Source organism: Coregonus clupeaformis, chromosome 9 (assembly GCF_020615455.1).
Source record: "Coregonus clupeaformis isolate EN_2021a chromosome 9, ASM2061545v1, whole genome shotgun sequence".
In the NCBI taxonomy this organism is placed as follows: domain Eukaryota; kingdom Metazoa; phylum Chordata; class Actinopteri; order Salmoniformes; family Salmonidae; genus Coregonus; species Coregonus clupeaformis.
The window spans coordinates 28,851,869-28,973,764 of NC_059200.1; the positions used below are offsets into that span (position 1 = coordinate 28,851,869).

The window sequence follows — 121,896 nt, forward strand, 5'->3', positions numbered from 1 at the left end:
CTATTACATCAATGCCAATATTAATGTGCTATGTCTTTTAGAATTATAATTGGGTCCACTTAGGAATGGGAGTGTGAAGGGTTGAACAAGGATAAATGTAGTATTCAAATAATATTTGTGTCTCTAGGATACTCACTGGACAAACTGCAAATAATCTGGGAATGGCATAGTGACAGTTGGCCAGACTCACATCGTAGGACATCAGGACATCATTGGACATGTCGTAGAACATCATCTTGTGGCCCACCCATCAAATCATAAAAGGTCTATGGTTTGTCAAGATAGTGCAACCACAGGGGATTCAGTTGACAGAATGACGCCAGAGTTATCACAGGCACTCAGTCTGATGTTTTCTGCCTGGTCAGGACATAATGTAAGAGGCTGGAGTCAGACAGGGAAGTTAACTCTCCAAAGATGAACTGTTGTAATAGGCTGGGTGGTTTGACAGTATGAACAATGGTATAATGCTGCAGTCAATGAATTACCAACCGCCAATGATACAGTATATGTTTGAATTAACTTGCAAATTAGATTGTATAAAAGGTCAATTGCAATGGTAAAAGTTATACACGTATTTTGAATGATTGCATTTCCTGTTTTGGAAGATATTAGAATGTGAGTATAAGATGTTATGTATGTCATAGAGTTTTCAATGTGTTAATTGTCCATTGTTTTCCACAGAGTACATGTAATATGAACAGAAGTACAATGCAATTACTAGGTATTACACAGGATATAACCATTTCTATATAATTACTTAGGCCTACTACTCATTACCAAGTGAAAAATCCTACAAACAATAGATGAGCTTGTACTTCTTACAAAATAATTATAATTTTTATTGTTAAATTAATAATTTGGTGAATTAGATTAAACAAAGATATAAGATGAACATAACTATTCTAGTGGTGAATAGAACGGTGAATAGTTTAGATAGCTAATTTAGAAAAATGGGATTGTCCTTTTCTTCCCTTTTTAACATTACAAGTAACAATGGAAATCAACAACTCTGTCTCTGTCTTCATCTGTTTCTTTCTTGTAAGCATTTTCCCATCCTAGAGTCTGTGAAATCTGTGGTAGAAGAAGAATGTATGACAATTTAGCCTGAGTTAAAAAGACATAATGACAGCTGGGATTGTGTATAATAAACTATCTCTACCTCTATTTTCCAACGTTGTATCAATTCATCATCATGTCAATCACTGCAGTATTTGCCAGGGTCATAAAACGAATGGCTCCCAGACAAGTAATGAGTGGGCTAAAAGCCAGTACTAAAAGCCTGCAACCCATCTGTTCAACCATCAATTAATCTGTGTCCTACGCTACAACACTGCTTTACGAGCTGTGAGTAAGTTTACTTATGAGGGGTGAAAATTTGACCAACACTACGCTAATGTCTTCTTTTTCCACTACTCCCAAGAGACATTGTTTTGGACAACTGAGCCTTTAACAACATGGTGAAAGGTTAGGCAACCACACCGCCTCCTCTAGAGTTGACCATCGTTCTCAGAATGTGAGCATGTATACAATTTACCCATGGGGTGGCGCTTAAGAGTAAGGCTTTGCCATAGAGCTAGATAGAGGACTCATCTTTGTATCTGTGCCAGATAGCGTCTGTGACAGCATGGGCAGCCACATTGAGGCTATCTCCATTTTGAAGTAGTCCATTTTCTTCTTCACGATTGGCTGATCCCTGCTGATGACCCAGTTGGACATGACTCCAACAGGGTCACCAGGAGGGATCAGCCAATGAAGTTGGAAGTCCCACCCAGTTGACTACATTAATATGGTGGAAGCCCTCAATGGCGCTGCCCATGCTAATTCGGCCCTTTGGCCACTAGAGGCCTCCATCGTTCTCTATGAGCTTTCCCATTGAGTTGAGCTTGCAATGGTTGTTGGCCTATATACAGATGAACTATCTTAATTTGATCACTCTGTTGTCACAGATAATTTTCCTGCACAGCAGGAAATGCTAATTGTAGTGTCTTAAAGGTTTAAAAAGGCTTCTAAAGTTTGTAATTTCCACTTTAAAATGTCAGACTTGATTTATCCTAACTAAAAATGTATTGAGCCTTACAAAAATGCCCATTAATTATAATCCACATAATAATTCACACGTCCTTTTAAGGGGTCATTGTTACAGTGTAACTACATTGTAACAAGTATTGTAGTTAATTGTAACAATTCATAGAAACAGTGTAATAACAACATGTAACTGGTAGTAATTGCTGTCTGCAACTACAGAAGTGTAACAATAAATACTTGTTCCATGCTTGTTACAAATGGGCAGGTTTCCACTAAATTCACCAACTTATTTTTGGGGGTTTTCTCAGCTGCAAACGATTCATTAACAACTGTGACAAAGGATGGGATCCCTTGTGGATGCGCTGGGTGTCTGAGAGATTATGGCCTATGCTATTATAGCCTACCCATGAATGTGCGCTGTTGAAAATATATCACCAGTCAAAGTTGTTGCTAGCACTTGCCCCCAAAATAAAGCCATATGGGTTAAATTGGTTGAGATTATGAAAACAGATCTAATATGAGTGTCATCCCAGATGAAGAATAAGACACTATTTCAAAGCATAGTACATGTAAAGTTTGCCTAAGTACAATGTAATTACTAGTTGTTACATAGGATGTAGCTAGTTAAAATGAAGTGTATCTTGAGGAGTACTTACTTGTAACTAATGTGTACTTATACAGTACATTACCCATCCTGACAACCTGGCCCTCAATTTATAGCTTCTGGAAGCGAGATCCAAGTGGGAGAATAAACACACTAGTACACCACAGAGTACATGTAATTACTAAGTGTTACACATGATTTAGCTAGTTAAAATGAAGTATATATTGAGGGGTACTTACTTGTAATTATAATGTTCCTACAAAGTACATTGCCCATCTTGACAATCTAATCGTCAGGTTCTGAAAGTGCCATCCAAGTGAAAAATAAACACACTAGTACACCACATAGTACATGTAATATCAACAGAAGTACAATGCAATTACTAGGTGTTACACAGGATATAGCCATTTCTATATAATTACTTAGGCATACTACTCATTACCAAGTGAAAATACCTACAAACAATAGATGAGCTTGTACTTTAGTCAACTTTATTGCAACATGTAAAAATACCTTGCATTTCTTACAAAATAATTAGCATTTTTATTGTTAGATTAATAATTTGATGAATTAGATTAAACAAAGATATAAGATGAACATAACTATTCTAGTGGTGAATAGAACAGTGAATAGTTTAGATAGCTAATTTAGAAAAATGGGATTGTCCTTTTCTCCCATTTTTAACATTACAAGTAACAATGGAAATCAGCAACTCTGTCTCTGTCTTCACCTGTTTCTTTCTTGTAAGCATTTTCCCATCCTAGAGTCTGCGACCTTGTGGAAATGTGTGGTAGAGAAGAAAAATGCATGACAATTTAGCATTAGACACTATGTTACCCTATACTAGTTATCATCATGCTTTCTAGCTAGTTCTTGTGTTATCCAGAAAGCTATAAAAGTACATGCTAACACCATTGGGAAAATGCTTACAAGAAAGAAACAGATGAAGACAGAGACAGAGTTGTTGATTTCCATTGTTACTTACATAGAAAATGAACCAACTTTACTCATAGTGTGTGTTGACACAACTAGCTAGCTAGCTAACGTTAACATGAAGGGTGTGCTCTGTTTGCATCACTTTCAATGGGGGACTTTTATGAAGGCGAAACATAAATTCCACTGTTGTGGCTCATCATTATTGTGGCTAGCTTCACACATAGGTGAGCCCAGCTAGCTAGCTAGTTAGCTAGAGAGTAGTGACCTTAGCACAGATGAACAATGAGTTCCACCACTGGCTATCTGTACACTATAATTACAAGTACCCCTCAAGATACACTTCATTTTAACCAGCCAAATCCTGTGTAACACCTAGTAATTACATTGTACACTTGCAGATATTACTTGTATTGGGGCGGCAGGTAGCTTAGTGGTTAAGAGCGTTGTGCCAGTAACCGAAAGGTCGCTGGTTCTAATCGTCGAGCCGACTAGGTGAAAAGTCTGTCGATGTGCCCTTGAGCAAGGCACTTAACCCTAATTGCTCCTGTAAGTCGCTCTGGATAAGAGCGTCTGCTAAATGACTAAAATGTAAAATGTAAATGTATTATTAATATACTGTAATGAACTGTATAAGTTTGTGAATTTAGTGGAAACGTGCCCATTTGTAACAAGCATGGAAAATAAACATTTGTTGTTACACTTCTGTAATTACTGTCGGCAATTACTACCAGTTACATCTTGTTATTACATTGTAACTATGAGTTGTTACAGTTAGCTACTATACTTGTTACAGTGTAATTACACATGTAATTGCACTGTAATAAGGACCACTTAAAAGGAAGCGTTACCATATTTTTCTTTGCCAAAATGAATTACTCTTAAAAAGGTGAGAGATAGTATTGGCGCAGATGAGTCATGGAACCATCTGTGCAATCATTTAATTAATTACCTCTTTGAAGCATTAATTAGTTGTTTATCCATCTACCAGACTTCCCTCATATAAAAGAGTATTGGCCTACATGTCTGTGTACCACAGATAGCTGGCTATCATGTCAAGTGTACGGCTGTCATTGCTGATTCAGCATGATTGATTCTGTGTTGGGGTAAATCAGGTAATCTAGACTGTGGTGTGTTTTGGGAGGAGTGAGTGTGTGTGTGTGTGTGTGTGTGTGTGTGTGTGTGTGTGTGTGTGTGTGTGTGTGTGTGTGTGTGTAGAGTGGTATGATTGGGATGTAAAATAATGTTTACTCTTTGGGCATATTTTTATTATGTTTTATACTTGTGTAGACACGTAGAAATGCTAATTTTTCACACTTGGCAAGAGGAATTAAAATAAAGTGCAACTATTCTGACCATATAAACCCTTGACAAAATCTTAATGCCTGTTTTTAAGAATGCAATAACGAGGGTCATTTTCTGATAAATCTCAGAACTGGTATCCAGGCAACACTGAGGAACAAATAATTACATTTTAGGAAAAGCCTAATCAAAAGAGTCTAGAGGAGATTGCAGCCAAAACTAATCTTAGTCAAAGTTCTTTATTTAGGACAGGGTCAGACCTTTTTCACATAGCCTTCATTATACTGCATGCATCACCTCCATCTAGACAGAGAATGTCCCAGTCAAAAATACATCTACTAATGATGTTCAAATTGAACGCTCCATCTAAGGTGACCACCTGCCACAGGAAGACACATGGCAGACAAGATCGTATGCATTATGTCTACCAACCAGAGGGAGTAAATGACGGCATCAGAATTCTACTCCTCTCCTTTCACAGACATGTTCCATCAAACAGGAAATTGTCTGAGCATATGACTTTAAAATAGTCACGTTTCACAGCCCATCTGATATACAATTTCAATCTCTCCAATCTCTCATGACTCCATTCACACCTCAAATGTTCACATGGATATATCAATCAGGTGTCCTGCTGGGGAAAGTAATATTCTCCTTCTACCAAGATAGAGTGAAGTGAAGTGAATGGGCTATGCTGGGCATGGGCTGGAGAAAGCATTGACTCTACTCCCTCTGGTTCTGATGAATGCAATGCAGTGGTTCTGCTGGCTGTCAAGTGGAAAACATCGCTGGCTGCTCAGAGGGGAGGAGGAAGCAGCTATTGAAAGTTCTGATTACTCACAATCAGTATCTGAGCTCTGATTGTACCCATCAGGCTGAACTGAGAACCCAAGAGCGAGTGCATATGTGAGGTGACTAAGCAGAGCAAAAGGATTTGGAAGGGTGAGTGCAAGAGAAACAGGAGACGAAAGAGCAAGCCTAAGATCATGAGCTCGGTGATCAATAATTTCTGCTGCTTCCCCAGTGATTTTCAGCCAGGTCTGAAGTTGTATTTTTTATCTGACACTGTGATTCAAAAAAACATGAGAGAATTATTCTCATGAAATATGAGATGAAATTAGATAATATATAGTTTGATCATTGGTCAGGCATGTTCCTCTTCGGTCTCTTCAGTCAATGTCAGATGCTCTTGAGTTGGCCTGTTTCTTGACGTTAGGTAGAAAGACCATCTTGAGTAGAAAGTAAAGGATAAGATTCCTGGTATTGAACAGTGTGAAGAGTGCTATGATAAAGGGAAACACATGCACCAGAGAATGACTCCAATTTAGAAAAAGATTAAAGACCAAGAAGAAATTAGCAGATGGGTTGTTTATTGTGAAAGACATACAGCAGAGTTATACAACATGGGAGATAGACTGAACTGGTATGATCTGACGATTGCATATAAATAACATGTTTGCTTTTGGAGGTGTGCGTGATTCAAATGAATTCATTGAAATCTTGTCGACAACCGAAAACATGTTAATTTAGCAGTTAATTCATCAATTCTGACAGTGAAAAAGCCTTTGAATGAGCTGGGATCATGGACAAAGTGTGTCATCCTTTCAGCCAGACAAAGCTGCTTTGCAATTAGGTATTAGAAGACATTATTAAATAGTAGTAGAAACATGATGAGTATGAGTAGTAGAGCCTGCTCTTATTTCCATCACGGAAAAATATGAAAATAAAATATAGTTTTCCCCATGGTCAGAGTAGTGAACAGTAGGTTTCCATGATACTGTAGTTTATTAAATAGCACCATTAGTACTGAGCCTGTTTGACAGCCTGTTTTCTCGCCAGAGACAAAATGCTACTCAAACAAGATTTGTGCCTTGACAGACTGCACCCCAAAGGAATGACACATCTAGGGTCTTTGTTGGACAAAGTAACACAGGAAGTTCTGCAAAGAACATTTAGTCCTGTTATGTACTTCCATGTCACTTTGTATGAAAGTGCCTGCTACTGTAAGTGCATATTCTATCTTTATTACATGATGTACAGTTGACTAGCATAGTACAGGTAGCTGCCAAAATAAAGGAAACACATGAGTAAATGAAGGACACAAAGTATATTGAAAGCAGGTGCTTCCACAGAGGTGCTAATTTAGCAATTAACATCCCATCATGCATAAAAATACCCAGCTATCATGGCTAGAAGAAGAGATCTCAGCGACTTTGAAAGAGGGGTCTCAAAGGAGCATAGGGGGTTTAAAGTGTGTGTTTGTGTGATGGAATTGTTTGTGGAAGAATGGTGCTGCATCCCTCCAATAGAGTTCTAGACACTTGTAGAATCTATGCCAATGTCACACCAGCCTTCACTTTGGCTCCCCTCCTGTCCAGCTCAGGCGTTCGGCGTCGCCGGCCTTCTAGCTGCAGCCGAACCTGCTGCTGGCAAACGCCCTTCACTCATCAACCCCGGACTTGTCTCGTCATCATTACACACACCTGGTTCCAATCCCCACTCTATCACTATATATATATATATATATATATATATATATACAGTGAGGGAAAAAAGTATTTGATCCCCTGCTGATTTTGTACGTTTGCCCACTGACAAAGAAATGATCAGTCTATAATTTTAATGGTAGGTTTATTTGAACAGTGAGAGACAGAATAACAACAAAAAAATCCAGAAAGACGCATGTCAAAAATGTTATGAATTGATTTGCATTTTAATGAGGGAAATAAGTATTTGACCCCCTCTCAATCAGAAAGATTTCTGGCTCCCAGGTGTATTTTATACAGGTAATGAGCTGAGATTAGGAGCACACTCTTAAAGGGAGTGCTCCTAATCTCAGTTTCTTACCTGTATAGAAGACACCTGTCCACAGAAGCAATCAATCAATCATATTCCAAACTCTCCACCATGGCCAAGACCAAAGAGCTCTCCAAGGATGTCAAGGACAAGATTGTAGACCTACACAAGGCTGGAATGAGCTACAAGACCATTGCCAAGCAGCTTGGTGAGAAGGTGACAAAAGTTGGTGCGATTATTCGCAAATGGAAGAAACACAAAAGAACTGTCAATCTCCCTCGGCCTGGGGCTCCATAAAAAATCTCACCTCGTGGAGTTGCAATGATCATGAGAACGGTGAGGAATCAGCCCAGAACTACACGGGAGGATCTTGTCAATGATCTCAAGGCAGCTGGGACCATAGTCACCAAGAAAACAATTGGTAACACATTATGCCGTGAAGGACTGAAATCCTGCAGCGCCCGCAAGGTCCCCCTGCTCAAGAAAGCACATATACAGGCCCGCCTGAAGTTTGCCAATGAACATCTGAATGATTCAGAGGAGAACTGGGTGAAAGTGTTGTGGTCTGATGAGACCAAAATCGAGGTCTCTGGCATCAACTCAACTCGCCGTGTTTGGAGGAGGAGGAATGCTGCCTATGACCCCAAGAACACCATCCCCACCGTCAAACATGGAGGTGGAAACATTATGCTTTGGGGGTGTTTTTCTGCTAAGGGGACAGGACAACTTCACCGCATCAAAGGGACGATGGATGGGGCCATGTACCGTCAAATCTTGGGTGAGAACTTCCTTCCCTCAGCCAGGGCATTGAAAATGGGTCGTGGATGGGTATTCCAGCATGACAATGACCCAAAACACACGGCCAAGGCAACAAAGGAGTAGCTCAAGAAGAAGCACATTAAGGTCCTGGAGTGACCTAGCCAGTCTCCAGACCTTAATCCCATAGAAAATCTGTGAAGGGAGCTAAAGGTTTGAGTTGCCAAACGTCAGCCTCTAAAGCTTAATGACTTGGAGAAGATCTGCAAAGAGGAGTAGGACAAAATCCCTCCTGAGATGTGTGCAAACCTGGTGGCCAACTACAAGAAACGTCTGACCTCTGTGATTGCCAACAAGGGTTTTGCCACCAAGTACTAAGTCATGTTTTGCAGAGGGGTCAAATACTTATTTCCCTCATTAAAATGCAAATCAACTTCTAACATTTTTGACATGTGTTTTTCTGGATTTATTAGTTGTTATTCTGTCTCTCAATCTTCAAATAAACCTACCATTAAAATTATAGACTGATCATGTCTTTGTCAGTAGGCAAACGTACAAAATCAGCAGGGGATCAAATACTTCCCTCTGTCATTTGTCTTTGTTGGTCATTGTAAATGTTACTTGTTTTCCTGAGAGGAATCTCTCCCACGATTTCCTGAGTACTTTATATTTTGCATTTTGTGTCCGCCCTGTGCCTTTTTGTTTATGAAGATATATTTTGAGCACAACAACGTTTGGGTTTCGTCCCGCTTTGATCTATGGTGCCTAAACAAATTAAGTAGTTCTAAACCTGCGACTGCCTACTTCACTCTACACCAGTGACAGCCAAGGTGCATTGCAGCTGTTTTGGCAACTCGTGGTGGCCCAGCGCCCTATTAAGAGATGTTATGTTGGTGTTTCCTTTATTTTAGCAGTTAGCTGTAGTAAATCAAATTTTGGTGGGTGCTTATATTTGTATTATACACGTGTTTTTTATTTCTATATCCCAAGTCTCCCTGAGAGTGGGGTCACAGCCAAGGTCTGCCATTATCAATAGTGACCCTTGAGCAATTAGGGTTAAGTGCCTTGCTCAATTGATAGATTTTTCACCTTGTCGGTTTGGGGATTCAAACTAGCAGCCTTTCAGTTACTGGCCCAACACTCTAACCACTAGGCTACCTGCTGCCTATTGTGTACTTGGCATGAGGTTTAATGTAATTGAAGAGCACTGCACTCTAGTACATTTTAATATACTGAGCAATGTCAACATTTGACATGCAGAATCTTTGAATCTCCCCTTTGTTCAATTGCAACAATATGTTCTCTGCCTCTTTTATGTGATTATCCTCAGGAAACTCACAAAACTTCTTTTTTTTAATACACTGCTTCCCTGCTCCCATTCAGTCATACAGACCTTCCCTCTCTGCAAGAACAGCATCTCTCAGCAGGGAAACAAGTTATTGTCTTTGATGGAGTGTTGAGTTTCTTAATGGTGAATGGTAAGAGGATGACGCGTCATGTGGTCTAAATGGACTCGAAATGTGCAGTTTCTGAGGAAAAAACCAGATACACACACTTTCGCACACATATGTCACATACACTCAATAACCTCTGTGAGGAAAAACAACCCCTATTGGGAGACAAACATCAATTGTACAAAGCCGTTAAAACCAACTATTTTGAATCAGGGGTGCACAGGGTCATTGGGTTCCGTACTGTACCAACCTGGACTCAGGGGTAGAATACGAAATGCTCTGAAACCAGGTTGCAGCAACATAGTAATCAAAAATCCAGGACACTCAAATTAGCATGATATGTTACGTTTGGTATGGTATGTATTAATTTGTGGATGTCCAGCATCCATTTTGTATGATATGTTACAAATTACAATTCGTATGATATGTTACAAATTACAATTAGTATGATATGTTACGAATTGGAATATGTATGATGTGTTCCAAAATCCAATTTGTTGTGACTAACGTTAGCTAGGCTATGGGTTAGGGTTAGGGGTTAGGATTAAGGTTAGGGTTAAAGGTTAAGGTTAGGGTTAGGAGTTAGGTTAAAGGGGTTAAGGTTAGGGTTAGGGGAAGGGTTGGCTAACATGCTAAGTAGTTGCAAAGTAGCTATAAAGAAGTAAGTAATTGCAAAGTTGCTAATTAGCTAAAATGCTAAAGTTGTCTGTGATGAGATTTGAACACGCAACCTTTGGGTTGTTAGACGTTCGCCGTCCTCCCTTCCCTAAAATAACGCTTGTTCTGTGATGTGTCATTAAATTACAATTCTGGCTTTCCATAATGTTTTTCCGTCAAATCAATTTGCACATCTAATCAAGGATATAAATGGTAAGGTTTTTATTATTATTTTATTTTAACATAATAAAGGTACAGTATGTATAAAGTTTTATTGTGCAACATTTTTCTATAGTTACTATCCTGTTTTTGCTGTAATGTAGTGTCTGAAGGTCTATGATTTTGCTGACATTTGCAAATGGTGTAATAGATTAACTTTACTCTGCTTTGCTGAAACATCTGGAAAGCATTACTACATAGGCTTCTTGGAATAGAGGACATTTGGAGATATGTGGAGGCCAGGGATTGGTCTGTCAAAAAACCACCCATCTTATGTTACATTGGATAAATACCATGTTTTGAACAAAGGACGGGGAGAAATAACATATTAGGGATTGGGTCCGGTTATTCTCCAGGTATCTGCAGATGTCTGTAAATTGACGCTGGAATACTTTGATACAATAAACCTTTATAATCAAAGTACAGCGTCAGTGGAATTCTTATCATCACAGCATAATCAGCATCGTTGTCTCGGACACCACACGTCAATAATTGAAGGTGAGTCATCAAAATGTAATAGTTATATCCTTAAAATGTTTGCTTTTGAATAATGTTACAATTAGGTTGGTAAAATACCATAACACATAGAAAACACCAATAATCTGTGTTGTTACATTGCACATAATGTAACACCAATGACTTGACACATGATTATCAGAATCAACTTCAACCATTTATTACATTTTAAAACTGAAAATGCCATGTTACAATTTCTCTCCCAACACCCAATTGAAAAACAAAAGGCAGATTTTTGCAGTTTCCCTGCGTTGTCTATACAGCGTCTGCTTCTCTGCTGCACACAATTTGTTCATACATGACAAAATAAATGCATAAGATTTGGTTAAGATACTGTCTGTAACCATACTGAATGATTTTGTGTTGATAGCTTATTTGTAAGGAACTTGATAATAACTTACATAGACATAAAGGTAATTGGTGTTACTGATATTAACTGGAGTTACCAGCAGGAGCAGTAACACCAGTAAGGAGCAGTAACACCAGTAATGGTAACACCAGTAAGAAATTTGAAGAAAATATGGCTTTTCCAAGATAAAGGCCACAGTTACTCAAACCAGAGTTCATCAATCATAAAAAAATCTGAATTGTGTGATATCATTAATTGTTTTGTTAATAGTTATATTTTCCTAGACATAAAAATGACAAACACCAATGACACATTTTATTTAGACACATGAAATTACCAAATATATTTTGAAATTCGTAGTATATGAAACGAGTGTGCAGACTCACCATGTGCTTCTGTAAATGCCGCGCTCCTCCAATAAACCATTTGCCACAGGAGGTACTTTTTAGGATTTTGTATGTAAAAAAACAAAAACAACAACACCAATTACATTAAATTTAGGGACAGGTATTCCTTTTTAATTATTTAAACTTTGTAATATTTTTTGTTTGTTTTTTTGGTTATCTATTCAGTAAATATAAGGCTTTTGTTCAATTCATGGCATTCAAAATAATATATAGATCTACTCAAAACATGTCACTACACCTCAAAACATCACCATTGGGACAAGCCAATTTGTTAGACCCCAGTATTTTCTATAGATTTGTTGCAACATAAAGGACTTCCATATGTTTTCTTATTAACTAACAGTTTAATAAAACTAAAAATGTATTATTTGTAATAAAAAAAGTATTTTTAAAGAGTTTTTACATGGTGCCAATGTTCAGGGACAGCATTAGATTGATTTTACAAGAATGTGTTTTGCATTGGTAGAAAAATAATCTTCATGGATTTAATGAACTTGAGAGTTGGACAAAATGTCAGACTGTCAAGTTCATTAGTACAGTGCCTTGCAAAAGTATTCATCCCCCTTGGCATTTTTCCTATTTTGTTGCATTACAACCTGTAATTTAAATTGATTTTAGCCAATAAGAAGCCAATCATGTGAACTCTTTATGGGACTTGTGAGGCTGTTCAAGATGTAAGAGAAGAGAGACAACACTTTTGTTGAGCTTAAACTTTTACATTTGTGAAGATATGAATTGCATTTAGCAAAAATACTATTGTTTAATTTTACTTACCTGTTACAAGTCTAGAGAAAGTCTATTTAAACATCTATCTATGAAATGTACCTGAATTCACCGGCTGTGGATAATTTTGCCATCGTCGCTTCAAGCATTAGCCTGGTTTTTGTCGGTTCGAGAGTTCAAGAGGACGTCTTTGTTCCGAGACGACCTCTAGACTTATTTAGTGACGATGGACATCTATTCTATTTCATGCAGTGCATTTTCCACCATTGATTATAGATAGGCATTGTCCTTGGAATGATTGTTTCAGGGAGTTTGCTATGGTATCGTGAGTAACATTGGGTTTCCCATTCATTTGCTGAATCATTCTACCTTCATTGAGCTCCAACGCGTGCAAGACTGAGTTTTCAGAGTGCACACTCAAATACCAGAGGGTTTTTATTTCTATAGTGTGAATACATTTTTACTTATAATACATAAATAGTTAATTTACTGAGATGTTTTTTTCACCATTATTCCCATGCTGATCTATCTGAGTCTTTGGTGAGAGGGTTACACAAGCTATATTCAATATGTTGTCAGGACAGAAGATGAGGGTAAAATGAATGGAATTCTCTCAATTGCAACCGTTTCATTGACCTTGTTTTATTCTATTGTAGCTAATTCCTTCTCCTGAGATGTCTCAGCCTCAGGAAAACTAAACTTCCGGAGGACCTATCATCCTTTCACTTCCTCCTGTCTACCTTCTCTTCCTCTGTATTCGCTGCTAAAGCCACTTTCTATCACTCTACATTTCAAGCTTCTGCCTCTAACCCTAGGAAACTATTTTCCACCTTCTCCTCCCTCCTTAATCCCCCCCTCCTCCCTCTCTGCGGAATACTTTGTCAAGACTTTGAAAAGAAGGTGGATGACATCTGCTCCTCATTCACTCAGCCTATTGAGTCCACTGGTCTCACTCACACAGAACTACCCTTAACCTCTTTCTCCCCTCTCTATCCAGATGGAAATCCTGCAACTAGCGAGGTCCTGCCGCCTGAAAACCTGCCCGCTCGACCCCATCCCCTCCTCTCTTCTACAGACCATCTCTGGAGACCTTCTCCCATTCCTCACTTCCCTCATCAACTCATCACTGACCACTGGCTGTGTCCCTTCTGTCCCTTCTGTCCTCCTCAAGAAACCATCACTCAACTCCTCTGAAATCAAAAACTACAGACCAGTATCCATTCTTTATTTTCCTTCCAAAACACTTTAGCGTGCTGTCTCTGACCAACTCTCTCGCTATCTCTCTCAGCATGATCTTCTTGACCCTGACCAGTCAGGCTTCAAGATGGGTCACCCAACCGAGACTGCTCTTCTCTGTGTCATGGAGGCTCTCCGCATTGCCAAAGCTGACTCTCTCTCCTCTGTTCTCATCCTCCTAGATCTATCCGCTGCCTTCGACACCGTTAACCATCAGATCCTCCTTTCCACCCTCTCAGGGCTGGGCGTCTCAGGCTCTGCACACTGTTGGATTGCGTGCTACCTTGCAGGCCGCTCCTACCAGGTGACGTGGAGAGGATCTGTGTCTGCACCACGTACTCTCACTACTGGTGTCCCCCAGGGCTCGGTTCTAGGCCCTCTTCTCTCTATACACCAAGTCACTCTGCTCTGTCATATCCTCACATGGTCTCTCCTATCATTGCTATGCAGATGACTCTCAACTACTTTTCTCCTTCTCCTCTTCTGACACCCAGGTGGCGACACACACCTCTATGTGCCTGGCAGATATCTCAGCTTGGATGTTGGCCCACAACCTCAAGCTCAACCTCGACAAGACGGAGCTGCTCTTCCTCCCGAGGAAGGCCTGCCCGCTCCAAGACCACTCATTCACAGTTGATAACTCCACGATGTCCCCCTCCCAGAGTGCAAAGAACCTTGGTGTGACCCTGGACAACACCCTGTCGTTCCCTGCAAACATCAAAGCAGTGACTTGCTCCTGCAGGTTCATGCTATACAACATCCGTAGAGTACGACCCTACCTCACAGAGGAAGTGACGCAGGTCCTAATCCAGGCAATTGTCATCTTCCGTCTGGACTACTGCAACTCGCTGTTGGCTGGACTCCCCGCTTGTGCCATCAAACCCCTGCAACTTATCCAGAACGCTGTAGCCTACCTGGTGTTCAACCTTCCCAAATTCTCCCATATCACCCCACTCCTCCGCACACTCCACTGGCTTCCAGTCGAAGCTCGCATCCACTACAAGACCATGGTACTTGTCTACGGACCAGCAAAAGGAACTGCCTACCTTCAGGCTATGCTCAAACTCTACACCCCAACCCGAGCACTCCATTTTGCCACCTCTGGTCTCTTTGCCCTCCCACCCCTATGGGAGGGCAGCTCCTGCTCAGCCCAGTCCAAGCTCTTCTCTGTCCTTGCATCCCAATGGTGGAACCAGCTTCCCCCTGAAGCTAGGACAGCAGAGTCCCTGCCTATCTTCTGAAAACATCTGAAACCCTACCTCTTCAAAGAGTATCTTAAATAATCCCACAGCACATCTAAGAGTTGTGTTAGAGTTTTATAGTGACTGGACAATTAGAGACCTGAACTGTACACATGGTGTTATGCAATACCTTGATCTGAGGTGAATCTACTGAATCTAGTCTCTTTATAGAAAAGCCCATTCCAAATATGATCTACTGCATCTCACTGAAACCCTTGGGGATAGATGGGGATAGATGTCTGCCTGCGTTGCCTGTTTGGGAATAATAAGTAGTTGCACTTCCAACGAATGGCCTCTCTCTCTCTCTTTTCTCTCTCTCTCTTCTCTCTCTCTCTCTCTCTCTCTCTCTCTCTCTCTCTCTCTCTCTCTCTCTCTCTCTCTCTCTCTCTCTCTCTCTCTCTCTCTCTCTCTCTCTCTCTCTCTCTCTCTCTCTCTCTCTCTCTCTCTCTCTCTCTCTCTCTCTCTCTCTCTCTCTCTCTCTCTCTCTCTCTCTCTCTCTCTCTCTCTCTCTCTCTCTCTCTCTCTCTCTCTCTCTCTCAAGGACAGTGGAGAGGGACGATGATATGTGGGCGTAATAAAGGCCATATGGCAATTATTAAATATTGAATGAGCAATAAAGCCAATCACATAGCTCCAATTTAATTCTGAGATGTAATCTATTTCACAAAAAAAGCAACAAATTACGTTTGATAAGCAAACAGACCAGAGAGACGTGCTGCTCAGCAACACTTTGATCACAGCTGAGAGAGAAAGAGAGAGAGAGAGAGAGAGAGAGAGAGAGAGAGAGAGAGAGAGAGAGAGAGAGAGAGAGAGAGAGAGAGAGAGAGAGAGAGGAGAGAGAGAGAGAGAGAGAGAGAGAGAGAGAGAGAGAGAGATTCACCCTCTGAATGGCACACATACACAATCCATGTGTCAATTGTCTCAAGGCTTAAAAATCATTCTTTAACCTGTCTCCTCCCCTTCTTCTACACTGATTGAAGTGGATTTAACAAGTGACATCAATAAGGGATCATAGCTTTCACCTGGTCAGTCTATGTCATAAATCAAATCAAATCAAATCCAATTGTATTTGCCACATGCGCCGAATACAACAGGTGTAGACATTACCGTGAAATGCTTACTTACAGCCCTTAACCAACAATACATTAATTTTTTTATAAAAAAGTAAAATAAAACAACAACAACAGAAAAGTGTTGAGAAAAAAAGAGCAGAAGTAAAATAAAATAACAGTAGTGGTTACCGGTGCAGAGTCAATGTGCAGGGGCACCGGCTAGTTGAGGTAGTTGAGGTAATATGTACATGTCACGGTTTACTATGCCAGAACCCAGAAGCAGACCAGGACAAGGTACGTTGAGAGAAAGGTGAGTGTTTATTTAATAGATTCCGAGTGAGGCTGAATAATCCAGGGAACAGAGCGGGTGGCGTGGATGGGTTGTTGAGGGTGCAGTGGTTGGTCCGGTACTGGCTCGGGCAGCCGCCGACCATCAGGCAGAGGTTGGGTGAAGGTTCCGGGTGAGAGACTGCAGACAGAACAAAAACGGAGGTCAGTACACAGCAAGTCAACAAGTGCAAAACAACAAAACTAACACTAATGGCTCAGAGGCTGATACGCTGACAAACATACTGTTCATAGCCAGCGATCCGGCAGGAACTGGATGTTCGGCCAGAGCCTAAGAAGGGTGATGATCAGAACCAGGTGTGCAGATTGCTGATGGGATGCAGGTGCGGAAAACAAGAGCGCTCCCGGAGCGTTCCCGAACCCTCGGGAAACTGGAGATTACGAACAGGAACACTAGTCACCAGACAGGACCCGACTCAGACAGCCGGGATCGTTACAGTACCCCCCCTCGGCCAAACGCCACCGGGCGGACTCCCGGAGCGCCAGGATGGAGGCGGTAGAAGTCACTGATGAGGTCCGCATCTAGGACCTGTCGCCGCGGAATCCAACTCCTCTCCTCAGGGCCGACACCCTCCCAGTCCACGAGATATCGGAAACCCCGGCCCCGCCGTCTGGAATCCATGATGCGCCGCACCGTGTAGGCAGGACCACCTCCGATCATCCGAGGAGGAGGAGGAGGAGGCGGAGGAGGCAACAGAGGACTGAGGAAGACAGGCTTGAGGCAGGAGACATGAAAGGTGGGATGGACTCTGAGCGTCCTCGGTAGTTTGAGTCGAACTGCCACTGGATTGATCACCTTCTCCACCACAAACGGACCAATGAACTCGGGTAACAACTTCCTAGACTCAGTCCGTAACGGAAGATCCCCGTGTGAGCCACAAACCCTATCTCCGATGGTATAGGTGGGAGCGGGATCCGGCGACGGTCGCCTGGAGCTGATACCGGTCCGAAACTCTAAGGAGTGCCTTTCTGGCCCGATGCCAGGTCCGGTGGCAACGACGAATATGGGCCTGAACCGAAGGCACTGAGAGCTCCTTCTCCTGAGAAGGAAACAGGGGAGGTTGGTAGCCATACAGGCACTGGAAGGGAGACATCCCAGTGGCAGATGTAGGAAGAGTATTGTGGGCATACTCAACCCAAGGCAACTGAGAGACCCAGGAGGTGGGGTTGGAAGAGACCAGACAGGGAGCGTGGATTCCATCTTCTGGTTGGCTCTCTCCGCCTGACCATTGGATTGGGGGTGAAAACCAGATGTGAGACTGACTGTAGCTCCAATGGCCGAACAGAAGGACTTCCAGACAGCAGAGGTAAACTGAGGGCCACGGTCGGAAGACGATATCACTGGGCAAACCGTGGACCCTGAAAACCTCCCTAACCAGGATCTCGGACGTCTTCGAGGCAGGGGGAAGCGCGGGGCACAAAGTGGGCGAACTTGCTGAATCTGTCCACGATAGTCAGAACGCGTGTTCCCCTCAGAAGCGGGCAACCCAGTGGCAAGTCAGGGCCAGATGCGACCATGGTCGCGGGGAATAGGAAGGGGGTGAAGTAGTCCAGAGCTGGGCGGATTGGTACTCTTATTCTGCGCACACACTGGACAGGCAGCAACAAAACCCCGAGTATCCTCGGCCATGGCAAGCCACCAAAAACGTCTGCGAAGAAACGCCATTGTCCGAGCCACGCCTGGGTGACAAGCCATCTTGCTGGCGTGGGGACCTTGATTTGAGGACAGCAGGAGCCGACTCAGGCACAAACAACCGACCGGGTGGACCGTTACCGGGACCGGGCTGAGTCCGAAGGGGCCGCCAGCACCTCCTCCTCAATCTTCCACATAACTGCTCCCACGGACGCAGTTCCGGGGAGGATTGTCTCGGTCTTGGACCCACTCTCCTCCGTCTTGGAGAACATCCGGGACAAGGCGTCCGCCTCGTTCTTAGAGCCAGGTCGGAACGTCAGGGCAAACCCTTAATCGTCCGAAAAACAACGCCCACCTGGCCTGGCCGGGAGTTGAGACGTTTAGCCGATTGCACGTAAGCAAGATTCTTGTGGTCAGTCCAGACAATAAACGGTTGCTCCGCCCCCTCCAACCAGTGGCGCCACTCCTCCAAGGCAAGTTTCACCGCGAGAAGCTCCCGGTTACCCACATCGTAATTCCTCTCCGCAGGCGAAAGGCGACGACGAGTAGTAGGCGCAGGGATGGAGTTTACTGTCCGTGGAGCATCGCTGCGACAGGATGGCGCCAACTCCCACATCAGACGCGTCCACTTCAACGGCGGCCAACTGGACGGGCCGTGTCGGTTGAGAGAGAATCGGTGCGTTGGTCTAGCTTGGTGAACACTGTAGCACCCTGTAAGGGAGCGAAGGCAGAACTCATCAAGGGCAGGGGATACTTGTTCTTGACCGTGATGTCATTCAAACCCCGATAATCAATACACGGTCAAGAGAGCCATCCTTCTTACCCACAAAGAAGAATCCTGCCCCCCGGGGGTGATGACGAGGGACGAACGAGACCAGCAGCTAGGGACTCCTTGATGTAGGTCTCCAACGCCTCACGTTCAGGTCGGGAGATACTGTATAACCTTCCCTTGGGGTAGACAGCTCCAGGTACCAGGTTGATGGCACAATCATATGGTCGGTTGGGGAGGGAGTGACAGAGCCTTCTGCTTACTGAAAACTTCCCCAAATCGTGATATGTCTCGGGAACCAGGGACAAATCTGGGGGTTTAGCCTCAATCACCTGACTGGGAACCGAATGGGGGCAGGCAGTCTTGAGACAGTTAGCGTGACAATCAAGGCTCCAACTCGTTACCTTGCCCGTCACCCAATCGAAGGCGTGGGATTGTGTTCCTTCAGCCAGGGGTTCCAAGGACCAGAGGAACATGGGAAGACGGCAGAATGAAGAATGAAATCATCTCAGAATGATTCCCCGACAACCGCATCTTAACCGGTTCAGTCCTCATCGTGATACGGTACAGACTGCCCGTTCAGAGTGGTCGCTTCAATGGAGCTTCCGCAATTGCTCCTTGGAAAGCCCCAGCTGTTCCACCAACTCGGTCATCAAGAAAGCTTCCATCGGCACCTGAATCGATAAAAGCGTTAAGCGCTAAGCTCTGATTCCTGTTCACAAGGGTAGCCGGGAACGGGTCTGACAGAGGTACTGAGAGGTTGAAACTGGCTCGCTAAAAGTCCTCCCAACTTTAGCGAGCCGGGCAGTTTACGACCGACCGGAACAAGTGGAGATGTAATGTCCCGAGCTACCACAGTAGAGGGCAGCAGTTGGTCTTACGTCTATGTTGACGCTCCTCCTTGGTTAACCCGTGCCGCCCCCACTTGCATGGGTTCAGAATCGGGAGAGAACCTCTCCACTAATCCATTGTGGTGGAGAATGATCGACGTGTTCTGGTCCACCACCCGACCCGACTGGGAACTGAGAAGCTGATCGATTGGACGGACCCCATTGCTTCTCCCTCCTTCGCTCTCGAACTCGATTATCCACCCGAATAGACAAGGCTACCAAGCTGTCCAGGTCACTAGGCTCCGGATAGGAGATCAACTCATCCTTGAGCTGCTCCGACAGACCCTGGTAAAAGGCCGCTTGCAGAGACTCCTCGTTCCACCCACTCTCCACAGCCAACGTCTTGAACTCGATCACAGAGTCGGCCACGCTGCGGGTTCCTTGGCGAAGCGAAAACAGGCGCCTAGCTGCGTCCCTCCCTCGGACGGAATGGTCGAAGAGCTTCCTCATCTCGGCCCGTGAACCCCTGGTATGAAGCCATGCAGGGGATCCTGTCGTTCCCAAACGGCTGACGCCCACTCCAGCGCTCGACCACGCAGCAACTCAATCACAAAGGCTATCCTAGCCTTGTCTGGGCATAAGAGTAGGGCTGTAGATCGAACACTAATCCACACTGCATAAGGCAAAGCATCTTCCCAGCTCCCCCTCATATTTATCCCGGCGGAACCTTGGGCTCACGGATGGACACAGCTTCAGAAGCCGCAGGCGAGATGGGTGAAACCGGTAGTGGATCCTCCACCGGACACTTACGTTGGTTCTGGACCTCCGTCAGACCGGTAGAAAGGTTCCCGAACTGACAACGCGATCTCCTGTAGTACCATGCTATGATGGCCCAACATCTTCTCCTGCTGGGTAATAGCATGGCGAACAGAGTCCAGGTCCGCTGGGTTCATTACTGGCCGGATCGTTCTGTCACGGTTTACTATGCCAGAACCCAGAAGCAGACCAGGACAAGGTACGTTGAGAGAAAGGTGAGTGTTTATTTAATAGATTCCGAGTGAGGCTGAATAATCCAGGGAACAGAGCGGGTGGCGTGGATGGGTTGTTGAGGGTGCAGTGGTTGGTCGGTACTGGCTCGGCAGCCGCCCGACCATCAGGCAGAGGTTGGGTGAAGGTTCCGGGTGAGAGACTGCAGACAGAACAAAAACGGAGGTCAGTACACAGCAAGTCACAAAGTGCAAACCAACAAAACTAACACTAATGGCTCAGAGGCTGATACGCTGACAAACATACTGTTCATAGCTAACGATCCGGCAGGAACTGGATGTTCCGCCAGAGCCTAAGAAGGGTGATGATCAGGACCAGGTGTGCAGATTGCTGATGGGATGCAGGTGCGGAAAACAAGAGCGCTCCCCGGGCGTTCCCGAACCTCGGGAAACTGGAGATTACGAACAGGAACACTAGTCACCAGACAGGACCCGACTCAGACAGCCGGGATCGTTACAGTACATGTGGGTAGAGTTAAAGTGACTATGCATAAATAATTAACAGAGTAGCAGCAGCGTAAAAAGATAGGGTGGGGGTGGGGGGGCAGTGCAAATAGTCCGGGTAGCCATGATTAGCTGTTCAGGAGTCTTATGGCTTGGGGGTAGAAGCTGTTGAGAAGCCTTTCGGACCTAGACTTGGCGCTCCGGTACCGCTTGCCGTGCGGTAGCGGAGAGAAAAGTCTATGACTAGGGTGGCTGGAGACTTTGACAATTTTGAGGGCCTTCCTCTGACACCGCCTGGTATAGAGGTCCTGGATGGCAGGAAGCTTGGCCCCAGTGATGTACTGGGCCGTACGTACTACCCTCTGTAGTGCCTTGCGGTCGGAGGCAGAGCAGTTGCCATACCAGGCGGTGATGCAACCAGTCAGGATGCTCTCGATGGTGCAGCTGTAGAACTTTTTGAGGATCTGAGGACCCATGCCAAATATTTTCAGTCTCCTGAGGGGGAATAGTCTTTGTTGTGCCCTCTTCACAACTGTCTTGGTGTGTTTGGACCATGATAGTTTGTTTGTGATGTGGACACCAAGGAACTTCAAGCTCTCAACCTGTTCCACTACATCCCTGTCGATGAGAATGGGGGCGTGCTCAGTCCTCTTTTTTTTCCTGTAGTCCACAATCATCTCCTTTGTCTTGGTCACGTTGAGGGAGTGGTTGTTATCCTGGCACCACACAGCCAGGTCTCTGGCACCACACATTATCCTGGCACCACACATAGGCTTCTAATCGTTGTCGGTGATCAGGCCTACCACTGTTGTGTCATCGGCAAACTTAATGATGGTGTTGGAGTCGTACCTGGCCATGCAGTCATGGGTGAACAGGGAGTACAGGAGGGGACTGAGCACGCACCCCTGAGGGGCCCACGTGTTGAGGATCAGCTTGGCAGATGTGTTGTTACCTACCCTTACCACCTGGGGGCGGCCCATCAGGAAGACAAGGATCCAGTTGGAGAGGGAGGTGTTTAGTCCCAGGACCCTTAGCTTAGTGATGAGCTTTGAGGGCACTATGGTGTTGAACGCTGAGCTGTAGTCAATGAATAGCATTATCACGTAGGTGTTCCTCTTGTCCAGGTGGGAAAGGGCAGAGTGGAGTGCAATAGAGATTGCATCATCTGTGGATCTGTTGGGGCGGTATGTAAATTGGAGTGGGTCTAGGGTTTCTGGGATAATGGTGTTGATGTGAGCCATGACCAGCCTTTCAAATCACTTCATGGCTACAGACGTAAGTGCTACGGGTCGGTAGTCATTTAGGCAGGTTATCTTAGTGTCCTTGGGCACGGGGACTATGGTGGTCTGCTTGAAACATGTTGGTATAGTTCGGCTCATAGTTCTTAATGTTTTGTGTAAGACTTAAGAATAAGGATGTGTGTAATGACATAGCCATGTGTCGCAGGCATCTGTATTTCTGGGTGTTGGAGCACTCTTAGTCTTGGGCAACATGACTTACGTAACCATAATAAGCATGCCTGTATTGTATATTATTCACCTATGGGGAAATGCAAACCGCAATCAACCACCGTAAAATAAAGAAGGATTATATACAGACACAAAAATACTCATGATGATCTGACAGCTTCTGGAGCTGGTGGTGTGTTGCAGAAGATTCACGTAATTATGAATGGCATGCATGTATATTTATTTGGGCTGCAATTTCTGAGGCTGGTAACTCTTATGAACTTATCCTCTGCAGCAGAGGTAACTCTGGGTCTTCCATTCCTGTGGCAGTCCTGATGAGAGCCAGTTACATCATAGCGCTTGATGGTTTTTGCGACTACACTTGAAGAACATTTCAAAGTTCTTGAAATGTTCCGTATTGACTGACCTTCATGTCTTAAAGTAATGATGGACTCTCGTTTCTCTTTGCTTATTTGAGCTGTTCTTGCCATAATATGGACTTGGTCTTTTACCAAATAGGGCTATCTTCTGTATATCCCCCTAACTTGTCACAACACAACTGACTGGCTCAAATGCATTAAGAAGGAAAGAAATTCCACAAAATAACTTTTAACAAGGCACACCTGTTAATTGAAATGCATTCCAGGTGACTACCTCATGAAGCTGGTTGAGAGAATGCCAAGCGTGTGCAAAGTTGTCATCAAGGCAAAGGGTGGCTATTTGAAGAATCTCAAATATAAAATATATTTTGATTTGTTTAACACTTTTTTGGTTACTACATGATTCCGTATGTGTTATTTCATAGTTTTGATGTCTTCACTATTATTCTACAATGTAGAAAATAGTAAAAATAAAGAAATGAGTAGGTGTTCTAAAACCTTTGACCGGTAGTGTATATAAAATCAATCATGAGATAAATATAAATAAATAAAAAATACATGACATAGTAGATTTAGAATAGAATAGAATAGAATATAACTTTATTGTCCATCATACACATATAAACCAGTCAGTCCATCATACTGCATACACTAAAAACATAGAGGACATTGATACATTCACTCACAACTGACCGCTGTCCCAACTGCACTGGATAGATAAGCCATTCGGCTCCCAAGTGGCGTAGCGGTCTAAGGCACTGCATCTCAGAGCTAGAGGCGTCACTACAGACCCATGATTGGGAGTCCCATAGGGTGGCACACAATTGGCACAGCGTCGTCCGGGTTTGGCCGCGGTAGGCCGTCATTGTAAATAAGAATTTGTTCTCAACTGACTTGCCTAGTTAAATAAAAGTTAAATAAAAAAGTATAAATAAAATAAGTACATATACCGATACAATTTATGTTGCTTTTAGTAGTCCGACAGCCAGTGCCTTATTTTTGGTTACCTCGTGGAACAGACTGCTCAAATGTGCCTGTTGTCGACCAATTACTTTGCTGGTATGTGTTTACTATTCTGGTCAGTTTGCTTTACTGAACAATATATCACATAGTCTCAGAAATAGTTACAAGAGATGCATTCATGGATGTATTGTTCCGTTGGATAAGAGTTAAGAAATGTCAATATGAAAATATTATTTGAACTTCAAATCAAATTTTATTTGTCTCATACACCAAATACAACAGGTGTAGACCTTACCGTGAAATGCTTACTTAGGAGCCCTTTCCCAACAATGCAAATTTAAAAAGTAAGAAAAATGTGCAAAATTAAATTAGGAAATTGTAACACAATAAAATAACAATAACGAGGCTATATACAAGGACTACCGGTATCGAGTCAATGTGCAGGGGTACGAGGTAGTTGAGGTAATTGAGGTAATATGTACATGTTAACACATTCAATTGTAAGTCAACTCTCCATAAGAAAATAGGTAGATACACTATATATACAAAAGTATGTGGACACTCCTTCAAATTAGTGGATTTGGCTATATCACCACACCCAGGTGTATAAAATCGAGCACACAGCCATGCAATCTCCATAGACAAACATTGGCGGTAGAATGGCATTACTGAAAATCTCAGTGACTTTCAACATGGCACCGTCATAGGATGCCACCTTTCCAACAAGTCAGTTCGTCAAATTTCTGCCCTGGTAGAGCTGCCCTGGTCAGCTGTAAGTGCTGTTATTGTGAAGTGGAAACGTCTAGGAGCAACAACGGCTCAGCCACGAAGTGGTAGGCCACACAAGCTCACAGAATGGGACCGCTGAGTGCTAAAGCGTGTAGCGCTTTAAAATCGTCTGTCCTCGGTTGCAACACTCACTACCGAGTTCCAAACTGCCTCTGGAAGCAACGTCAGCACAATAACTGTTCGTCGGGAGCTTCATGAAATGTGTTTCCCTGGCCAAACAGCCGCACACAAGCCTAAGATTACCATGCCCAATGCCAAGCGTCGGCTGGAGTGGTGTAAAGCTCGCCGCCATTGGACTCTGGAGCAGTGGAAATGCGTTCTCTGGAGTGATGAATCACGCTTTACTATCTGGCAGTCTGACGGATGACTCTGGGTTTGGCTGGATTCCAGGAGAACGCTACCTGCATAGTGCCAACTGTACAGTTTGGTGGTGGAGGAATAATGGTCTGGGGCTGTTTTTTATGGTTCGGGCTAGGCCCCTTAGTTCCAGTGAAGGGAAATCTTTAACGCTACAGCATACAATGACATGCTAGACGATTCTGTACTTCAAACTTTGTGGCAACAGTTTGGGGGAAGGCCCTTTCCTGTTTCAGCATGACAATGCCCTCATGCACAAAGCGAGGTCCATGCAGAAATGGTTTGTCAAGATCGGTGTGGAAGAACTTAACTGGCCTGCACAGAGCCCTGACCTCAACCCCATCGAACACCTTCGGGATGAATTGGAACCTAATCGTCCAACATCAGTGCCCGACCTCACTAATGCTCTTGGGGCTGAATGGAAGCAAGTCCCTGCAGCAATGTTCCAACATAAAATGGAAAGCCTTCCCAGAACAGTGGAGGCTGTTATAGCAGCAAAAGGGGACCAACTCCATATTAATGCCCATGAATTTGGAATGTGATGTTCAACGAGCAGGTGTCCACATACTTCTGGTCATGTAGTGTATATTGGTGCTGAGGGGTAATGCCATGCATAAAGCAGTATGCAGCATTTGCCTATTGTAACTGTCAGCCTGACTCTAGGGTGGGAGGAAGGAGTAGAGGTGTGGGGAAACGGGGGCAAGTCGAAAATGCCTCTCTCTCAATCCATAAACACTGGAGCTTTGATCTGGTCACACAGACAGCTAAATGAACAGGCACACTTGAAATCCATCCTGGGGCAATGACAATGTAAAAATAGAGCATACATCTCAAAGAACAAGGAGATGCCAGCTGGAAATGTAATTAGGCCTACCTCTCACACAACACAACATGTGGCAGCTCAACAGTACAGATCCATTAGTTACAAGTGAGCCCTCTCTTTTTGCGTGATTCAATTATCAATCTACCTTGTTATATAACATGAAAACCGATGCAGAGAGTATGTTCTTCTAATGGACATGGGCAGAGATGCTTCGGGTGATAAGTTGATTGTTGAAGTAATGAATGCATTTACAAATTGAGGCCCTGGTTACAGGGGGTGGATAGCATTCATCACAATGATCAGGCTGCTCTTGTTTTCCCATTCACTGGTTCATGGTTCAGTGAGGACCCACCACCAGTTTTCTCCGAACAGAACAATTTGAACACCTTTCTTTTACAGAGCTATGCACACAGTATTATTGGAAACCTTTAAAATTGTGTATGTTTGTGAGCTGGGTTGCTTTGTTGATGTGACCCAAAATCCACTGAATCTTTTTTTTTTTTTTTTATCACTGATGGTTCTCAGAATATCGACTTTCTCTGAATACACCATGGCTAACAGGTGTTCTACACATTGCTAAATGTCAAATACACAGAAAGAAAATATAATTATTTTAGTCCTATTCTACTTCCTCAGGCTCCTGTCAACTGCACCTGCTACGGTTAGTAAAAGCTTTGCTTTCAGCTCGTCATTATTTGACTCTTCCTTACTGATGCATCCACTGGTAATACTGGGAAAGGGTTATTATTACACCATAGAAATTATTACACGCCGCCAATGAGTAGGCTAGCATTTCCCATATGGTTTGAAGATAACGTGGGTATTGATGGACAGAGTTGGCTGTGAGAAAACCATTAGCACCTCACTTAGGTTAGCCACGGCTCAATAATACCTTCAAGGTAGAGAGATTAATGTGATCAATTGATTCAAAGGAGATGGCCTCCTGTGGAGTTTTCCCTTGCAACCAGAAATGACCTGTTTATGGCTTGGTAACAATAGTTAAGCAGCACCAAATAGGTACCCATGGAAACATGAAACGTGTTCAAGAGAAATGGAAACGGCATTACCTATACTGTTCATACTGACCGGATTCTTCATTGTCCGTTTCAGGTGCCAACCTCATGCTTTCAGGTGAGACACATGAAGCTCAGACTATTTTAGTAAATATCTTCTTGAAGTGGCTGTGGATTAATATTTTCATTAAATGCTGGAAACTACATTGGAATCAACCCAAGATGATGAACCCTAAAGATGGGACAAAGTGCATGACAAGGTGGCCCAGAGGAAGCCAAGTGTTCTCAACTTCTACATTGCCCCATTCTACCAAGAGCTCACTGAGTTTGAATGAAGAAGACCTCTAGTGAGGGTGACGAGCTAACAAATCGGAATAGAGGAGGATTGTTACAGCGCCCCATGAGGAACCCAATCCCAATTTTAACTTCCTCTCTCTCTTTGTCTCTCTCTGCCCTACACCCAACACACACAGGCATACAATATTGATTTAGATTTAAGTCCCCTGTAGCTCAGTTGGTAGAGCATGGCGCTTGCAACGCCAGGTTTGTGGGTTCGTTTCCCACGGGGGGCCAGTATGAAAATGTATGCACTCACTAACTGTAAGTCGCTCTGGATAAGAGCGTCTGTTAAATGACTAAAATACAAAGGTATCAATAAGGTCAAACCTGCCTAACCAAGCAAAGGAAACAGGAAGTGTTTGCTTGTTCTGTTCCATTCTCCTCTGCTGGTGTTTATGAAAGAGGTATTAATGCTCAACCTGCTCTTCAGACATGGTGTTGGTTGGAGAGGTCTGAAAAGACACAGATACAGTTGAAGTCAGAAGTTTACATACACCTTAGCCAAATACATTTAAACTCAGTTTTTTCAAAATTTTTGACATTTAATCCTAGTAAAAATTCCCTGTCTTAGGTCAGTTAGGATCACCACTTTATTTTAAGAATGTGAAATGTCAGAATAATAGTAGAGAGAATGATTTATTTCAGCTTTTATTTCTTTAATCACATTCCCAGTGGGTCAGAATTTTACATACACTCAATTAGTATTTGGTAGCATTGCCTTTAAATTGTTTAACGTCAAACGTTTCGGGTAGCCTCCCACAAGCTTCCCACAATAAGTTGGGTGAATTTTGGCCCATTCCTCCTGACAGAGCTGGTGTAACTGAGTCAGGTTTGTAGGCCTCCTTGCTCGCACACGCTTTTTCAGTTCTGCCAACACATTTTCTATAGGATTGAGGTCAGGGCTTTGTGATGGCCACTCCAATACCTTGACTTTGTTGTCCTTAAGCCATTTTGCCACAACTTTGGAAGTATGCTTGGGGTCATTGTCCATTTGGAAGACCCATTTGCGACCAAGCTTTAACTTCCTGACTGATGTCTTGAGATGTTGCTTCAATATATCCACATAATTTTCCTTCCTCATGATGCCATCTATTTTGTGAAGTGCACCAGTCCCTCCTGCAGCAAAGCACCCCCACAGCATGACGCTGCCACCCCCGTGCTTCACGGTTGGGATGGTGTTCTTCGGCTTGCAAGCACCCCCTTTTTCCTCCAAACATAACGATGGTCATTATGGCCAAACAGTTCTATTTTTGTTTCATCAGACCAGAGGAAATTTCTCCAAAAATTACGATCTTTGTCCACATGTGCAGTTGCAAACCGTAGTCATTTCTGGTTGCAAGGGAAAACTCCACAGGAGGCCATCTCCTTTGAATCAATTGATCACATTAATCTCTCTACCTTGAAGGTATTATTGAGCCGTGGCTAACCTAAGTGAGGTGCTAATGGTTTTCTCACAGCCAACTCTGTCCATCAATACCCACGTTTTATGGCGGTTTTGGAGCAGTGGCTTCTTCCTTGCTGAGCGGCCTTTCAGGTTTGTCGATATAGGACTCGTTATACTGTGGATATAGATACTTTTGTACCTGTTTCTTCCAGCATCTTCACAAGGTCCTTTGCTGTTGTTCTGGGATTGATTTGCACTTTTCACACCAAGTATGTTAATCTCTAGGAGACAGAATGCGTCTCCTTCCTGAGCGGTATGACGGCTGCGTGGTCCCATGGTGTTTATACTTGCATACTATTGTTTGTACAGATGAACGTGGTACCTTCAGGCGTTTGGAAATTGCTCCCAAGGATGAACCAGACTTGTGGAGGTCTACAATATTTTTTCTGAGGTCTTGGCTAATTTATTTTGATTTTCCCATGATGTCAAGCAAAGAGGCACTGAGTTTGAAGGTAGGCCTTGAAATACATCCACAGGTACACCTCCAATTGACTCAAATGATGTCAATTAGCCTATCAGAAGCTTCTAAAGCCATGACATAATTTTCTGGAATTTTCCAAGCTGTTTAAAGGCACAGTCAACTTTGTATGAGTTTTAATGACTCCAACCTAACTGTATGTAAACTTTCGACTTCAACTGTAACTAGACAACTCCTCTCCAGCCAAAGTGCACTGTAACAGCCTGGCCTTCTATCTTTGGTCGTCCATATTTAATCCGCCAAAACATCCCAGTGCATCTGTCCAGGCAATTTTTCTTCATTTCATAGACCAGCAGAGCAGACCAGGGTAGACTTAAACAGGTGTGCTTGTTTTCACAGGGTAAATGGGAGTCCTGGCCTGAAAAAAGTTCAACCTCTATCTTGTGGTAAAGTCTTATCAATCTATCTAGATTATATTGTACTTAATGGAAAACATGGGAAGGATGTTCCCAAAAATGCATGAATATGCAAGTGCAGTATGTTGCCTTGGAAGCTCTATTAGCCCTAAACCTCATCCCATCTCTAGAGTGACAATAGGTGAGCCAGTATTGGCTTTCCATGGAACAGTACTTCTATCTCAGCATATCTACAGATTATCCCTTGTCCCTGTTTTTGTTTGCTTGGAAATGTTGATACTGGAGACTGTTATCGGAAGAAACTGTGTAACCTAGCATTTATAGTGGCTAAGAAATGCATTGCCATTAATTGGAAGGTTGGTTGTCCTCCCACAATGGATGGAAGAAATGTCAAGTTATGTATCAATAGATTTGATTTATTACAAGATTAAGGGTATACTGTGCAACTGTGCAACTTTCATAAGGTCTGGATGCCTTATATGGAATACAGTACGACAAAAGGAGTCTGTATTGAAAACCTGCCCACGTTAGGGGAGATACCTATTTAGGCAATCCCTAGCTGCTGGGCTGCTCAGTCCTGGCCCTGGGGGTCTGCCGTCCTGTGTGTTGTCACTCTGGTCTTGGCCTAACACACCTGAAACCAATAATGAATGTTTCACTAAGATCCTAAAGCTGAGTGGGGTGTGTTGGGTTGGGGCGCTGCAGGGCCGTAGACCCCTAGGGACAGGACGGGGTGACTAGCTCTATTGTGTGCAGATAAAAAGCTCTACAGTACTATTAGGCCTATGATATGAATTATATGGAGGGTGTACTGTTTCTGTGTTAATGTGTAGGTGTATGTGTGTTTTTATAAAACGTTTATTTTCCAAACCTTTCCTTGGGACATAAAAAAAGATGGGAATGAAGTTTTGTTGGGGAGAGAGTTGAGTTATTGACTAGACTGGTGGGGGATGGGCATGCAGGTGGCTCGGGCTGGCTGGGCGGTTTGGCTGAAATTTGATATAGAGGATTGTCTTATAAAGACAATCAAAAGTATTTGTACTTTATTTGTAAGAGTTGTTCATTTGTTAGGCTATTGGTTAAAGGTGCAACACAATATTGATTATTGAAATATCATTGATCTAGTTCAGTCTTATCAATCACTTAAACATATTTAATAACGATCCCCCCCCCCCACACACACACACACACTTCTAAAACCAAAGTTTCGCCCCTGGAAATTACCTTTAGATTTCTATCGAGGAATCTGTAACACTTCAGCTTTACAGATTGAATAGAGCCCTTACTGATGAGGCACATTGTGTGTGTGCCTATATTCAAATGTGTCCCTTTCACCTGAGCATTGCAGCAAAAGCTTGGATTTGCCAGGAGCATTCTCCAACCAACTGAAGAATTTGGTCAACAACTACATCACTGTGCACACTGAGGACTCACACAGGAGGATCATGTGATGTCTGTAAGTAATGGACTTGAACAGATAAATCTTGACCAATCAATTGGTTTCGTCAGAACACATCCTGCAGGGTCTGTAACCAAGTTCATTACCAGGATGACCTTTTTTTTCTGGCTGACATTCATCAATTAATTTAAAGATGGGATTAATTTTGTGAGAGCTTTGTAATGAGTTTCCCGATTTTAACATCAGTCTGCAACTGAGGTGTTATGCCGCGTTCAAGTGCTAGTCGGAATTAAGAAACTGAAATGTACAACTTTCTAACTGGTTATAGTTATTAATGTGCCACGTTCAACCAGTTAGCAAGTCGAACATTTCTGAGTTCCGACTAGCACGTGAGCGTGGCATTACAGCAATATCCAATGCATCATCATATCACGCCTACATACAGTACCAGTCAAAAGTTTGGACACAGCTGCTCATTCCAGGGTTTTTCTTTATTTTTACTATTTTCTACATTGTAGAATGATAGTGAAGACATCAAAACTATGAAATAACACATATGGAATATGTAGTAACCAAAAGTGTTAAACAAATCAAAATGTATTTTATATTTGAGATTCTTCAAAGTAGCCACCCTTTGCCTTGATGACAGCTTTGCACACTCTTGGCATTCTCTCAACCGGCTTCATGAGGTAGTCACCTGGAATGCATTTCAATTAACAGGTGTGCCTTGTTTAAAGCTAATTTGTGGAATTTCTTTCCTTCTTAACGCGTTTGAGCCAATCAGTTGTGTTGTGACAAGGTAGGGGGTGGTATACAGAAGATAGCCCTATTTGGTAAAAGTCCAAGTCCATACTATGGCAAGAACAGCTCAAATAAGCAAAGAGAAATGACAGTCCATCATTACTTTAAGACACAGAACATTTCAAGAACTTTGAAGGTTTCTTGAAGTGCAGTCGTAAAAACCATATAGCGTTATTATGAAATTGGCTCTCATGAGGACTGCCACAGGAAAGGAAGACCCAGAGTTACCTCTGCTGCAGAAGATAAGTTCATTAGAGTTAACTGCACCTCAGATTGCAGCCCATATACATGCTTCACAGAGTTCAAGTAACAGACACATCTCAACATCAACTGTTCAGAGGAGACTGTGTGAATCAGGCCTTCATGGTCGAATTGCTGCAAAGAAACCACTACTAAAGGACACCAATAAGAATAACAGACTTGCTTGGGCCAAGAAACACAAGCAATGGACATTAGACCGGTGGAAATCTGTCCTTTGGTCTGATGAATCGCCATATCTTTGTGAGACGCAGAGTAGGTGAACGGATGATCTCCACATGTGTGGTTCCCACCATGAAGCATGGAGGAGGAGGGGTGATGGTGTGGGGGTGCTTTGCTGGTGACACTGTCAGTGATTTATTTAGAATTCAAGGCAAACTTAACCAGCATGGCTACCACAGCATTCTGCAGTGATACGCCATTCCTTCTGGTTTGCGCTTAGTGGGACTATCATTTGTTTTTCAACAGGACAATGACCCAAAACACACCTTCATGCTGTGTAAGGACTATTTGACCAAGAAGGAGAGTGATGGAGTGCTGCATCAGATGACCTGGCCTCCACAATCCCCTGACCTCAACCCAATTGAGATGGTTTGGGATGAGTCAGACCGCAGAGTGAAGGAAAAGCAGTCAACAAGTGCTCAGCATATGTGGGAACTCCTTCAAGACTGTTGGAAAAGCATTCCTCATGAAGCTGGTTGAGAGAATGCCAAGAGTGTGCAAAGCTGTCATCAAGGCAAAGGGTGGCTACATTGAAAAATATATATATTTTGATTTGTTTAACACTTTTTTTGTTACTACATGATTCCATATGTGTTATTTCATAGTTTTGATGTCTTCACTATTATTCTACAATGTAGAACAGAGTAAAAAATAAAGTAGGTGTGTCCAAACTTTTGACCGGTACTGTAGGCCAAGACAAAATATAATCAAGTGCACGGTGCAGTGGACGGTGCTGAAATGGGGTTTACGTTGGTATTTTACCCAAAACTATCTAACAACAATCTGAATGGTTCCGTAGAAATGTTCGCTCAAAGGCATGATTACAATGAGCATCTTGAATATTTTTATTGTATTGCCGACGGCTCTGGCCTGGCTTATTTGGATAGAAATTGCCGTCGAAGAAAGTTGTGCAGAAGATTTCAAGAAACTGATATTCGTATTCTATAGCCTATGGGCAGCCAATTACAGGTAGGCCAACTAAAACTATAATCAAATGTATAATCAAGTCTGACATTGGAGTAAATACAATCTCCACCACTAACTGGAAGATTGACCGCCCCTCTCTCTCTCTCTCTCACTCTCTCTCTCGCTCTCTCCGGCTCCATATCAGCAGCAGTATACTCACCACTTTTCAGGATATGAGTGTGTCGAGAGCGCACTTGACGAACGTTCTCAGTCTTTCAAATAGTTCACTTCACCTTTTGCTCACTGCACTTGAGGTACCACGCCTTTGATCAAAGATATTTGTTTCCTTAATTTTTGAAGAATTACAGCTTTCGTTTTTACTTCATTAGCAAGGTAAGAGTTTTAGGTTGAGTTCAATTATTATTTACTATTATTAATTATTATTCTTATCTTTACTATAATAAGGGTTTGATCAAATGTTTTTCCCCAATCATTTGTTGTTGATATTAATCAGAATATTAGGCTACTGTTGTTGTGGTTATTATTAGTAGGCTACTTTACAGCTGTATAGTAAGTTGTTGTAGTAGTAATAGGAGTATAACAATAGTACAACTACTATTTGTTTGACACGTTTATTGGAACAATATCCCACATTGAATGAATTTCTAAAGCTTTATTTCCTTCATCCTACAGTTGTCCATTTAGCAAATGTGAAAAAAATATCACTGGAGACAATCATTCTGAATTTAATTAAAATGACTAGCAGGCAAGGAGATAATAAACTACAATAGTTCTCATTAAACCATACTTTATTTGAACATTGTAATAAAGTTATTGGGTACAGATCTATTGAATGCAGATTTTTAAATAGTTGCACATTATTGAGTTGCAGCCAGGTAGCAACTTGATTTATTTTCAAAAATAGTATGCGTACATACCCCATTGCAGATTTGTGCTGAAGATATCTGTATCGTCAGCACAAAGAGTCATATTCATCTTCATCCAACTCTAGTTGTCTGTAATGCTTGGACAGTGGGTGTAATGCTTTTATGAATGACTGTCTACATTGTCTACTTCTCCAATCACTGATCTATCCAGTCAGCTACAATTCTTTACCATAAACTAGTTTATATTGAGTGTGACTGACTCTGCATATCCAAGCTACTTAATGACATGTGGAGACTTACATCATATCATATTAAACATATCTATTAATCATTTTACAACACTCATTATTTTATTTTATTAACCAGAGGTACTTGTATATCAAATTGATGATCATGCAGGCATGTCAGCAATCTGAACTATCACCAATTCCATTATAGCTCAAAAGCACTAAATTAATAAGGCTTACATGTGGTGGGTAGCTTGCATGGGATGGGATGGTTCAGATATTAATTGGATCCACTGCTCTATGTATATTTGATGTCTTAAAACCCTGGCCATGTCAAGCTGGGGGAAGGGATTACAGTTGTTTGAGTGGCCAGGCATGCATTTATACAGGGCCAGCCCTGGGCATAATCGACATGTGGACCCAAAAAATATAATAAATAAATCAAGGAAATCAGTCGGGGTCTCAACTTACTGTTAGAATAGTATAATACACAAGGTGTGGTTGTGAATCAGCAGTTTTCCTCTTTTGTAAGTCACTGACAGTCACTCAATTAGCCCATGTCAGCTAAAAAAATTTAGATTAGTAATTTAGTCTAGCCAGCTATCTAAACTGGCCGAAATTACTGACCGGGCATGAAGGGCACGTGCCCAGGGGCCCTGACTTCTAGGGGGGCCCCATTGATTGTGTTAGTCACTCTTACTCAGATATCATATTAACATGGCATATGTGTAGAATTTCAGGACATTTGCTGTAAAACTGCATTTTCGGCAAAATGAGTAGAATTCCATGAAATGTGTAATAAAATTGCTAAATGTTATCTATGCCCCATGGCAAAATGTGTAGAATTGCAGGAAATTCACTTTAAAACAAATGTATACTAATAATACTTTTCTCTATGCCGTCAAGTGGGGGTCTTCTAAAATGTTTTGCCCGCGAGGTGGGGGGGTTAACCAAATCTCTCTTAGGGCCCCCAAAAGGCTAGGGCCGGCCCTGCATTTATACTATCAGTTTTATGGAAAATTCTATACCCCTCCACAAAACGTGTTTCCCTAAAGCTTTTGAAATATGGTACAGCTGGCACGGGAATGGATTCATGATAGTGAATGGTTCGTTTTTTCTCAAGTCATTTAGCAAATTAAAGGAAAATGTATGAAGGGGTTTAGAATATTTTCTCATTAATCACTCCAGAATTACTCTACTTTAATAGGCATACTGTAGCAAGCCTACAGACAAATGTTCTGATTGATTAATGTATATGTCGATATTGATGGATTTATCGGGTGTGTCTGTGTTGTGACTACCCAGGGGTCATCTGAAAACATGGCCTTTGGCCATCACCATGGTCACTGTAATAGTCTGGAGCAAATCACAACCATTAAACCAAAGGTCATACTTGTATCCAATCATGGTTAGTGGTGTGACGATTATGCAATTTATGGTAATGATTAAGTGTGACACAAATGTTGACGGTTCTAATAACAATTGTAATAAAAAAAATAAAAAATAATGTTTTGCTTGTAATGCATCATAATTCATCTTTATAAATTAGCTATGACATACCTAATGTATACAATACAGCTTTGGTGACACACCCAGTCTCGAAAATGAATAGTTTCTCCTCCCAACCATGCCATTCTGCTTGTAAAATGATTACCAACATTACCCACTTCATGTAAAAACTAAAAAATGGTGTCACTAGAACCGATGTGGATGTGGTGGAGGAGTCAGGCGCAGGACACAGAGGTTAAGTCCAACAGACTTTAATAGTCTAATGTTACGAGAAAAACCCCGACCTCAAAATACACCAAGAGGCGAGGGAAAATTACGCACACGCGTAAACACTAAACACAAAACAAACAGGGTGCAAACACGTAGCTCCGACACAGTGGCAGTCATAACAACACACAATCAATCTAGTGCAAAACAAGGAACTTATAAGACACGTAATCAACACACAAATGGACACAGGTGTAACAGGCAGACAAAAGCAATCAAATAACGAAACATAGAGCGGTGGCAGCTAGTACTCCGGGGACAGCGAACGCCGAAGCCTGCCCGAACTAGGAGGAGGAGCAGTCTCGGCCGAAACCGTGACAGTACCCCCCCCTTGACGCGCGGCTCCAGCCGTGCGCCGACCCCGGCCTCGGGGACGGCCAGGAGGACGCGGACCCGGGCGCGTGGGATGCCCACGGTGAAACTCAGTCAGGAGGGATGGATCGAGTATGTCCCTCCTGGGCACCCAGCACCGTTCCTCCGGACCGTACCCCTCCCACTCCACGAGATACTGGAGACCACTCATCCGGCGCCTCGAGTCCAAGATGGTCCGGACCCTGTACGCCGGGACCCCCTCGATGTCCAAAGGGGGCGGAGGGGTCTCTCCTATCTCATCTTCTTGGAGTGGGCCAGCTACCACCGGCCTGAGAAGAGACACATGGAACGAGGGGTTAATATTTTTATACTCTATAGGCAGTTGTAACCTGTAACACACCTCGTTCAATCTTCTCAGGACTTTGAAGGGCCCCACAAACCGCCGACCCAGCTTCCGGCAGGGCAGGCGGAGGGGCAGGTTTCGAGTCGAGAGCCAGACTCGATCTCCCGGTGCGTACACCGGTCCCTCACTGCGGTGGCGATCGGCGCTCGCCTTTTGTTGACGGATGGCACGCTGCAGATGGACATGGGCAGCGTCCCACGTCTCCTCCGAGCACCGAATCCACTCGTCCACCGCAGGGGCCTCGATCTGGACCACTCCTCCGGCCGGTCCCGGCAATAGGACCTCAAAAACCTACCCACATCCTGGTTGACACGTTCCACCTGCCCATTGCTCTCTGGGTGGTACCCCGAGGTAAGGCTTACCGAGACCCCCAACCGTTCCATGAACGCCCCCCAAACTCTGGAGGTGAACTGGGGACCTCGGTCAGACACTATATCCTCGGGGACCCCATAGTGCCGGAACACATGGGTAAATAGGGCCTCAGCGGTTTGTAGGGCAGTAGGGAGACCCGGCATGGGAAGGAGACGACAGGCCTTGGAAAACCGATCCACAACGACCAAAATGGTGGTATTCCCCTGGGAGGGGGGTAGGTCGGTTACGAAATCCACCGATAGGTGGGACCATGGTCGTTGTGGAACGGGCAGGGATGTAGCTTACCCTGGGCAAATGTCTAGGCGCCTTACACTGGGCACACACCGAGCAGGAGGAGACATAAACCCTCACATCCCTAGCTAACGTTGGCCACCAGTATTTCATGCTAAGACAGTGCACAGTCCGGCCAATACCTGGATGTCCAGAGGAGGGTGATGTATGAGCCCAATAAATAAGTCGATCACGAATCTCGAGCGGAACGTACGTCCGCCCCACAGGACACTCGGGGGAGTAGGGTCGGTACGCAGTGCCCGCTCGATTTCCGCATCGACCTCCCATACCACCGGAGCCACCAAACAAGACTCCGGCAATATGGAAGTAGGCTCGTTGGACCTCTCCTCCGTGTCATACCGCCGGGACAGGGCGTCTGCCTTACCATTCTGGGACCCAGGGATGTATGTGATCTTAAAAACAAACCGGGTTAGGAACATGTTCCACCTAGCCTGACGAGGGTTCAATCTCCTAGCTGCCCGGATGTACTCCAGGTTACGGTGATCAGTCAGAATGAGGAAAGGGTGTTGAGCCCCCTCAAGCCAATGCCTCCACACCTTTAGGGCCTGGACTACGGCTAACAGCTCCCTGTCCCCAACATCATAGTTGCGCTCTGCCGAGCTGAGCTTCTTGGAGTAGAACGCACAGGGGCGGAGTTTAGGTGGCGTGCCGGACCGTTGTGACAGAACTGCCCCAATACCGGTCTCGGACGCGTCTACCTCTACTTGGAATGGTAAAGAGGGATCCGGATGTGCCAGCACAGGAGCCGAGGTGAACAGGTTCTTTAGTTTGACAAATGCCCTGTCCGCCTCAGCCGACCACTGCAAACGAACCGGACCCCCCTTTAGCAGGGACGTAATGGGAGCTGCAACCTGTCCAAAACCCCGAATAAACCTCCGGTAGTAATTAGCAAAACCCAAGAACTGCTGCACCTCTTTTACAGTGGTTGGAGTTTGCCAATTACGCACGGCCGATACCGGCCTACCTCTATCTCCACACCAGACGCGGACAACCGATAACCCAAAAAGGAGACGGACTCCTGGAAGAACAGGCATTTCTCTGCCTTGACATACAAGTCATGCTCCAACAGTCTTCTCAACACTCGGCGCACCTGGGCTACATGCTCGGCTCGTGTAGAAGAATACACTAGGATGTCGTCGATGTAAACTACTACACCCTGCCCATGCATGTCCCGGAAAATCTCGTCAACAAAGGATTGGAAGACTGAAGGAGCATTCATTAACCCGTATGGCATGACGAGATACTCGTAATGACCCGAGGTGGTGCTAAATGCTGTTTTCCATTCATCCCCCTCCCTAATGCGCACCAGATTGTACGCGCTCCTGAGATCCAACTTTGTGAAGAACCGCGCTCCGCGTAATGATTCCGTCATCGTCGCAATCAGTGGAAGTGGGTAACTGTATTTAACTGTGATCTGATTGAGACTACGGTAATCAATACACGGGCGCAATCCCCTTGTCCTTCTTCTTCACAAAGAAGAAACTCGAGGAGACCGGGGAAGTGGAGGACCGTATGTATCCCTGTGCCAAGGACTCGGCTATGTAAGTCTCCATAGCCGCTGTTTCCTCTTGAGACAGGGGATACACACGACTCCGTGGAAGAGCCGCTCCTGTCTGGAGATTTATCGCACAGTCCCCTTGTCTATGAGGAGGTAGCCGTGTTGCCCTCGATTTGCTAAACACGAGTGCTAAATCTTCATACTCAGGGGGAATGCGCAGTGCGGGCACTTGGTTCGGACTCTCTACCGAGGTCGCCCCTACGGAAACACCTAGACATCTCCCTACACACTGGGCAGACCACTCCATAAGAGCCCTCTGTTGCCACGCTATGGTAGGATCATGGGTGCTTAACCATGGAAGGCCCAACACCACGGGGTACGCAGGAGAGTCAATCAGATAAAACTGAATGATCTCCTCATGACCCCCCTGCGTCGTCATCGTCAGTGGTGCTGTGACCTCCCTGATCAGGCCCGACCCCAACGGCCGGCTGTCTAATGCGTGGACAGGAAATGGAGCTTCTACTGGCCGAAGGGGAATTCCTAACCTACAACAAAATGCCCGATCAATAAAGTTCCCAGCTGCGCCTGAATCTACTAGCGCCTTATGCTGGGAATGAGGTGCCACCTGTGGAAATCTCACAGGAATACTCATGTGACCAACAGAAAGCTCTGGGTAAGTGGGGCGCCTACTCACCTGGAAATGACTCCCCAGTGCGTGGCCTGTTGTCACCTCTCCCAGGAGACCCTCCCCAGCACCTGGCCGCGGTGTGTCCTCCACGACCACAGGTGGTGCAGGGGATGGCCCCCCTCGGGTTCCCTCTCCTCCTCTCTCTAGCGCCAGCACCCCCGAGCTCCATGGGAATCGGCTCGGAGGTGCTGGAGGGTGGAATGGACGACCCCCACTCGGGACGTCCGCGGGTAGCCAGCAGGGTGTCTAGACGGATGGAAATGTCCACCAACTGGTCGAACGACAGGTTGGTGTCCCTGCAGGCCAGCTCACAACGAACGTCCTCTCGTAGGCTACACCGGTAGTGGTCGATGAGGGCCCTCTCATTCCACCCCGCATCTGCCGCTAGTGTCCGGAACTCCAGTGCGAACTCCTGTGCGCTCCTCTTCCCCTGTCGGAGGTGGAATAGACGCTCTCCCGCCGCTTTCCCCTCAGGTGGATGATCGAAGACAGCCCTGAAGCGGCGGGAGAACTCCGCGTAGGTGATGGTTGCGGCGTCTATTCCCCTCCATTCGGCGTTGGCCCACTCCAACGCCTTGCCGGATAGACAGGAGATGAGGGCGGAGACGCTCTCGTATCCCGAGGGCGCCGGGTGTATGGTGGCAAGGTAAAGTTCCACCTGCAGGAGGAATCCCTGACACCCGGCTGCAGAACCGTCATATGCCCTCGGGAGCGAGAGCCGAATGCCACTGGGTTCCGGTGCTGAGAGAGGAGGACTGGCCGTTGGTGATGGGATGTTGTAAGAGTGCGTGGGCACCTCTCGATTCACCAATCGGCGCAGAGTGTTGGACACCTCGGCCCATGGCGGCCCCGAGTTGCCGGATCATGGTGTCCTGGTAGTTGATCCGGTCTTCCAGGGATTCGGGTGCCGCCGCTGTTCCTGCTGACTCCATGGTGGTGTGTTGTTCTGTCACTAGAACCGATGTGGATGTGGTGGAGGAGTCAGGCGCAGGACACAGAGGTTAAGTCCAACAGACTTTAATAGTCTAATGTTACGAGAAAAACCCCGACCTCAAAATACACCAAGAGGCGAGGGAAAATTACGCACACGCGTAAACACTAAACACAAAACAAACAGGGTGCAAACACGTAGCTCCGACACAGTGGCAGTCATAACAACACACAATCAATCTAGTGCAAAACAAGGAACTTATAAGACACGTAATCAACACACAAATGGACACAGGTGTAACAGGCAGACAAAAGCAATCAAATAACGAAACATAGAGCGGTGGCAGCTAGTACTCCGGGGACGGCGAACGCCGAAGCCTGCCCGAACTAGGAGGAGGAGCAGTCTCGGCCGAAACCGTGACAAATGGTATTGAATAAACTATATCTACTTAAAAATAAAGTCTAATCGCCCCCTAAAATACATTTATTAAGACTATTATGACAGGTATTTTTTCCAGTTCACGTTTTTTTCCCATAATTGCTAGCTTTAATCATGGTGATACTTTCTTTTAAGGTGGTCTGTCAGGCATCTTTGAGGCATTCATCAAGCTTGTTGTCATGCCTGGGACTTTATTTTGTAATATAATCTCCTTTGTAAGGATGTCAACAAGTGACTGCCCTTCCTTTACCAGTACCTTCAGTACTGAATAACCATGTGTTATTTCAGTAAATGTGTCACGATCGTTGACTGATGAAGAGACGGACCAAGGCGCAGCGTGATAAGCGTACATTCTTTATTTAGTACACACACGAACCAAAACAACAAACGAAACGATACGTGAAGTCCTAGGTTATACACAAAACCTTACGGAACAAGATCCCACAACCTAACATGCCACAAGGCTGCCTAAGTATGGTGCCCAATCAGAGACAACGAGCTACAGCTGTCTCTGATTGGGAACCACCCTGGCCAACATAGAAACTAAACGATCTAGAACCAAAAACAAAGAAAACTAAACATAGAAAATCCACACCCTGGCTCAACATTTAAGAGTCCCCAGAGCCAGGGCGTGACAGTACCCCCCCCCCGGTGGAGCGGATTGCTCTGGCTCCGGAGTGGAGCAGCTGACCGGTGCCGGACCAGGCACCAGTGGAACAGGCACGGGCCGTGCCGGACTGACGACGCACACCACTGGCTTGGTGCGGGGAGCAGGAACGGGCCGGACCGGGCTGACGACGCGCACCACTGACTTGGTGCGGGGAGCAGGAACGGGCCGGACCGGGCTGACGACGCGCACCACTGGCTTGGTGCGGGGAGCAGGGACGGGCCGGACCGGGCTGACGACGCGCACCACTGGCTTGGTGCGGGGAGCAGGAACGGGCCGGACCGGGCTGACGACGCGCACCACTGGCTTGGTGCGGGGAGCAGGAACAGGCCGGACCGGGCTGGCGACACGCACCACTGGCTTGGTGCGGGGAGCAGGAACAGGCCGGACCGGGCTGGCGACGCGCACCACTGGCTTGGTGCGGGGAGCAGGAACAGGCCGGACCGGGCTGGCGACGCGCACCACTGGCTTGGTGCGGGGAGCAGGAACAGGCCGGACCGGGCTGGCGACGCGCACCACTGGCTTGGTGCGAGGGACAGGAACAGGCCGGACCGGGCTGGCGACGCGCACCACAGGCTTGGTGCGAGGGACAGGAACAGGCCGGACCGGGCTGGCGACGCGCACCACAGGCTTGGTGCGGGGAGCAGGAACAGGCCGGACTTAAAGATTGCTGTACACCAGCGGAACCCATCCAACTTGAAGGAGCTGGAGCAGTTTTGCCTTGAAGAATGGGCAAAAATCCCAGTGGCTAGATATGCCAAGCTTATGGAGACATACCCCAAGAGACTTGCAGCTGTAATTGCTGCAAGAGGTGGCTCTACAAAGTAATGACTTTGGGGTGGGTGGGTGAACAGTTATGCACGCTAAAGTTGTTTCACAATAAAAAATATATTGCATCTTCAAAGTGGTAGGCATGTTGTGTAAATCAAATGATACAACCCCCCCAAAAAATCAATTTTAATTCCAGGTTGTAAGGCAACAAAATAGGAAAAATGCCAAGGGGGGTGAATACTTTCTCAAGCCACTGTATGCGAAGGAGATGTGTCACGCTGCATGAGGAAAATGGTGGTCACACCAGATACTGACTGGTTTTCTGATCCACGCCCCTACCATTTTTTAAAGGTATCTGTGACCAACAGATGCATATCTGTATTCCCAGTCATGTGATATCCGTAGATTATGGCCTAATGAATTTATGTCAATTGACTGATTTCCTTATATGAACTGTAGCTCAGTAAAATCTTTGAAATTGTTGCATGTATTCTATTCTGCATGAAAACGAATAATGCATGCAGCATGATGGACTTTATTTAAATAATTATGGGACTTCTGAAGTGTGTGAATACATATGAACGGATCACTTTTCCGTTATTTATTTGTTCGAATTTTTTGAAACAAGTAATTTTTTTCATTCCACTTCACTAATTTGGACTATTTTGTGTATGTCCATTACATGAAATCCAAATAAAAATCCATTTAAATTACAGGTTGTAATGCAACAAAATAGAAAAAACTATTTTACTACTTTTGACACACCCAGCCCAATGACCATTTCACTGTAGATGGGGGTAGAAGGATTACTTTATCCTATCCCAGGTATTCCTTAAAGAGGTGGGGTTTCAAATGTCTCCGGAAGGTGGTGAGTGACTCCGCTGTCCTGGCGTCGTGAGGGAGCTTGTTCCACCATTGGGGTGCCAGAGCAGCGAACAGTTTTGACTGGGCTGAGCGGGAACTATGCTTCCGCAGAGGAAGGGGAGCCAGCAGGCCAGAGGTGGATTTGTGCTCAGGCTAGAATGATAGGCGGCCGGTGTGTGGGAGTGAAAATATCTATAAAGTACTCTCACTCAAAACCATGAAAAGCAATAACCCAAGGAGTCCGAGACGCAAAAATAATATAATGAATTTAATGCATGCTTGAAAGAATACAAAAAGTGAAAGTACAAGGTGCTATATAAAAATACATTCAAAAAGCAACGGAGCATATGTTTCGGCCTTATGCCTTCATCAGTGCTGTACAAACAAATTAAGAAGACAAGTACTTAAAACACCTGCTGTGCGCAACAGGCGCAAGCAGATAGTTAATTAGAGACTGGCGAATGGGGAGTCAAACCATATTAACAAGGAATATATAGAAGAGTATAAAAGATGGACAATTCAAATGTCACATATAATTGGAAAGAGACAACAGTCTGGGCTACATAGCAATATCAGAAGCAATAGATATGAAATACTCAAGTGGGTGGGATGGGGGACTGCTGTTGCGTGTAGAAAACACTACTGGAAACATACAAGGTCCAATTCCTCATTAAGCCCTTGGGGGTGTAGAGTTTTTAAGTAGACACTCATCCGTATTGCGGCATCTGCGGCTTGAGAAAACACGGTCAATGGCAGCGAACTTAAGATCAGTCACAGCATGATTAGCCTCATGAAAATGTCTGGCCACTGGTGATTTTAGGTCATTTCTTCGGATGACACTGCAATGCTCGTTGATGCGTAACTGTAGTTGTCTGCGCGTAATGTTAGTGTATGGACAAGACAGTAGATGCCCTACATTGTTAGATCGACATGTAATGAATCTATTAATGGTGTATTCTTTATTTGTGACGAAAGATCTGAAGGTGTGGCACTTTTTAAAACCTGTACAGGCAGCACAATCTTTTATTTCAGCTCATGAAACATGGAACCAACACTTTACATGTTGTGTATATACTTTTGTTCAGTGTACAATAATTTAGGATCTACATCATTCACTTGTTTGAATGCCATTATTTTACATTTATGAGCATTTTATCCTCATTGTTTGTCACAAAAACTTCCCCAACCCCTGTGCCTTGACTCTTCCAGGGTAAGCTGCTAAGTGGCTGGTACCCAGGGCTCCCTACTGCTGTGTAGTTCATCGGTTACAGTATGGACGGCAGTGGCAGTGGCTGGACTGGAGGTCTGCTGCCCTCTGTAGGCGAGGAGGCAACTAAGGAGCACTCAGTCTTTGAGGTGGCTGTCCAGAACGGCTCGGCCAACCACAGCTCCCTGTTTGCAGACGTGGCTCTGCTGCAGAGCTTCAAGCTGCTCATCATCCCATGCTACACCCTGGTGGTGGTGGTGGGTGTGTTGGGGAACTACTTGCTACTCTACGTCATCTGCCGCACCCGCAAGATGCACAATGTCACCAACTTCTTCATCGGGAATCTGGCCTTCTCAGACATGCTGATGTGTGTGACCTGTGTACCATTCACCCTGGCCTATGCCTTTAACCCCCTCACTGCCATCGCTGTCGACAGGTGGGTGGGTCCCTCTGACTTGAGATAACAAAAAGCCCATCGGTTTTGACTGGGTAGTTTCAAATGAACTGAAATACATGAATTGTGGAAGAATATTCTCTAGAATAATGAAATTGTAATTATTGATCTTTATGAAAATGTTTTTCAAAACAAAACATTAATTAATATTACTGTCCCTTTGTGTCCCTGCCAGGTACTATGCCACTGTGCATCCTCTGAAGAAGCGCACCTCGGTGGCCACCTGTTCCTACGTGCTGTCAGGGATCTGGCTGCTGTCCTGTTGTCTGGTGGCTCCAGCTGTGGTCCACACCTACCACGTGGAGTTCAGAGAGGAGGGCCTTACCATCTGTGAGGAGTTCTGGCTGGGTCAGGAGAAGGAGAGGCTGGCCTACGCCTACAGCACCTTGCTGGTTACCTACGTCCTGCCACTCTCTGCTGTCTGCGTCTCCTACCTCTGCATCTCTGTCAAGCTGAGGAACTGCGTGGCACCGGGACATCGGTCCCGAGACCAGGCAGAGGCACAGCGAGCCCGGAAGCGGAAGATCTTCCGTCTGGTGGCGCTGGTGGTGGCGGCCTTCGGGGTGTGCTGGCTGCCCATTCACGTGTTCAATGTACTGCGTGACATCGACATCCGCCTCATCAACAAGCGCCACTTCTTGCTTATCCAACTGCTGTGCCACCTGTGTGCCATGAGCTCGTCCTGCTGTAACCCCTTCCTGTACGCCTGGCTGCACGACCGCTTCCGTGCCGAGCTGAGGAAGATGTTCACCTGCCACCGCCGCATCGGCATCCCTGCCAACCACTGTGCTACGGCCAGCGTGGCCCTGTGACTGTGCAGGGACAAGGAGAGAGAAGAGACAGAAGGTCTCTGATACCTGTGTAAACATGTTGTAGAGCCAATTTTCTGATTATTTGCTGTTAACCTAATGTGGACATGACAATAGTTCATTGTGACTCACAGCTGATTACAGAGATATTAAGTGGTTCCCTAATCATTGTTCAATGAACCAATCAATTGAACATGCATGAGGTGATTGCCTGGAAAGAATGGATGAACTGATTGAATGTCTGATGAATAATATGAAGGTAAAACACAAGAGAGAAAAAAGCGAGAGAAAGAATAAAGAGAGAGGGAAGGAGAGGGAGAAAGAGGAGGGGAGGCGAGGTGACAGGACCACCAAACATATTTTTGTTAGAGGCAATTATGCTCAGCCACAGTCAATGTTTAACACAAGGACACATCACAAGCAGGAGATTCATCTGCAAAAATGAGAGGTTTGGTGGATAATTTCAAGGCATCTAAGCACTGTTCACACAATAGTTGCTTGCTACATATGTGTATCATCCCCCATAACTCCAGATGGACAGCTGTCTACTGAGGTTAGAGGGAAGTATTCACTGAACTGACAATACAATGTCAATGAGCTCACTCTCTGCTCTGCTTCTTCTGCTGTGTTAATAGTGGTACTTGCCTACAGAGCAGCAAGAGCAACTCCCTACCTTCAAGCTATGCTCAAACCCTACACCCCAACCCGAGCACTCCGTTCTGCCACCTCAGGTCTCTTGGTCCTCCCACCCCTACGGGAGGGCAGCTCCCGCTCAGCCCAGTCCAAGCTCTTCTCTGTCCTGGCAACCCAATGGTGGAACTAGCTTCCTCCTGAAGCTAGGACAGCAGAGTCTCTGCCCAGCTTCCGAAAACATCTGAAACCCCACCTCTTCAAAAGAGTATCTTAAATAATCCCACAACAACCACCCTCTCACTCCCTCCTCACCCTGACCCCCCAGCCCCCCCTTAACTAGCTCTGACTTTTCTGATAGCTACTTTGAGGAAAGATTTACTTAATATGACAGTGACATGTGGTTGTCCCACCTAGCTATCTTATCTCTAGATAAGAGCATCTGCTAAATGACTCAAATGTAAATGTAAATAGTCAATGCAGGTTTGGTCCCCAGACTTGTGTTTGGCATTGGATGACATGTTGAATGACATGAATACAGATCATCTCAGTCTCCACTCTGTGAATAAACATGCTTAATAAAACAGTACGTGGTATTTGTTCCCCCGTGGTTAAATCCCTATTTTTATTGCAGTCTTATCAGTGTTACCCATCTTTGTCTCTGGGGAAAATAGTCATTTAAAATTAGCTGTTTGTGTGCCTCCCGAGTGACGTAGCGTTCTAAGGCACTGCATCACAGTGTTGCAGCGTCACTACAGCCTGGGGTTCGATCCCAGGCTATGTCACAACCAGGACGGCGCACAATTGCCCTAGTGTCGTCTGGATTAGGGGAGGGTTTGGCCGAAGGGGCTTTACTTGGCTCTTCGCGCTCTAGCGACTCCTTGTGGTGGGCCTGGCGCCTGCCGGCTGACTTCGGTCATCAGTAGAACGGTGTTTCCTCCGACACATTGGTTCAGCTGGCTTCTGGGTTAAGTGAGCGGGTTTTAAGAAGCGTAGTTTGGCGGGTCATGTTTCGGGGGACGCATGACTCGACCTTTGCCTCTCCCGAGCCTTTGGGGAGTTGCAGCGATGAGACAAGATTGCAAATGGATATCATGAAATTGGGGAGAAAAAGGGAATAAAATACAAAAATGGAATGAGTTGTTTGTTAGGCATTTGCTGAGGTCATGCTTCCCACTGCATGACTGCATTACATTTTAACTGAGGTGTTGATTCTCATTGCTTTTTTAGACCAACCACAAGAAACCTCCCCACTTTCAATACATTAAGCAAAATGAAATGGTGGTTTGCTTTAGCTGTTGTGAATCCCTAATAAATGACCTTCTGTGGTTTGTGTCATGCCATATAAAATGCCTGTCCTTAAGTGATTACATGCAATTATGTGTAAAATTCTGAATAAACAAACACTGAGAATTGGCCAATTGTTGATTGAATTTCCTTTGGAAAAGCTAATAAGCTTAATGTATTACAGATGGCAAATGTCTTAATTCATTAAAAACGTAATTAAATCACAGAACAATACAGAACAATATTTACACAGTATTGATTCATATACATTAATTAGGCCATATCACTTAAATGCAATGTTCGTTTTTAGGCATCGTTTGTAGACGTAAAGACCATATGAATAGACTGAAAGGGAGTAAATGGAACATTTAGAGGCAAGACTGCAGGTAACTAGAGAACAACTAGAATGCACTAATCCAAGTACAAGTTAAAAAATATATATATATTTTATTGCAACAAGTAAACAGTGATCTATATGACTGTCCACAAATCCCATCTGAGGTTGCTGTGGTCACGTATGGTTGCCATGGTCACATATTAGGGATTTTATATTCTGTTAATGCGTTAGGCCTATGCCTTGCAGTAATAATTCTCACACCACCCAATAGCATCCGAAACAATCCGGAGGGCAACAAACACACTAGAAACAATGTGGCTTCAGCAACATTGACATTGTGGCTGCGTTTACACAGGCAGCCCAATTCTGATAATTTATTTCACAAATTGTTATTTTGACCAATCAGATCAGCTCTGAAAAGGGTCTGATGTGATTGGTCAAAATACCAATTAGTGGAAAAATGATCAGAATTGAGCTGCCTGTGTAAACGCAGCCTATAGAGAGTTGAAATCTAGATGACCAATGCATAACTTTTGTACAAACTAAAGTCCCCCCCCTCAAATAAATTATAATATTTACACTACCGGTCAAGGGTAGTGTGGGAGTTTGTACTATTTCTTTATTTGTACTATTTTCTATATTGTAGAATAATAGTGAAGACATCAAAACTATGAAATAACACATATGGAATCATGTAGTAACCAAAAAAGTGTTAAACAAATCAATATATATCTTACATTTTTGTCACGAGTTACAAAGCCAGAACCCAGAAGCAGACCAGGACAAGGTAAGTTGAAACGAAGGTGAGTGTTTATTTACAAATTCAAGAGTGATGCTGAATAATCCAGGGAACAGAGCGGGCGGCGTTGATTAGTTGTTGGGGGTGCAGTGGTTGATCCAATCATGGCTCGGCAGCCGCCGACCACCAGGCAGAGGTTGGATGAAGGTTCCGGACGAGTGACTGCAGATGGAACAAAACGGAGGTAAGTAAACAACAAACCAACAAGGTGCAAAACAACAAAACTAACGCTAGCAGCTCTAAGACTGATACTCTGATAAACCTACTGTTCATGGCTAACGATCCGGCAGGGAATGGATGTTAGGCCAGAGCCTAAGAAGGGTGATGATCAGGACCAGGTGTGCAGATTGCTGATGGGATGCAGGTGCGGAAATCAAGAGAGCTCCCCGGAGCGTTCCAGAACCCTCGGGAAACTGGAGATCCCGAGCAGAAAAACTAGTCCACAGACAGGACCCGACTCAGACTGCCGGGATCGTTACAATTTTAGATTCTTCAAAGTAGCCACCCTTTGCCTTGATGACAGCTTTGCACACTCTTGGCATTCCCTCTACCAGCTTCATGAGGTAGTCACCTGGAATGCATTTCAATTAACAGGTGTGCCTTGTTAAAAGTTATTTTGTGGAATTTCTTTCCTTCTTAATGCATTTGAGCCAGTCAGTTTTGTTGTGACAAGTTAGGGGGGTATACAGAAGATAGCCCTATTTGGAAAAAGACAAAGTCCATATTATGGCAAGAACAGCTCAAATAAACAAAGAGAAATGACAGTCCATCATTACTTTAAGACATAAAGGTCAGTCAATACGGAACATTTTAAGAACTTTGAAAGTTTCTTAAAGTGTAGTTGCAAAAACGATCAAGCGCTATAATGAAACTGGCTCTCATGAGGACCGCCACAGGAATGGAAGACCCAGAGTTACCTCTGCTGCAGAGGATAAGTTCATTAGAGTTACCAGCCTCAGAAATTGCAGCCCAAATAAATGCTTCACAGAGTTCAAGTAACAGACACATCTCAACATCAACTGTTCAGAGGAGACTGTGTGAATCAGGCCTTCATGCTCGATTGCTGCAAAGAAACCACTACTAAAGGACACAATTTTTCAACAAGACAATGATCCAACACACCTCCAGGCTGTGTAAGGGCTATTTGACCAAGAAGGTGAGTGATGGAGTGCTGCATCAGATGACCTGGCCTCCACAATCCCCTGACCACAACCAAATTGAGATGGTTTGGGATGAGTCAGACCGCAGAGTGAAGGAAAAGCAGCCAACAAGTGCTCAGCATATGTGGGAACTCCTTCAAGACTGTTGGAAAAGCATTCCAGGTGAAGCTGGTTGAGAGAATGCCAAGAGTGTGCAAAGCTGTCATCAAGGCAAAGGGTGGCTATTTGAAGAATCTCAAATATAAAACATATTTTGATTTGTTTAACACTTTTTTTGGTTACTACATGATTCCATAAGTGTTATTTCATAGTTTTGATGTCTTCACTATTATTCTACAATGTAGAAAATAGTAAAAATAAAGAAAAAACCTTGAATGAGTAGGTGTTCTAAAACCTTTGACTGGTAGTGTTTATATTTTAGGCTGACAGCTGTAGACCACAAAGAAATCAACACGACTGACTGTTTGGAAGAACACATTTAGGCTATAGTCTGTTCTACTGTGCCGTGACAATATTGACACTAATTAGGCGAGTGTGCTCTAAATAATTGACAGCAGGCTGGGATGATGAACTGGGTTTAGGCCCCTGTAATTAGTCAAATAGATCCTTCGCAGAGAACCGCAAAGCAGAGGAGTCCTTTTGGCCACTTCAAACAGCAAATCAAGCCCAGATATCATACTGTGCTTGAAGTGCAGACCATTATGGTTTGCGTGCATCCAATTAGATGCAGTTAAAATGACCATCTATAGAAGAATCTTTCAATCAAACTAATAAATTAAGGATATAATCACCATCAAACGAATGTAGGCCTGCCCTAAACACTGTGGGTGAGTGATGTGAAATCAGTGGATCTAATGTGTATGGGAACAAGAGATTATTCCAAAGGGAACAAGAGATTATTCAATATTCATGCAAATTATATATTTAGTCACAACTAGGTAACAAGTTGATGTTGCATCACAGTAAGCCAATGCCTCCTTAGCCTCAGTATAGTCTCTGATCTCCTGAGGAGTACGGATGTAACTATCAAACTCACTGTCTGAGATCTCCTCATCACCAGCCACCTCCACCATTGGGACCTGCACCATCCTTATCTTAGTGTACATCACAGAAGGCTGTTCAAACAAACTCCTCTTGCCCCTGTTCTGTGCTGAGTGTTTGCCTGTGTCAGCCTGGGGCAACCCCTCTATTACAACATTGTATGTCAGGTCAACATCTCCTTGTTGCTGGGCGCTCTCTGCATCTGGTTCCCCCACAAAGGGTTCTTGAAGGGTTTGTCCTGAGGTCTGGGATGGAACAGCCCCCTCCAGGCAGGGCGTGTTGGTGTGGGGCGGGAGTTCAGATTCAGAGGCCAGGGTGTCATCGTGGCTGCTCAGGGCCCTCCTCAGTAGGGTGAATCTATGGTTCAGGATGCCATCTACCATCTGGATCACTGTCTGGAGTGACTTGCTGAACCTGGCCAGCATGTATTTGAGCTGGGTCTGGGTCGGCTTCAGGGACTGCCAGGCCAGAAAGATGGAGGCCGTGAGGATGGGGATAGGCTGGCGGCCGGTCACCAGCCAGGCATCTGCAGCCAGCTCCAACAGAACAACGGCTCGCTTTTTCAAATCCTTGGAGGACTCTGACAACTGTTAATGGACATGCTGAGTGCTTAGTTTGTTTCTGACAGAGAAAGCTGAAAATATTTGGTTTCTCAATAGGGCATTTCCATCTAAAAGGACCCATGAGCACCAACATGTGAAGTTCATAGGAGCATGTCTCAAGTGAAAAGCCTCAAGTGAAAGCTAGCAGTCTATATATATATTTTTTATTAACCCGCTACAGACTAAGCCCTGTCTAAGCCGGGGGAGGGGGGTGGGGGGGTGAGGGTTCTACTAAGCTATGTGGAATTGTTTTAAGAAGGTCATACCAAGGATCATTTAGCTATTTGATTTTGAATTTTAAGACCCCTTGAAGTATAAAATAAATAAATAAAAATTATTAATGAAAATGTATTTTGGGCCTTACTCCTATTAGCCCATACAAATGCTTTGAATAACAGATTCACTACATGGAACAACGTTAGTGGCAAAAAAATATCAAAATGAAGTTTGTTCTGAAGTGTCTGTCCTATATCTGAGAGATATAAGAAATATCAGGAAACAGTTATTCTGTTTTACATGTATTTAACCCCTTATTTTTGGCACTTAATATATATATCCATATATACTTCCATTAATTTTTTCAACTGGTACCAGGGGACCTTCAGATGAGCCTTGTGAGGCCTGTGGGCGTCTTAGAGCAAAACAGAGTCTCACCTTTCCAAAGACTAGTCATATTAGTGTGTAGCTCAAACTGTTCGGACGCTACAGACAGAAGTTGTCAGAGTCCCAATTCGCTTGTGGGGGGACGTAGAGCAAAACGGAGAATACCATCATGAGAGTCTCAACCGTTCGGAATCTACAGACAATTTTGTGGGAAGACCGATTTTCAGGATGTCTCATGGTCTGACAAACTCTGCTCTAGCTCTGTCACCTTTCACCGCAGAAGTGCTACATCGGCGGATGCAGTGGATCCAATGCAAAAAAAACGGATATCTCTAGCTTAAAGGAAAACTCCACCCAAAAACTATCTTTAGGTATTTGATTCATTAGTCCATTGTTGCAAAATGCATCATACAGGGATAATTTCTGTATTTTTAAAGTTACATATCTTGAAAACTTGATTGCTGACAAGCAATACATTTTGGGACTATGTTCACAATGGACTGTTGAAACAAATATCAAAAGATAGTTTGAGGGTGGAAATTTCCTTTAAACTGGGGATTTTTATGGGGATTTTTTTATTATGCTAATTAGATTTCCACAGGGGCGCGGACATCGACTCTAGGGGGTTAAGGCAAATATACAAATTTTCTACCATTTTCCAGAATAAATGCAATTAAATTGGCTACAATGGGAAATCATAGTAGTCACAAACCACAGTTGGGTCACCTGCTACTGTCCTCCCTTCCACTGGCATACTGTTGTGTTCAGCTCATAACTGTTTTCTTTCGCTTTCTGTCCTCTGGTGGTCAAAGCAAGACTGTGAAAACAGTCTGGACAACCCCTCCCCCTCACTCTCACTCACTCTCTCTCTCCAGTTAATGTCACGTCTCCTGGCTCTTACCTACCACCTACCCTCTTTCCATTTACTTTAACAAGCATCCTCACTGAGCACCAACCGACACTGTACGTCCATGGACATTGAAAAGTAGTTGAAATTAGATTAGTCTGCCTAAATCTGAACCAATCATAAACGTCTATGTTTCAAAAGTTTGGACAGCACAGTAGCGAACAGTACAGTACAGAACAGTACCGTAAAGTAACGAAAAGTAGAGTCGAGTACAGTACAGCACTGTACAGTAGAGTTCAGTACAGCATACTAGAGTACAGTATAATGTACTGAACATATCTACTCTACTGCACTCTAATGTGCTATGCTGTACTGTTCTGTACAAACTTGTGAAACATAAACCCTATTCGGACAGGACTAGTATTACTAGAGACGTTGGTTATGTCATTATTACCACAGCATGTACGTTATTCCAGAGGATGATTCGCACAGGATTCGTTTTTCCAAACAGACCCCTGTAAAAAAAAAAAAAAGTATTCAATTGACGGAAGCCTGGAGGTTTCTATTCTAGGCGTAAAGTTATTCAACATCATGTCTAGACAATAATAAGCTACACATACAACTCGTGCTTGGCTGCTAAAGGTAGCTATAGGTGTCCCCATAATATACAAATTGAGGAAGTGTGATCATGATCATTATTTTAGCGATCCATGGTAGGCATCCCTCCTAATGAAAATGTCCCCAATCCTGCTGATGTGAACTGCTGATCAGCACCCCGCACTTGCACTTGAGATGTGTTATGGGTGAGAATGTGAACTTGCCATTTCCCCAAAAAAATTGCTCAGTGGGGAAATCGTGGATGCCCTGCTTTGCAATATATTGCCTACTCCACAAGAAAGAGGATTTTGACACCCACCATCTCAGATTGTTCTGAAATAGTTTCTGTAGTTAGCAACAGATAAGATTAGCAATCCTGAAACATTTTGTTGAAATATAATTTGATCTGAGAAATTAAGCTAATTGATTGCACCCAAATTGGCCATTTTAATTTACAGGATTCATATAATCTTCAATAAATATAGTACCTAACATCCGATTTGGACCATCACTCTTCCTAACAATGAGAAAGACATGAGGAATCCAATAAAATTATCAATAGCCGCCAACAGACCCCCCACACTCCACACCAATCCCACCCAAACAACCAGTATAAAGTATCTGTTCTCTATGTGCTGCTTGGAGTATTGCTATTTCAACCTTTGTAATGCATTCCCTGTGAATCTGGTGATGTTTTTTCCCCCCTGTTCAGAAAAATTAGCCATTGAAGTCACTTACATTCTTTACCATAAATGTGTGTGAAAGATGCCGCTGTTCCTGCTACTGCCACCACACCCTTTTATCCATTTTGCTGGTCTCTAACGTAGACGCAGAGAGTCAGGAAGCAAGTGCAGTTAGTGAGTTTAATACGAAGAACATGGAACGATACAAAACAAGGGAAGTGTCTAACATGGAAACATAAACAATATTGCCTGGTGGGTGATAACAAAGGAGTGCTAGATAAAGGGGAAGTAATCAGGGTAGTGATGGACTCCAGGTGTGCCTCATGATGGGGCGCAGGTGTGCGTAATGAGGACTGGTGATTAGTAGACCGGCGACATCGAGCGCCGGAGAGGGAGTAGATGTGACAGTACCCTCCCTGATGCGCGGCTTTAGCCGCAGGACGACGATGACGCCCAGGAGGACTTTCGTTTATTTAGCAAATATTTTCTTAACTCTATTTCTTGAACTGCATTGTTGGTTAAGGGCTTGTAAGAAAGCATTTCACGGTAAGGTCTACACCTGTTGTATTCAGCGTATGTGACGAATACAATTGTATTTGATTTTTTTTCTTGCACAAATTGCACGCATCACCTGTCAAACTCTGTAATGTCTCAAAACACAGAGATATTGCTATGTACAGGACTAGTATTATCAGAGGACGTTGGAGTTTGCCAAAAAACTGTAGGTTATTCTGTCTGGAATTGTTACTCTCCTGCCATGTAAAAATTACTGATATGGCAGATTCGGACAGGACTAATATTAAGGATGTGGTGTTTTGTGCTCCTGCACATAATTACATTACCCGACCTCCCCCAGTAAAACTCATGTGGTGTCGAGAAAACGTTGCTAATTATGCTGTGAAAACAAGGAAATCCGCTGACGCTGTACTTTGATTATAAAGGTTTATTTATATCAAAGGGTTCCAGCTTCAATTTACAGATATCTGCAGAATATCTGGAGAATAACCGCCCAATCTCAAATATGATTATTCTGTCCTCCTTTGTTTTAACCAAGTATTTATATCCTATGACCTATGTAACATAATATGGGTGTTTTCCCTACAGACCAATCCCAGGAGGCCACCTAACAGACTTCCTCGGCTTTAGGGTGCCCCTATAGAACTACTCCCCAGATGCTCCCTTTAAGCTTAGTCAACATCCTCTAAAACCATTTGAAACCATTAGCAAAGTCATAAATTCCTCAGATACTACACTCACCATGAAAATAATGATATTGTTTGGCATCTGAGTCAAAGCGCAATTCCATTACTGTGGAATTGCCCAATAAGCATAAAATGTCTGCCTAATAACAACATGTATTTATTCAGACAATTTATTTATCAGGCAATCAAGGCTAATGCTTATAGTTGAGGTGATTGATTACACACTTACGCCTGACAGTGTGTCTCCAATAGGTCAATGATAGTGGTGGGGGAGCCATTATCTTCAGAGTCTTCAACATCTCCTGGTAGGCCAAGCCTATCAGCCTGGGGTTTGCCTCCAGGAGACAACTCATGGTTCCCATTGCGATGGGCCAGCTGTGCTGCCTGCAGGTCACCAGTACAGCATCCCACCAGAGCCTCGTTCTTCTGCAGGCTGACCCTGATGAAGTTAAGGTGCTCATTGGCCTGCTTGAAATAGGTCTCTACAGTCTCCTCCATGAGGAAGGTAAGTCTAAGAACGCAACAGAGAGCACCACCCGGTGTATGCCTGTTTTGAAGAAGTGATACAGTATTGTCAGCCAAACATTATTAAAAGACACAGTATTTTGTGATATCCAACCATCACATTGTGTCAGTTGTTCAACAGCAAGTTGAAGCAAACAGTAGTAGTAGTTCCCTACAGGGAAACTGCCGTTCCTACCTTTTATTTGATTCCGGCATGGCGTCTTGTCCACTTCTGTGCAATTACTGTATCTGACATCTACAGGAGCGAAACAAGCAGACAACGAAATACAAACAAAGTATTCAGTTAGCTTTACATTTTACATTTTAGTCATTTAGCAGACGCTCTTATCCAGAGCGACTTACAGGAGCAATTAGGGTTAAGTGCCTTGCTCAAGGGCACATTAACGTCATTTAGCAGACGCTCTTAGCCAGAGCGACTCACAAATTGGTGCGTTCACCCTATAGCCAGTGGGATAACCACTTTACAATTTGGGGAGGTTAGAAGGATTACTTTATCCTAGCTAAATCACAGTTACAAACTATAATGATTGACAGGGATGTTGAATTGCCTTACAGACCAAGACTCAAGCCTTACTGACTAACTTTCAATAGGAAAGCACATTCGTACAAGCATCTGCATAAATCATTTCGCTAAGAAGGTGACCGATCAACCATAGATAGTTAAAGTTAACTAGCTACCTGTGCCCTGTGTCTTCACTTCAGGTGGTGGTGAGTAGACCTTCGGATACCACAGCGCCACAATCTGGACAATATAGACCTGACGATAGTCGCGTCTATTATAGGCATTGGTTGAAGCTCAGTGTTCAATTCAAATCTCCCTATCATCATATCTAAGCCAATATGACACCAATCTCGATGAAAATTCGCAAATCAACTTGATTGGAGGTACACAACACACTCCCGCCTCTCGTCATGAGATATCCGTCCATTACCGAGAAGCACATACCAGACTTTTTAAACAGGGTCTTTAGCAACTGAGTTTTAAGAGGATTTCTTGCTCCTACCTAGCTCAAATTCTAGATAGCGGATAAAAATGAGACTGACCGTTGGATTAAAAAAATGTGTATTGACGAAGTGTGTAGGTGCAACCTGGTCTCAGAGCATTTCGTATTATTCTATAAGTAAATCCGTGATGCTCCATTTAGTATGCTATGTTACCTTTGGTATGGTTATACAAAAGACAGATGGTTACTTAAGGTAACCCAACGGTTGCGAGTTCGAATCTCATCACGGACAACTTTAGCTAATTAGCAACTTTTCAACTACTTGCTACTTTTTTAGCTCCACTCACACACACTTATTTTAATGTGTTAAGTGGCTCTTAAAAGAGCCTTTGGGTTCATGGAGAGGCATGCAAGTGGCAGTGAGTGTGGTGGTGTACTACTACTTGCGTCTTGCTAGAACAGAGGAGAGATCAGCTCTCACTCTCAAGGAAGAGGTCGTTGCCCTCATCCGTGAGATGCACGCCATCCCTATGGCAGGGTTTCCCAAACTCAGTCCTGGTGATCAGTAGGATTACAGTGGGGAAAAAAGTATTTAGTCAGCCACCAATTGTGCAAGTTCTCCCACTTAAAAAGATGAGAGAGGCCTGTAATTTTCATCATAGGTACACGTCAACTATGACAGACAAATTGAGGAGAAAAAATCCAGAAAATCACATTGTAGGATTTTTAATGAATTTATTTGCAAATTATGGTGGAAAATAAGTATTTGGTCACCTACAAACAAGCAAGATTTCTGGCTCTCACAGACCTGTAACTTCTTCTTTAAGAGGCTCCTCTGTCCTCCACTCGTTACCTGTATTAATGGCACCTGTTTGAACTTGTTATCAGTATAAAAAACCTCAAACAGTCACACTCCAAACTCCACTATGGCCAAGACCAAAGAGCTGTCAAAGGACACCAGAAACAAAATTGTAGACCTGCACCAGGCTGGGAAGACTGAATCTGCAATAAGTAAGCAGCTTGGTTTGAAGAAATCAACTGTGGGAGCAATTATTAGGAAATGGAAGACATACAAGACCACTGATAATCTCCCTCGATCTGGGGCTCCATGCAAGATCTCACCCCGTGGGGTCAAAATGATCACAAGAACGGTGAGCAAAAATCCCAGAACCACATGGGGGGACCTAGTGAATGACCTGCAGAGAGCTGGGACCAAAGTAACAAAGCCTACCATCAGTAACACACTACGCCGCCAGGGACTCAAATCCTGCAGTGCCAGACGTGTCCCCCTGCATAAGCCAGTACATGTCCAGGCCCGTCTGAAGTTTGCTAGAGTACATTTGGATGATCCAGAAGAGGATTGGGAGAATGTCATATGGTCAGATGAAACCAAAATAGAACTTTTCGGTAAAAACTCAACTCGTCGTGTTTGGAGGACAAAGAATGCTGAGTTGCATCTAAAGAACACCATACCTACTGTGAAGCATGGGGGTGGAAACATCATGCTTTGTGGCTGTTTTTCTGCAAAGGGACCAGGACGACTGAACCGTGTAAAGGAAAGAATGAATGGGGCCATGTATCGTGAGATTTTGAGTGAAAACCTCCTTCCATCAGCAAGGGCATTGAAGATGAAACTTGGCTTGGTCTTTCAGCATGACAATGATCCCAAACACACCGCACGGGCAACGAAGGAGTGGCTTCGTAAGAAGCATTTCAAGGTCCTGGAGTGGCCTAGCCAGTCTCCAGATCTCAACCCCATAGAAAATCTTTGGAGGGAGTTGAAAGTCTGTGTTGCCCAGCGACAGCCCCAAAACATCACTGCTCTAGAGGAGATCTGCATGGAGGAATGGGCCAAAATACCAGCAACAGTGTGTGAAAACCTTGTGAAGACTTACAGAAAACGTTTGACCTGTGTCATTGCCAACAAAGGGTATATAACAAAGTATTGAGAAACTTTTGTTATTGACCAAATACTTATTTTCCACCATAATTTGCAAATAAATTTTAAAAAAATCTCATTTTGTCTGTCATAGTTGACGTGTACCTATGATGAAAATGACAGGCCTCTCTCATCTTTTTAAGTGGGAGAACTTGCACAATTGGTGGCTGACTAAATACTTTTTTTCCCCACTGTATGAGCTGGGATCTTATCAATAAATAAAACGAATGACATTGTGAGGGTTCACAAGTAGAGCATGTGTTATGCTGTATTATAATGTTGCATAATCAGCTTCCGGTGTAATAACCATGGAAATTAAAAACATGTTTTAAGTGAGAAGAAGGTATTGGTCTGAAGCCAAAAAATAAAGGAAATTCACATGAGCACAACAATGCCTATTCCACCCATGCTCTACCAAGTTTTTTTTTAGCACACAGCTTTACCACGACAGCTATGTTTGTATTGTACTTCAAACTATGTGTAGGCAGATTGCTTACAATTCAAACCTTCTCAAACAGCCTAATTCATATTCTTCAGAGGGATAATGGACTTACAGTACCCTGCTATTAAAATGTGTATATAAACTCAGCAAAAAAAGAAACATCATCTGTGTTTATTTTCAGCAAACTTAACATATGTAAATATTTGTATGAACATAACAAGATTCAACAACTGAGACATTAACTGAACAAGTTCCACAGACATGTGACTAACAGAAATTGAATAATGTGTCCCTGAACAAAGGGGTGGGGGGTAACAGTCAGTATCTGGTGTTGCCACCAGCTGCATTAAGTACAGCAGTGCATCTCTTCCTCATGGACTGCAGCAGATTTGCCAGTTCTTGCTTTGAGATGTTACCCCACTCTTCCACCAAGGCACCTGCAAGTTCCCAGACATTTCTGGGGAAATGGCCCTAGCCCTCACCCTCCGATCCAACAGGTCCCAGACGTGCTCAATGGGATTGAGATGCGGGCTCTTCGCTGGCCATGGCAGAACAATGACATTCCTGTCTTGCAGGAAATCACACACAGAACGAGTAGTATGGCTGGTGGCATTGTCATGCTGTAGGGTCATGTCAGGATGAGCCTGCAGGAAGAGTACCACATGAGGGAGGAGGGTGTCTTCCCTGTAACGCACAGCATTGATTGCCTGCAATGACAACAAGCTCAGTCCAATGACGCTGTGACACACCGCCCCAGACCATGACGGACCCTCCACCTCCAAATCGATCCCACTCCAGAGTACAGGCCTCGGTGTAACGCTCATTCCTTCGACAATAAACGCGAATCCGACCTGGTGAGACAACTGCGACTCATCAGTGAGGAGCACTTTTTGCCAGTCCTGTCTGGTCCAGCGATGGTGGGTTTGTGCCCATAGGCAACATTGTTGCCGGTGATGTCGGGTGAGGACCTGCCTTACAAAAGGCCTACAAGCCCTCAGTCCAGCCTCTCTCAACCTATTGCGGACAGCCTGAGCACTGATGGAGGGATTGTGCGTTCCTGGTGTAACTCGGGCAGTTGATGTTGCCATCCTGTACCTGTCCCGCAGGTGCGATGTTCGGATGTGCAGGTGTTGTTACACATGGTCTGCCACTGCGAGGATGATCAGCTGTCCGTCCTGTCTCCCTGTAGCGCTGTCTTAGGCGTCTCACAGTACGGACATTGCAATTTATTGCCCTGGCTACATCTGCAGTCCTCATGCATCCTTGCAGCATGCCTAAGGCACGTTCACGCAGATGAGCAGGGACCCTGGGCATCTTTCTTTTGGTGTTTGTCAGAGTCAGTGTCCTCTTTAGTGTCCTAAGTTTTCATAACTGTGACCTTAATTGCCTACCGTCTGTAAGCTGTTAGTGTCTTAACGACCGTTCCACAGGTGCATGTTCATTAATTGCTTATGGTTCATCGAACAAGCATGGGAAACAGTGTTTAAACCCTTTACAATGAAGATCTGTGAAGTTATTTGGATTTTTACAAATTATCTTTGAAAGACAGGGTCCTGAAAAAGGGACGTTTCTTTTTTTGCTGAGTTTATATATAATTTGGCTGTATGTATTTTTAAATATAGGCCTATTGTAAATGTGTATTATTGTTGCGTCACCATCTTTATTGCAAAAAGAAATACAAGTAGAAACATAGCTTTAAGCTACACATTATTTTTGACAGAGGTAATGAACTGTCCATTGATCAGCATAGCAATTGGTAAAACAGGACCATGTTTGAAACCCAAGTGGTTCTGAGCTTATGTCAATATTACAGAGGTAAGCTAATGCAGACAGGCTCTATCTATCTGAGCTACTGTGTCCAACACCACCACCTGTTGTTATGTTGGGCACCTACTGACCAGAAAATGATGTTATTATGATTTTAAAAAATCTATTACATGTATCGCTCAAATAAAGGTTTAAGGAAATACAGGCATGCACCACATTACTACAAGACAAAACAGCTCAATCAAGCCTGATGGTCTTGTAAGTATAATAGCAAAGCTTGCTTTCATTTAATAATAAAAAGCATGAAAAGGTAGCGTAATAATATCTTACTGTGGTGTGTGAAGAATCCAATACTTTACCTTGCATGCGGTACAAATCATATTATTGTGGCAGCACTTCCTCTAAGAGTATGAATTTGGCTGTTTGAGAAGGTCTGAATCCTAAGCAACCTGGCTACACATAGTTTGAAGTACAATACCAACATAGCTACTGTAGTAGGTCAAAACTGTGTGCTGGAAAACCTTGGTAGAGCATGGGTGAAATAGGCATTGTGGTGCTCATGAATTTTCAGCTTCAGACCAATGCCTATTCTCACTTAAAACACAGTTTTTTGTTTTTAATACATTGTGGCTGTGAATAATGTTCGTCGTCCACTATGTTGAGCGAGCCACACTCCAGACACTTCTGACCGACAACAGCTATCTTCACTTTAAATAGATAGCAGGCTAAATCTAGCTAGCTATGTTAGTTAGCAAAACATACAATTGTGAGCCAGCCAACACTTAGTTACCATTCATGTGCTGTGAATGACAAATTAACATTTCAAATTCTTCTTCTTCTTTGGTATCATGGCGTTTACACAGCCTTACTTTAGTTCCGCTTTTGAAAGCAACTGCAACATTCCCATTGGAACAGCATAATATAGCTACGTTATGTTCATAGTGTGAACAGTGGAAACTTGATTTAAAGTTATTCATGAAGTAATGGTCAGCAGAGAGAGAGAGAGAGAGAGAGAGAGAGAGAGAGAGAGAGAGAGAGAGAGAGAGAGAGAGAGAGAGAGAGAGAGAGAGAGAGAGAGAGAGAGAGAGAGGTGTCTACTCCAATCAGAGGCTAAATAAATTACATGATTGAAAATAAGTATTTATTTCATAATTGTAAAAAATTATAGACTATACGTTGACAGAATAGACACTTTCTGACTTTCACCCAACTATATAGTAATCCTTCCTATGACCAAATGCAGACCAACACACTCTGACACATCTTGCTATCTACCTCTGGCCACTGGTAGCTCTAAATCCCAATAGCTTTCTTCACAAGGAAATGCCACTTTAGACAATGTCCACAGGTTACACCCGTGCAATTTGTTTCTGGAGGTGCACCTGTCAGGGAGATTGCAATAAATTGAGAGTACATTCATCCAAAGGCATAGTGGTAGTCTAAATTGGTTTATCGGTAGTCTAAATTGTTTTAATTATCAATCCATGTTTATCTCGTAGACTACAATTTTCAATTATTTATTGTTCAAAGTGCTTCAACATAAAGTTTACAATATAAGAAAAGGACATCTCAATATGTACAACACTTATACATGAGTTATACAGTAACAGGGAATAATATCCATATTATTTTTGTTAGTTCAAAGGACACTGCCTATCTGCACCTCACAGACAAGCAATAATACGAAGTAACCCTTTACCGACAGGTATAACTCATAATGTGATTGTAATTAATGTTAATACTTGTCATAAGCATGTACCGGTATGACCCCTATTATACCGATCTGTCTGCATAATGTGTTACCGAATATGCAAACTCTGTGTGCCACTGTTCTGTTGGAGCTTTCTTTTTTCTCTCTTGCTATTCAATTCATTCTTCAGTGTTGTTGCTCTGGATTTAACCTTCATATCATACTCCTCCTTGCAAGCACATCAAAACGTTAATACAAAGACAAACCAAACCAACTGTCAAAAATGTAAAGCACCTTCCCACAGGCCTATGTGGATTTGGTCCATGTTCTTATACTGTCTTTATACACACCAGAGTTGTAGTTGTTAAGATATAATTATTCAGAGTTTAGTCAACAGTCAAAATGTAATGAACAATCAAAAGTGCATCCATCCGTTCAGTAGGAATAGACAAAGCCAGTGCTTGGTATGTTATACATGGGTGAATGAAACGTTCTTTGCGAGGCACGCAGGAATTCTTCAAACAGCCCAATACATGGGCATTGAGGGAGATAAACATCTAGGAAGCCCTGCTCTGAATGATTAGGAACAGGATGGAGTAATATATATTTCTAAAGGTCTCATTTGAGTGAGTTCATGGACATCAGGATACTGGGTTGCTCCTCGATGATGCGCACCAGCAGGTTGTCAATGTACTGCTCCAGCTCCTTGATCTTGTTGTCCCTCTTGGAGAGCTGGTCCTGCTGCTTCACCACCAGGGAGATCAGCTCCTCCTGGGTCAGCTGGGAGTACTGACCTTTGACCCCTGTGTCTTTGACCTAGACAGAAAGGAGGGAATGGAGTCCATGCCATTTATATTTTTCCATAGAATTCTCCAAAGATATGCCATGTATTATCCATTAAGCAATGTTTAGTCTATGCATGAACCCCTACAAAGAGCATCTTAAAAAATATTGCTAAACTTTAAGCACCCAACCAGGGCTCCTGTATTTTGTTTCTTTACATAAGCAGAAAATATTCAATGTACAAAACAGTTATAGCTTTCAGCCACGTGTAATGGATGGCATGCTTGGGTGCAATGTCAACCAGATCTTATTTCTAAGTCCTGGAGTCTATGACATATTCCACACATGATTCTACCTCGCTCCTGATGGGAGGAATTGCAAGTGTTACTTCCGGACTTGTCTCCGTGTTGCTGTGCTGTTTGTTGCTACTTGGCTACCTGTTTTACAATTAATTACAGTTTAATTAAAATCAGCATTTAACACATTTACCAACGTCTTTGTTTTTTCCTCGCTCTACTTTTTTTATTCAACTTTTTCACCCCGGAGGCTTTATCAGGACATGGTTCTACAGGACCTCCACCAGCCCAAAAAGCTAAGTAGTAACATTAACACTATGCCTTCTAATTGCAGTCGCTGTACTCATAATATACAGGAGAACTATTGCCTTATGGTGAGGATAGCCGTGTTGCAAGCCCAGCTTCAGTTGCAATCGTTAGGCAAGGGCAATTTAAGTGTAGGAAAGGTTGAAACAGCATCTGTGCCCCCAGTAAGTACAGATAGTAGTATAAATCCCCCAGCACAGTCCCCGCAACCTTCTCAGGTCTCTCCTCCACCCATTATGGGGTCTGAGCCGCCGAAGCCTTCCACCATTAGCTTTGACAAATTGAAAACCCTAGACATTGGCGACTCCAATACCCGCATTATTAGACTTAAAAAGAATCATCCAGTGATCATACACTGTTTACCTGGGGCAGGGCTACCGATGTAAAGGCTAATCTGAAGAGGGTGCTGGCTAAGGCTAAAACTGGCGAGCGTAGAGAGTATAGGGATATTGTTATCCATGTTGGCACTAACGATGTTAGGATGAAACAGTCAGAGGTCACCAAGCGCAACATAGCTTCAGCATGTAAATTAGCTAGAAAGATGTGTCGGCATCGAGTAATTGTCTCTGGCCCCCTCCCAGTTAGGAGGAGTGATGAGCTCTACAGCAGTCTCACAACTCAATCGCTGGTTGAAAACTGTTTTCTGCCGCTCCCAAAATATTGAATTTGTAGATATAGAATTTGTAGATCTTATTATGTTTGCAATCGCAACAAATAATCTGCTCAGACCCCAAGCAAGGATCATCAAAAGCCGTGCTTTAAATTCTCAGACAACCCAAAGATTCCTAGATGCCCTTTCAGACTACCCCCACCAACCCAAAGATGTCGGAGTACAACAATCAGTTAACCACCTAACAGAGGATCTAAATTTAACATTGCGTAATACCCTAGATGCAGTCACACCCCTAAAAACAAAAAACATTTGTCACAAGACATTTGCTCCCTGGTATACAGAAAATACCCGAGCCCTGAAGCAAGCTTCCAGAAAATTGGAATGGAAATGTCGCTCCACCAAACTGGAAGTCTTCCGACTAGCTTGGAAAGAAAGTACCGTGCAATATCGAAGAGCCCTTGCTGCTGCTCGATCATCCTATTTTTCCAACCTAATTGAGGAGAATAAGAACAATCCAACATTTATTTTTGATACTAAAAAGCAGGATGGTTTTCACTTCAGCAGTGATGAATTGATTAACTTTTTTGATGAAAAGATCATGTTCATTAGAAAGCAAAATACGGACTCCTCTTTGAATCCGTGTATTTCTCCAAAACTCAGTTGTCCTCAGTCTGCACAGAACTGCCAGGACCTAGGATCAATGGAGGCACTCAAGTTTTTTTTATCCTGTATCTCTTGACACATTCATGGAAATAGTTATGTCCTCTAAACCTTCAAGCTGCATACTGGACCCTATTCCAACTTAAACTACTGAAAGACCTACTTCCTGTGCTTGGCCCTCCTATGTTGAACATAATACATGTCTCGCTATCCACCGGATGTGTACCAAACTCACTAAAAGTGGCAGTAATAAAGCCTCTCTTGAAAAAGCCAAACCTTGACCAGGAAAATGTAAAAAAAAAAAAAAAAAATCGGCCTATATCGAATCTCCCATTCCTCTAAAAAGATTTGGAAAAAGCCGGTTGCCAGCAACTCACTGCCTTCCTCAAGACAAATAATATCTATAAAATGCTTCAGTCTGGTTTTAGACCCCATCATAGCACTGAGACTGCTCTCGTAAAGGTGGTACATTTCCTTTTAATGGCGTCAGACCAAGGCTCTGCATTTGTCCTTGTGCTCCTGGACCTTAGTGCTGCTTTTGACACTATCGATCACCACATTCTTTTGGAGAGATTAGAAACCCAAATTGGTCTACACGGACAAGTTCTTGCCTGGTTTAGATCTTATCTGTCGGAAAGATGTCTGTGGATGGTTTGTCCTCTGACAAATCAATTGTACGTTTCGGCGTTCCTCAATGTTCCATTTTAGGACCACTGTTGTTTTCACTATATATTCTACCTCTTGGTGATGTCATTCGGAAACACAATGTCAACTTTCACTGCTATGCGGACGACACACAGCTGTACATTTCGATGAAACATGGTGAAGCCCCACAATTGCCTACCCTGGAAGCCTGTGTTCCAGACATTCATTTTTTACTTCTAGTCCCAAGAAACAAAGATATCTGCTGTTGGATCTGACAATTAATCTTGATGGTTGTACAGTCGTCTCAAATAAAACTGAAGGACCTCGCCGTTACTCTGGACCCTGATCTCTCTTTTGACGAACATTGGTCAGTTGGTAGAGCATGGCGCTTGCAACGCCAGGGTTGGGGATTCGATTCCCACGGGGGGGCAGTACGAAAAATGTTAGCACTCACTAAGTCGCTCTGGATAATAGCGTCTGCTAAAGGACAGCTTTTTTCCATCTTCGTAACATTGCAAAAATCTAAAACGTTTTGTCCAAAAATGATGCAGAAAAGCTAATCCATGCTTTTGTCACTTCTAGATTAGACTACTGCAATGCTCTACTTTCTGGGTACCCGGATAAAGCACTAAATAAAACTTCAGTTAGTGTAAAACACGGCTGCTAGCCTCTCTACACTGGCTTCCTGTTAAGGCTAGGGCTGATTTCAAGGTTTAATTGCTAACCTACAAAGCATTACATGGGCTTGTTCCTACCTATCTCTCCGATTTGGTCCTGCCGTACATACCTACATGTACGCTACGGTCACAAGACGCAGGCCTCCTTATTGTCCCTAGAATTTCTTAGCAAACAGCTGGAGGCAAGGCTTTCTCCTATTGAGCTCCATTTTTATGGAATGGTCTGCCTATCCATGTGAGAGATGTAAGAATATTCAAAGATAAATACACAATGAAGAGGACTAGTGGTCAATAGAGGACTAGTGGTCAATAGAGGACTAGAGGTCAAGAGGGAATTAACGATAAATGGAAATAGTTGTTTTTCAGTTCAACATCTGTTTAGAATCTGTGTAGGGCTTCCAACCAGGGACTCATAGCTACATGTGGCAAGTTCTCATTGGTCCAAATTGTCTATACATTGAGCCTGAAACAGGATACTTGGTATTTGGCCATTGGCCAAATTTTATTGAAAGGAATTCTAATTGGTCAGCCACATGCTAGGCTTGAGGCTATAAACTACATCCTGCCTCTTTGTTCAGTGGAGAAAACATTGACAGCGAAGAATGAACATCTACCATCTACTTTCCAGCACAACAACTACGATTAGTTCTCTTTGAATAAATATATTTTTCTCCCCCTGATTTGCTTTGGGGTCTATGTTATTAAAGAATAACATCAACTGCTAACAGAGACGCAGACTCGGTCTCGACCTTTAAGTCTTTACTGAAGACTCATCTCTTCAGTAGGTCCTACGATTGAGTGTAGTCTGGCCCAGGGGTGTGAAGGTAAACGGCAAGGCACTGGAGCGACTCCCCTCTCTCCACTGGGATTCTCTGCCTCTGACCCTATTACAGGGGCTGAGTCACTGGCTTACTAGTGCTCTTCCATGCCGTCCCTAGGAGGGGTGCATCACTTGAGTGGGTTGAGTCACAGGCGTGATCTTCCTGTCCGGTTTTGCGTCCCCTCGGGCTCGTGCGGTGGAGGAGATCTTCGTGGGCTATACTCAGCCTTGTCTCAGGGTAGTAAGTTGGTGGTCTGTTGATATCCCTCTAGTGGTGTGGGGCTGTGCTTCGGCAAAGTGGGTGGGGTTATATCCTGCCTGGTTGGCCCTGTCCGGGGGTATCGTCGGACGGGACCACAGTGTCCCCCAACCCCCCCCTCCGTCTCAGCCTCCTGTATTTATGCTGCAATAGTCTATGTGCCGGGGGGCTAGGGTCAGTCTGTTATATCTGGTGTAATTCTCCTTTCTTATCTGGTGTCCTGTGTGAATTTAAGTATGCTCCCCCCACACTTTCCCAACATAGATTGTAGACACAATGATGTCTGATTATTCAGTACACATACACCTCCTGCCTAAAGCAGATCTATGTTGACTGGTGAGAGAATCTGTAGGTAGCTCTTTCATCTGCTGCTGGTGTGCATCGGTTCACTCAATGCTGTTTCAATTTCCCTCATGGCAGAGATATATTGCATTAGTACCTTTATCTTCTCTTGAAGGACACCAAGGATTCCTGTAGATTTGCCAGCCTGCCCCTCCTGGATGTTGGAGGCTGGCTGGTTTTCCAGGGAGCTCAAGGGCTTTACTGGATGGGGCCTGAATAGAGATAGACAGGGAGACAGAGACAGTGAGAGTGGCTCAAACTTTCCTGAAGTGTTAGAGGAGAAGCAGCAGGTGGATATGGGGGATATCCGGATAATTACATTTTACAAAGGTCACATTCATTTGTAAAACAATTTTCCAATCGCTTGTAGGATGCATTGTTCGTGAACACTTCATGAATTTACTCTCTTTATAAAATGTTTAATTTCACTTTCCTGAATTGTATCAATGGAACTTCTGACCAAGTTGTTTTTGCAATACTTTCAAAAGTTGTACAGGAAATCTATAATTATTTTTAACATAGTTTAACGTTATGAATCTAACTACATTAATGAACTACAGTACAGGAGAGGTTTCATGGAGAGCACAAGGCTGCTACACACTACAGATCTTTCTCTCACCTGCATGTGCTTGAGGTAGGCCTGTCCCCTCTCCCTCCCACCTCCTCTCCACTGCACTGCTCTGCAATGGAGGACACAGCTCCAGCATGAAGCAGGGTCCTCTGGCCAGGGACAGAGCTTGTTGTCTGGGGAGGACAGTCACTCCTGCCCCCTGATCCCTTCAGGGGCTTGGGTTGGGGTAGGAAGGAGGGGGCAGGTGAGGGTACACATGGGCGCTGGGCAATGGTAACACAATTTAGTGCCACACCCACACCGCAATTCTGCGTTTTTTCTGAGATACCTGAGGAAAACTTACTCGAAGTGGAAGCCCCTGGGCTTTGCAGTTTTACAGAACTGTGTTTACCAGTATCCTCCTCTCTAGAGGTGGATGTTTTCTTCAATGGAGGCAAGGGAGCACTGACCCACTTTGCTGATGGGCTTTTGATGGGACGGGAGCCATCCTCAGCTAGCAGAACATCTGGCGTTGGAAGGTCTATTGTGTCCCTAACCACACTATTCTGCATTGAACCTGGATCTGCCTCTGTGAGGGTACAACTCTGATGATTGTGAGAGTCCAGGCTCTCCTGATGTTCACCAGTTAGTCTCTGTTCTTCACCACGTCCAGAGGACTTCTCCATTCTGCAGTCTTCTGCAAAGGGATTATTTGGATCAAACTCAACCGAAGAGTCATGTTCCTCAGTATTCAATTGCTTATCTAATACATCAGCTTTTGGCATCGTCTTCCCTGGAGGGTACTGGGGCCTCGAGGGTGCTGGACCTTTATTGTGTTTGGCCACCCTCAACCCCCCAGTGGCAGATGGCATGTGTTGTTCTGCTTGGTTCCCATGGCGGGTAGAGCTCTGGCCTCCACTGGTGTGTTCTGTTGTAGCTGTGGAGGAAGATCTCAGTGGTGTGATCATCTGTACCACACGTTGAGAGACCTTGGACATGGAGGCACCTACTCTGTCCTTATGTCCCAGATTCACTCTGGTCATACTCTGGTCCCTCGGTGTCTGGCTTGGAGCCTGGCTTGGTCTATCTGGAGCCAGTGGAGCAGGACCCTTGTCCATCCTGGTACTGGAATGGTCCTGACCACTAACACTCTCCTGGTCATCCCCGCTTCCCACCAGTGACGTGGAAGATTGACGTCTTGGAGGAGGGGGCGGTTCTGTTGGCTTTGTTAGGGCGAGGTTAGCTGTGGCAGAATGAGCATTGCCCTTGCTAGGCCAGTTGTCCATACGAGCCCAGCGCTGGTTGTTGGGGGGCAGAGGGGCAGGGTCTTTCTCTTCCATTAGATCAGTAGACGGATCCTGGGCGCCTCTGGTTTCCCCATCGCCTCTAGGGGAGTCCATAGAACTCTCAATTTCAGGAGACAAGGACGATAAGAAGGGGTTGGAAGATACACTAGGCTGAGATGGGTTCACCCATGACGAGGGTCTGGAAGATACACTAGGCTGAGACGGGTTCACCCATGACGAGGGTCTGGAAGATACACTAGGCTGAGACGGGTTCACCCATGACGAGGGTCTGGAAGATACACTAGGCTGAGATGGGTTTACCCATGACGAGGGTCTGGAAGAGCAGGGTTAGGGAGGGGAGCGTGCAGTAAGACAAAGAATGAGCACTTTACAGCTGTATGAGATGGTTGCCTTCACACATTTGAACTTTGCTGATGACAAGGTCTAACTACCACACATAAAACATTTTAAATCTTTAAAAAAAAATATATATATATATATATATAAGAACAAAGGATTTGTTTCTAAAACGTAATGATGCAATGTTATGAAAAACATATTGAATTAAATTCAATGCGTTCTATTTTTTTTTCCTCATCAAAAACAAGCCTTGTTGGAATCCACACACACAAACACATTTAGCAGAGAGGAAGACAACACAAACTACAGAGGTGTTACATCCTAACAAAGTTGATACTAGGGTGGAACTAATTCACCAGACAAGACAATGAGAGAAAGGGTGGGATTTCATTTTATTAGGTCTTTCTGAGAGGGACCTGAAGGTTAGTTATAACGGTTAGCTTAGTTACACAAACACACTAGGGAACAGAAAGATGTAGATTTGAAATAATAAAAAATTGAAAAATGATCACTATAAAATATACTGTTTGTAGCCTCTGAACCATTCCCTGTTCACATAACAGCCTTGCCTTGACTATACTGAGTCATGTCATCCTATTGGTTGGTTTCTTCATTCCAGCCTCATCAGGATACAGACATTAAAAACTTCAGCAATCACCTAATGCTTTGTGTCGCTCTGTAACACCTTTACTATGACATCTGTAGAATCTTTATAACAAGGTACGATTGATTCATTACATTTTTTACATTTTAGTCATTTAGCAGACGCTCTTATCCAGAGCAACTTACAGGAGCAATTAGGTGGGAAGAGCAGCCAATCTCAGCTGAGCCAAAGGTTTCCAATAGAAAGACACAAGGGCTGTGTTTAAACAGGCAGCCCAATTCTGATATTTATTCCACTAATTTGTCTTTTGAACAATGACATCAGATCTTTTCACATCAGATATTTTTCAGAGCTGATCTGATTGGTCAAAAGACCAATTAGTGAAAAAAAGATCAGAATTGGGCTGCCTGTGTAAACACAGCCACTGAGATGCACACCACATCCACATCAATGGGGGCCCCCATTGATTTTGTTAGTCAGTCTCACTCAGATATCATATTAAAAACTACAAACATTCCTCTCCACCCCATGACAAAATGAGTAGAATTGCATGAAATTAGTTATAAAATGGCTAAATATTCTCTCCGTGCCATAGCAAAATGTGTAGGGGGTATGTTTGTGGGTACGCAGACCCGCGAGCAACTGCAGCCACTCATGACGAGTTCAGATTTTTTGTGGCCCCCAACCCCATCAAAGTTGCCCATCTTTGCTTTAGGGAATCGTGCTTTAATGAGATGTGCATGTTGAAGTAGAGTCATGCACCACGCAGGCAAACAGATGCCATGACATCTAGCTTACACACTCCCTTCACACCAAATGGCCATGACGCCAACACACTGAGATCTAACTCTTACCAAGCGTTTCAATTGACTTAATATATTAGACAGAACACTTTCCTGTACCAAAGTCTTTGATAAAACGACAGGTTTTCTGCTCAAATCTGTATTTTGTGCCACAGCCGTACAGATCCAATAAAACCATCCCAATTGCATCCAGCTGAGTTTCTACAAGCAGCTATAATGATTGTGCCACATCCATAATCAGTTTTGTTGCCTCCCCTGATTAACTGGTGGTATAAAAGTATTCTCAGACAAATTGGCAGGTTTCCCACTCTAATCAGACTTGTGCCACCCTGCACTGACAGCGCAGGGAAAGAGAATGTTAGCATAATTTATATAGTTCTGTTAGAAGATGAAAGGGGATGTCTGATACGAGACAGGGACGTTAGTAGGTGTGTGTGGATGAGGAGACAGACTTCAGGGGGGTTCAGCAGAAACGAGGGTGTTGCTTTTGGAGACCACCAGCTGCTTTTGCAGACTAAATAAATAGTGCATCCATAATTTATGACATCTAAGGGGTAACACAATTCTGGGGAACTGAGACAGTAAAATAGTGTGTGTGTATGTTCGTGCATGTGTGTGTGTGTTCGTGTGTGCGGTTTGGGAGTGGGACTGACCTTGGCTTGACTGCTGATACTTTATTTGTTCGGCAGCTGATGGGACCAGTAGAAGAGGTTGTGGGGGTCTCCTCAAACGGGTTATTTGAAGAGGTGTCATCACATGAAGTGGTAGGAGAGACTTCCTCAAAAGGATTATTGCACACGATGGCCTCTGCCTCTCTATTCTGCGCCATCTGCTGCTCAACTTCCTCCAACTTTACCCTCACCTCCTCATGCCTTCGCTGTTCCTCCATCTGTGCATTCCTCTTTTTCTCCTTCTCTGTCATCTTCTCTTCCTGTCCTCTCAACTCTTCTTTTTTCATATTTTCTTCCTCCACCCTAAACCTCTCTTTTACCTCCATCAGTTTTCTCTGCTCCTCATCTCTTCTTCTCTCCTCTTCCTCTTCCCTTTCTTCTTCAAGCCTAATTCTTTCTGCTTCTTCCTTTCTCAGCCTATCCTCCTCTTCTCTCTTCATTCTTTCCTCCTCCTCCATCCTCTTTATCCTAATTTCCTCTCTCAGCCAATCTTCCTCTGCGGCCTTCCTCACTCTTTCTTCCTCCTCCCTCATCCTTCTCCCTTCCTCTCTCAGCCGATCTTCCTCTCTCTTCATTATTTGTTCTTCCTCCTTTCTCAGCCTATCCTCCTCTTTCTTCATTCTTTCTTCCTCCTCCTTTCTCAGCCTATCCTCCTCTCTCTTCATTCTTTCTTCCTCCTCCTTTCTCAGCCTATCCTCCTCTTCCTTCATTCTTTCTTCCTCCTCCTTTCTCAGCATATCCTCCTCTCTCTTCATTATTTCTTCCTCCTCCTTTCTCAGCCTATCCTCCTCTTTCTTCATCCTTTCTTCCTCCTCCTTTCTCAGCCTATCCTCCTCTCTCTTCATCATTTCTTCCTCCTTTCTCAGCCTATCCTCCTCTCTCTTCAGTCTTTCTTCCCCCTCCTTTCTCAGCCTATCCTCCTCTTTCTTCATTCTTTCTTCCTCCTCCTTTCTCAGCCTATCCTCCTCTTTCTTCATTATTTCTTCCTCCTCCTTTCTCAGCCTATCCTCCTCTTTCTTCATTCTTTCTTCCTCCTCCTTTCTCAGCCTATCCTCCTCTCTCTTCATTCTTTCTTCCTCCTCCTTTCTCTGCCTATCCTCCTCTTTCTTCATTCTTTCTTCCTCCTCCTTTCTCAGCCTATCCTCCTTTCTTCATTCTTTCTTCCTCCTCCTTTCTCAGCCTATCCTCCTCTCTCTTCATTATTTCTTCCTCCTCCTTTCTCAGCCTATCCTCCTCTTTCTTCATTCTTTCTTCCTCCTCCTTTCTCAGCCTATCCTCCTCTTTCTTCATTCTTTCTTCCTCCTCCTTTCTCAGCCTATCCTCCTCTTTCTTCATTATTTCATCCTCCTCCTTTCTCAGCCTATCCTCCTCTTTCTTCATTATTTCATCCTCCTCATTTCTCAGCCTATCCTCCTCTTTCTTCATTCTTTCTTCCTCCTCCTTTCTCAGCCTATCCTCCTCTTTCTTCATTCTTTCTTCCTCCTCCTTTCTCAGCCTATGCTCCTCTTTCTTCATTCTTTCTTCCTCCTCCTTTCTCAGCCTATCCCCCTCTTTCTTCATTCTTTCTTCCTCCTCCTTTCTCAGCCTATCCCCCTCTCTCTTCATTCTTTCTTCCTCCTCCTTTCTCAGCCTATCCTCCTCTTTCTTCATTATTTCTTCCTCCTCCTTTCTCAGCCTATCATCCTCTCTCTTCATTCTTTCTTCCTCCTCCTTTCTCAGTCTATCCTCCTCTTTCTTCATTCTTTCTTCCTCCTCCTTTCTCAGCCTATCCTCCTCTTCCTTCATTCTTTCTTCCTCCTCCTTTCTCAGCCTATCCTCCTCTTTCTTCATTCTTTCTTCCTCCTCCTTTCTCAGCCAATCCTCCTCTTTCTTCATTCTTTCTTCCTCCTCCTTTCTCAGCCTATCCTCCTCTTTCTTCATTCTTTCTTCCTCCTCCTTTCTCAGCCTATCCTCCTCTCTCTTCATTCTTTCTTCCTCCTCCTTTTTCAGCCTATCCTCCTCTTTCTTCATTATTTCTTCCTCCTCCTTTTTCAGCCTATCCTCATCTTTCTTCATTCTTTCTTCCTCCTCCTTTCTCAGCCTATCCTCCTCTCTTTTCATTCTTTCTTCCTCCTCCTTTCTCAGCCTATACTCCCTCTTCATTCTTTCTTCCTCCTCCTTTCTCAGCCTATCCTCCTCTTTCTTCATTCTTTCTTCCTCCTCCTTTCTCAGCCTATCCTCCTCTTTCTTCATTCTTTCTTCCTCCTCCTTTCTCAGCCTATCCTCCTCTTTCTTCATTCTTTCTTCCTCCTCCTTTCTCAGCCTATCCTCCTCTTTCTTCATTCTTTCTTCCTCCTCCTTTCTCAGCCTATCCTCTCTCTTCATTCTTTCTTCCTCCTCCTTTCTCAGCCTATCCTCCTCTCTCTTCATTCTTTCTTCCTCCTCCTTTCTCAGCCTATCCTCCTCTCTCTTCATTCTTTCTTCCTCCTCCTTTCTCAGCCTATCCTCTTTCTTCATTCTTTCTTCTTCCTCCTTTCTCAGCCTATCCTCCTCTTTCTTCATTCTTTCTTCCTCCTCCTTTCTCAGCCTATCCTCCTCTTTCTTCATTCTTTCTTCCTCCTCCTTTCTCAGCCTATCCTCTTTCTTCATTCTTTCTTCCTCCTCCTTTCTCAGCCTATCCTCCTCTCTCTTCATTCTTTCTTCCTCCTCCTTTCTCAGCCTATCCTCCTCTCTCTTCATTCTTTTTTCTTCCCCCCTCCTCCTTCTTTCCTCTTCTTCCTCCTCCCTCCTCTTCCTCTCCTCTTCCTCCCTTCTTTGCATATCCTCCTCCTCCTCTTCTCTCCTAATCCTTTCCTTTTCCTTAATCCTCTCATCTTTCTCCCTCTTCAATCTTCCCTCCTCCTCCCTCATCTTCCTCTCGTCCTCCTTTCTCAGTCTGTCCTCCCTCCTCATTCTTTCCCCTTCCTCCTTTATTCTTTCCTCTTCTTCCCACCTCTCTCGTTCCTCCATTTCCCTCCTTTTTTCCTCTAACCTCGTCTTTTCCTGGTCTTCCTTCCAAACACTCTCCTCTCCCTCCACCTTCAGGGTCCTCTCCTCCTGTTCCTCTTCCAGCCTTCTTTCTTCCTCCTCCTCCGTAATCCTCCTTTTCTCTTGTTCCTCCTTCCTTCCTCCTTCCTCCTCGTCTAACTTCTTACTCTCCTGCTTTTCCTTTCTCTTCCTCTCCTCATCCATCTTAACCCTATCGTCCTCTTCCTCCTCTGCACTGCTGCTCTCTTCCTCTGCCCAGGGTGAGGGCTGCTTCAAGGAGTCCATGGAGGTGCCGGAGCTCTTACGGCACTGGGCCCTGCGGAGGTCTTCCATGGAGCTGTGGCCTGAGCTGGCCAGGCTAAAGTTGGAGCCGGTGCGGGCGCTCCGGGGCTGGGGCTTCTCTGTGTACATGTGAGCGCCATTGATGCACAGGTTACTCTGCTTTGCAAGCGGGGCAGGAATCTTATAGCGCACCAGGGACAGGGAACTGCCTGTTCGCTTATGGGTCAGAAACTTTAATTTATTTTTACCTGTGGATGAGAAAGAAAGAATCGGGGGGAAAGGTTAGATCTGCAAACACATACCGTGTAACATACAGTGAGGGAAAAAAGTATGTGATCCCCTGCTGATTTTGTACGTTTGCCCACTGACAAAGACATGATCAGTCTATAATTCTAATAGTAGGTTTATTTGAACAGTGAGAGACAGAATAACACCAACAAAAATCCAGAAAAACGCATGTCAAAAATGTTATTAATTGATTTGCATTTTAATGAGGGAAATAAGTATTTGACCCCTCTGCAAAACATGACTTAGTACTTGGTGGCAAAACCCTTGTTGGCAATCACAGAGGTCAGACGTTTCTTGTAGTTGGCCACCAGGTTTGCACACATCTCAGGAGGGATTTTGTTCCACTCCTTTTTGCAGATCTTCTCCAAGTCATTAAGGTTTCGAGGCTGATGTTTGGCAACTCGAACCTTCAACTCCCTCCACAGATTTTCTATGGGATTAAGATCTGGAGACTGGCTAGGCCACTCCAGGACCTTAATGTGCTTCTTCTTGAGCCACTCCTTTGTTGCCGTGGCCGTGTGTTTTGGGTCATTGTCATGCTGGAATACCCATCCACGACTCATTTTCAATGCCCTGGCTGAGGGAAGGAGGTTCTCACCCAAGATTTGACGGTACATGGCCCCGTCCATCGTCCCTTTGATGCTGTGAAGTTGTCCTGTCCCCTTAGCAGAAAAACACCCCCAAAGCATAATGTTTCCACCTCCATGTTTGACGGTGGGGATGGTGTTCTTGGGGTCATAGGCAGCATTGCTCCTCCTCCAAACACGGCGAGTTCAGTTGATGCCAAAGAGCTCGATTTTGGTCTCATCTGACCACAACACTTTCACCCAGTTCTCCTCTGAATCATTCAGATGTTCATTGGTAAATTTCAGACGGCCCTGTATATGTGCTTTCTTGAGCAGGGGGACCTTGCGGGCGCTGCAGGATTTCAGTCCTTCATGGAGTAGTGTGTTACCAATTGTTTTCTTGGTGACTATGGTCCCAGCTGCCTTGAGATCATTGACAAGATCCTCCCGTGTAGTTCTGGGCTGATTCCTCACCGTTCTCATGATCATTGCAAATCCACGAGGTGAGATCTTGCATGGAGCCCCAGGCTGAGGGAGATTGACAGTTCTTTTGTGTTTCTTCCATTTGCGAATAATCGCACCAACTGTTGTCACCTTCTCACCAAGCTGCTTGTGACACAAGCCTACTTCTCACCAAGCTGCCCAGTGACACAACCCTACCAGACGAGCTAAACCACTTCTATGCTCGCTTCGAGGCAAGCAACACTGAAGCATGAATGAGAGCACCAGCTGTTCCGGATTATTATGTGATCACGCTCTCCGTAGCCGATGTGAGTAAGACTTTTAAGCAGGTCAACATTCACAAGGCCGGAGGGCCAGACGGATTACCAGGACGTGTACTCCGAGCATGTGCTGACCAACTGGCAAGTGTCTTCACTGACATTTTCAACATGTCCCTGACTGAGTCTGTAATACCAACATGTTTCAAGCAGACCACCATAGTCCCCGTGCCCAAGGACTCTAAGATAACCTGCCTAAATGACTACCGACCCGTAGCACTGACGTCTGTAGCCATGAAGTGCTTTGAAAGGCTGGTCATGGCTCACATCAACAGCATTATCCCAGAAACCCTAGACCCACTCCAATTTGCATACCGCCCCAACAGATCCACAGATGATGCAATCTCTATTGCACTCCACACTGCCCTTTCCCACCTGGACAAGAGGAACACCTACGTGAGAATGCTATTCATTGACTACAGCTCAGCATTCAACACCATAGTGCCCTCTAAGCTCATCACTAAGCTAAGGATCCTGGGACTAAACACCTCCCTCTGCAACTGGATCCTGGACTTCCTGACGGGCTGCCCCCAGGTGGTAAGGGTAGGTAACAACACATCTGCCACACTGATCCTCAACACGGGGGCCCCTCAGGGGTGCGTGCTCAGTCCCCTCCTGTACTCTCTGTTCACCCATGACTGCATGGCCAGGCACGACTCCAACACCATCATTAAGTTTGCCGACGACACAACAGTGGTAGGCCTGATCACCGACAACGATGAGATGATTGTGGACTACAGGAAAAAAAAGAGGACTGAGCACGCCCCCATTCTCATCGACGGGGCTGTAGTGGAACAGGTTGAGAGCTTCAAGTTCCTTGGTGTCCACATCACCAACGAACTATCATGGTCCAAACACACCAAGACAGTCGTGAAGAGGGCACGACAAAGCCTATTCCCCCTCAGGAGACTGAAAAGATTTGGCATGGGTCCTCAGATCCTCAAAAAATTCTACAGCTGCACCATCGAGAGCATCCTGACTGGTTGCATCACCGCCTGGTATGGCAACTGCTTGGCCTCCGACCGCAAGGCACTACAGAGGGTAGTGCGTATGGCCCAGTACATCACTGGGGCCAAGCTTCCTGCCATCCAGGACCTCTATACCAGGCGGTGTCAGAGGAAGGCCCTCAAAATTGTCAAAAACTCCAGCCACCCTAGTCATAGACTGTTCTCTCTGCTACCGCACGGCAAGCGGTACCGGAGTGCCAAGTCTAGGTCCAAAAGACTTCTCAACAGCTTCTACCCCCAAGCCATAAGACTCCTGAACAGCTAATCATGGCTACCCGGACTATTTGCACCGACCCCCCACCCCATCCTTTTTACGCTGCTGCTACTCTGTTAATTATTTATGCATAGTCACTTTAACTCTACCCACATGTACATATTACCTCAACTACCTCAACTAGCCGGTGCCCCCGCACATTGACTCTGCAATGGTACCCCCCTATATACATAGCCTCCCTACTGTTACTTTATTTTACTTCTGCTCTTTTTTTTCTCAACACTTTTTTTGTTGTTGTTTTATTTTAAAAAAAATAAATAAATGCACTGTTGGTTAAGGGCTGTAAGTAAGCATTTCACTGTAATGTCTGCACCTGTTGTATTCGGCGCATGTGACCAATACAATTTGATTTGATTTGATTTGTCGATGGTCTTGTAGCCCATTCCAGCCTTGTGTAGGTCTACAATATTGTCCTTGACATCCTTGGAGAGCTCTTTGGTCTTGGCCATGGTGGAGAGTTTGGAATATGATTGATTGATTGCTTCTGTGGACAGGTGTCTTTTATACAGGTAACAAACTGAGATTAGGAGCACTCCCTTTAAGAGTGTGCTCCTAATCTCAGCTCGTTATCTGTATAAAAGAGACCTGGGAGCCAGAAATCTTTCTGATTGAGAGGGGGTCAAATACTTATTTCCCTCATTAAAATGCAAATCAATTTATAACATTTTCTAAATGTGTTTTTCTGGATTTTGTTGTTGTTATTCTGTCTCTCACTGTTCAAATAAACGTACCATTAAAATTATAGACTGATCATTTCTTTGTCAGTGAGCAAACGTACAAAATCAGCAGGGGATCAAATACTTTTTTCCCCTCACTGTAACATTTTCTAATAGATAATGCTGCTATATTTTCAACTGAATGGACAGCCTGTGGTGATTCTCACCTTCAGTGGAGTCCACATTGAGGCCTGTGGAGCGGCTGCCACTCAGTGAGGAGTTCTTCTCAGGCATAGGGCCCAGGACAGACATGGACTGAGACAGTCCGTGACGTTGCAGGTTAGACTTGGGAGAAAACAGAGACTTCGGCTTGTTTTTCTTGTTTTTCTCTTCTTTGTCTGCACCGCCCTCCCCTACCCCCTCTCCCACCCCCTCTCCCTCCCCCTCGCTGTCCATCAGAACCTGGGTGAAGGACGGCACCACGGCAGACGCACAATCCGACAGACCCTCCTTTTTGCTTCGCACCTTCTCCTTGAACTTGCCCAGGCAGGAGCGTGGCTTGTCTGTAGCAGAGAGGTTGAACATGCTGGCTGTCATGTTGTTCTTCGTAAACTGGATGTCCACCAGCACCTCTCCCCTGTCTTTGTCTGGCTTGCCTGCCTTGTCCAGCAGTTTATGCCATCTGTCGAGAAAAAATCGGTATTATTTATCAAACAAAATCATCGAGTAGAACTGGTATAAAACACATGCTGTTCTTATCCAAGAGATGTCTCAAGAACTTAAACATGTGAATGTGAGGCAGTGAAAAAAACAACCAACATAGTGTTTTATTTTTCTGATGCCTGCTGTCTCCTCCATTAACCATTGAAAATAACTTGTGAGCTCAGAAATAATGTGAAATATGTAGGCATTAACCACTTCTTTTCAGATAACACACACACTGTTCAGACTGATCTGTCTGAACAATCACAGTCTGCATAAGCAGAGGAAGACTGAGGATCCAATAACGTGTAGTCACCTGCCTCTGGGCCTCCCTTCCAGCTTTAAAAGACAGTGTCTACATGTTAGCTTTTCACAAATAAAGAACGCTTTCACCCCTAGCATAGCTTTATTCAAGGATGCCATTTCCCCCTTTTTGTTACACTCTAATCCTGATGGTTCCAAGGGTTTATCATAACCAAGTGAATAATTCCAGTAAGTAGGGGCTGATGCCATTTTTCATTTAACTGTTTAGAGTTCCTCCATGGAAACGGTGATCAGTACAGTAGCTCTCTCTGAATTGGCCCAAGGGTGGAGGGACCAGCGGAAATGACTGATGATGCGGTGAGTGCTCTGGAGAGTCAGTGTTTGAGCAATTATGATTCATACTAATGGTCACCACCAGGAACATTGTGTATTTCTTTCTATTTCTATCACTGTGTCGTCCTAATAAATTATTGTACACTACTCTGTTAAGACTGAATACCATGCCTTAAAACACTAATGTACTGTAAAAGGCTACTAAAGGGGGACTGGGTTCCGGGAATGAAATCATTTTGCAATGTAAAATTGAATTGATAGATTTCCATTGGAGGGTTCCGGGAGTGATTCCCCCCAGCCCCCGGGAGTCAATTCCAATTCTAATCAATTTAATTAATGACTTTAGAAATCCCCAGGCACTTGTCTATTTATTAATGCAGTTCACCAAATATAATGAGAATATCATAAATATAATTCCTCTATGCCTAAAGTCTGTTTCATTTACTGGTTCACTAGTACAGAAGATGCCTTTTGAGGATATGAAGGTCAAAGTACAGAGACTCACATTGTTAGAATTCTTCAACAAAGAGAATTCTTCATTTCATGCCGCTAATGCTGACTGGTTCAATGACCCTCAAGAAATCACTATTGTCTAAAACATCAAACAAAAGGGGTTAGTTTGTCTGTTTGTATTCTACATGTCATTATGTTATAAAGAAGGTACATACATCTGTCAAAACAATCACTAATTTATAGTTTTGAACTGAACAATTAAGAGCTGAGCCAGAAGTAAAAGTCTCTGTCAAACAAAACCCATAAGGCCTGAGGTTGTCTGTTCCTTGAAAACTATATCCTGAAAAAACAACCCAGTTGAAGTCTGTAAGGAAATGAATAAGGAAAAGTCAGCTAGGGGCTTTAGATCTACAAGGTTAGGGTGTGTGTGTGTGTGTGTGTGTGTGTGTGTGTGTGTGTGTGTGTGTGTGTGTGTGTGGTGTGTGTGTGTGGCAATGAGTACCCTCTTGGAGGTTACAAAAACAAAATGAACAATGAACACAATGCTGTGACTGCAGATTCTTATCGTCAGTGAAGCACTCAATGTGAATCCAAAAAGAAAGGCAATGAAAGACAGACTGGATACTCACAAAATGACAAATATGATGAATCATTGCATGGGGTGAGAGAGAGCATCAACTCACTCCATCACTATTACTGCAGCTTTGTTGTTGAGAGGACCGAATGGGGAAAGTAGGTAAGTAGGGGTGGCAGCTGGGGTGGCAGGTAGCCTAGCGGTTAGAGCATTGGCCCAGTAACTGAAAGGTTGCTGGTTCGAATACTCGAGCAAGGAACTTAACGCTAATTTGCTCCAGGGGCGCCATACTACTACGGCTGACCTCGTAGAACAACACATCTGGACCTATCTGGTGACAATAAAACGTTAATTTTTTTATTGTCCATTGTTGTTATTAATTCACAGAAAAATAGAGCAATACATTTGGGAATCATACAACAATGCAAAACAAAGCTGTCAGGCTTGCTCAACCTGTCCCTCTATTGAGTCAATTACTGTGAAATGTACATACAGTTGAAGTCGGAAGTTTACATACACTTAGGTTGGAGTCATTAAAACTTGTTTTTCAACCACTCCACAAATGTCTTGTTAACAAACTATAGTTTTGGCAAGTCGGATAGGACATCTACTTTGTGCATGACACAAGTCATTTTTCCAACAATTGTTTACAGACAGATTATTTCACTTATAATTCACTGTATCACAATTCCATTGGGTCAGAAGTTTACATACACTAAGTTGACAGCGCCTTTAAACAGCTTGGAACATTCCAGAAAATGGTGTCATGGCTTTAGAAGCTTCTGATAGGCTAATTGACATAATTTGAGGTGTACCTGTGGATGTATTTAAAGGCATACTTTCAAACTCAGTGCCTCTTTGCTTGACATCATGGGAAAATCAAAAGAAATCAGCTAAGACCTCAGAAAAAAAATGGTAGACCTCCACAAGTCTGTTTCATCCTTAGGAGCAATTTCCAAATGCCTGAAGGTACCACGTTCATCTGTACAAACAATAGTCATGGGACCACGCAGCCGTCATACTGCTCAGGAAGGAGGCGTGTTCTGTCTCCTAGAGATGAACGTACTTTGGTGCGAAAAGTGCAAATCAATCCCAGAACAACAGCAAAGGACCTTGTGAAGATGCTGGAGGAAACAGGTACAAAAGTATCTATATCCACAGTAAAACGAGTCCTATATCGACATAACCTGAAAGGCCGCTCAGCAAGGAAGAAGCAACTGCTCCAAAACTGCCATAAAAAAGCCAGACTACGGTTTGCAACTGCACATGGGGACAAAGATCGTACTTTTGGAGAAATGTCCTCTGGTCTGATGAAACAAAAATTGAACTGTTTGGCCATAATGACCATCGTTATGTTTGGAGGAAAAAGGGGGCCGCTTGCAAGCTGAAGAACACCATCCCAACCGTGAAGCACGGGGGTGGCAGCATATCATGCTGTGGGGGTGCTTTGCTGCAGGAGGGACTGGTGCACTTCATAAAATACATGACATCATGAAGAAGGAAAATTATGTGGATATATTGAAGCAACATCTCAAGACTCAAGACATCAGTCAGGAAGTTAAAGCTTGGTCGCAAATGGATCTTCCAAATGGACAATGACCCCAAGCATACTTCCAAAGTTATGGCAAAATGGCTTAAGGACAACAAAGTAAAGGTATTGGAGTGGCCATCACAAAGCCCTGACCTCAATCCTATAGAAAATGTGTGGGCAGAACTGAAAAAGCGTGTGCGAGCAAGGAGGCCTACAAACCTGACTCAGTTATACCAGCTCTGTCAGGAGGAATGGGCCAAAATTCACACAACTTATTGTGGGAAGCTTGTGGAAGGCTACCCAAAACGTTTGACCCAAGTTAAACAATTTAAAGGCAATGCTACCAAATACTAATTGAGTGTATGTAAACTTCTGACCCACTGGGAATGTGGTGAAAGAAATAAAAGCTGAAATAAATCACTCTCTCCTATTATTCTGACATTTCACATTCTTAAAATAAAAGTGGTGATCTTAACTGACCTAAGACAGGGAATTTGTACTAGGATTAAATGTCAGGAATTGTGAAAAACTGAGTTTAAATGTATTTGGCTAAGGTGTATGTAAATTTCCGATTTCAACATTACAGAAATGACATCATTGATGGACATTACTGTGTGTCTTAGCTGTCATTACAATCAATTGCTAACTGACCACACATATACACTACCATTCAAAAGTTTGGGGTCACTTAGAAATGTCCTTGTTTTCGAAAGAAAAGCAATTTTCTTGTCCATTAAAATAACATCAAATTGATCAGAAATACAGTGTAGACATTGTTAATGTCGTAAATGGCTATTGTAGCTGGAAACGGCTGATTTTTAATGGAATATCTACGTAGGCGTGCAAAGGCCCATCATCATCAACCATCAGTCCTGTGTTCCAATGGCACGTTGTGTTTGCTAATCCAAGTTTATCATTTTAAAAGGCTAATTGATCATTAGAAAACCCTTTTACAATTATGTTAGCACAGCTGAAAACTGTTGTGCTGATTAAATAAGCAATACAACTGGCCTTCTTGAGACTAGTTGAGTATCTGGAGCATCAGCAATTGTGGGTTTGATTACAGGCTCAAAATGGACAGAAACAAATAACTTTCTTCTGAAACCCGTCAGTCTATTCTTGTTCTGAGAAATGAAGGCTATTCCATGCGAGACATTGCCAAGAAACTGAAGATCTTGTACAATGCTGTGTACTACTCCCTTCACAGAACAGCGCAAACTGGCTCTAACCAGAATAGAAAGAGGAGTGGGAGGCCCCGGTGCACAACTGAGTAAGAGGACAAATACATTAGAGTGTCTAGTTTGACAAACAGACGCCTCACAGGTCCTCAACTGGCAGCTTCATTAAATAGTACCCGCAAAACACCAGTCTCAACGTCAACAGTGAAGAGTGAAGATGCTGACCTAGGCAGAGTTGCCCCATGTAGCTCAGTTGGTAGAGCATGGCGCTTGCAACACCAGGGTTGTGGGTTCGATTCCCACGGGGGCCCAGTATGTAAAATGTATGCACTCACTAATTGTAAGTTGCTCTGGACAAGAGTGTCTACTAAATGACTAAAATGTTGTTTTTTTTATGTAGACCGGTGGAAATTTGTCCTTTCGTCTGGAGTCCAAATTTGAGATTTTGGTTCCAACTGCCGTGTCTTTGTGAGACGCGGTGTGGGTGAACGGATAATCTCTGTATGTGTATTTCCCACCGTAAAGCATGGAGGAGGAGGTGTTATGGTGTGGGGGTGCTTTGCTGGTTACACTGTCTGTGATTTATTTAGAATTCAAGGTACACTTAAACAGCATGGTACCTCAGCATTCTGCAGCGATACGCCATCCTATCTGGTTTGGGCTTAGTGGGACTATCATTATTTTTTTCAACAGAACAATTACCCAACACACCTCCAGGCTGTTTAAGGGCTATTTTACCAAGAACGAGAGTTATGGAGTGCTGCATCAGATAACCTGGCTTCCACAATCCCCCAACCTCCTTCAAGACTGTTGGAAAAACATTCCAGGTGAAGCTGTTGGAGAGAATGCCAAGAGTGTGCAAAGCTCTCATCAAGGCAAAGGGTGGCTATTTGAAGAATCTCAAATATATTTTGATTTGTTTAACACTTTTTTGGTTACTACATGATTCCATATGTGTTATTTCATAGTTGTGATGTCTTCACTATTATTCTACAATGTAGAAAATAGTAAAAATAAAGAAAAACCCTTGAATGAGTAGGTGTTCTAAAACTTTTCACCGGTAGTGTATATATTTAAAATAATATATATATATTTTTTAATATATGGGGGATTTGAAATGATGCAGACAATTACATTGATAGAAGCCACAATCTATTTGCAATATTAAAGCTGATCCACCCCCTAAATAAAAAATTAAAAACACCTTGCTAGGGAAGGGCCGGGTGTTGGAGAAGAACAAGCGGAGAAGTAACTTTAATGAGCATCAGTAAAAAGGAAGTCACAACATGTAACTATTAACTGTAGTGGTGTTAGCTGGGTGGAGGGAGGGAGCTGACTAAGGACAGGATAAAACAGTCAATGAAAGGGTAATTTAGTATAAAAAGGCCCGGTTTCAGGGTTACGTCTGAACACAGCAGTCTTACATCCCAGTGTTAGACACAATGTGCAGTACCACTGCTACTCACAGGCAGGATAAACTAACGGGAAGAGATGGAACACTGTGTGAGTCAGCATTTAGGCTATTATTATTCTAACGCCTCTTTCAGCACATACTCTTCCTTTGTAACCCTGAATGGCTGATAAAGCAATGCCTTGACACAAGCCTTTCTTATCGCAATATGCAACCGAGTCGCTCCCTCTCTCTCACACACGCATGCGCACACACACACACACACACAGAGAGAGAGAGACTTAATTGCAACCCACCTTTCCACTGAATTCAAACTATGGAGATGTCCTTGTGCCACTATTATAAGGCTGCAGATGAAATAGTGTTTAGTGCAGTCACTCTGATATCTGTGTATGAACAGCCTTGCCCTTGACATACAGTTGAAGTCAGAAGTTTACATACACCTTAGCCAAATACATTTAAACTCAGTTTTTCACAATTCCTGACATTTAATCCTAGTAAAGATTCCCTGTCTTAGGTCAGTTAGGATCACCACTTTATTATAAGAATGTGAAATGTCAGAATAATAGCAGAGAGAATTCTTTATTTCAGCTTTTATTTCTTTCATCACATTCCCAGTGGGTCAGAAGTTTACATACACTCAATTAGTATTTAGTAGCATTGCCTTTAAATTGTTTAACTTGGGTAAAACATTTCGGGTAGCCTTTCACAAGCTTCGCACAATAAGTTGGGTGAATTTTGGCCCATTCCTCCTGACAGAGCTGGTGTAACTGAGTCAGGTTTGAGGTCAGGGCTTTGTGACGGCCACTCCAATACCTTGACTTTGTTGTCCTTAAGCCATTTTGGCACAACTTTGGAAGTATGCTAGCGATCATTGTCCATTTGGAAGACCCATTTGCGACCAAGATTTAACTTCCTGACTGATGTCTTGAGATGTCGCTTCAATATACAGTGGGGGAAAAAAAGTATTTAGTCAGCCACCAATTGTGCAAGTTCTCCCACTTAAAAAGATGAGAGAGGCCTGTAATTTTCATCATAGGTACACGTCAACTATGACAGACAAATTGAGAATTTTTTTCTCCAGAAAATCACATTGTAGGATTTTTTATGAATTTATTTGCAAATTATGGTGGAAAATAAGTATTTGGTCACCTACAAACAAGCAAGATTTCTGTCTCTCACAGACCTGTAACTTCTTCTTTAAGAGGCTCCTCTGTCCTCCACTCGTTACCTGTATTAATGGCACCTGTTTGAACTTGTTATCAGTATAAAAGACACCTGTCCACAACCTCAAACAGTCACACTCCAAGCTCCACTATGGCCAAGACCAAAGAGCTGTCAAAGGACACCAGAAACAAAATTGTAGACCTGCACCAGGCTGGGAAGACTGAATCTGTAATAGGTAAGCAGCTTGGTTTGAAGAAATCAACTGTGGGAGCAATTATTAGGAAATGGAAGACATACAAGACCACTGATAATCTCCCTCGATCTGGGGCTCCACGCAAGATCTCACCCCGTGGGGTCAAAATGATCACAAGAACGGTGAGCAAAAATCCCAGTACCACACGGGGGGACCTAGTGAATGACCTGCAGAGAGCTGGGACCAAAGTAACAAAGCCTATCATCAGTAACACACTACGCCACCAGGGACTCAAATCCTGCAGTGCCAGATGTGTCCCCCTGCTTAAGCCAGTACATGTCCAGGCCCGTCTGAAGTTTGCTAGAGTGCATTTGGATGATCCAGAAGAGGATTGGGAGAATGTCATATGGTCAGATGAAACCAAAATAGAACTTTTTGGTAAAAACTCAACTCGTCGTCTTTGGAGGACAAAGAATGCTGAGTTGCATCCAAAGAACACCATACCTACTGTGAAGCATGGGGGTGGAAACATCATGCTTTGGGGCTGTTTTTCTGCAAAGGGACCAGGACGACTGAACCGTGTAAAGGAAAGAATGAATGGGGCCATGTATCGTGAGATTTTGAGTGAAAACCTCCTTCCATCAGCAAGGGCATTGAAGATGAAACTTGGCTTGGTCTTTCAGCATGACAATGATCCCAAACACACCGCCCGGGCAACGAAGGAGTGGCTTCGTAAGAAGAATTTCAAGGTCCTGGAGTGGCCTAGCCAGTCTCCAGATCTCAACCCCATAGAAAATCTTTGGAGGGAGTTGAAAGTCCGTGTTGCCCAGCGACAGCCCCAAAACATCACTGCTCTAGAGGAGATCTGCATGGAGGAATGGGCCAAAATACCAGCAACAGTGTGTGAAAACCTTGTGAAGACTTACAGAAAACGTTTGACCTGTGTCATTGCCAACAAAGGGTATATAACAAAGTATTGAGAAACTTTTGTTATTGACCAAATACTTATTTTCCACCATAATTTATAAATAAATTCATTAAAAATCCTACAATGTGAATTTCTGGAGAAAAAAAATCTCATTTTGTCTGTCATAGTTGACGTGTACCTATGATGAAAATTACAGGCCTCTCTCATCTTTTTAAGTGGGAGAACTTGCACAATTGGTGGCTGACTAAATACTTTTTTTCACCACTGTACACTGCTCAAAAAAATAAAGGGAACACTTAAACAACACAATGTAACTCCAAGTCAATCACACTTCTGTGAAATCAAACTGTTCACTTAGGAAGCAACACTGATTGACAATACATTTCACATGCTGTTGTGCAAATGGAAAAGACAACAGGTGGAAATTATAGGCAATTAGCAAGACACCCCCAATAAAGGAGTGGTTCTGCAGGTGGTGACCACAGACCACTTCTCAGTTCCTATGCTTCCTGGCTGATGTTTTGGTCACTTTTGAATGCTGGCGGTGCTTTCACTCTAGTGGTAGCATGAGACAGAGTCTACAACTCACACAAGTGGCTCAGGTAGTGCAGCTCATCCAGGATGGCACATCAATGCGAGCTGTGGCAAGAAGGTTTGCCATGTCTGTCAGCGTAGTGTCCAGAGCATGGAGGCGCTACCAGGAGACAGGCCAGTACATCAGGAGACGTGGAGGAGGCCGTAGGAGGGCAACAACCCAGCAGCAGGACCGCTACCTCCGCCTTTGTGCAAGGAGGAGCAGGAGGAGCACTGCCAGAGCCCTGCAAAATGACCTCCAGCAGGCCACAAATGTGCATGTGTCTGCTCAAACGGTCAGAAACAGACTCCATGAGGGTGGTATGAGGGCCCGACGTACACAGGTGGGGGTTGTGCTTACAGCCCAACACCGTACAGGACGTTTGGCATTTGCCAGAGAACACCAAGATTGGCAAATTCGCCACTGGCGCCCTGTGCTCTTCACAGATGAAAGCAGGTTCACACTGAGCACATGTGACAGACGTGACAGAGTCTGGAGACGCCGTGGAGAACGTTCTGCTACCTGCAACATCCTCCAGCATGACCGGTTTGGCGGTGGGTCAGTCATGTTGTGGGGTGGCATTTCTTTGGGGGGGCCGCACAGCCCTCCATGTGCTCGCCAGAGGTAGCCTGACTGCCATTAGGTACCGAGATGAGATCCTCAGACCCCTTGTGAGACCATATGCTGGTGCGGTTGGCCCTGGGTTCCTCCTAATGCAAGACAATGCTAGACCTCATGTGGCTGGAGTGTGTCAGCAGTTCCTGCAAGAGGAAGGCATTGATGCTATGGACTGGCCCGCCCGTCCCAGACCTGATTCCAATTGAGCACATCTGGGACATCATGTCTCGCTCCATCCACCAACGCCACGTTGCACCACAGACTGTCCAGGAGTTGGCGGATGCTTTAGTCCAGGTCTGGGAGGAGATCCCTCAGGAGACCATCCGCCACCTCATCGGGAGCATGCCCAGGCGTTGTAGGGAGGTCATACAGGCACGTGGAGACCACACACACTACTGAGCCTCATTTTGACTTGTTTTAAGGACATTACATCAAAGTTGGATCAGCCTGTAGTGTGGTTTTCCACTTCAATTTTGAGTGTGACTCCAAATCCAGACCTCCATGGGTTGATACATTTGATTTCCATTGATAATTTTTGTGTGATTTTGTTGTCAGCACATTCAACTATGTAAAGAAAAAAGTATTTAATAAGATTATTTCATTCATTCAGATCTAGGACGTGTTCTTTTAGTGTTCCCTTTATTTTTTTGAGCAGTGTATCCACATCATTTTCCTTCCTCATGATGCCATCTATTTTGTGCAGTGCACCAGTCCCTCCTGCAGCAAAGCACCCCCACAGCATGATGCTGCCACCCCCGTGTTTCACGGTTGGGATGGTGTTCTTCAGCTTGCAAGCAGCCCCCTTTTTCCTCCAAACATAACAATGCTCATTATGGCCAAACAGTTCTATTTTTGTTTCATCAGACGAGAGGACATTTCTCAAAAAAGTACGATCTTTGTCCCCATGTGCAGTTGCATACCGTAGTCTGGCTTTTTTATGGCGGTTTTGGAGCAGTGGCTTCTTCCTTGCTGAGCGGCCTTTCAGGTTATGTCGATATAGGACTCGTTTTACTGTGGATATACAGTGGGGAGAACAAGTATTTGATACACTGCCGATTTTGCAGGTTTTCCTACTTACAAAGCATGTAGAGGTCTGTAATTTTTATCATAGGTACACTTAAACTGTGAGATACGGAATCTAAAACAAAAATCCAGAAAATCACATTGTATGATTTTTAAGTAATTAATTTGCATTTTATTGCATGACATAAGTATTTGATCACCTACCAACCAGTAAGAATTCCGGCTCTCACAGACCTGTTAGTTTTTCTTTAAGAAGCCCTCCTGTTCTCCACTCATTACCTGTATTAACTGCACCTGTTTGAACTCGTTACCTGTATAAAAGACACCTGTCCACACACTCAATCAAACAGACTCCAACCTCTCCACAGTGGCCAAGACCAGAGAGCTGTGTAAGGACATCAGGGATAAAATTGTAGACCTGCACAAGGCTGGGATGGGCTACAGGACAATAGGCAAACAGCTTGGTGAGAAGGCAACAACTGTTGGCGCAATTATTAGAAAATGGAAGAAGTTCAAGATGACGGTCAATCATCCTCGGTCTGGGGCTCCATGCAAGATCTCACCTCGTGGGGCATCAATGATCATGAGGAAGGTGAGGGATCAGCCCAGAACTACACGGCAGGACCTGGTCAATGACTTGAAGAGAGCTGGGACCACAGTCTCAAAGAAAACCATTAGTAACACACTACGCCGTCATGGATTAAAATCCTGCAGAGCACGCAAGGTCCCCCTGCTCAAGCCAGCGCATGTCCAGGCCCTTCTGAAGTTTGCCAATGACCATCTGGATGATCCAGAGGAGGAATGGGAGAAGGTCATGTGGTCTGATGAGACAAAAATAGAGCTTTTTGGTCTAAACTCCACTCGCCGTGTTTGGAGGAAGAAGAAGGATGAGTACAACCCCAAGAACACCATCCCAACCGTGAAGCATAGAGGTGGAAACATCATTCTTTGGGGATGCTTGTCTGCAAAGGGGACAGGACGACTGCACCGTATTGAGGGGAGGATGGATGGGGCCATGTATCGCGAGATCTTGGCCAACAACCTCCTTCCCTCAGTAAGAGCATTGAAGATGGGTCGTGGCTGGGTCTTGCAGCAAGACAACGACCCGAAACACACAGCCAGGGCAACTAAGGAGTGGCTCCCTAAGAAGCATCTCAAGGTCCTGGATTGGTGTAGCCAGTCACCAGACCTGAACCCAATAGAAAATCTTTGGAGGGAGCTGAAAGTCCGTATTGCCCAGCGACAGCCCCGAAACCTGAAGGATCTGGAGAAGGTCTGTATGCAGGAGTGGGCCAAAATCCCTGCTGCAGTGTGTGCAAACCTGGTCAAGACCTACAGGAAACATATGATCTTTGTAATTGCAAACAAATGTTTCTGTACCAAATATTAAGTTCTGCTTTTCTGATGTATCAAATACTTATGTCATGCAATAAAATGCAAAAGAATTACTTAAAAATCATACAATGTGATTTTCTGGATTTTTGTTTTAGATTCCGTCTCTCACAGTTGAAGTGTACCTATGATAAACATTACAGACCTCTACATGCTTTGTAAGTAGGAAAACCTGCAAAATCGGCAGTGTATCAAATACTTGTTCTCCCCACTGTATATACTTTTGTACCTGTTTCCTCCAGCATCTTCACAAGGTCCTTTGCTGTTGTTCTGGGATTGATTTGCACTTTTCGCACCAAAGTACGTTAATCTCTAGGAGACAGAACACATCTCCTTCCTGAGCGGTATGACGGCTGCATGGTCCCATGGTGTTTATACTTGCGTACTATTGTTTGTACAGATGAACGTGGTACTCTCAGGCATTTGGAAATTGCTCCCAAGGATGAACCAGACTTGTGGAGGTCTGCAATTTCTTTTCTGAGGTCTTGGCTGATTTCTTTGGATTTTCCCATGATGTCAAGCAAAGAGGCACTGAGTTTGAAGGTAGGCCTTGAAATACATCCACAGGTACACCTCCAATTGACTCAAATGATGTCAATTAGCCTATCAGAAGCTTCTAAAGCCATGACATCATTTTTCTGGAATTTTCAAAGCTGTTTAAAAGGCACAGTCAACTTAGTGTATTGTAAACTTCCGATCCACTGGAATTACCAAAATTATAGTTTGTTAACAAGAAATGTGTGGAGTGGTTGAAAAACGAGTTTGAATGATTCCAACCTAAGTGTATGTAAACTTCCGACTTCGACTGTAGCTATGCCTCAGAGCAGGTACTCCGTACCTTCGTTATGAAAATATAAAATAAAATAAATAAGTTCAAAGAACAAATGTGTTGCCATGTCGCTTTTCCAAATCACAATTTATCCTCATGGAAATCATGCAATAATAATGTTATTTTATTACACTATGTAACATTAGGCATTAATATTCAACAGTCTATAGTTTATGGTAACCATAGTACAGGTGTAGGATCTTAATTTGACCTGTTTCTCACAGCAGAATCCTACAGCAACAGGAAATGTGAATTCTTGTGTGGATTATAATTAATGGGTATTTTATGTAGGGGTTGATAAATATTTTGTCACAGCAAATCAAGTCTGACATTTGTATGTGGAAATTACAAACTTTAGAAACCTTTAATACACTACAAGTGATCAACAGGGTGATCAAATTAAGATCCTACATCTGTACATCTGCCCTACTTCTAGCTATGTGTCATAACAGTAACACACACAGAGGCCTTAAGAGACTGATATCTCCAAGGTCCATGTTCCCCCTTCAGAAAATAGTTGAGGGAGGGCTTGCAGGTATACGCAAACACAGTTCAGAGTTAGTAAGAAATCATTGCCAGAGAGATTTGTGCTGGTGTCAATGTCTACACACAGTGCCATGTTTGAAACTGCTCTTTGAATAAAACATGTTATTTTTCAAAGGCAACTCTGGTCCTTTAGAAAAAGTCAAAATGAAATGACTGAAATAATCTGAATCAACTGCACCTGTTTGGGAGAGAGGTAGAAGCTCTCTGCAGCTGGCAGCGGCTAGTGAGAATTGGCAGTGAGGCTGTGTCATTACCATTAACACTGAGTTATCTGCTTTAAGTCAAACATTACACGGCCTGTGTGGGAGCTGGTACAGCCACGGTCAAGTCCCTACCCCCTGAGAGTGAAGGAGAGCACAGAGACAATAATGTGTTTGTTTTTCACCGAAAAACACTCTGGAATGTGAGGCCAAGTCTGGATTTGTGCTCCGCAGAAATCAGGTACACCACAGTCAACCATGAGAAAAGTTCCTGAATATGGCTCAAGCTGTGTGTATATTGGTTTTATATAATATAGATTTCTGAAGCACTCAAAACGATAATCCTATGGGATGCTGCAAAAGTTGATAGTATTTTATACAACACCTAAGGTGTATGAACCAGGTTGTATGAGTTGCCATGGACATCCTTTGACCAGACACAGAAAAACGGTTTTGAGAGGCTATGAGGATGGCATATGAAAGTAGGTCTGAGAAGAATTCAGGTCTGAGAAAACATGTTCTGCTGAAGTTTGGCATTTGAGCTAAAGGGCAACAATAACAATAATGTCACATGAACCCATCACTGTCACACAGGAAAAAGGACTATCAGCATGGAGATCCTCAGCGCTGTCTCCAGACTGACTCCTACTCAGATCGCATGAAACCAATTACTATCATGGGGAATGCACTTTAAAGTGGAACTGACAGCATTTTAGCGACATGAAATCTTATTCAAATCTGTTCATATACACCTCCAGGAAGACTATGACAAGCATTTAGATATGGTCATTTTCACGTTTTCATAAATTCGTAGAATGTTTGGGAATTACGTATACTAAAGCATTTGTGAAGATTCTATAGCAATATAGAGTGGGAAACCGGCCGTGCGTTTGGATAATTAAGACACTGCAGTAAAATAAAACCTAATAAAAACATCTCTGTCTCATCCAGTCAGAGCTACAGTAGCCCTTTATGCAAACAAGCCAATTGCACAAAGGCCTGGCATCATTAACTTTGAATTGGACTGTGTGTTTACAGGCAGTTGCAACAGCGTGACTTTAGATCATTAAAACGCATTCGCCAAAAGCCACAAAATACACCTGAATGGATTGCTGCAAAAATTCTAAATACCACTTGGGAGTCCTCTTACATTTGGGAACTTTACAGTCCTATTGATCAAACAACCATGAAAAGGTAGGCTCGCTCTCCCTCAGTTATGCACATCAACAAATAGATCAACAACTAATGCTAGCCAGAGAAAGATGAGCTAACATCTAACGAAGGAATATGAGATAAACCCTATCACACTTTTTCAGCTAGTTGGCCTTCAAAATTGCACTGATAAAAGATGTGGAATTGTAGCCTACATGTCCTTCTGCAGCTTGCCTGCCAACAATGGATGCTTGTCCCAACCAAGCACCCAAAGCTAACTGGCTAAAGTTGGCTAGCTTGCTAGCTAGCTACTTCCAGACACAAATGAGAAAACACCTCACTCTGACCATTTTACTCGCCCTAGCAGAGTTGGTTAGGCTGTTTACATGTTATCTAGAGTGTTCGTGACTAGCAATTACTTTCTTTGCCTACGTTTATTGACACTGGTCATATTCAGTGGATGTTGCGCGTTTGTAAATACATCAGTTATTCAGCGCTCTCGCACACTCAGATGAGAGTGCTCTGAAATCGGAGTAGATAGATAGCCAGAGAGAATTTGCGAACGCAAGAGATATGCTAACTGGATAACAGTCGTTAAAGTTCTTGCTAGCTAACCAAATGACACCTGCATCTCTAGCGGTGTATAGCCACCAAAAAACAATATGAGGGGAAAATGTCAGTCACTCACCCACTTCTCCAATGACATGATATGATGTCCTCCTAGCAGCTAGCTAGCTAGCTAACGTTAGGCTCTGTGTTTTTAGCTCGCTACATAAATAGATGCGCTAGCCTATTAGCCACGTTATGACTGACTTGTGATCATTGACCTTGCTAGTTTGATTGTATTGTCATTCCCAGCCTTAGTTACATTTGTCAGTTTTTGTCCAAAATATTGAGGCATATACAGTAACAGTCAAAAGTTTGGACACACCTACACATTCATGGGTTTTTCTTTATTTTTTTACAATTTTCTACATTGTAGAATAATACTGAAGACATCAAAACTATGAAATAACACATATGGAATCATGTAGTAACCAAGAAAAGTGTTAAACAAATCAAAATATATTTGAGATTTTAGATTCTTCAAAGTAGCCACACTTTGCCTTGATGACAGCTTTGCACACTCTTGGCATTCTCTCAACCAGCTTCATGAGGAATGCTTTTCCAACAGTCTTGAAGGAGTTCCCACATATGCTAAGCACTTGTTGGCTGCTCTTCCTTCACTCTGTGGTCTGACTCATCCCAAACCATCTCAATTGGGTTGAGGTCGGGTGATTGTGGAGGCCAGGTCATCTGATGCAGCACTCCATCACTCACCTTCTTGGTCAAATAGACCTTACACAGCCTGGAGGTGTGTTTTGGGTCATTGTCCTGTTGAAAAAAAAAATGATAGTCCCACTAAGTGCAAACCAGATGGGATGGTGTATCACTGCAGAATGCTGTGGTAGCCATGCTGGTTAAGTGTGCCTTGAATTCTAAATAAATCACTGACAGTGTCACCAGCAAAGCACCCCCACACCATCACACCTCCTCCTCCATGCTTCATGGTGGGAACCACACATGCAGAGATCATCCATTCACCTGCTCTGCGTCTCACAAAGACACAGTGGTTGGAACCAAAAATCTCAAATTTGGACTCATCAGACCAAATGACAGATTTCCACCGGTCTAATGTCCATTCCTCGTGTTTCTTGGCACAAGCAAGTCTCTTCTTCTTATTGGTGTCCTTTAGTAGTGGTTTCTTTGCAGCAATTCGACCATGAAGGCCTGATTCACGCAGTCTCCTGTTAACAGTTGATGTTGAGATGTGTCTGTTACTTGAACTCTGTGAAGCATTTATTTGGGCTGCAATTTCTGAGGCTGGTAACTCTAATTAACTTATCCTCTGCAGCAGAGGTAACTCTGGGTCTTCCTTTCCTGTGGCAGTCCTCATGAGAGCCAATTTCATCATAGCGCTTGATGGTTTTTGCGACTGCATTTTCCGGATTGACTGGCCTTCATGTCTTAAATAAATGATGGAATGTTGTTTCTCTTTGCTTATTTGAGCTGTTCTTGCATAATATGGACTGTCTTTTACCAAATAGGGCTATCTTCTGTATACCACCCCTACCTTGTCACAACACAACTGATTGGCTCCAACGCATTAAGAAGGAAGGAAATGCCATAAATTTACTTTTAACAAGGCACACCTGTTAATTGAAATGCATTCCAGGTGACTACCTCATGAAGCTGGTTGAGAGAATGCCAAGCGTGTGCAAAGCTGTCATCAAGGGAAAGGGTGGCTATTTGAAAAATCTCAAATATAAAATATATTTTGATTTGTTTAACACTTTTTTGGTTACTACATGATACCATATGTGTTATATCATAGTTTTGATTTCTTCACTATTATTCTACAATGTAGAAAATAGTAAAAAATAAAGAAAAACCCTGGAATGAGTAGGTGTGTCCAAACTTTTGACTGGTCCTCTAGGTCATCAGAAAGATCAAGATGCAATAACCAAAGTAGATTTACTCCAATACAGTCTGACCAAGAAGCACTCTCCTTAGACATCAAAAGACACAGCAATATCCTAAGTTGAATGCACCAATTTGTAAGTCGCTCTGGATAAGAGCGTCTGCTAAATGACAAATGTAAATATAAGGAAATCAGTCAATTGAAATATAGAAATTAGGTCCTAATCTATGGATTTCACATGACTGGGCAAGGGCGCAGCCATTGGTGGGCCTGGAAGGGCATAGGCCCACCCACTTGGGAGCCAGGCCCACCCACTGGGGAGCAAGGCCTTGCCAATCAGAATGAGGTTTTCCTCACAAAAGGGCTTTATTACAGACAGAAATACGCCTCAGCACCCTCTCAGACAATCTCGCAGGTGAAGAATCCGGATGTGGAGGTCCTGGGATGACGTGGTTACACGTGGTCTGCGGTTGTGAGGCCGGTTGGACATACTGCCAAATTCTCTAAAATGATGTTGGAGGCGGCTAATGGTAGAGAAATTAACATTCAATTATCTGGCAACAGCTCTGGTGGACATTCCTGCAGTCAGCATGACAATTGCACACTCCCTCAAAACTTGAGGCATCTGTGGTATTGTGTGACAAAACTGCACATTTTAGAGTGGACTTTTATTGTCCACAGCACAAGATGCACCTGTTTAATCAGCTTCTTGATATGCCACACCTGTCAGGTGGATGGATTATCTTGGCAAAGGAGAAATGCTCACTAACTGGGATGTAAACAAATTTGTGCAAAAAATTTGAGAGAAATAAGATTTTGGTGTGTATGAAACATTTCTGGGATATTTTATTTCAGCTCATGAAACATGGGACCAGCACTTTACATGTTGCGTTTATATTTTTGTTCCGTATAATATCTCTCAAGAAGTTGTGAAATAAATAAGCCTGCAGCCTAATTAATAGACACCTGCTGCTCTACTCTTTAATAAAGACATTACTTAATGTGTGAAGGAAAACAGTAACAGTTTGACCGAAGACCCAGCAGGAAAGTTGTGTTTATCCTTTTGCAGTATTTATAATATTATTTCTGTTAGACTGTGTCAGCAATAGACTGTACCAGCAACGCCTCCCCAGTCATAACTACCATTGAGCAAGGCACAATAATGAGGAAGATCAGCCTGAGGCTTTAGTAATGCAAACAGGAGAGAAGGCCTGTAATCAAATCAATGAGTTCCTATACAGATATTCAGAAAGGGAGAGAACACTGATATGAACTAATGACTCACAGGAGAGGCAATTAGTGAGGTATTGCCTTTGGGGACTCCCTAAAAACAGGCCACTTTGATACATCTATGACCAGAAGTTACTTTTCATAGCAGGTTAGGAGAGCATTTTCGCTAACCCTTTTCCTAACCTTAAACAATTTACATTTTACATTACATTTTAGTCATTTAGCAGACGCTCTTATCCAGAGCGACTTTATCCTAACCTGCTACGTTAATTATACTAACCTGCCACATTAGTTCTCATAACCTGCTACGGTCATAGCTGTATCAAAGTATATATTAGGGAATCATAATGGGATGTTGTGCTCCTCACATGCTGCACTGTTATGATCAGGCTAAATCAGTAGACTGCCTAGGCTGCTAAAACAAACAGTGTCACTCAATGGGAGGTGAAGGCAACAGGAGCGAAATAAAAAGCAACAGGGGAGAAAGCAATGTTATTCCATAGGCTTGTTTCACTATAACAACTGGTTGTTGCACCTCTGCTGAGTCAATTAATTGACAGAGTAAAACATTTACATTTACAATTACGTCATTCAGCAGGCGCTCTTATCCAGAGCGACTTACAAATTGGTGCATTCAATTTATGATAGCCAGTGGGACAACCACTTTTTTTTTTATTTTTATTTTTATGGGGGGGTGGGGTAAGAAGGATTACTTTTATACTATTCCAGGTATTCCTTAAAGAGGTAAGGTTTCAAGTGTCTCCGGAAGGTGGTCAGTGACTTCGCTGTCCTGGCGTCGTGGGGGAGCTTGTTTCACCATTGGGGTGACAGAGCAGCGAATAGCTTTGACTGGGCTGAGCGGGAACTGTGCTTCCGTAGAGGTAGGGGGGCTAACAGGCCAGAGGTGGATGAACGTAGTGCCCTCGTTTGGGTGTAGGGTCTGATCAGAGCATGAAGGTAAGGAGGTGCCGTTCCCCTCACAGCTCCGTAGGCAAGCACCATGGTCTTGTAGTAGATGCGAGCCTCAACTGGAAGCCAGTGGAGTGTGCGGAGGAGCGGGGTGACATGAGAGAAGTTGGGAAGGTTGAACACCAGATGGGCTGCAGCATTCTGGATAAATTGTAGGGGTTTAATGGCAAAGGCAGGGAGCCCAGCCAACAGCGAGTTGCAGTAATCCAGACGGGAGATGACAAGTGCCTGGATTAGGACCTGTGCCGCTTTCTGTGTAAAGTAGGGTCGTACTCTGCGTGAGATAACATTTTTAGGCCTATCTTATAACTTACTACATTATAAAAAATGTTTTTACATGTTGAGTCAGATGATTATTACACAAGTGGAATATTGTGCAGTCCCTGTTCTTGTATAATTACAACCACTATTGAAGACAAATTGAGTAGTGACATTGTGGTGCTACATTATTGCCTTAGGCTATTACAACAGTGATTATTCATTTTAAAAAAAGAATTGTGGAACTAACTCCAAAGCACTTTCTTGAGCAATCTATAAATAGTAAGGCTGTGACTATTACTGGACAGATCCGAGAACACTCACTCAGTCTTATTGCGGGATTTAACCTCGCTGAGCTCCAACAGGTTGATGACTGCTTGGCCGAGCAACTTGTCTGGTCCCATGAGAGCCCGGTGCATTACGTGGACGTGCAATGTACACTTTTCTGTGTTACCGTTGTGGAAGAGCGGCAGCTTGAACGTGGCCTCCTCTTTCCACACCGGTGCCACGCTCTTCTCTGCCACCGATGTAGCGAATTTATCCTTGGCCACTTGCATGATGGCGTATGCGTCGTTGGTGCCATTTTTCCCCTTTATCTTCAGGCTTCTTGCCTGAAGCACAGTTACCTGTACGCTGGTGGGATACCACTGTTGACTCTGGTCTGATAGAGACATGGCTGACACCTGCGGTTTAGCCCTGGGAAAACAAATACCGTCTAGAAACGTTTCGGTTTGTTGAATAGAAGTAGATACATTTGTGTACCGCGCCAGATAAAAACCTTTACGTATGGACAGTTTAGGAAACAGCTGAGTGGGCGTGGTATGTTGTACAGGACGTATGGCAGCTTTTTGCAAGACAGTTCATTTGCTGAGCCAAAGCACTCCCCCAGATTAATGGAGCTCGATTTTCGACCGAATGCCTGAGTTGAGAAATATACCACCCACATCATGAGGAAACATTATCCACTAAAAGAAGAATATAGTATAAGCTTCATATTAAAGTAGTAGGCTATTTAAACAAAGTTGGGGTTAATTTACATTTCCTGCTGAATACTGAAATTCGTTTAATCATGCTACAGTACAAAATAGAGCAGTGGTTTTCAAAATCGGGGTCATGACAAATATAGTATACATACACATATTTTACCAGGTCCACTAATGAAAACACTATATTTATGTCCATGTCTTCATATAATCCAAAACAAGACAGTGTAGGTTTACACGTGAGAATAAGTAGCTACTACCAACCTGTCCCTGATCGATAACCTACGTTATTTCAGTCAAGTCATCATGGCTGTAACGTCAGATCCAGTTTCACCAGGACAGGTCTAGTGAACCAGAAGCCTGCAGGCAATATCTACCCAAACACTCAGGCTAATTATTTTTTGGGAGCAGTGAGGAGGTCAAATGAATCTCTGCACAGCCACCATAATGTAGCTCCAATGTACCTTACCCATCTCTATTTACATCAAAACAATTCTTATTTCAGTTGAAATTGACTCTGAGCAGAATTAAAATAAACCAAAACATTAGATTGGGTTTCTGATAGAGGTTAGGACACTCTAAAAAGGAAAGGTTCCTGGAGTATCCTTAAGGGGTTGTTCAAATTGAAACTGTGGGGGAACCCCAATAAGTTATTTGAAGAACCCTTTAAAAGGGTTATTCAAAGAACCCCTTTTAATGGATCCTCAAATAACCTTTTGAAGAACCTTTTGGGATTCATTTTTTAACTACCCCCTCCTCTCCTCTATTATTATTATTATTATTATTATTAATAATAATAATAATACCAATAATGCATATTATAATAATAATATGCATAACAATTACAACAATAACACACTATTTTAGTTGTCAGTGTTTATTATGATTTTAGTGGCAAAGCAGGCTTAAAAAATCAAAAGTTAAACTCCCAGCAGAGCCCAAGTCCAATGGGTATATCCTCTGGTGTGTTGATGTTGATGTGCTGATGTCCTCCGTATCCATAGCCAGAATGATTTTGCAGTGCATGGTGATCGAACAGGGTGTAGGGAGGGTGAAGTCTGGCAATCCAAATAATTGTAATTATACAGATGATTAACAAAACATGCATATGTCATTATTCATACCTTGGTTTTTGTGGTAAATGTGAATGAAAAAAACTGTTTTCATACACATACCTTGTCCATAATGTAGAGGCCTATGGGATATTCAATGAAGAGGTAAGGGAGGAGGATGGTAAATGCGATCTGCATAACATACCAATACCAATTGACATACCTTTGTATGCCTCCTTGTCTGTATACCTGCAGACACAGACACAAAAGAGGGCAGTTCAGTCATCTGCACCCAATACAACTAGCCTTCAACATATTCTTATAGCCTATATATTCTTACCTCTTTGTTGATTGATATCCATTGAATTGTGTCAATTTTCTGTTTTAGAAAGATTTGCACAAATATGAAAATATAGATGGTATCATCATAAAACAATATCAATTTAGATCATACAAGGGACAAATCCTACCTTAAATTGAGACCTTTACATTTCAGTTAAGTGCCTGCACCTGCTATCCTTTCAAATTTAAATCCAAATGTTTCAGTTGGGCAGTTAGGTTCCTGCAAGAACCCTCACCAACAAAGAAGGTTCATTGATGAACCCCACCTCCTATGGGGTTCTTGGAAGAACCTTTTGGAGGCAATCTTCAGTGCCAAGAACCTTAAGAACTTTGAGGATCTTAGAAGAACTCTGTTTGAACCCCTAATTTTTAGAGTGTATATGCAAATCACAGAAATGAAAACAGGTATGATCTCTCTCTCTCTCTCATTTATCTTTTTATTCTCCCTCTCCTTCAATCTGTCAAGACACTGCTAGACCAGTTTAAAAGTCTGTACCAGAGAAGGTACATTTTGACTGTTGGAAGAGGACTGAATTGCCTCTTTGCAAAAAACAAACAAAAAAAAACCCAATCATGGTTGGAGTTCTAAAGCGATCTCACAGTACAAGAAAAATATATTCTCAGTGTTATCCTGGAAACCCAATTGCCGGTTATGATTGATGCTTGAGGCATTCTGTATTGAAAGAGGTGGTTTATAATCATTCTGGATTCCTGCCCCTGCTGAATGTCCATCTTCCACATATACTTTCAGGGCTTTCTTATATCTCTCATGCAAATGACTCACCTCTTATTCAAAGGAGAGATCACTTTATTGTAATTTACATAATAACAGCATGATTTCTACTCAGATCATTCTATTTAAACTCATCAACTTACATAACAATGTAATATAACAGCCCAATATCTACAATAAATTCATAGCATGGTTACACATAATTAAATTATGTAGTTATCATAATACGATCGTTCATACACACTTTGGGTAAACTAACTCAGGCAGCAAATGTGTAGAGGTTGCCCCCTACTGCACACAAAATAATACACTAACAAATACATTTGACAAGGTTGTCCCCTCTCTCAAGCACAAGTAAAGCACATCATGTGTCTATGGTTTGGTCTGACAACAAGTAGCCTATGGATTATCATTGTAAAATGTGTCTATTCTGTGGGGAGATGGTGGTGGTAGTAGTATATTATATTTCTCAGAAGGCTAGAACCATGGCTGCTGTGTTGTAGCTCTGAGAGAAGGATCTGGGTCTTGGTAAGGCTTATCCAGTCCTCTGATATCTCTGGAGTGCATGTTTCCCAAAGTAGAGCTCTGTATCCACCCAGAAGTGGCCCTTCTTAAGCAGGCTCAGCCCACAATCCCTGCAGGTGAAACACTCCTGGTGTCTGTGATGCCCCTCTCTGATCTTGACGGCTTGAGTGCTGCAGAGAAAGGAACTCCATTACCATCACAGTCAATGGCACAGAAGATAAAATATTTACCCAGCTGCATGGATCTCAGAATGATACAGTACAGCATGCAACGTTACATTGACAGTTTGTACATTGAGATTAACTCTGTGTGAAAGCATCCGCTGGAAAAGCTCAAGTAAAAAAAATATAATACTTGGCGACTAGATCATGGCACACCCTGAGAAGAAAGTAAATATTTTACTGGAGACCAATAGCAGAGTCATATTCTTACATGAGAGTTCCACAGCTTTCACATGTGCGGAACCTCTGCACTCTCAACAGGGAGGGGTTGCTGGGTGGCCGTGTTGAAGGATTTTCTTGGGTACACAGGGCCACATCTGAACACACACATAGACCGCAGACAAAAGGAGAATCAGTCCTCTGCTCTGCCTAAATGTTTCACATTATTATTAACTCTGTCTCTGTATGTCCAAAATGGTAAAAGAAACCGGGATCTGAAGTGAATGCTACATTTTCTATAAATTGTAACGTGGAAAGACTAACTTCTACTGTCTTCCTCCAGCACCTCCTGTATCAAGTGGAAGGTGTTGGACTGGCGAGGGTCTGTGGGTGTCTCTCTCCTGCCCTGGATTCTCTGGTAGACCTCAGAGTCCAGAAGAAGATGCCTCTGCCTGGGGACTTCACAACTGTGACAAATGGCAGGGAGCGAAGAATAATGATGCAATTATGACATTTGTCATAAACTATGTACAGATGCCTTACCTTTAGGTACTAAAAATGCCAACTGTAATTGGAAGTCACCTGTCCCTGCATGGGACAGTATAAAGAGTAGCCACATTGGGCCAGCAAACTGCTTTAATAACAATCTGTTGGCTATGACCTTAAAATCTATTTACTATCCTGAATCAGTCACCTCTTGTTGTTGGGGACATGATCCATCTTCCTGACCACAGGAATCATGGAAGGCATGGTAGGTATGGTAGGAACGGAAGTCAAGGTAGGCAGAACGTTCTGTACAGGGGCTGTGCTGGAATATTGCTGTTTGCTGTAGTTCTCATTACTCTCTGGACTGGCTTCTAAACCTTACGATACAACAATCTGGAGACAATATTAAATACTTAAAAATATATTGTTGAATGCTTTCTAAACTGCCTATAGCTGCTTCAATATGTATTGAGTATAATCATATACACTACTAGTAAAAAGTTTTAGAACACCTACTCATTCAAGGGTTTTCCGTTTGTCTCTGCTCAAATAAGCAAAGACAAACGACAGTCCATCATTACTTTAAGACATGAAGGTCAGTCAATACAGAACATTTCAAGAACTTTGAAAGTTTCTTCAAGTGCAGTCGCAAAAACCATCAAGCGCTATGATGAAACGGGCTCTCATGAGGACCGCCACAGGAATGGAAGACCCAGATTTACCTCTGCTGCAGAGGATAAGTTCATTAGAGTTACCAGCCTCAGAAATTGCAGCTCAAATAAATGCTTCACATAGTTCAAGTAACAGACATATCTTGACATCAACTGTTCAGAGGAGAATGTGTGAATCAGGCCTTCATGGTTGAATTGTTGCAAAGAAACCACTACTAAAGGACACCAATAATAAGAAGAGACTTGCTTGGACCAAGAAACACGAGCAATGGACATTAGACCAGTGGTAATTGGTCCTTTGGTCTGGAGTTAAAATGTGAGACTTTTGGTTCCAACCGTTGTTTCTTTGTGAGACACGGTTTGGGTGAATGGATGATCTCTGCATGTGTATTTCCCACTGTAAAGCATGGAGGAGGAGGTGTTATGGTGTGGGGGTGCTTTGCTGGTGACACTGTCTGTGATTTATTCAGAATTCAAGGCACACTTAACCAGCATGGCTACCACAGCATTCTGCAGCGATACGCCATCCCATCTGGTTTGCGCTTAGTGGGACTATCATTTGTTTTTCAACAGGACAATAACCCAACACACCTCCAGGCTGTGTAAGGGCTATTTGACCAAGAAGGAGAGTGATGGAGTACTGCATCAGACGACCTGGTCTCCACAATCCCCTGACCACAACCAAATTGAGATGGTTTGGGATGAGTCAGACCGCAGAGTGAAGGAAAAGCAGCCAACAAGTGCTCAGCATGTGGGAACTCCTTCAAGACTGTTGGAAAAGCATTCCAGGTGAAGCTGGTTGAGAGAATGCCAAGAGTGTGCAAAGCTATCAAGGCAAAGGATGGCTATATGAAGAATCTCAAATATAACATATATTTTGATTTGTTTAACACTTTTTTGGTTACTACATGATTCCATATGTGTTATTTCATAGTTTTGATGTCTTCACTATTATTCTACAATGTAGAAAATAGTAAAAATAAAAACCCTTGAATGAGTAGGTGTTCTAAAACTGTTGACAGGTAGTGTGTATGTATATATATATACAGTGGGGAGAACAAATATTTGATACACTGCCGATTTTGCAGGTTTTCCTACTTACAAAGCATGTAGAGATCTGTAATTTTTATCATAGGTACAAAAATCCAGAAAAATCCAGAAAATCACATTGTATGATTTTTAAGTAATTAATTTGCATTTTATTGCATGACATAAGTATTTGATACATAAGAAAAGCAGAACTTAATATTTGGTACAGAAACCTTTGTTTGCAATTACAGAGATCATACGTTTCCTGTAGGTCTTGACCAGGTTTGCACACACTGCAGCAGGGATTTTGGCCCACTCCTCCATACAAACCTTCTCCAGATCCTTCAGGTTTCGGGGCTGTCGCTGGGCAATACGGACTTTCAGCTCCCTCCAAAGATTTTCTATTGGGTTCAGGTCTGGAGACTGGCTAGGCCACTCCAGGACCTTGAGATGCCTCTTACGGAGCCACTCCTTAGTTGCCCTGGCTGTGTGTTTTGGGTCGTTGTCATGCTGGAAGACCCAGCCACGACCCATCTTCAATGCTCTTACTGAGGGAAGGAGGTTGTTGGCCAAGATCTCACGATACATGGCCCCATCCATCCTCCCCTCAATACGGTGCAGTCGTCCTGTCCCCTTTGCAGAAAAGCATCCCCAAAGAATGATGTTTCCACCTCCATGCTTCACGGTTGGGATGGTGTTCTTGGGGTTGCACTCATCCTTCTTCTTCCTCCAAACAAGGCGAGTGGAGTTTGGACCAAAAAGCTCTATTTTTGTCTCATCAGACCACATGACCTTCTCCCATTCCTCCTCTGGTTCATCCAGATGGTCATTGGCAAACTTCAGACGGGCCTGGACATGCGCTGGCTTGAGCAGGGGGACCTTGCGTGCGCTGCAGGATTTTAATCCATAGTTAATCCGTAGTGTGTTACTAATGGTTTTCTTTGAGACTGTGGTCCCAGCTCTCTTCAGGTCATTGACCAGGTCCTGCTGTGTAGTTCTGGGCTGATCCCTCACCTTCCTCATGATCATTGATGCCCCACAAGGTGAGATCTTGCATGGAGCCGCAGACCGAGGGTGATTGACCGTCATCTTGAACTTCTTCCATTTTCTAATAATTGTGCCAACAGTTGTTGCCTTCTCACCAAGCAGCTATTGTCCTGTAGCCCATCCCAGCCTTGTGCAGGTCTACAATTGTATCCCTGATGTCCTTACACAGCTCTCTGGTCTTGGCCATTGTGGAGAGGTTGGATTCTGTTTGATTGAGTGTGTGGACAGGTGTCTTTTATACAGATAACGAGTTCAAACAGGTGCAGTTAATACAGGTAATGAGTGGAGAACAGGAGGGCTTCTTAAATAAAAACTAACAGGTCTGTGAGAACCGGAATTCTTACTGGTTGGTAGGTGATCAAATACTTATGTCATGCAATAAAATGCAAATTAATTACTTAAAAATCATACAATGTGATTTTCTGGATTTTTGTTTTAGATTCCGTCTCTCACAGTTGAAGTGTACCTATGATAAAAATTACAGACCTCTACATGCTTTGTAAGCAGGAAAACCTGCAAAATCGGTAGTGTATCAAATACTTGTTCTCCCCACTGTATATACAGTGAGGGAAAAAAGTATTTGATCCCCTGCTGATTTTGTAAGTTTGCCCACTGACAAAGAAATTATCAGTCTATAATTTTAATGGTAGGTTTATTTGAACAGTGAGAGACAGAATAACAACCAAAAAATCCAGAAAAACGCATGTCAAAAATGTTATAAATTCATTTGCATTTTATTGAGGGAAATAAGTATTTGACCCCCTCTCAATCAGAAAGATTTCTGGCTCCCAGGTGTCTTTTATACAGGTAACGAGCTGAGATTAGGAGCACACTCTTAAAGGGAGTGCTCCTAATCTCAGCTTGTTACCTGTATAAAAGACACCTGTCCACAGAAGCAATCAATCAATCAGATTCCAAACTCTCCACAATGCCCAAGACCAAAGAGCTCTCCAAGGATGTCAGGGACAAGATTGTAGACCTACACAAGGCTGGAATGGACTACAAGACCATCGCCAAACAGCTTGGTGAGAAGGTGACAACAGTTGGTGTGATTATTTGCAAATGGAAGAAACACAAAATAACTGTCAATCTCCCTCGGCCTGGGGCTCCATGCAAGATCTCACCTTGTGGAGTTGCAATGATCATGAGAACGGTGTGGAATCAGCCCAGAACTACACGGGAGGATCTTGTCAATGATCTCAAGGCAGCTGGGACCATAGTCACCAAGAAAACAATTGGTAACACACTACGCTGTGAAGGACCGAAATCCTGCAGCGCCCGCAAGGTCCCCCTGCTCAAGAAGGCACATTTACCGGCCCGTCTGAAGTTTGCCAATGAACATCTGAATGATTCAGAGGAGAACTGGATGAACGTGTTGTGGTCAGATGAGACCAAAATCGAGCTTGGAGGAGGAATGCTGCCTATGACCCCAAGAACAACATCCCCACCGTCAAACATGGAGGTGGAAACATTATGCTTTGGGGGTGTTTTTCTGCTAAGGGGACAGGACAACTTCACCGCATCAAAGGGACGATGGATGGGGCCATGTACTGTCAAATCTTGGGTGAGAACCTCCTTCCCTCAGCCAGGGCATTGAAAATGGGTTGTGGATGGGTATTCCAGCATGACAATGACCCAAAACACACAGCCAAGGCAACAAAGGAGTGGCTCAAGAAGAAGCACATTAAGGTCCTGGAGTGGCCTAGCCAGTCTTCAGACCTTAATCCCATAGAAAATCTTTGGAGCGAGTTGCCAAACGTCAGCCTCGAAACCTTAATGACTTGGAGAAGATCTGCAAAGAGCAGTGCGACAAAATCCCTCCTGAGATGTGTGCAAACCTAGTGGCCAACTACAAGAAACGTCTGACCTCGGTTATTGCCAACAAGGGTTTTGCCACCAAGTACTAAGTCATGTTTTGCAGAGGGGTCAAAAACGTATTTCCCTCATTAAAATGCTAATCAATATATTAACAATTTTGACATGCGTTTTTCTGGATTTTTGTTGTTGTTATTCTGTCTCTCATTGTTCAAATAAACCTACCATTAAAATTATAGACTGATCATGTCTTTGTCAGTGGGCAAACGTACAAAATCAGCAGGGGATCAAATACTTTTTTCCCTCACTGTATATATATATATATATATATATACAGTGGGGAAAAAAAGTATTTAGTCAGCCACCAATTGTGCAAGTTCTCCCACTTAAAAAGATGAGAGAGAAATCACATTGTAGTATTTTTAATGAATTTATTTGCAAATTATGGTGGAAAATAAGTATTTGGTCACCTACAAACAAGCAAGATTTCTGGCTCTCACAGACCTGTAACTTCTTCTTTAAGAGGCTCCTCTGTCCTCCACTTGTTACCTGTATTAATGGCACCTGTTTGAACTTGTTATCAGTATAAAAGACACCTGTCCACAACCTCAAACAGTCACACTCCAAACTCCACTATGGCCAAGACCAAAGAGCTGTCAAAGGACACCAGAAACAAAATTGTAGACCTGCACCAGGCTGGGAAGACTGAATCTGCAATAAGTAAGCAGCTTGGTTTGAAGAAATCAACTGTGGGAGCAATTATTAGGAAATGGAAGACATACAAGACCACTGATAATCTCCCTCGATCTGGGGCTCCACGCAAGATCTCACCCCGTGGGGTCAAAATGATCACAAGAACGGTGAGCAAAAATCCCAGAACCACACGGGGGGACCTAGTGAATGACCTGCAGAGAGCTGGGACCAAAGTAACAAAGCCTACCATCAGTAACACACTACCCGCCAGGGACTCAAATCCTGCAGTGCCAGACGTGTCCCCCTGCTTAAGCCAGTACATGTCCAGGCCCGTCTGAAGTTTGCTAGAGTGCATTTGGATGATCCAGAAGAGGATTGGGAGAATGTCATATGGTCAGATGAAACCAAAATATAACTTTTTGGTAAAACTCAACTCGTCGTGTTTGGAGGACAAAGAATGCTGAGTTGCATCCAAAGAACACCATACCTACTGTGAAGCATGGGGGTGGAAACATCATGCTTTGGGGCTGTTTTTCTGCAAAGGGACCAGGACGACTGATCCATGTTAAGGAAAGAATGAATGGGGCCATGTATCGTGAGATTTTGAGTGAAAACCTCCTTCCATCAGCAAGGGCATTGAAGATGAAACGTGGCTGGGTCTTTTAGCATGACAATGATCCCAAACACACCGCCCGGGCAACGAAGGAGTGGCTTCGTAAGAAGCATTTCAAGGTCCTGGAGTGGCCTAGCCAGTCTCCAGATCTCAACCCCATAGAAAATCTTTGGAGGGAGTTGAAAGTCTGTGTTGCCCAGCAACAGCCTCAAAACATCACTGCTCTAGAGGAGATCTGCATGGAGGAATGGGCCAAAATACCAGCAACAGTGTGTGAAAACCTTGTGAAGACTTACAGAAAACGTTTCACCATAATTTGCAAATAAATTCATAAAAGATCCTACAATGTGATTTTCTGGAAAAAAAATTCTCATTTTGTCTGTCATAGTTGACGTGTACCTATGATGAAAATTACAGGCCTCTCTTATCTTTTTAAGTGGGAGAACTTGCACAATTGGTGGCTGACTAAATACTTTTTTCCCCCACTGTGTATATATATATATATATATATATATATATATATGAATTCATATCAGAAATATATAACAAACATCTGTTTCAATAGATCTCTATACAGTAAAGAAAGACACCAACCTACCTACCTGTATATGAGCAGTTTTAGCTGTGGTCTGGAGCTCTTGATGTTGTTCTGAGCCTGCACATGCAGCATACCTGCAGTACTCTCTCCATTTATCTCCATTACGACCCACTCGCATGTTAGCCAGCTCAGCCTTGATTGACACATTCACCTGAGGCCACAGATAGGGAGCGAGCTTGAGAATAGATGCTGATATGTCACTAAATTACGAATGGCTTATGATATCTGTTCATTTGTTTAGTTTGTGTGTCAGGACAGTCTGTATTTGCAGCTACCTTGGTGACAAAGTCAGTGCCCTCCTGAAGTCACTCCCCCCGGAGAGGCGGAAGCCCCATGGAGGAGGTCAATTCAGGGTCACCACTGTCATCAGGGCCACAGGTCAGAGGTCACTGTGGCACCTGGAGAGATGACGCTAAGTAAATCCAGTGACCTGACAAATGCAGATACAGCAAAAGAGGTGGTTACGGCAGCTGAGCGGCCATGCACTTGTGAGATAGGGAGCCTCCACCCAAGAACATCTGTACATGAAGAGATTGTATCTCTGTCAGTAAGTAGACTTACTGGTATACACTAGAGTAATATATAACATACTGTAGAGTCAAAACTTATGCCTGCGGTATTTTACTATAATTTAGACCTATGATATTACTTTTTCAATGTCTGTCTAATAACCCATTGTTATTATTGAAGTGCTGCCCTCCTCTCCCAGATGATTTACAAATGCTTATTGTTAATAGCACAATACTCAAAAGGACAAAACTAATGTAGTCTAAACAACATTAGAGATATGTCAAAGGAATAGCCAATAATTATTTATTTGCCAAATATGAATAGTGCATTTAAATTCAAACAAAGATTAATCTCACCTGCATTGCCATGCCCAGACAGAAAGCTTGCAGACAGCTGAAGACAAATATAAAGAACCACGACCTGTATCCGGGTCTAATCCCTTAGTTGAGAGACTGCCCTGAGCCAATTAGGGAATTGATGACGTGCAGGATCACTTACAGAGTGTGATAATGCCGCGTTCATGAACTAGTCGGAACTAGGATACTCGGAAATGTCCTACATGTTGATTCGTTGAACATGGCACTAGTATAATACATGTCGGACATTTCCGAGTTTCCTAGTTCCGACTAGAACATGAACGCGGCAGGCTGCTACTCTGTCCGGTGTGCGTCTCCAGTTTAGCTCAATAGCATCAGTAAGTGTGAGTGAATAAAACTAAAACAATACAAAAGGGAAAAGAGGGTACCGAAATGGAAAATGCCTATCTGTTAACAGAAATGTTTTAATGAAATGTGCGAGTTACTTTCGTCGTCACTAATTGGCACAATGGGGAGGGGGCTGATCATTCGTGGTGGACGACATGTTTTCTGTTGCTTTGTTACATTTTGACAAAATGAACTTGCTGTTTTTTCCAGAATATAGTAGGCTATGAATAACATTTCCTTAGGGCTATCGAAAGTGACCTTGCTGATAGCTACTTTATTGAGGAAAAAAGTACTTACTATGACTGTGATATGTTGTTGTCCTACCTAGCTATCTTAAGATGTAAGTCACTCTGGGTAAGAGCGTCTGCTAAATTATTAAAATGTAAATAAAAATAAAAAGAACGGTGTACCTTTGAAGATAAATTCACTTTTATTTACATGTGGATTTATTTATCATTTAGTGAAACAATTAACACATCTGTACATTGACAAAGTAAAGGCCTACAGTACATCAAGTAGTTGCCTATTCATATCACAAAACATAGCCTGGGCCTGTTATTTAAGTGATATTGTAAACTGGGTGGTTCGAGCCCTGAATGCTGATTGGCTGACAGCTGTGTTATATCAGACAATATACCACAGATAAGACAGAACATTTATTTTTACTGCTCTAATTATGTTGGTAACCAGTTTATAATAGCAATAAGGCACCTCGGGGGTTTGTGATATATGGCCAATATACCATGGCTAAGGGCTGTTTCAAGGCACGCTGCGTTGCGTCGTGCTTAAGAACAGCCCTTAGCCGTGGTATATTGTCCATATACCACACCTCCTCAGGCCTTATTGCTTAAATGCCCTCAAAGCCAGTGTTTGGAGGATATATTGGCACAGGTGTTATTAGGCCCGAGATTAAGTCAAGGGCCTGCAAACCGTGCCTTCGGAAAGTATTCAGACCCCTTGACTTTTTCCACATTTTGTTAGGTTACAGCCTTATTCTAAAATTGATTAATTCAAAATGTTTCCTCATCAATCTACACACAATACCCCATAATGACAAAGCAAAAACAGGTGAACCTTCGCCCCAGTCTGAGGTCCTGCGTGCTCTGGAGCAGGTTTTCATCAAGGATCTCTCTGTACTTTTCTCCGTTCATCTTTGCCTCGATCCTGACTAGTCTCCCACTGCCACTGAAAAACATCCCAAACAGGCTATGTGCCTTTTACTGAGGAGTGGCTTCCGTCTGGCCACTCTACCATAAAGGCCTGATTGGTAGAGTGCTGCAGAGATGGTTGTCCTTCTGGAAGGTTCTCATATCTCCACAGAGGAACTCTGGAGCTCTGTCAGAGTGACTATCGGGTTCTTGGTCACCTCCCTGACCAAGACCCTTCTCCCCTGATTGGTCAGTTATGCCGGGCGGCCACCTCTAGGAAGAGTCTTGGTGGTTCCAAACTTCTTCCATTTAAGAATGATGGAGGCCACTGTGTTCTTGGGGACCTTCAATGCTGCAGAAATGTCCCCTGTAGCTCAGTTGGTAGAGCGTGGCCCTTGCAACGCCAGGGTTGTGGGTTCGTTTCCCACGGGGGGCCAGTATGAAAATGTATGCACTCACTAACTGTAAGTCGCTCTGGATTAGAGCGTCTGCTAAATGACTAAAATGTAAATGTAAATGTTTTGGTACCCTTCCCCAGACCTGTGCCTCGACACAATCCTGTCTCGGAGCTCTACGGACAATTCCTTCGACCTCATGGCTTGGTTTTTGCTCTGAAATACACTGTCAACTGCGGGACCTTATATAGACAGGTGTGTGCCTTTCCAAATCATGTCCAATCAATTGAATTTACAAGGTGGACTCCAATCAAGTTGTAGAAACATCTCAAGGATGATCAATGTAAACAGGATGCACCTACAGAGGGTAGTGCGTACGGCCCAGTACATCACTGGGGCCAAGCTTCCTGCCATCCAGAATCTATATACTAGGAGGTGTCAGAGGAAATCCCAAAGAATTGTCAAAGACTCCAGTCACTCAAGTCATAGACTGTTCTCTCTGCTACCGCACGGCAAGCAGTACCAGAGCGCCAAGTCTAGGACCAAAAGGCTCCTTAACAGCTTCTACCCCCAAGCCATAAGACTGCTGAACAATTAATCAAATGGCCACCCGGACTTTGTTTTTACACTGCTGCTACCCGCTGTCTATTAAAACATTTACATTTATGTCATTTAGCAGACGCTCTTATCCAGAGCGACTTACAGTTAGTGAGTGCATACATTTTTCATACTGGCATATTATCTATGCATAGTCACTTTACCCCTACCTACATGTACAAATTACCTCGACTAACCTGTACCCCCGCACTTTTACTCGGTACCGGTACCCCCTGTATATAGCCTCGTTGTTGTTATTTTATTGTGTTACTTTTTTGGGGGGGGGGGGACTTTAGTATATTGGGTAAATATTTTGTTAACTCTTTCATGAACTGCATTGTTGGTTAAAGGCTGTATTGGGTGCATGTGACAAATAAAGTTTGATTTGATTTGACCTGAGCTCAATTTCGAGTCTCATAGCAAGGAGTCTGAATACTTATGGGGTATTCTGTGTAGATTGCTGAGGATTACAATAAAAAATTAAAAAATTAGAATAAGGCTGTAATGTAACAAAATGTGGAAAAAGTCAAGGGGTCTGAATACTTTCCGAAGGCACTGTATCCTCCAAACACCTGCTTCGAGGGCATTATCACTTTTACACAAGGGGTAACCAACATATTCAAATTATTTACATATTTTCATTGAAAACATTATTTAGATGAATTTATTCATACTATTTCATCCTTCCACAAGATATAGTCCCGACACAAATCTAGGGTTGCTACCCAAGCCAGCTGGTCGTTCGTTCTATCGGTTCGGTTGCCAGAGACGCGACCCAGTCATTAAGTATTTTTGTTCTGTATCTATGGGTTCTTTTGCCACACTGGCTGGCAATGTTCTTATCCCTTGCTTGCTAGCTAGCCAACTATGGCTAATTTACGGTCACGTCAAACAGTGCAGCCAGAATAACAACAAAGTAGCTGCATTTGCATTTGTTTAAGCTGTTTTCTAGTAACATTTATTTTGATACATCCATAACAATGAGCTAATGATGCACGATTTTACCTGGCATAGAAAATGTGCTCTCTCATCAGGACACTGTTGTTCAAAGGAGCTAGCCAACAATACAGCTAACACAATCACTTCAAACTGAAGCTGGAAAGACTGTAAACTAGCTGCACTTCGTTTCATTTTACCAGTTTTCTTTTGACATTTCTTTGTATATATACATAAAAATGATGCTGATTCATGATTTCGACTGGCTGAGAAAATCTTCCTGCCTGTCTGTCTCATCCCGACCCCTAGAAGTTCATTACTATGGGACAACTGGAGATCGTATTTTAATGCTGAAACAATGTTGCAAATGTCAGGGAGACAGACAGCAAGGTTTATACAAATCTCCGCTTTTGAAAACCAATTGCTACTCTAAAAGAAATGGGAGATAATGTGATCTATGCTTTTATAGTTGAGATCAAGTTTATAAATTGTCTGGCTGGGCTGATGAGACAGTGGATTGCACAGTGAGATAGAACAGAGTAAATAGGCATTTCAAGGTCAGCTTTAACCGGTGGTAACTTGTGGAATAGAAACCGTCTGGAATGCGGTTTTAACCAATCAGCGTCCAGGATTAGACCCACCCATTGTATAAAGGCCTACACAACATAAACAACAGTAAAAAAGGTATTGTTTTAAGAACGTAAGGAAAATGTTAACATTATTATGTACAAATATAATGCTGCTTTGATAATGTTTGCTTTTCTCCCTCCTTTCAATTTGTGTCAGTCAACTTTCTGCCCACCTGTCCTCGCTGTCTGAGCTGTCGCTATCTGATTGACAGGCGACACAGTGGGCAGGTTCCGAACTCGGCGGTGACGCGCACTGCGCAGCAATAACACATGCAGCGGTGCCCACAGGGGAGGACCTCAGAAGCTCTCAAGGATAGACACACAGCGCAAACTTCAGCCAAGTCACACTCTACAGTGTAGGATAGATAAACAGCAAGAAAAAACAAGACAGAAGTTGCCAAGAGAACTACATGGTAAATAGACAACAGTACCTTTAAAGAACAAGGTCAACAGAAATCCATATTATTCTGAACATTGAAATGAAACTGTATTATAACCATATACATTTTATTGCTTCACACTCCCCAGCCTAAATGACTTTAAGAATGCAGTTGGTTACTAACCTGGAGAAGAGTGCATCTGTTTGGTAGTGATAGGGTCAGTAGGGAGCCTGTTGCCCCGAGGGGTGCAACAGGGATGACCCTTGTTCACACACATGCAGCTGTCCTCATAAGACACAGAGGGAGGAGGAGGGACAGGGCAAGACCTCCGCATATGAAATATTTTTTTCTTCTTTGATCCTGAGGGATGGGAGAATAACATAAAGCACTGATCAGTTAAGGAGTATTGTGATACAATCTGTTGCAAAATAGATTTTTACATTTGATCAACCAAGAAATTCACCAAATGCCTCACCCAATAAGAGCACAGCTCTGGTCTGCCCGTAGACATCTATAACAGCCCAGAGGGGGCTTCTCACATCCACCCCCTTCAGGAGCAGGTACTTCACACGGTTTGGCCCCTCGTACACCAGCACCCCTTGAGGGGTCACCCAGAAGCGGAGCTCTGCCCCTGGCATGTTGAGGCTGGAGGGCACGGGGGCTGCCCAGTACCCGTAGGTGGTGGCGAGGTCAGGGATGGCCATGGCAGGGGGGAAGAGTGGCCCACAGGAGGAGGGGGGAATGGAAGTGAAGCCCAGCCGCAAAGCTCCATTCCAGTGCTGGTCACAAAGCTCCACCCGCAGATGTATCTTCTCCTGGATCCTGACTGGACGACTGCTGAATGTCAGACCATTCTGGAAGGTCTCCCTGGCCCTCTCCACATACCTACCTCCCAGACCCAGACACACCTGGGTCCCTAATACCCCTGTATGGAAGGACAGGGGCCCCAGACAGTGACGCCCATGGGTTGGACAAAACTCTAAAGGGAGGGAGGAAAATTATTTTTAATGGTGGTTTATAATGTTTTGTTGACAATAGCTGACATTTACCTGACAAGTCTACTTTCCTTTAGAAAACTTTAAGATAACAGAGGTTTAAACATTCTCGCAGATTGCAGACAAGTCAAGACAAGTGTGAAGATCAAGTTTATGGGTTTCTTGTGCTTAATACCTTTATCACATTTAATACACTTTATTCTTTATTTTATGGTCTTGACTACACTGAAGCCACAATGTCCTTGAGTTTATGGTTTTATACCGAAGAGCTCACTGATCCTTTAGTTTCATTATCACTTGCTAAATTCCAAACGTTATATCAATGATTCACTTGTAGAAAAAAGAAGGAAGGGAAGCACTGCTTAGGTACACGATAGTAGGCTTTTGTAGACAGAAGGGGTACATTTGTCATCAAAAATAGAGGACCAAGGCACTCTTCATATAATTAATTAAAATGCCTTTATTTTTATGACATGTTCAATGGAAACAAAGATTAAAACCTCTGACGATAATATAATAAGATATAATAACACAATGTCCTCTTTTGAACAGCATTTTCCAATCAACCCTGATTTGAAGAGGGAATGGTTACAGAATTCATTGGACAACACCTAGTAAGCAATACTATACACATTAGAAAGTGAAATAGATATGTTATCAAAAAGGCAAATCAAGGCTAGAAGCATCAGAGCCCCTAGAAAATTAGTTCTAACCTTGAATATGACTGGGCAAAGTGGTGAGAATAGGAGAGCCATCTTTTTTATAGTACATTAGATCACATCAAACATGGACCACAGCAGTTTAAACATAGCAGAGGGCAAGAATGCAATATGTCTACTAGTAGATGACAGCAAAGGGACCTCTCACGACCCTACAGGAAAAGTGAGAAATCAATATCTTCATTTAAACCAGGGTACTTAGTGGCCTGTAGTTTGTAAATCCAAAAATGTTCCCTTTATTGTAGCTGTTTAAGACAGTCCCCTTTTCTAATTGAGGCCAGAACATGTTCAATACCCATAGCTTGTAGGGAGGCAGGGTTACCATGGTGTAAGGACTTGTAATGCTTTGCCGTGGGGTAGTCTTTGTTGACTACCGGTATTGCGTACTTGTGTTCCGCTAAGCGGTCTTGAAGGCGTTTCTTTGTGATTATTTACATTATTGTATGCAAACCATTTCTAGGAAACATCCTCCTGGTAACCTGCTGCACATGATTAAGAAGGTCCCGTGGGAAGAAAGTTTTCTATAGGCCTAATGAAATTGATGTTATAATTAGTGTACTGCATATTATGACTCCACAAACATTCCGATATCTGCGCTTGTATGGTATTACCTGGATGCATTTCACAGCAGCTTTCATTAAATAATTTGGTCTCTTATTATTACTTTTGCAGATTTAGAATTGGATGTTCATTTTATACCTGCACCATCTACACACACACAACAATGGGAATCTATGTATTGTTGTTAACCTCATCTCACATAGATTACCATTTCATTTTAGAATAGCAATTTTTGTTTGTTTGTTTTTACTAATGATGTGTATATACCCTAGATCACTGACACCGAGCAACCATTTTAGTACTCCTCCTCCATTGTAAACATTTTTATTTTGGAAGCTATTAAAATGGATTCAATAATGACCTACACACGTTGTTTTTGAAAAGTATATTCTATTGCAGACACCTCAATGCTTATGTTTAAATTATATTATATATATTGGGGCGGCAGGTAGCTTAGTGGTTAAGAGCGTTGTGCCAGTAACCGAAAGGTCGCTGGTTCTAATCCCCGAGCCGACTAGGTGAAAAATCTGTTGATGTGCCCTTGAGCAAGGCACTTAACCCTAATTGCTCATGTAAGTCGCTCTGGATAAGAGCGTCTGCTAAAATGTAAATGTAAAATATTGTTATTATGGCTTAGGATAAATAGACTCGTTCAAAAAGAAACTACACCGATAATGTTTACAGCATAGATATTAAACTGATATATTGTCTATGGTTTATACACCGGGCATCATAAACATCACATGGAGTTCCTGTATCCCTGCAGTTTTACTCTCTAGAAAACATGCAGATTAGTTAACTTAGTCCTTTTTGTGCAAAACAGTAGATATATTGTTGAAAAAGAAAATAGTTGTACTTTCAAAAAAAAAGAAATCTGTACATGTGTTATATCTGTCTATACATATGTTGATGAACACATCCAAATGTGAATAATATGAATATTGATCCTACTGTTCTTATTCTCCATGGAGTCTTCAGACAGGACTGGTACAGTAGCAGGGCAGCAGTGATGTTGGCTTGTCTTAGTGTGACAGGTGTTTATAGTTTTGTTTTGAGACGAAAAAACCTCTTCAGTTTAAGGTTGGGGGAGTGGCATGAAAACAGAGCCTCACCTACCCACTCTTCTCCGCCCCAACCCCTCCTCTATCATGTTTGGTTTTTGCTCAGCAAAATTACTTTGCAAAATGTCTGCTATTACTGTTTTATATTATTTCTGCAATGAAGAAGAGGAGTTGTATCATGGATAAAAATCTATTTAAATTACAGGTTGTAATGCAACAAAATAGGAAAAACGCCAAGGGGGGTGAATACTTTTGCAAGGCACTGTACCACAATAATCATGATGTATGTTTTTGACAATTCCTGACAGACTTTTTTTATTCACTAGTTTTATCTTAATGTATACAGCATTTAGATAAAATGGGGCGATACAGAATTTAAATGGAGCTGTGAAGGGCCATTATGATGTGTTTGCTGTGTTCTGTGCTCTGACCTGAGACAGAGGCAATACAGACAGCACAGTTAAACACACCAGAACAACCTTCAGTGGCTATCAAATCTTGAACCTGTCTTCAGATGAAAGAGCCAAGCTTGTTCACACACTAAACATGACACGCAACCAGGTAAAGGTACTGTACTGTGTACTAAACATGACACGCAACCAGGTAAAGGTACTGTACTGTAGATAGCATCAACACTTACACAGAGTCATTAATGAATGATAGTCAAACATCCTACTGGGTCCAGAAGTAATTTCAACGTCAAGTTGAAATGACCTGGAAACAATGTTGATTCAACCAGTCTTTGCCCAGTAGGATCCTTTCAGTTTCAAATTTACTCAGTATGACTGTCTAACACAAACAACAGTGCCAATAGATAGATCCATAAAACATCAGCTGACTTTAGTGATATGAAATCATGAGTACTGATTTCCTGTAAACTGAGACGGCTTCAGTTCAAGTAAATCTGTTTGCTGCATGTCCCCACATAACTTAGTCTGTCACACTTACACTCATTTTATCCCCATAAATAGTTACAGAGCCTCTGGAAACTGGTTTGTTGCATGGCCCCTTGAGAAACTGTAAAAAAATAAAATAAAATAAAAAGAGGTGGGAAGGAATACAGTGTTGGGGGTGCTACAGGCTATACTGGGTGGGGGTCGGGATGTGCGGGCGGCTCGGACTGGCTGAGTGGTCTGGCCAATCTACTGGTCACTCTTTATTCAAAACAAAGGATCTTTGTGGCGGGTGGATGGGTTGGGCGACACGGATGGCTCAGGCCGGCGGCACGTCTTGGACCCTGCCATTTTTTGCCAGCGTCATATGGAAGCATTGGGATATGCGTGCACATGGAGTTGTGTGAGGGAGGGGCGGACATGTGTCTAGGCGGGTGGGCGTGTGTATGCTTGTCCGCGCGCATGGTCACTTCCTACCCTAACCACGCACAGTTCGCCACTGAGTGTGTTGTTGACTAAACATGTTTTACTAGCCTGAGTTATAATACTCTTCAATTTTACAAAAATTCAAATTATTTGTGTGATTGGTGTAGGCTTACCTTCCTTGGGGGCTTCCGATTCGAGATCGGATCCGAACGTACCTGCACTTACATCCTCTGTTCTGTCTCCCTGTCTGGTTGCTTCTACCTCAGAGCTCCCACCCTCATCAGACTGCGAGGCTGTCTGAGACTCCGGCCCATTCATCATCCATGATGGATACTACGGCTGGCTCGGGTCCATCGGCCCCACCGCCCTTCGGCCCTCGAGGGGTTTGCGAAACCACTCGAGGCGAAAGAACGGCAGGACCTCCTCAGCCATTGCACCAGCTGTCGTCATCGGCAGTTCTATGGTAAGAAACATCATGGTTCCTGGGGCAAAAACCCTCTGCTATCCTGGAGCACGAGTACAGGACATTACAAGGCTGCTTCCGACCGTTCTATGACAGCTGCCGGGAGCTGACACTGTTTTAGTCCATGTGGGGTCAAACAACATTAGGAGGGCTAGCTCGGAACGTCTGAAAATTGATTTTAAAGAACTGATTCTAGCTCTGAAAGATTCCAAAAAGCAGCCAAGTCTGGTACCATCGTTCGGCCGCGGGTGTGAAAGATTCAGCAGGCTACTGGCATTACACATCTGGCTAAAATATTACTGTAGCTCTGCTGGAATCACTTTTATAGATAACCTTGAAACAGAAGAAGCCCAGCTGCAAATGTACATTGTCCCAGGGGTGTTGGCAGACACAATGTAAGTAACTTAATTTATGTCCCTCTAACTGCCCTGAATGCCTCTATTGATCCTACAGCTATTGTATGCAGTAATCATGTGCCTATGAACCAGAGTTATACTGTAAGCACTGAGGCGGTGTGCCCTGGTAGGAAGTCCACTGTGTGCAGCTCACCCTGCACTATCAGCTCAAACATAAATAACATGAGCATGTCTACTTCTGCTAAGCCTCCCAGTAAAGCAATGAAAACAATCAAGCATCCCAGAAAAGTGCTAAAAAATTGCCCACATGTACATATGTAGCCTGAGAAACAAGGTTCATAAAATCAATAACTTGCTAATAACAGATGACATTCATATTCTGATATCTCTGAAACTCACTTAGATAATACCTTTGATGATACAGTGGCAGCAATACATGGTTATAACATCTACAGAAGACACAGAAATGCCAATGGGGACGGTGTTGATCACATCTTTACTAATGCTGCCGAAATTCGCTTTAAAGCAGTATCCAAATCCATCGGAAGTAGTGATCACAATATAGGCTGGGCCTAATATAGTGTATAAGAGGTCATACAATAAGTTTTGTAGGGATTCCTATGTTGATTAT

General features: G+C 43.5%; 6 protein-coding genes and 1 pseudogene across 8 annotated transcripts in view; 2 read left to right on the top strand and 5 right to left on the bottom strand.

The window, feature by feature from the left end:
- Nucleotides 1-1,128, top strand: part of LOC121574381 (beta-1 adrenergic receptor-like) — a 10,893-nt gene extending 9,765 nt beyond the window's left edge. Inside the window, exon 3 of the mRNA XM_041886999.2 lies at nt 128-1,128. The gene's annotated coding sequence lies outside the window, so the exon portion shown is untranslated. The remainder of the gene's footprint in view (nt 1-127) is intronic.
- Nucleotides 1,129-33,598: 32,470 nt separating this feature from the next.
- Nucleotides 33,599-46,786, top strand: LOC121574382 (prolactin-releasing peptide receptor-like). The gene is made up of 3 exons (XM_045222719.1): nt 33,599-33,709; nt 44,651-45,084; nt 45,278-46,786. The coding sequence occupies exons 2-3, from the start codon at nt 44,714-44,716 to the stop codon at nt 45,912-45,914; spliced, it is 1,008 nt and encodes a 335-aa protein (XP_045078654.1). The 5' UTR covers nt 33,599-33,709; nt 44,651-44,713; the 3' UTR covers nt 45,915-46,786.
- Nucleotides 46,787-50,966: 4,180 nt separating this feature from the next.
- LOC121574204 lies at nt 50,967-56,419 on the bottom strand (annotated as a pseudogene).
- Nucleotides 56,420-62,440: 6,021 nt separating this feature from the next.
- LOC121574205 (trichohyalin) lies at nt 62,441-75,612 on the bottom strand. Its single transcript, XM_045222686.1, has 6 exons — nt 74,813-75,612; nt 73,907-74,638; nt 72,664-73,830; nt 69,027-70,577; nt 68,505-68,619; nt 62,441-63,822 (listed from the first exon to the last, which is right to left on the bottom strand). Exons 1-6 carry the CDS (start codon nt 75,610-75,612, stop codon nt 63,625-63,627), a joined length of 4,563 nt encoding a protein of 1,520 aa, XP_045078621.1. The 3' UTR covers nt 62,441-63,624.
- Nucleotides 75,613-75,816: 204 nt separating this feature from the next.
- On the bottom strand, nt 75,817-100,316 carry LOC121574207 (rab11 family-interacting protein 1-like; the record flags this gene model as incomplete). Its single annotated transcript, XM_041886842.2, has 3 exons — nt 99,850-100,316; nt 79,767-80,221; nt 75,817-76,217 (listed from the first exon to the last, which is right to left on the bottom strand). Coding segments are annotated over exons 1-3 (1,206 nt in total), but the record flags the coding sequence as incomplete, so codon positions are not given.
- A 1,971-nt stretch (nt 100,317-102,287) lies between these two features.
- On the bottom strand, nt 102,288-111,433 carry LOC121574383 (PDZ and LIM domain protein 2-like). 3 transcript variants are annotated; one of them, XM_041887002.2, is made up of 7 exons: nt 111,359-111,433; nt 110,768-110,922; nt 110,497-110,643; nt 104,235-104,419; nt 103,865-104,007; nt 103,593-103,698; nt 102,288-103,330 (listed from the first exon to the last, which is right to left on the bottom strand). In XM_041887002.2, exons 4-7 carry the CDS (start codon nt 104,288-104,290, stop codon nt 103,171-103,173), a joined length of 465 nt encoding a protein of 154 aa, XP_041742936.1. In that variant the 5' UTR covers nt 104,291-104,419; nt 110,497-110,643; nt 110,768-110,922; nt 111,359-111,433; the 3' UTR covers nt 102,288-103,170. The 3 variants fall into 3 exon arrangements, 2 of the variants coding, with proteins under 2 accessions (XP_041742936.1, XP_041742934.1); XR_006002182.2 differs by lacking the exon at nt 104,235-104,419 and having other exon boundaries at nt 102,291-103,330; nt 110,493-110,643; XM_041887000.2 differs by lacking the exon at nt 104,235-104,419 and having other exon boundaries at nt 102,292-103,330.
- Nucleotides 111,434-116,009: 4,576 nt separating this feature from the next.
- On the bottom strand, nt 116,010-120,764 carry LOC121574208 (E3 ubiquitin-protein ligase NEURL3-like). Its single transcript, XM_045222687.1, has 3 exons — nt 120,662-120,764; nt 116,267-116,770; nt 116,010-116,077 (listed from the first exon to the last, which is right to left on the bottom strand). Exons 1-3 carry the CDS (start codon nt 120,762-120,764, stop codon nt 116,010-116,012), a joined length of 675 nt encoding a protein of 224 aa, XP_045078622.1.
- Between the last annotated feature and the right edge of the window lie 1,132 nt (nt 120,765-121,896).

Excerpts from the sequence above, each read along its gene's own strand:
- LOC121574382 (XM_045222719.1), top strand. The coding sequence starts at position 44,714 with ATGGACGGCAGTGGCAGTGGCTGGACTGGAGGTCTGCTGCCCTCTGTA. Across the intron at positions 45,085-45,277 it reads ACTGCCATCGCTGTCGACAG|GTACTATGCCACTGTGCATC; the intron begins GTGGGTGGGTCC and ends TGTCCCTGCCAG.
- LOC121574205 (XM_045222686.1), bottom strand. The coding sequence starts at position 75,612 with ATGAGGAGGGAGGACAGACTGAGAAAGGAGGACGAGAGGAAGATGAGG. Across the intron at positions 73,831-73,906 it reads ATGAAGAAAGAGGAGGATAG|AAAGGAGGATAGGCTGAGAA; the intron begins GCTGAGAAAGGA and ends GAAAGAATGAAG. Across the intron at positions 68,620-69,026 it reads CCTACCTCAAGCACATGCAG|GCCCCATCCAGTAAAGCCCT; the intron begins GTGAGAGAAAGA and ends ATCTCTATTCAG.
- LOC121574383 (XM_041887000.2), bottom strand. The coding sequence starts at position 110,639 with ATGTGTCAATCAAGGCTGAGCTGGCTAACATGCGAGTGGGTCGTAATG. Across the intron at positions 103,699-103,864 it reads GCTGGAGGAAGACAGTAGAA|ATGTGGCCCTGTGTACCCAA; the intron begins GTTAGTCTTTCC and ends GTGTGTGTTCAG. Across the intron at positions 103,331-103,592 it reads GAAAGCTGTGGAACTCTCAT|CACTCAAGCCGTCAAGATCA; the intron begins GTAAGAATATGA and ends CTTTCTCTGCAG.
- LOC121574208 (XM_045222687.1), bottom strand. The coding sequence starts at position 120,764 with ATGAATGGGCCGGAGTCTCAGACAGCCTCGCAGTCTGATGAGGGTGGG. Across the intron at positions 116,771-120,661 it reads AACAGAGGATGTAAGTGCAG|AGTTTTGTCCAACCCATGGG; the intron begins GTACGTTCGGAT and ends CCCTCCCTTTAG. Across the intron at positions 116,078-116,266 it reads CAGAGCTGTGCTCTTATTGG|GACAGCTGCATGTGTGTGAA; the intron begins GTGAGGCATTTG and ends GTGTCTTATGAG.